General features: G+C 43.6%; 1 protein-coding gene across 1 annotated transcript; it reads left to right on the top strand.

Moving 5' to 3' along the window:
- Window positions 1-32,325: 32,325 nt before the first annotated feature.
- On the top strand, window positions 32,326-142,278 carry LOC309561414 (ficolin-2-like). Its single transcript, XM_082265310.1, has 9 exons — window positions 32,326-32,458; window positions 106,642-106,755; window positions 110,125-110,169; window positions 121,948-121,983; window positions 126,031-126,069; window positions 131,792-131,919; window positions 135,091-135,220; window positions 138,757-138,891; window positions 141,795-142,278. Exons 1-9 carry the CDS (start codon window positions 32,389-32,391, stop codon window positions 142,040-142,042), a joined length of 945 nt encoding a protein of 314 aa, XP_082121436.1. The 5' UTR covers window positions 32,326-32,388; the 3' UTR covers window positions 142,043-142,278.
- The last annotated feature ends 1,901 nt before the right edge of the window (window positions 142,279-144,179 follow it).

Raw genomic sequence — 144,179 nt, 5'->3', positions numbered from 1 at the left:
TAACAGCCACTAAATCTACATTCTCAGATGCCATTATTGACCCAAGTTCATTGATTTTTTTACCTAAACTGCGAGCATTTGTAGACAGGACTGTGAGCTTATCATTTCTTAACCTCTGTGCTTCTGACCTGTTCTGGCATTGTTTCGGGGGGCAATTGGACTCTTGTATTTCCACTCTTTTGCCCCCCCTTCCTAGTTTAAATACTCTTTCGCAAATTCTTGGAGTTGTTCACTAAGTACATTTGTTCCTTTGAGAGAAAGATGCAAACCATCTTTTTTGTACAGTTCCTTTCTATTCCAAGTAGAGCTATCATGAGAAACAAAGCCAAATCCTTGCTCTTGACACCATTTACTAAGCCATATGTTGAACTCCTTTATGCGCCTCTGCCTATCATTCTGAACATTATGCACAGGCAGAACTTCAGAAAATGAAATGGTGGATGCAAAATCCTGTATGTCATTTCCAAGTGTGATAAAAGATTTTTTCACCTCTGACACTTCATTGCAAGCCAGGTCATTTGTCCCTAGATGGACAAGAACATCCACGTCCCCTTCCTGCTTTGCTTGCTTAACAATATTAATAATATGTCTTCTATCTCGCCTAGCAGTAGCACCAGGGAGACATCTCACAAAACCATTTTCTTTAAACTCCACACTTCTTATGATTGAATCACCCAGCAACAGCTGCTTCCTTTGAGACTTCACTTTATCTTTTTTGTCCTTGGCTGCAGTCTTGCATACATTAGACATAGGAGTCGATGGTTTCTCACCCTCTGTGCGTGAGTCCATATCCATGTTGTCCTTACATTCTGAGAGTGCTGCAAATGAATTTTGGAGAACCACCGACTGTGGGACATGTCTTCTATCCACCACTTTAAGTCTTCCAGAACCTACAGTAACCCATCTGCCATTTCTGGGGGTCCTCTGTGGCAGTGGCATTGCAGCAGTCCCAGCTGGAGTTTGTTTAACAGATAATTTAAATATCTCTGATTTCAAAAATGCAATTTCCTGCTGCAGTAAGGAGAATTGCCTACAGATCTGACAGCATCCGAATCTCCAAAGAGTGGAACATGAAATAAATGCACAACAATTCCTGCACTGAACCAAGTCTGCCATTTTAAAGAGGAGAAAAAAATTGAAAATTTAAGTCAAACAAATCTTACCTTTTTTTTTCGATTTCCACCTTCCAGCCTACCTCCTGACTATCTCCTGCAATATCTCTTCACTGTACTTGCAATGGTGAACTTGCAGCTAATTGAATTAGGCCAGCTAATTAGTATTTCTCTATATATACACACTCCTTCACAGCTCCTCCCCCAGCAACAATTGTAACACCTGAATGGGCTAGTCTCTTTAGCAAATGCAAATAGCAAACACCTGACCAAATTCCTTTCCCCTTCTCAAGCAATAGCCAGCAAAAAATACAGATGAGTCAGTTGCAAACTCCAAGCCAATCTCTTGCAGTATCTATTCAATCTCTTCAATCTCCTGCAATATCTCTTCACTGTACTTAAAATGGTGTACTTGCAATGGTGAACTTGCAGCTAATTGAACATTTGCGGTGTCCCCTAAGGCCCGCTCGGATAAACCATGGAGAGCGCGAGCAGAAATGCTCAAACACCCGGCTAATGCTGAAACCCTCAAACAAGCAGTAACGGAGTTTTTTCAGAACAATGTGGGGTCGGTATCGGGGTCTGCGGTCCTCTGGAATGCCCACAAAGCTTTTAGTAGAGGGGTATTGATACAATTGCAACATAAAACGAATAAGAAGCGCTCCAAAGCTATAGATGACCTGACGAGGGAAATTGCATCGGTTGATGCCCAAAATCAATCAGCCCCTTCTATGGCCTTTAAGCAGAAACTAACGGTACTCAGGCAGGAACTTAGATCGCACCTTCTAGATTCATATGAGCGTAATCTCCAAAAATCAAAAGCTAAATTGTATACCACAAGCAACAAAGCAGGTAGAATGCTTGCCGCCAGGCTGAGAGGTCAAAGGATACAACACAAAATCCGCTCTATCAAACACCCTACCACAGGTAATAAGGTACACGACCCCAAAGAAATAGCAGACGCCTTCAGCTGCTACTACCACTCACTGTACAATCTCCAAGAGACCCAAACGTCCTCTCCAACTCCAGAGCTTATCAACGACTTTCTTGACTCTATCGCGCTTCCCACACTGAGCCCACAACAGTCGGAACTACTGAATCAACCATTTACGGTTGAGGAGGTAATGTCCACCATCTCTTCATTGCCATCTGGGAAATCTCCTGGCCCGGATGGCATGATAAATGAATATTACCTTCAACTAAAAGAAGTAATAGCACCACACTTATGCTCGGTTTTCAATGAGGCAGCGTCCTCGTCCTCGTTCCCCTCGGAAATGCTTAAGGCAACCATAATAACCCTGCCCAAACCAGGCAAGGAACCTGACACGCCACAAAACTTTCAGCCGATTTCGTTACTGAACCCGGACGTGAAAATCTATGCCAAGACGGTAGCCACTAGACTCATGAAATACTTACCCCAACTCATTCATAGGGACCAGGCAGGCTTTACCAAGGGTAGGCAATCAGCGGACGCAACCAGACGCCTTATAAATATCATCCATGCGGCTCGCACTGACAGAACGCCTTCTCTGCTCCTTTCTTTGGACGCAGAGAAGGCGTTTGACAGAGTGCATTGGGGATACCTGCGGGAAGTCCTCACGCGCTTTGGCATTGTGGGCAGAATGCATTCTGCAATAATGGCTTTATATGCCGGACCCTCGGCTCAGGTGTTGGTGGACGGCACTCTCTCGTCTCCGTTTGTGATTACGAATGGGACGAGACAGGGCTGCCCACTGTCCCCTCTTGTCTTTAATATGGCGATAGAACCCCTGGCTCAGAAAATTAGGACTGATCCCAACACTACCGGAATTGAAGTAAATACAATGGAGCACCGTATTAGCCTATTCGCAGACGATGTTATTCTCATGGTCTCGAATCCTGCAACATCCTTGCCACGTATAAGACAAATATTGACCGATTTCGGATCTATATCCCTCTATAAAGTGAACGACGCCAAATCATGCATCCTAGATCTGGGGGTCGACGGCACTACGAGAAATCTCCTCACCCGATCTTTCCTGTACAAGTGGTCGGACTCGGGCATAACCTACCTGGGGATTAAACTTACTAGCACTGCCAGCAGCCTATTCAAAGCTAATTACATCCCACTGAAATCCCAACTGGCCAAAGAACTTCAATCCCTAGCCAAATCTGAACTTACATGGTCGGGGAGGCTAGCAGCCTTCAAAATGTGCACCCTACCAAAGATCTTATACGTATTCAGATCGTTACCGATCCCGGTACCCAAATCATTTATACACTCCCTCCAAAGCATGGTTTCAAAGTACCTGTGGCAGGGCAAACGCCCTAGATGTGCGAAGAGTATCCTTATGAAGTCTAAAACAGTGGGGGGTGCATCCATGCCGAACCTGATGGACTACTACCTAGCCACAATTTTATCGCAAATGCGAGCGTGGTTCCAGACGGTCCCGGATACTCTCTGGGGTCTGATGGAAAGGGCAGTATCCCCGGAACGCGATCTGTTCACCTGGGTATGCAGTAGGAGACGAGGGGCTCACCTCCCAAGTTATATCTCGCCAACGATCCGGGCATCGGTGGCGGCATGGCTGCACCTTACGCACACCAAATGGAAAAACATGCCTTTAGTAAAGATCCCATTTCCAGTGTCGGGTCTGACACAGATAGTACCCGACATGGACCTCACGGCCTGGCGGCGATCTCCCCCTATCTGTATACAAGACCTATACCAAGCGGAATCCGTGCAACCGTTCCAGACGATAGCAGCTAAATGGCGCCTGGGTGGTGGCGAATGGTTCCGCTACAACCAAATTGTCTCGTGCATACATCATAACTCACAACTACAATCCGAAATTCCTGCCAGTATATGGCATTACCTGTCTCTGCCTTTACAGTCTGCTAAAGGCATATCCCTGATATACTCTGCACTAGATGAAAAAGGGGTTTTCGCTAAGACTCCCCCCTTATTAAAATGGGAACAAGAACTAGGGGCTACCTACTCCACATCCCAATGGACAACAGCCATAGTAATGAGTAATAAAGCAACCCTAAGTGCATCCCTAAGGGAACTATACCTTAAAATCACCCTGAGATGGTACATGACCCCTTCAGCGATTGCGCGCTTTGCGCCTGCAGCATCGCCCCTGTGTTGGAGAGGTTGTGGAAAGCACAGTACGCTAATACATATATTGTGGGAGTGTCCATCGGTTATAGCATTATGGAAGAGTGTGTTTGAACTGATGTCTGATGTTATTGAGCACCGAATGACCCCATCCCCTAGCATGGCTTTGCTCCATGTCCCGTTAGCACTAATCCCCCCAAAGGCCCGCAAATTTGTGATTAATGTATTGCTCGCTACCAAGATCTGTATCACTAGCAAATGGAAGGAGGTGTGTACACCTGCTTTATCAGAAGTGATAGCTACAGTCCAAACGCACAAAACCTTTGAACTGCTCATGGCACCCACTGTGGGCAGGTATCAAAGTGAGGTGCAAGAATGGTATTCCTGGACTCAGTGGTACGATACATATAAACGGAAGTAATGGCAAACAAGATATATTATATATATACTAGTTCAGACAGTTTGCACTACTAGTTATATAATGTGATATATAGGCATAAGTGGGATCGCAATACTTATTGTTTATGGTCATATAATACTTACTGTTGATGGTTGTTATTGGAGCTGATATGACTATCCTGTTTTGAGTTCATCTGAGAAGATACCTAAATGTAATGCCTGCAAGATATTTTATTTTATTTTATTCGCTTTATTTTACCATACATGTTTTGATTTCTTTACTTGTATGTTTGCAAAGATTCAATAAAAACATTTGAAAGAAAACAACTGAACCCAAGCGCTCAGTCCGATGGGAATAGGCGTGCTGCTTTACTCAAGCGGGGAACTCCAAACAGAAGTGCATATAAAAGAGAAAAGGAGGCGCGAACACCTAGTGCATTACCCTTGGACACCTTTAAAACGTTAAATTAAAATGCCAAAAACATACTCACAGACATGAAGAGCAAAAAATTGCTTTGAATGAGTCCACCACATGTGGAAGTGCTCACCCCTGTAATTGGACCACTGACGCATTTCGGGAGACACGCTCCCTTCCTCAGAGCTAATCCACCTTTCAGCAGAGTCAGATTTATACTGAATGTACCAAGTGTGCCGACACAAGTCACTCCCCTTCCCTCCCCGTGTGCACTGGGCAGGGCCAATTGGTAACCATATCATCCGGCAGTAATCAAAACAAAAATAAATAAATATTAATAAAATGATAGTAGATACTTATTGCATGGTATATTCCCTGCCTACCTATATTTAATATTATCTAGTAACATTTCTGTAGAAATAAATAGGTTAAAACTGGGTTAAAAAACACACAATGGATGAGTGTCCACGAGTGTCAGTGGTCATAATTCGTTAATCCTACTCACCCAATGATCAAGTGATCTCCCATGTAGTGGGGTTTCCTAAGTATAAATATAAAGTGCACAAGTGACAATGTACCCCAATGGTCTGGGAGAAATTCCCCAATTCTTGTCCTTATCCTGAATCATACAATGGGCCGTGACCAAATTGAAGTGCTATGTGCAATAAATAGACAGAAGGTGAAAAAGCTGTGATAAATTTATTTCAAAACATAATCACTATACAGTGCAAAAACAGATGAGGGTATAGTGCTCGCCGGAGCTCAAATAAATATAAAGGGTGATAATAAATTAAATTAAATTAAATGAAGAATTTCTTCTGAAAGTGCTCTGTGCAAAATTCCATAAAAGAACAATTGCTGAGATGTGAACAAACAGAAGTTTCCAATGAAAAAAAGTTTGAAAAGAAAAGGATGAGAAACAGTACATCCACCTGTGTGACCACTAGGTGTCGCACCTTTTATACAACCTGTTCGTAGTGGTTAACAGTGTTGTACAGCAGATGGGTTTTCGGGGTAACTTTCAATCTTCCACGAGCAGGCTTCAGGCTGTCTGAGTACTCAAAATGAAGAGGAAGCCCCATAGTGCAGTATATAAGCGCAATCCAATGCCAAAGATGAGTAGCGACTCACGGTTTAGGCTGTAGCAGATCAGTGTACTCGCCAGGAAGCTTCTGCATTCCACGGCTCGGGCTCCACAAACTGGAAGTGACGTATGATGTAATAGACTCCACCCTACGCGTTTCGCTCCAGCAGACATCCTCTGACGAATTTATGAGAGTCTCCACAGTGGAAGCACATGCACTCTAATGGATAGATAGGGTGCAGGAGATCCTGGACAAGGTGCTTTTCCCCAAAGCACCCACCCCCCCCGTGTTGAGGGCAAGTGACCTGGTATGGTTCAGGAGGGGGGGGAGGGGGCGTTCGCTCTTCCTTCCCTTTTCCTGACCTGCCAGGCTGCATGCTCATATTAGAGTATGGTATTGGGGGGGGGGGGGGTGCCCTACGCTGTTTTTTTTTTTTTCGTTTTCATTAATCTGTATTGCAGAAAGCCAGCAATACATTACAGCCGTGAGAAAGTTTAAATTACATTTTTTCCTTTAGAAATGTCAGTATTGCTGCAGCAGGCACTTTATAGGAATTTAAAATCTTTATTGTTTCACTTTAAGCATCATTAAAATCCCTACTCCTTTAACCACTTTACAACCGCCCTCCGCAGTTATACTGCGGCAGCCAGCTGCTCCTGGGCAGATCGCCTTAGCTATAGCATGGTCACACGCAGGAGGCTAGGAGATATTCCTTGGAGGCTTATTCCCATTGTCATTCTGGGGGACACCAAGGCTTTATAGCACCGTATTTCTGAGGTTGGAGGTTGATCTGGGGGTGTCTGCTTGTCATAATTAAGGCTGTTGATTTTCCAAAATCTAGTGAGTGGATCCCCAAGAGGGCTTGTTGCAAGCAGTGGGCACTTTTTTGTGTGGAGCACGAATATCAGCACTTTAATTTTAAGTGGACTATTCCCCTTTTTGGACTACACCTTATATAAAAAACGGAATGTTTGTAAAATCTTACCGTAAAATTCCTTTCTCTGAGTCCTCCGACAGTCGCCGCCCCTTCCCAAGTCTTCACCAATGGGTATTGACCTTTGCTCCGCAGGAGTAGCTAGGCAACAAGATTTGTTAATACAAAAGCTTTTAGCATAGACACACCCCTAGGGGCTGTCCCCTTAGTCAATACCTCCCTGCACCAGCATTCCCAACTCAGTTTGGTAGCATAGCAGTAAGAGTATACAAAAACCCCAAAAGAGGGGCGGGGGGCGGCGACTGTCGGAGGACTCAGAGAAAGGAATTTTACGGTAAGATTTTACAAAAATTCCGTTTTCTCTTACGTCCTCCGACAGTCGCCGCCCCTTCCCAAGTCTTCACCAATGGGACGTCCCAAAGCAGTGTAGACCTGAGGGGTGGGAGACGCAGCCGCAGAAAAGCAACGCAGTACCCACATCAGAGAAAGGAACCTTACACACAGTAAGAGAACCAACTGGGCAACCTGAAAAAAACGTGCTCAACAGGAGCAACAACCCAGGAAAAAACAAGTAACCCAGGGGTAAAACACCCCAACAGCCAGAGACCCAAAAAAACAGGGGTCCCTAAGGCACTGCCGCACTGAGAACTTTACGGCCAAAGGAGGCATCAGCCGATGCCTGAACATCCACTTTATAGAACTTTGAGAAGGTGTGAACGGACGACCAAGTCGCCGCCTTACACACCATGGCCACTGAAGCCTGATGCCTGTAAGCCCAAGACGTACTCAAAGACCTGGTAGAGTGCGCTTTCACAGGGAAGGGAGGGACCTTCCCCTTCAAGGCATAGGCTTGCACAATGGTTTGTCTAATCCATTTGGCGATAGTCGCAGCCGACGCCGCCATGCCCTTCCGAGGTCCCTCAGGAAGGACAAAAAGGGAATCCGCCTTGCGAAAAGGCTTAGTGGACGACAGGTAAACCCCGATCGCCCGGACAACATCCAATGAATGTAAGGCAACCTCCTTAGGATGCTTAGGCTTCGCGCAGAGCGAAGGCAAGACAATTTCCCCATTAAGGTGAAAATTCGAAATCACTTTCGGCAGAAAGGACGGATCACCAAGTAGGGAGAGCTGCAGGACAAAGCCGCCAGCTCCGACACCCTGCGAGCCGAAGTGATCGCCACCAAAAAAGCCACCTTTTTGGACAACAGAGGCAACGAGATCTCCCTGATCTTCTCAAAGGGAGCATGTTGTAACGCGGACAGAACCAGGTTCAAGTCCCACGGAGGCAAGGGATCCCTCCTCGGAGGGGCCAAATGGCGCACCCCCTGAACAAAGGTGCGGATCAACGAGTTCGACGCCACAGGGCGCTGAAAAAGGATGGCCAGTGCAGAAATCTGGCCTTTAATCGTGGCCAACGCCAAACGCTGGTCCACTCCAGTTTGGAGGAAAGCCAACACTCTGGACACCGAGTACGAGCGAGGGGAAAACCCCCTGGACTCACACCAGGCAAAGTATGCTTTCCAAGTACGGTAGTAAATCTTTCCCGAAGAGGCTTTTCTAGCCTTAATCAAAGTGGGAATGACCTCAGGGGAGAGACCTCTGTCCTTCAGGACCTGGCTTTCAACAGCCAGGCCGTTAAAGCCAGCGACTGTAAAGCAGGATGGAATATCGGCCCTTGAGACAGGAGGTCTTCTCGAAGCGGCAGACACTATGGAGCGTCGACTGCCAGATTTACAAGGTCTGCGTACCAAGACCGGCGAGGCCAGTCCGGTGCCACCAGAATCACCGTGTGCGGTTCCGAGGCTAACCTGCGAAGGAGCCTGGACAGCAGCTGAATCGGTGGAAAGGCATACATCAGACGATACTGATGCCAGGACGCCACTAACACGTCTGAGGCGTCTGCCTGAGGATCGCGCGTCCTTGCCACGAACCTTTCCACCTTGTTGTTTAGACGAGACGCGAACAGGTCCACATCCAGGGACCCCCACTTCGCGCACAACATCTGGAAGACATCCGGGTGAAGGGACCATTCTCCCTGGTCCAGGGTCTGATGGCTCATATAATCCGCCTGCCAGTTCTCCACCCCCGGAATGTGAACTGTCGTTATCGCCGGGACGTGCGTCTCGGCCCAAGACAGAATGTCGGCTACTTCCCGAGCCGCCCGGGCACTCCTGGTGCCCCCTTGGTGGTTGATGTAGGCCACCGCGGTGGCATTGTCCATCTGAACCTGAACCGGACGGCCCTGAAGCCGCGCCGATCATCGCAGAAGGCAAAGCTTTATCGCTCGCAACTCCAGAACATTGATCGGAAGGGAGGACTCCTCCTCTGTCCAAGTTCCCTGGGCAGACAGATTGCCCAGGACACCACCCCAGCCCGTCAGGCTGGCATCCGTGGTGACCACCGTCCACAGCGAAGGACGGAAAGACTTGCCACCCGACACTGCCGGGGACTGGAGCCACCACAGAAGACTCTGTCTGGTGCGTTGGCTCAAAGAGATCTGCAGATCCAAGGACCGCGGGCGCCCGTCCCACTTCGCCAGAATCTCCGCCTGGAGACCCCGCGTGTGAAACTGCGCAAAGGGGATCGCCTCGAAGGCTGAGACCATCAACCCCAGACATCTCATGCATGTCCGGAGGGACGAGCTGTGGTTGGCCCTGAGGGCCCCGACCTCGTCCTGAAGCGTCCGGAGTTTGTCCTCCGGAAGGAAAACTTTGGCCTGTACAGAGTCCAGAATCATCCCCAGATAGGGAAGGCGAACCGAAGGACACAGAGTCGACTTCGGAAAGTTTATGGTCCAACCAAACTCTTGCAGCGTCTGCACCGTGATGGACAGGTCGGTCATCAGACTCTGGCTGGCAGTTGACCGTAGGAGGAGATCGTCCAGATACCCCAAAACCGCAATGCCCTGTGCCCGTAACAGGGCCAGGACCGGTGCCAGCACCTTGGTAAAAACCCGCGGAGCCGAAGCGAGACCGAAAGGTAACACCACGAATTGGTAGTGTTCCTCCGCAATGGCGAATCGAAGGTACCGCTGATGACCCTCGAAGATGGGGATGTGTAGGTACGCATCCTTCAGATCGATGGAGGCCATGAATTCCCCTGGACTCACTGAATCGGACGCACCTTGCCCTCCTTTCTGGGCACAGTGAACAGATTGGAGTAAAACCCCCGAAATCTGTCCCGATGAGGCACCGGAACCACCATTCCTTGAGCCCGCAGGTCCCGCACCGCCAGGTGCAGATCCTGCAAACGCTCCAGAGACAGTTGAAGATTTGAGGGAAAAAATCTGCCCGCCGGCCGAGAGAGAAATTCGATCTTGCAACCAGATCGAACGATTTCCTGAACCCAACTGTCCTGAATGCGGATCAGCCAGGGTCGTAGAAAACCGCGCAGACGTCCCCCCACCCCAGAAACGGGTGAGGGCGCCCCTTCAGGCGGAACTAGCGTGGGTGGTGGAACCGGACTGACCAGATTTTTGCTTACCTGCCCACGGCTTCTTCTGAGAGCCCTGGCCCTTGAAGGGCTTGCCCTTGGATTGTGACCGAAAGGCACGAAAGGACCCCTAGGAGGGCCTAAACGAGGGGTTCCGTTTGCCACGGAAAGACTTGTGCTTGGGATTCTGGGGCAAGAGAGTACTCTTGCCCCCAGTAACACCCTTAATCAGAGTATCCAAAGCCTCGCCAAAGAGGCGAGATCCCACGTAGGGGAAATCCGCCAACGTCTTGCGAGAAGATTGGTCCACAGACCAATTCTTTAGCCATATCAAGCGACGGTTGAGCACCACCACGCCAGACAGCCGTGCAGCCAAAGGAGCCAAATTTAATTCCGCATCACACAAGTACATGACGCCCTGATGGATTTGATCCACCATGGCCAATGTGGTGGGCGGAGCCGAAGCAGCCATCAGGGTGCGCCTGAGCACCTTTGTCCAATCGGCAACCGCCTGGGCCGCCATAACCGAAGCAAAAATAGGTTTCAACATAGAACCAGCAACCATATAGGCATGACGGGCAAGTGACTCCAATCTCCTGTCCGTGGGGTCCCGGAAAACCGGGGTATCCTCAGAAGGAATCGCAGTAGCTTTGTTCAAAACGGCTACCGCGTGATCCACCTGAGGCGCCACACACCAACGCTCGTCGGTGGATGGCGCGAACGGATAAAACAGTTTAAATTTATTCGGCACTGTAAAAGGCTTCTTTATATTGCGCCACTGCTCATTAACCGTATGGTGAAATTCAGCAGGGCAGGGAAAAACCTGCGCAGACTTGCGGGCCCTTTGCGTCCCAAAGGAGGACACCCTAGTTGGAGGTGCTGGCTCATCCTCCAAGTGCAAAGTATCCTTAATGGAAGCGATCAGCTCATCCATGAGTGCAAGCTCTTCAGGCGAGCCAGGGGGAGAAGTATCAACCCCTTCCACCTCCGCCTCCCCCTCAGACCCCACGAGGTCCAGAGATGAGCGAGACCCTGAGAAGGGCACGCCAGCCCCAGCAGCCATATCGCCCTCTGAATCAGAGGAAATGGATAACCTGGCCCTTTTTGCGGATCGTTCAGCCATCAGCATCTGCACCTGAGACACTAAGGATGCCACTACAGTGGCCAGATCCGCCAGCAGCCCCCAGGTCCCCCACCAGGGCGGGGGGAAACTTGCTATCCTGAGAATCCATGCCCAGAGTATAAAGTCAAAAAAAGGGGTACTGTCCCTTTAACACCCGGCGAGCGCAGCCCACCGCACAATACTGCATGCACCGATCCCACAGGGATAGAGAAAAACACTGAGCAAGGAATGACAGGACAAAGAAGGTAAAAACCTGGAGCACAGGCTGCTGCCACCGATCGCTGTTCCCAGAGAAAGAGGAAGTGATGCAATAGCTGGCTGACTGATATAGCCTATGAGGCTCCGCAAACATGGCCTCTCGGGATGAGGCTACAGGAAAATGGCGCCGACATGTGCTCGAACGAGCGCGGCCCACCAAAATGGTGGCAAAAGGCGCCAAAACACGGCGCTGTACAGGGACAGGGCCGGCCACAGCATATATGCAAAAAAAATTGGCGGATCGCAGCAGCGGCCGCCGCACAACACATGTCTGTACCTAAATCTGGACCCAGAGCACAGCAGAGCAGGATGGCCCCCCCTCGCAGCCCACAGGCAATGCAGCCATACAGGGATCTGACAGGGAGCCCGCATTTACACAGACATGGGGGTTCCACACAGCCACAGACTGACACCCACACAGAAGGTCCCCACACAGAAGGTGCTTACCATACCAGATGGCGTGGGGAGCCGTCTCCAGCGACAAATCGCTATCAAGGCAGACAGGGAGTGCCGCAGCCAGGACGCTTGTGGATCGCAGCCATAGACCGCAGCATGGCGTCCAGTGAGGTAGCCACCTCACAGGCAGCATCCCTGCAGCGAACAGGGATGGGTCGTTCAATGTGCAAGGGCAAACCTAAGCTAAACGCTCGATGGCAGGCTGGGGATCCATCTGGCACTCAGCCCTGAGATCCAGGGCGGCCAGTCCGAGACCCAGCACCGCATGAACATCTTCATCCGAAGAACCCTAAACTAAAGCTGACAAAAACAGCTAGTAAAGAAAAGAAAAATACTTTAAATAAAATCAAAAAGGGTAGAAGGCTGAGACTGAAGCCCCAGCGCAGGAAAGCCTGCTACTCCTAAGCTAGGCAAGATCAAACTGAGTTGGGAATGCTGGTGCAGGGAGGTATTGACTAAGGGGACAGCCCCTAGGGGTGTGTCTATGCTAAAAGCTTTTGTATTAACAAATCTTGTTGCCTAGCTACTGCTGTGGAGCAAAGGTCAATACCCATTGGTGAAGACTTGGGAAGGGGCGGCGACTGTCGGAGGACGTAAGAGAAATACATTTTTTTGCACATTTTGTCACTTTATATTTATTATATATATATATATATATATATATATATATTTGGACTTTAACTATATATGTGGCACATTATTAGTATATATCTGTATGAATTTATGAGCATATCATTTTTTCAGCACTGATGCACTTATATATCAACATATTAGAGGATTATAGTACACTTTATATATCTGTATGAATATGTATATTTGTAAAAAAAAAATTCAGCACTGATGCACTTTTATATTAACATATTAGAGGATTATAGTGCAATTTATATTTATATTTATCTACCTGGTAGCGCTGTTTTAATATTGCAATCTAGAATGTGAAAAATATTGGGTTTTTTTTTCAGAATTGTCGCTTTTTTTTGTTTATAGCACAAAAAATAAAAATCGCACAGGTAAACAAATACCACCAAAAGAAAGCTCTATTTGTGGGGAAAAAAAGACATCAATTTTGTTTAGGTGCAAAACCCTGCAATTGTCCGTTAAATGAATGCAGTGCTAAATCGCAAAATATGGCCTGGTCATTAAGGGGGCAAATCCTTCCGGTCCAGAAGTGGTTAAAAACGATTGTTTTAAAAAAAAATAATTGCATTGATACATGTCCCCCAGTGCAATACCCAGGCCCCCAAACACTTTTACTTGACAATAACTTGCATATAAGCCTTTAAAATGAGGACTTGTGATTTTTCATGTTTGTGTCCCATAGATTTTAATAGAGTTTGCATGTTCACTGGAACTTTCCCTGTTCGAGATGTCCTGGGGGTTGTGCGGCCCATCCCTATTTACCAACAATGCAAGCACAGAGGCATTATTTCCCTCTAGTGACACCACCAATTGAAAGGCAATCTTTCCTTTAGGTACCCATGCTGTGCCTAAAATTCAGTGCTCTGAAATGTGTTGCTGTCAGTCCACTATACTGATGTCTGATTGCTCCGTTGCAGTGCATGGAAGATGGGCATAGATTCCACCGGCTGTCATCTGTTTGACCTGTCTGTCTCTCTCCCATAGAGGCTTAGTGATCCAGTGTTTTGCACCATTCTGGCAGTGTTGGCTTGGCACGTTCTGTATTCTTTTTATTAATTTATTGAAATTTTCAAACAGTGCAAAAGTATAAAACCGTGTGTATAACTGAGAGATTTAAACAATTTTGTTACATGTATACACTGGCAAGGCAGTAATGGCAAACATTACAGATAACTGAATTTGAGTGGTGTTGATTGACCTGCCAATGCTACAAGCAACCTAGGGGGAGAAGGAGGAAAGGAGAGAAAGAATAATAATAATAAGCCACAGAGGGTGGATAAAAGGGAAAAGCCGAGAAGGTGGGAGGGGAGGAAAAAATTATGGGGGGGGGGGGGGGAATACCCTGAAGGAAAGGGAATACCACAGTAACTGAAAGAGACCTTGTGTGAGACATTGAAGTACAAACAAAGCAAGTAGATAACTGTCCCAATAAAATAAAAGTAGAAGGATAGAAGGAGGTCTACCCTAGAGACCTCCTGTTGAGGTGGGTAAGATCGGAGATACAAGGGAGGGCACTGCATAAGTTCCAAGAGTCCATAGATTATAGTAGTAGCAAAAGAGATCCGAGCATGAAATCATGTTGGGTTTACGAGTAGTTCACTGAGACCATCTCCTAGGCGAGATCTAGGAGGTAGTGGAAGGGGTGTTGAAAGATAGGAAGATGACAGCCTGTCCCTAAAAGTTGTGTAACATTGCAGGCTGAACGATTTATCCTCTGGTAAGGGGAACTTAGTGAGGTAGCTGTCCCATTTGGAGGAGAACCATGAGTTGGAACATGAAGTGAAGTTGATTTCTATGCGATCTTTGCTGAGCAGATTGGTTAGTTCCAATTGTATATATTTAAGTGTAGGTGGGGTAGCTACGATCCATTTCTTGAGAATGGCCCTCCGGGCCAGCATGAATCGGGTAGATATCCAGGCTTTAGGAGTGGAGAGTAGAGATGATTGTGTTTTATCCAGGCCTAAGGCTCGGCCATCAAGGAAACCAAACAATAGGATGACAGGGTTGCCAGTGGGAGAGAGCCTTGTGATCGAAGAGACGAACGTTTCTACCCGTTGCCAGAATGTAGATATGGTTGGGCAGAACCAAAGTCTATGAGAGAGGGTAGGTCTATGTAGGAGACACCATGAGCATTTTTTGTGGATTTGTCGAGTCCTTCGACATTGAAAAGGGGGCATAGGCTCTGTGGACAATTTTTAGTTGCTGTTCCCTCCAAAACTCATTTGTAATGAAGGTACGGGTTGTGTTATACCCCATGAGGATCCGTTGGGAAAGATTTTCGTAATGAAAGTCCTTTTACCACTGTAAGTCGGAGACTTCTGCAATGACCGGAATGAGGTGATGGGTTTGTAAATATCTGATATGAGAGGTTTATTGAGTGTCAACAAGGTATCCAATAGAGAATGGTGGAAGCGCTAGAATTTGTCTTGACAAAGGTGTGTTGCAAAATGAATAGCTTGTTGCAAATGAAGAAAGTGACCAGTCGGTATCCGATATTTTGAACATATTTCCTGTAGTGGAAGTGGGAGACCCGAGGAGGAGTCGAATAATTGTGAAAATGTTTTCAGTCCCATAGAGGGCCAGAGGAGGAAAGCCGAGTAGGTGTGATCGAAATGGGGGTGACCCTCCAGAGGTATGTGTCTGGTTATGGGAGGAGACAATTTGAGAAGTTTGCTCATTTCCCGCCATGTTATCATGGTGTCTCTCAGGAGATGGTTAGATTTAAGGTGTGGAGGAAGGGATGCCAGTGGGCAGTGTAGAAGGGCCCCTAATGAGTAAGGTGCCACCATTTGACTCGATGGTATGGTTTAAGAAGCGAGATTGGCCTGACAACCAGTCCAGACTGATCCGCAGAAGGCAAGCCAAGTTGTATTTTCTGATGTCTGGTAAGTTAGTCCCTCCCTCCGTTTTTGGTAGAGTTTTTTAAGAGCAATACGGGGGCGTCTCTGATGCCAGAAGAAGGATTGAAGAGCTTTATATATCGTTTGGGAGTCTTTGTGTTTGATCAGAAGAGGGATAGTTTGTAGAGGGTAAAGAAGTTTGGGGAAACTAACCATTTTGAATAAATGACATCTGCCAAGGAAAGATAAGGGGAGATCTGACCACGCTTCTAATTGTTTTGTGATATCCTTGATAATCGGGGGGAAATTTGGCGAATAAATGGAAGATGGGGATTTACCTATTTTAATACCCAGATATTTAATGTGAGATTTGGCGATTGCGAAGATGGATTGTGCCGTCCATGGGGGGGCTTAGTGTGAAAGAGGGGGAGAACTTCGCTTTTATAGAAGTTTATTTTTAGCCCTGAACAAAGGCGAAATGTGGTGAAGATGTCGTGTATCAAAGGGATGTCCGAGGAGGGATCAGAGGTGAAGATGAGGATATCATCAGCACATAGGGCCGTACGGATTTCCTGGTCCCCAACCTGTACACCATGTAGCTGAGGGTGGGAGGTAAGGAAACGAGATAGGGGTTCTATAGCGATGTTAAATAAAAGGGGGGATAGGGGACATCCCTGTCTAGTGCCCTTGAAAAGGGGGAATGACTCTGAGACCTGACCATTGGTGACGACATTGGCACAAGGAGAGGAATACATGGCTGTGATGAGATGCAGAAAAAGGACCTTCAAATCCGAATCTCTGGAGTACTAAGTTAAGCCAAGAGAAGCTGACATTGTCAAAGGCCTTTTCTGCATTTAGCGTAATGATAGCCATGTTGGTTGTGGAGTGTGCTTTGGCTTGTTCTAGTACCACCAATACCTTCCTAATATTGGAGGTGGCCGAACGCCCCTTGGTAAAACCCGCCTGAGCAGGGTGGATTATGTCAGGCAAAATTTTAGCTAGTCTATTGGCCCCTATTTTCTAAAGGATTTTGCAGCCCAAGTTTAAAAGTGAAATCAAGCAGTAGGATCCCGGTTCCATCGGATCCTTGCCAGGTTTCGGAATTAGTTTAATATGGGCTTGGAACCCAGTAGGTAATTATTGCCCGCCTGATAAAATATGTTGATAAACTGAGGTCAAGGTTGGGGTAATGAATTCGGAGGTCAGTTTGAAGAAATCAGATGTGTAGCCATCGGGTCCCGGGGCCTTACCAGTGGAAAGAGAGGCAATTACCGAAGCCACTTCTTGTATCTTCGCCATGACACATAACTATTTTTGGTTTGGGGGTTCATATTACCTTCAGACCAAAGGGGTGGCCATGGGTGCCAAGTTTGCACCAAGAATGGCCAACCTCTTCATGGCGAAGTGGGAGGAGGACTTCATCTTCAGGGATCAGAGGTCATAGCTGGTACTCTGGAAGAGGTACATTGACGACATAATCCTTATTTGGAATGGCACCATTGAGTCGTTAAATGACGTCTTCCGGGACCTGAATGACAACATCTTCAGGATCAGGCTGCAGCATGAGGCAAGTGAAGTTAACATCCACTTCCTAGACCTCAACATCACGGTTAGTGATAAATCCCTAGTGACCACCACTCATTTTAAGGCCACGGACCGTAATGGTTTCATCAGTATGGATAGTTTTCATCATCCATCCTGGCTGAGATCTGTACCAAAAAGACAGTTCATTAGGATTAGGAGGAATTGTACCCATTTGGGGGACTATTTCCAGCAGGCCCAGGTTTTGAGAGGAAGGTTTATTGATAAGGGTTATGCCGAGGCTGAGCTTGATAATGTAATACATGAAGTGGCCAATAGGGATAGATCCAAAATGTTGTCTGATGCTCCAAAAATGAAGGCATCTGATACTAATTTTGGGATGTCATTTGTCACCTCCTACACCCAGCAATATAGGGATATTAGGAGGATTTTGTCCCGGCATTGGAAGGTGCTCAAAAATGATAGAGTTTTGGCACCAGTGGTGGGGGATAGACCCACGGTGGTTTATCATGGGGGCTCCTCCCCTACAGCTAAGGGTGGCACCCAACATCGTTAACCGGCCGGTAAAGTCCTCCTTTTTCCCCGAGATTAATGTTTTTTTTCCGTGTAAAAAGTGCGTGGTGTGTAGGGCAAATTCCGTTAAGGACAGGAGGGTTTGTTCCTTTCAGTCACGGACTACACACAAGACTTATACCATTGACTCCTTCATTACATGTTCATCAAAGAATGTTGTATACCTTTTAGAATGCCCATGTGGCTTTCAGTACATTGGACGGACTATTAGGACCATGCAGGTGAGAGTCCACGAACACCTGGGTAACATCCGGCGTGGCTTTCCTAAGCACAGTGTCTCTCGACACTATCTGGAATGCCACAACAAGAAGGCCACTGGTACATCCATCATAGGCATTGATAGGTACACTGCTCATTGGAGGGGTAGCAATGTAAGGCATGAGATCTCTAAAAAAGAGACACGTTGGATTTTCGACCTTAAGTGTTACACGCCACATGGACTGAACGTGGACTGGGACGTCAACTGCTTTATCAGCAACAGTTGACTGGCCTGTTGCCGTGCATGTTGACGTCCCACTCCACACTTATATTTCTGATTTTAGGGGAGTTAGGTCTTTTGTTCATTTTCATTTTTATCTTTATCTTTATTTCCTATTCATTGTGGTATTTCATTGTATTTTATTCAGCTTATCACTATATTGGAGAAGTTTAAACCAGTGAGGGTCTTGTGTGGCTTCATGCATTAGTGTGTGTGGCCATGGACCACTTTCTGGGGGGGGTATGGGTCCAAGGGGTGTGGAACGGGTAGTAGGGCCCCCAGTATTATCTATCCTTAGGGGGACGGTACTTGTTAATGTCACCTTTATACATACTGTCATGTATGTATGCCCATACAGACCAAGCCATAACACCTAATATACCAATATAGCGTATGTTGGCATATAGACCCCTCACTGGATCATATTTTTGTTAAAGATGGTGGAGAATTATGGAGAATGTTTTCCCTACATTTTTTTAAATTTTATCCATAATACACGTTCTAGGGCTTAAGGATCATGTAAATGCTTGATGATGTTTTATTATTAGCTTATTTGTACAAATTTTACATGGCTTTAATTAGATCATGTTATGTACGTTTTTTTATATACATTATTAGTTTTTTCATTGGCTTTTTAATATTTGATCCACATTTAGGCCGGATGATTGGGGTTTTTTCAGTTTTTCCTGTATTTGTAATTTATGTGCTATTATTATTCTCATTGTGATCGCATGATGTGGAGCGTAAGCCTCACATTGGCGTTTGTATTTATCATATCCCGCTGTTTTCTCTGTCTCTGCGGTGCTTCCGGGGTCCCTGTTTGATCCACATAGCGTGAAACGCAAGCTTCCTGCTGGTGGATCGCGGGGAGGTGCTTCTGTTGATCCCAGGCCGTATAGTGTGGAACGCAAGCTTTTTGCCAGACGTCCGGGAGGAGGCACTTCCGCTGACCCTCCGGTGACGCAGCTTCTGGAAATTATGTTATTTAGAGCGTGTATACGAGTGCGGGCTATGCCTTTGACAACGTCCTTGTGATGATGAAACGCGCCAGGCACGCTAGCACGTAGACACACCCATCTCAGCCATCTCGTACTTCATGTCTGTCATATCTACTGAAATGTGAGTTGCCCATCGATTGTTATTTTGAAGAATAAAACGTTATACTATGCCATTGGAGTCTCCCTTTGTTTTTTGGAGGTAATATGGCTTACTAAGCAGACTATTTATAAGAGGTTTGGAGGCGCCACTTACTTATGGGAATGTGATTGCTACTGGAGTTTGGTGAAGTGTTTATATCCTGAGATACCATCTGGATACATGCCCATTTGACCATTCCTAACCGATGGTCAAATGATCTGGTAAGCAGACATCCATTTTTGTGCACGTGGTGATGCATCCTTCTGACCCTGATCTTAGTGTTAGATTCTTCGATTCTCTGGCTTTTATCTAGTTCAGCAAATCATCCAATTCTGTGGGATCTATGGACTGACCTTGAGTGGACTTGCTTTCACACAGATGTTTGGTTTCTTTTAGTGCTGTACCCTTTATTATTAATTCACTTGTGGTCTGATCTTACCTTTGTACTGGCAGCCTTTATTACACTATATCACTGGCAGATTGCATAGAGCCTAGTTCCACTAGCACTCTAAGGATTCCTCTTCCTCTGCACACAAAGGGTCCCGCTTCTGCAGCCGACAGGGCATGAGTGACCCCGGTCTCCCGTGTCCCTCTCAATCTACTAGGCAGATTTGTCCAGCTCTTGCTTTCCCACGCGGTACAGTAACCCTACCGACGCTGCTCCATCTCAGCTCAGCCTGCATGGAAGTTACTGCAAAGCGGACCGTGCTCTTCAATCCGCATGCATCCGCCATCCTTGCCTGTACTACGGCTCCAGCTGCACTCCATCACTCTGAGCCAGCTGACCCTCTTCGCTATTCAGTAGAATTGTCCCGCTGTCAGATGCACAGCCGACATTTCTCTTCTTAGCACTTGTACAAGCAAGACTTGCCACACTGTCTTGGAAAAATGTCCCGCTGTCATTAAATGCACGGTCAACAAGTTTCTTTACAGCATCCTCACTGCCACTATTTTGGAAGAATGTCCCGCTGTCATTGGATGCACGGTCAACATTTTCCTGCATAGCTCTGGCACACACATGGCTACCGGCACACCAATCCACGTGCCCTGGGCCTCCATTTTCGCCGTCCACACTTGCATCATCTACTGTTAAGCAGGCACAGTCCATTTTCACAGTAAGATGCAACTCTCCCACCCTCCAGCAAATTACTTGAGCAGACTATTTACAGTTCCAACAAAGGTTCTTCCTTTGCCGTTGGCAACCATCCCTGCAAATTTGATTCCTTATCCCACTCTCCCTATCTCCTGTAGAGCAGGCCTCACATTTCTCTTGAACATTAGAGCACAGTGCTTAAGAGGAAAATTACATTTTCAGAATTTTTCTTTGGTCGTTGCCGTTAGCAACCATTCCTGTAACCCAGGGCAATATCCTGGAAGAGCCCCCGAATGTAGCACTGCCCCCTAGAGGCCTGCTGAGATTTACACTTTCTGGATTCCCCTGGGTTACCCTTAGCAACTGATAGCAGACAAACGGCATTGAAAGTTCTTGGCTCAGTCAATAATCAATCCAGGGGATGTTGGTTTTTGTGTTTTTATTGAGAACTGGGATAGGAAAAGGGATGAGTGGGATACTCCAACTATGAACTATGCACAATCTTTGGGACAACTAGCTGCAGTGTGCGGCAAGGCCGCTGCTTCACGTTGCCACTGAAGTGAAGATAGTTTGAAAGGTTCCTGCTTTAGTTACTTTCTTCAGGTTTCTGAAACTGGCACCCCCTTTACTCTCAATACCGGTGTGCTGACACCTGTCTGGTGACCCTAGCTTCTGGAGTGGTCCCCTTTCTGGCAGACCCCTGGGCATGTTCCTCTGTGTTCTCACGGACACTGTTTTTCCAGAGTCACCGTTGCCTCCAAACTCCACTTGTCAGCATCCACTGGACCTCTGCGTTCAGCAACACCTCCAGGTTCACTGGGCTAACTGCCTTTGACCACCTTTCCCTGCTACAGAAGGAGAAACAGCCGTACTCTCCTTCTGGGACTCGGCTTCCCGCCCAAAGACACCCTGCCACATGTGCCCTTGGCTTTTATAACATATCCCAGGATGCACCACTGTTTGTGCCAACCCACTGGGACAGCCACAAAAGCCTGTGTGTCACTGGCTGGGTTTCCTCCACTGTCCAACAGGCTCCCCTATTGGACACAGTGGGGACACTCCCTCAGACCAGATGAATCACACATGGACACATGCAACAGGCCTGACTAGAAATCCTGCTCCCCTGATAAGCAGACAGAGCAACTAGGTTTTACCTGCCACTCTCCTGATAAGCAGGCAGAGCAAATTACACTCCCTAGCACCTATCTAGGAGGGTGCTACACATACTTACAGGATCTTTAAAAGGGAATAATCACAGGGAAATGTGCAAGTATGCACTACATATGTTTATTTTTTAATTTTGCTTTGATATATCTTTAAGATAAAAAAGATATGATATTGATACGGTGCAATACCAAGGAAATAATAGCAGAACAAGAGGTAAATGACTCAGTAAACTGATCTTTATAAGGCCTCATGCACACTGGATGTTTTTACAGCTGCTGTTTTTGACTTCAGGAGTTTCCTTCTGCAGCCAGTAAACTCCCCAGCATGTTATCCTATGTGTCCATGCACACATAGGTTGTTAATTTTTTTGGCAGTGGCGTTTTCTTGCTGGGGGAAAAAAATTGTGGGATTTAAGAGGGGTTCTTCAGCTGTAAAAGCGCTCTAACTCTGATAAAAGCTTAAAAACGCTGAAAAAGGCAGCTATTCTGCGTTAATCAGTGTTTTTGAGCCATAAGCTTTTGTGGGAGCATAGTTTTGCTAAAAAAACGCTACAGCTGAAAAATGCTAAAAAACCTACTGCAAAAACATTGAAAAACTCATTCTTTAGCTACAGCCTTCTACAATCTGTGCGTGTGTACAAGGCTTTACGCTACTCGTCTGCTTGTTTTTTTTATAATGTCTTGTGTGCATGAGGCCTAAATTACCTTCTGGCATTACCTAACAATGATGTTTACTGTTCGACATATTTGAATTAGCACAAATCTTCCTTGTTTAGAGTCAGACAGATCACGCTGGAGCTGGAGACACAGCAGTTCTTACAATGGTCAAAGTAGCTTGTGATGTAAATTGCAGAAAATTCCAGGAGCACATGAGAAAATGTGCAAGGATCACTATTGATTAGGAACGAGGAGTGTGTCCACAGGGAGGAGTTTCTAAGATATCTTAATAAATAAAAAAAAAAGCTGAGAATATCTCACTCTGAAAGAGACCTGAAGAACAGCAAGGAACATTTTGGCCACTATGTGGACTTTGGTAGCCTCTATACTGTGTCTGATGACTTCTCTTACATACACTAAAGAGACTTGTCCAGGTAAGTCCTATCAAAAGAGATACTCATAGACAATAGATGACAGACCAGATGATCTATTGTTAGGCTCCATTCACTTCTGAGTGTATTGTAGCTCAAAGCCAAATGGGCCATACACACTATAAGATTTTCTGAAGACTTTTTCCTTTAGATTTACCAAAACCATATAATATGAGGTCAAACCTAAACACTTTAAATTTGTATGCAATCTGGCAGGCCCTTGCACTACATAGAAAAGGTAAATCTGAAGGAAAAAGTCTTCAGAAAATCTTATAGTGTGTATGGCCCTTAAACGTACAAAATGCCCAACTATGAAAATGCTATTGTTTTAAATGGTGCCTGTTTACACCTGCTCTGGCATCTGTTGCTTGATGCTTGTCAATCAAAAAAGCACGAGAGTTTAATTTCAGGAAGGTTTAGATATTTTTTCCATAAACTTCAATAGGAGTGGCTGAAAAAAATGCCAAAATGCATGTTAGGCATATGTTTCAATGCTCCCTCAATAAAAGTCTATAGGGCCACAAATGTGATTTTGCCTTAAAGAAGATCCTGTGCAGCACATCGCCCCTAAAACACATGAACAAATTGTGCAAAAATGCACAAAAAATGTCTTCAGCCTCATAGAGCAGCCCCTACAGCTGCACATTACCAGTATCAACAAAGAAAGCAGTCAGTCTGGATTGGAGTAATGCAGTTTTTTCCTCAAGATAAGAGGACACTGGGGTTATCTGACATTGTTCCACTGAAGAATATTTGTTTTCTTTTTCAGTACATTTTATTGAAAACTTTTAAAGAATACAATGTGCAACCGCAATCCGATATACAGATAGACACGTAACCACTTCAGCCCCGGAAGGTTTAACCCCTTCATGACCAAGCCATTTTCAGCCATACGGCACTACTTTATGTGAACTGACAATTGCATGGTCGTGCAACACTGTACTCAAATAAAATTGATGTGCTTTTTTTCCCCACAAATAGAGCTTTCTTTTGGTGGTAAAAATAGTAAGTGGAAATAGCCCCTGTGCTATCACTGGTAGGTAGAAGAAGGATCAGAACAAATGTAACAAGTGGGATCAGCTGCAACTCTTATTTCAGCCTTTCATAAATAACTGAATAAATCACAATTTGTACAGTATTAAAGCCACGCTTATCTTGACATAAATAACATAAAATAACATTCAATAGGTGTAATCGTGCATCGATAAATTAATCCTATGCTTCATAGAAATTAATAAATAGTAATAATAATTGCAAAGTGCTAATAGTGCCAAAAAGGTGCCATGATTAAAAGCATAAACAGAAGTATAAATGTGAATGGATAGGGGTAGGGAATATGGCGCTGCCCTATGGGTGTTGGGTAACAAAGCAAATAACCTCTAGTGTATCACAAGGATAATGATTCTGAGCATATAAGTACATATAGCTAAGTAAAAAAGTGTTGTACCACAGCAATAAATATTAAAATTGAAAATTTACATCCAGAAGATCACTAGTAAAGCATAATTTATTTGTGCAATAGTAGCATTTGTAAAGTGCTTAGTGACATTACCTAGTATAGTAGCTCCCAGTAAGGTGATTATTGTGACATAAGGTGCAAACAATTATAAAAGTGACTAATGTGGTTTAAGGGAGGTATAGTAAAAAACTGTAATTTTAAATAAGAAATACTAATATTAAATGTAAAAAATCTTAAAAATTATAGTGTAAACCAAAGAGTGGAGACACAAATGAATTTCTAAATCCAGTGGTAAATGATATAAAGTGATTAGTGCAGTAAATATATAAAAAAATATATAAGGTGCCAGATGGACTGTACTAATATACACGTGCACAATGGGTTAATAAGGTGCAAGTAATCTTATGCACAGTGGAAGTTATACAATGCTCAGTGTTTCAATCATAAATAATTGTCCATAAGTGGTGGTGCTCAATCTTCGTGTGGTGATCTCAAAACTCTTCTTAGAAAAGAGGGTGCCCAGGGTGGTTATAAAATAGATTGCACTCACCAGAGTGCCCAACCCCACACAGGGGTGTTAGGCAGTGGTATATTTATTATAAGCTGTATACTACAGCGTGCAGATGGCTGGTCCTGTGGGTCCTAAGTAGTGATGTCGCGAACCTAAAATTCGCCGTTCGCGAACGGCGAACGCGAACATCGGCAAATGTTCGCGAACCGGCGAACATTGCGAACCGCCATAGCCTTCAATAGGCAGGCGAATTTTAAAACCCACAGGGACTCTTTCTGGCCACAATAGTAATGGAAAAGTTGTTTCAAGGGGACTAACACCTGGACTGTGGCATGCCGGAGAGGGATCACACCAAAAAAAGTTCTTAAAAATTATAATTTTTTGATAGAGAGCCAATTATTGGAAAAATTAAAAAAAAATAAAAATAAAAAATTTCTTTGGATTTAGCATCTGGGGGGTCTAAAAGGTGTACCTGTGAAGTTTCAGCTCTGTAGCATGTCCGGAACCAGAAAAAATTACGAATTAGGGTTAGGGCTAGGGTTAGGGTTAGGGTTAGGGCTAGGGTTAGGGTTAGGGTTATTTTTATGGCTAGGCTTAGAGGGTTAGGGTTAATGTTAGAGGGTTAGGGTTATGGTTAGAGGGTTATGGTTAGGTTTAGTGTTAGGGGCTAGGGTTAGGGTTACGGTGAGATACTTAGGGTTAGAGTTACTACCCCTCTAACTCTAACCGTCTAACCCTAAGCACTAAAAATAACCCTAACCTTAGCCCTGACCCTAACCCTAGCCGTAACCCTAACCCTAACCCTAGCCCTAACCCTAATTCTATTTTTTTTCTGGTTCTGGACATGCTGCAGAGCTGAAACTTCACAGGTACACTTTTTAGACCCCCCAGACAATAAATCCAAAGAAATGTTTTTTTGTTAAGTTTTTTTTTTTTTCCAATAATTGGCTCTCTATCATAAATGACAATTTTTAAGAACTTTTTTTGTGTGATTTGGTGTCTAGGGGGTCTAAAAAGTGTACCTGTGAAGTTTCAGCTCTGTAGCATGTCCAGAACGAGAAAAAAAAGATAATTTTTCAGTAGAGCAGGGATGGTGGGAACCCCTTTTACACCTATATGAATTTTTTTTTCCTGGTTCTGGACATGCTACATATATATATATATATATATATTAAAAAAAATACTCAAATACCAGCCCTCAAAGGGGCTTTTGGGGACAATATATATATATATATCACAGAACAAATACCAGCCCTCAAAAGGGCTTTTGGGGACGATATATATATATATATATATATATCCAAAAAAAACCTCACATACCAGCCCTAGGAAGGGCTTTTTGGGGTGCTGTCCTTACAGCAGGAGTGTACCAAGAACACTGGCTAACAAGACCGGGAACTGTCCCTAGCTATAACAGCAGCAGCAGCAGCACTTTCCCTGCTCTCAGTAACACAGAAATGATCTAAAATGGATGCTGCCCTTGCTTATTTATAGGAGGTGGGAGGGTGTGGGAGGGAGGTATGCTGATTGGCTGGAAATGTGCCTGCTGACTGTAAAGTTCAGGGTCAAAGTTTGCCTCAATGATATCTTATGGGGGGCGGACCGAACATCGCATATGTTCGCCGACAGCGGCGAACGCGAACATGCTAAGTTCGCCGGGAACTGTTCGCCGGCGAACAGTTCTATACATCTCTAGTCCTAAGTACTGTTCCTACGTCTGTACGTCTTGGTACCAAGGAGGGTAGGGGAGTAGGTATTAATCCTTCAGCACTCAGTATGCTTCCCAATAGGTACTCCAGCAATTACATATGTGAATGAACAAGTGGGGGGGACACATAGTGTAATACCATAATTTAAGGTTTATTCAAAGGCTTCATAAAAATGTATGCTCACAATTTCATAATAGCTAATTCGCATAAAGTACATTCCAAACAAGGGGGGGCGGTGTAGACAAACCGCCGAGTGGTTGTAGCTCCGGAACGCAATGCGTTCCACGAAGGTCCTGGATCAGGAAGTGACGATACTACACTGTACACGTTTCGTCATAGACGTCTTCAGCAGCGTCACTTCACTTCCTGGTCTCTGCTATATGTATGCTGCGGTTGCCCAGCAATGAAGCCGACGGTGTCCCACGTAAAGAGAGATCATGGATTTCCGTGCTTCGGGGTCATTTGCTAGTATATGTATTTGTACCAATAATTGGCACAAAGAAATAGAAGTATACAGATAACCTAATGGATCAACCTAAGTCACGTGGCTGTGACGATACGCGTAGAGACGCATAGGCTGAATGCGGAAGTGCGGCATCACAGACTGCTCGCTACTGACATCCGCTTATACCTGCCGATGGAAGTTTTAACCACTTAAGCCCCAGGCCTATTTCGGACACTTTTTGTTTACAATTTTAAATCAGTATTTTTTCCTAGAAAACTACTTAGAACCCCCAAACATTATATATATTTTTTTAGCAAAGACTCTGGAGATTAAAATGGCGGTCATTGCAATATTTTTTGTCACACGGTATTTGCGCAGCGGTCTTTAAAACGCAATTTTTTGGAAAAATTACAAAAAAATCACATTTCACTGCATTTAAAAATGGCTAAACAGTAAAGTTAGCCCTTTTTTTTATGAATTGTGAAAGATGATGTCACGCCGAGTAAATAGATACCCAACATGTTATGGTTTAAAATTGCGCACACCCGTGGGATGGCGACAAAGTACGATCAATAGTAATCTCAATAGGCGACGCTTTAAAAATGTTTAACGGTTACAAGTTTAGAGTGAGAGTTTAGATCTTTTTTTTTTTTTTAATTATTGCTCACTCTCTGGCGATCGTGGCGATACCTCACATGTGTGGTTTGAACAGCGATTTCATTCGCAGCTCGACCTCCATATGCGTTTTCTTTCGTGCGCGACGGCGACGGGGGTGGCTAAAAATGTTTTTTTCCTGTTTATTTTATTTTTTTTAACTTTATCACAAGTTTTTTTAAAAAATCTGATCACTTTTATTGCTGTCACAAGCAATGTAAACATCCCTTGTGACACTTTATGGAGGGATCGGTGGTCTAAAACAGTGTTGCCCAACCCCCGGGCCGCGGACCGGTAACGGTCCGTGGGTCAAACGGTACCGGTCCGCCCAAAGAACATTACATTATTTCCATTTAAAAAAAAACATTTTTTCAGAAATGGGTGGATACAGAGCGCAGAGCAGTGCGCCCTGAGCCCAACAATTTGTGTGACAATAGCGAATGAATATTCGCTATTGTCACACAGATCCTCCTCCTAGCCAATCAGGAAGCGGGTCCGATTGGCCGAAAGGCGAACCCATGCCATTGGCCAAGGAGGAGGAGGAGGAGCCGCCGCTGCAAATCAGGTAAGTGCACTGGTCACTGTGCATTGATTGGGGGCATGCTGTGGCACTCTGCATTGATTGGGGGCATGATGTGGCACTCTGCATTGATTGGGGGCATGATGTGGCACTCTGCATTGATTGGGGGCATGCTGTGGTCACTCTGCATTGATTAGGGGCATGCTGTGGCACTCTGCATTGATTAGGGGCATGCTGTGGCACTCTGCATTGATCGGGGGCATGCTGTGGCACTCTGCATTGATTGAGGGCATACTGTGGCAGTCTGCATTGATTGGGGGCATGCTGTGGTCACTGTGCATTGATTGGGGGCATGCTGTGGTCACTGTGCATGGCTTTAATTAGATCATGTTATGTACGTTTTTTTATATACATTATTAGTTTTTTCATTGGCTTTTTAATATTTGATCCACATTTAGGCCGGATGATTGGGGTTTTTTCAGTTTTTCCTGTATTTGTAATTTATGTGCTATTATTATTCTCATTGTGATCGCATGATGTGGAGCGTAAGCCTCACATTGGCGTTTGTATTTATCATATCCCGCTGTTTTCTCTGTCTCTGCGGTGCTTCCGGGGTCCCTGTTTGATCCACATAGCGTGAAACGCAAGCTTCCTGCTGGTGGATCGCTGGGAGGTGCTTCTGTTGATCCCAGGCCGTATAGTGTGGAACGCAAGCTTTTTGCCAGACGTCCGGGAAGAGGCACTTCCGCTGACCCTCCGGTGACGCAGCTTCTGGAAATTATGTTATTTAGAGCGTGTATACGAGTGCGGGCTATGCCTTTGACAACGTCCTTGTGATGATGAAACGCGCCAGGCACGCTAGCACGTAGACACACCCATCTCAGCCATCTCGTACTTCATGTCTGTCATATCTACTGAAATGTGAGTTGCCCATCGATTGTTATTTTGAAGAATAAAACGTTATACTATGCCATTGGAGTCTCCCTTTGTTTTTTGGAGGTAATATGGCTTACTAAGCAGACTATTTATAAGAGGTTTGGAGGCGCCACTTACTTATGGGAATGTGATTGCTACTGGAGTTTGGTGAAGTGTTTATATCCTGAGATACCATCTGGATACATGCCCATTTGACCATTCCTAACCGATGGTCAAATGATCTGGTAAGCAGACATCCATTTTTGTGCACGTGGTGATGCATCCTTCTGACCCTGATCTTAGTGTTAGATTCTTCGATTCTCTGGCTTTTATCTAGTTCAGCAAATCATCCAATTCTGTGGGATCTATGGACTGACCTTGAGTGGACTTGCTTTCACACAGATGTTTGGTTTCTTTTAGTGCTGTACCCTTTATTATTAATTCACTTGTGGTCTGATCTTACCTTTGTACTGGCAGCCTTTATTACACTATATCACTGGCAGATTGCATAGAGCCTAGTTCCACTAGCACTCTAAGGATTCCTCTTCCTCTGCACACAAAGGGTCCCGCTTCTGCAGCCGACAGGGCATGAGTGACCCCGGTCTCCCGTGTCCCTCTCAATCTACTAGGCAGATTTGTCCAGCTCTTGCTTTCCCACGCGGTACAGTAACCCTACCGACGCTGCTCCATCTCAGCTCAGCCTGCATGGAAGTTACTGCAAAGCGGACCGTGCTCTTCAATCCGCATGCATCCGCCATCCTTGCCTGTACTACGGCTCCAGCTGCACTCCATCACTCTGAGCCAGCTGACCCTCTTTGCTATTCAGTAGAATTGTCCCGCTGTCAGATGCACAGCCGACATTTCTCTTCTTAGCACTTGTACAAGCAAGACTTGCCACACTGTCTTGGAAAAATGTCCCGCTGTCATTAAATGCACGGTCAACAAGTTTCTTTACAGCATCCTCACTGCCACTATTTTGGAAGAATGTCCCGCTGTCATTGGATGCACGGTCAACATTTTCCTGCATAGCTCTGGCACACACATGGCTACCGGCACACCAATCCACGTGCCCTGGGCCTCCATTTTCGCCGTCCACACTTGCATCATCTACTGTTAAGCAGGCACAGTCCATTTTCACAGTAAGATGCAACTCTCCCACCCTCCAGCAAATTACTTGAGCAGACTATTTACAGTTCCAACAAAGGTTCTTCCTTTGCCGTTGGCAACCATCCCTGCAAATTTGATTCCTTATCCCACTCTCCCTATCTCCTGTAGAGCAGGCCTCACATTTCTCTTGAACATTAGAGCACAGTGCTTAAGAGGAAAATTACATTTTCAAAATTTTTCTTTGGCCGTTGCCGTTAGCAACCATTCCTGTAACCCAGGGCAATATCCTGGAAGAGCCCCCGAATGTAGCACTGCCCCCTAGAGGCCTGCTGAGATTTACACTTTCTGGATTCCCCTGGGTTACCCTTAGCAACTGATAGCAGACAAACGGCATTGAAAGTTCTTGGCTCAGTCAATAATCAATCCAGGGGATGTTGGTTTTTGTGTTTTTATTGAGAACTGGGATAGGAAAAGGGATGAGTGGGATACTCCAACTATGAACTATGCACAATCTTTGGGACAACTAGCTGCAGTGTGCGGCAAGGCCGCTGCTTCACGTTGCCACTGAAGTGAAGATAGTTTGAAAGGTTCCTGCTTTAGTTACTTTCTTCAGGTTTCTGAAACTGGCACCCCCTTTACTCTCAATACCGGTGTGCTGACACCTGTCTGGTGACCCTAGCTTCTGGAGTGGTCCCCTTTCTGGCAGACCCCTGGGCATGTTCCTCTGTGTTCTCACGGACACTGTTTTTCCAGAGTCACCGTTGCCTCCAAACTCCACTTGTCAGCATCCACTGGACCTCTGCGTTCAGCAACACCTCCAGGTTCACTGGGCTAACTGCCTTTGACCACCTTTCCCTGCTACAGAAGGAGAAACAGCCGTACTCTCCTTCTGGGACTCGGCTTCCCGCCCAAAGACACCCTGCCACATGTGCCCTTGGCTTTTATAACATATCCCAGGATGCACCACTGTTTGTGCCAACCCACTGGGACAGCCACAAAAGCCTGTGTGTCACTGGCTGGGTTTCCTCCACTGTCCAACAGGCTCCCCTATTGGACACAGTGGGGACACTCCCTCAGACCAGATGAATCACACATGGACACATGCAACAGGCCTGACTAGAAATCCTGCTCCCCTGATAAGCAGACAGAGCAACTAGGTTTTACCTGCCACTCTCCTGATAAGCAGGCAGAGCAAATTACACTCCCTAGCACCTATCTAGGAGGGTGCTACACATACTTACAGGATCTTTAAAAGGGAATAATCACAGGGAAATGTGCAAGTATGCACTACATATGTTTATTTTTTAATTTTGCTTTGATATATCTTTAAGATAAAAAAGATATGATATTGATAAGGTGCAATACCAAGGAAATATTAGCAGAACAAGAGGTAAATGACTCAGTAAACTGATCTTTATAAGGCCTCATGCACACTGGATGTTTTTACAGCTGCTGTTTTTGACTTCAGGAGTTTCCTTCTGCAGCCAGTAAACTCCCCAGCATGTTATCCTATGTGTCCATGCACACATAGGTTGTTAATTTTTTTGGCAGTGGCGTTTTCTTGCTGGGGGAAAAAAATTGTGGGATTTAAGAGGGGTTCTTCAGCTGTAAAAGCGCTCTAACTCTGATAAAAGCTTAAAAACGCTGAAAAATGCAGCTATTCTGCGTTAATCAGTGTTTTTGAGCCATAAGCTTTTGTGGGAGCATAGTTTTGCTAAAAAAACGCTACAGCTGAAAAATGCTAAAAAACCTACTGCAAAAACATTGAAAAACTCATTCTTTAGCTACAGCCTTCTACAATCTGTGCGTGTGTACAAGGCTTTACGCTACTCGTCTGCTTGTTTTTTTTATAATGTCTTGTGTGCATGAGGCCTAAATTACCTTCTGGCATTACCTAACAATGATGTTTACTGTTCGACATATTTGAATTAGCACAAATCTTCCTTGTTTAGAGTCAGACAGATCACGCTGGAGCTGGAGACACAGCAGTTCTTACAATGGTCAAAGTAGCTTGTGATGTAAATTGCAGAAAATTCCAGGAGCACATGAGAAAATGTGCAAGGATCACTATTGATTAGGAACGAGGAGTGTGTCCACAGGGAGGAGTTTCTAAGATATCTTAATAAATAAAAAAAAAAGCTGAGAATATCTCACTCTGAAAGAGACCTGAAGAACAGCAAGGAACATTTTGGCCACTATGTGGACTTTGGTAGCCTCTATACTGTGTCTGATGACTTCTCTTACATACACTGAAGAGACTTGTCCAGGTAAGTCCTATCAAAAGAGATACTCATAGACAAAGGTAAATCTGAAGGAAAAAGTCTTCAGAAAATCTTATAGTGTGTATGGCCCTTAAACGTACAAAATGCCCAACTATGAAAATGCTATTGTTTTAAATGGTGCCTGTTTACACCTGCTCTGGCATCTGTTGCTTGATGCTTGTCAATCAAAAAAGCACAAGAGTTTAATTTCAGGAAGGTTTAGATATTTTTTCCATAAACTTCAATAGGAGTGGCTGAAAAAAATGCCAAAATGCATGTTAGGCATATGTTTCAATGCTCCCTCAATAAAAGTCTATAGGGCCACAAATGTGATTTTGCCTTAAAGAAGATCCTGTGCAGCACATCGCCCCTAAAACACATGAACAAATTGTGCAAAAATGCACAAAAAATGTCTTCAGCCTCATAGAGCAGCCCCTACAGCTGCACATTACCAGTATCAACAAAGAAAGCAGTCAGTCTGGATTGGAGTAATGCAGTTTTTTCCTCAAGATAAGAGGACACTGGGGTTATCTGACATTGTTCCACTGAAGAATATTTGTTTTCTTTTTCAGTACATTTTATTGAAAACTTTTAAAGAATACAACATGCAACCGCAATCCGATATACAGATAGACACGTAACCACTTCAGCCCCGGAAGGTTTAACCCCTTCATGACCAAGCCATTTTCTGCCATACGGCACTACTTTATGTGAACTGACAATTGCGTGGTCGTGCAACACTGTACTCAAATAAAATTGATGTGCTTTTTTTCCCCACAAATAGAGCTTTCTTTTGGTGGTAAAAAATAGTAAGTGGAAATAGCCCCTGCGCTATCACTGGTAGGTAGAAGAAGGATCAGAACAAATGTAACAAGTGGGATCAGCTGCAACTCTTATTTCAGCCTTTCATAAATAACTGAATAAATCACAATTTGTACAGTATTAAAGCCACGCTTATCTTGACATAAATAACATAAAATAACCTTCAATAGGTGTAATCGTGCATCGATAAATTAATCCTATGCTTCATAGAAATTAATAAATAGTAATAATAATTGCAAAGTGCTAATAGTGCCAAAAAGGTGCCATGATTAAAAGCATAAACAGAAGTATAAATGTGAATGGATAGGGGTAGGGAATATGGCGCTGCCCTATGGGTGTTGGGTAACAAAGCAAATAACCTCTAGTGTATCACAAGGATAATGATTCTGAGCATATAAGTACATATAGCTAAGTAAAAAAGTGTTGTACCACAGCAATAAATATTAAAATTGAAAATTTACATCCAGAAGATCACTAGTAAAGCATAAATTATTTGTGCAATAGTAGTATTTGTAAAGTGCTTAGTGACATTACCTAGTATAGTAGCTCCCAGTAAGGTGATTATTGTGACATAAGGTGCAAACAATTATAAAAGTGACTAATGTGGTTTAAGGGAGGTATAGTAAAAAACTGTAATTTTAAATAAGAAATACTAATATTAAATGTAAAAAATCTTAAAAATTATAGTGTAAACCAAAGAGTGGAGACACAAATGAATTTCTAAATCCAGTGGTAAATGATATAAAGTGATTAGTGCAGTAAATATATAAAAAAATATATAAGGTGCCAGATGGACTGTACTAATATACACGTGCACAATGGGTTAATAAGGTGCAAGTAATCTTATGCACAGTGGAAGTTATACAATGCTCAGTGTTTCAATCATAAATAATTGTCCATAAGTGGTGGTGCTCAATCTTCGTGTGGTGATCTCAAAACTCTTCTTAGAAAAGAGGGTGCCCAGGGTGGTTATAAAATAGATTGCACTCACCAGAGTGCCCAACCCCACACAGGGGTGTTAGGCAGTGGTATATTATAAGCTGTATACTACAGCGTGCAGATGGCTGGTCCTGTGGGTCCTAAGTACTGTTCCTACGTCTGTACGTCTTGGTACCAAGGAGGGTAGGGGAGTAGGTATTAATCCTTCAGCACTCAGTATGCTTCCCAATAGGTACTCCAGCAATTACATATGTGAATGAACAAGGGGGGGGGGGGGGGACACATAGTGTAATACCATAATTTAAGGTTTATTCAAAGGCTTCATAAAAATGTATGCTCACAATTTCATAATAGCTAATTCGCATAAAGTACATTCCAAACAAGGGGGGGCGGTGTAGACAAACCGCCGAGTGGTTGTAGCTCCGGAACGCAATGCGTTCCACGAAGGTCCTGGATCAGGAAGTGACGATACTACACTGTACACGTTTCGTCATAGACGTCTTCAGCAGCGTCACTTCACTTCCTGGTCTCTGCTATATGTATGCTGCGGTTGCCCAGCAATGAAGCCGACGGTGTCCCACGTAAAGAGAGATCATGGATTTCTGTGCTTCCGGAAGCGGGGTCATTTGCTAGTATATGTATTTGTACCAATAATTGGCACAAAGAAATAGAAGTATACAGATAACCTAATGGATCAACCTAAGTCACGTGGCTGTGACGATACGCGTAGAGACGCAGAGGCTGAATGCGGAAGTGCGGCATCACAGACCGCTCGCTACTGACATCCGCTTATACCTACCGATGGAAGTTTTAACCACTTAAGCCCCAGGCCTATTTCGGACACTTTTTGTTTACAATTTTAAATCAGTATTTTTTCCTAGAAAACTACTTAGAACCAACAAACATTATATATATTTTTTTAGCAAAGACTCTGGAGATTAAAATGGCGGTCATTGCAATATTTTTTGTCACACGGTATTTGCGCAGCGGTCTTTAAAACGCAATTTTTTGGAAAAATTACAAAAAATCACATTTCACTGCATTTAAAAATGGCTAAACAGTAAAGTTAGCCCTTTTTTTATGAATTGTGAAAGATGATGTCACGCCGAGTAAATAGATACCCAACATGTTATGGTTTAAAATTGCGCACACCCGTGGGATGGCGACAAACTACGATCAATAGTAATCTCAATAGGCGACGCTTTAAAAATGTTTAACGGTTACAAGTTTAGAGTGAGAGTTTAGATCTTTTTTTTTTTTTTTAATTATTGCTCACTCTCTGGCGATCGTGACGATACCTCACATGTGTGGTTTGAACAGCGATTTCATTCGCAGCTCGACCTCCATATGCGTTTTCTTTCGTGCGCGACGGCGACGGGGGTGGCTAAAAATGTTTTTTTCCTGTTTATTTTATTTTTTTTAACTTTATCACAGGTTTTTTTAAAAAATCTGATCACTTTTATTGCTGTCACAAGCAATGTAAACATCCCTTGTGACACTTTATGGAGGGATCGGTGGTCTAAAACAGTGTTGCCCAACCCCCGGGCCGCGGACCGGTAACGGTCCGTGGATCAAACGGTACCGGTCCGCCCAAAGAACATTACATTATTTCCATTTAAAAAAAAACATTTTTTCAGAAATGGGTGGATACAGAGCGCAGAGAAGTGCGCCCTGAGCCCAACAATTTGTGTGACAATAGCGAATGAATATTCGCTATTGTCACACAGATCCTCCTCCTAGCCAATCAGGAAGCGGGTCCGATTGGCCGAAAGGCGAACCCATGCCATTGGCCAAGGAGGAGGAGGAGGAGCCGCCGCTGCAAATCAGGTAAGTGCACTGGTCACTGTGCATTGATTGGGGGCATGCTGTGGCACTGTGCATTGATTGGGGGCATGCTGTGGCACTCTGCATTGATTGGGGGCATGATGTGGCACTCTGCATTGATTGGGGGCATGATGTGGCACTCTGCATTGATTGGGGGGCATGCTGTGGTCACTCTGCATTGATTAGGGGCATGCTGTGGCACTCTGCATTGATTAGGGGCATGCTGTGGCACTCTGCATTGATCGGGGGCATGCTGTGGCACTCTGCATTGATTGAGGGCATACTGTGGCAGTCTGCATTAATTGGGGGCATGCTGTGGTCACTGTGCATTGATTGGGGGCATGCTGTGGTCACTGTGCATTGATTGGGGGCATACTGTGGTCATTGTGCATTGATTGGGGGCATGCCGTGGCACTCTGCATTGATTGGGGGCATGCTGTGGCACTCTGTATTGATTGGGGGCATGCTGTGGTCACTGTGCATTGATTGGGGGCATGCTGTGGTACTATACATTGATTTGGGGAATGCTGTGGTACTATGCATTGATTTGGGGCATGCTGTGGTCACTGTGCATTGATTGGGAGCATGCTATGGTCACTGTGCATTGATTGGGGGCATGCTGTGGTCGCTGTGCATTGATTGGGGGCACGCTGTGGTCACTGTGCATTGATTTGGGGTCAAGCTGTGGTCACTGTGCATTGATTGGGGGCATGCTGTGGTCACTGTGCATTGATTTGGGGTCAAGCTGTGGTCACTGTGCATTGATGGGGGCATGCTGTGGTCACTGTGCATTGATGGGGGCACGCTGTGGCACTTTGCATTGATGGGGGCACGCTGTGGCACTCTGCATTGATTGGGGGCACTCTGGTCACACTGCATTGACGTGTAACCCCCCCATCTCCACGGAAAAATTATCAAACATTGACCGGTCCGTGGCGATAAAAAGGTTGGGAAGCACTGGTCTAAATGACCCTAGACCCCTCCACTACACTTCGCAAACAGCATTTTTTTTAATTCACTCATTTTTTGAATTTGCCGCCTTTAGCAGCAGAGTAACCCGGACGGGACTCCATTCAGCTGGCAGACATGCAAGCTGGGTGCTCGGGTCTCCCGGTGGGACGGGAGGCCCAGGCAAAGCTGCGGAAGGTGGCGGGAGGGGGGGGGGGACGTCCCCTCCGGCTCGCCGGGGTAACGACCGAGCGGCTCCCGAGCCACATCGGTCATTACCGCCGGAAAGCAGACCACCAGCTCTAAACAACGGAGTGATGCCTCTTGCTAAAGCCATCACCCTGTTATAACACTGCAAAGTCAGCCGACGTATGGGTACGTCACTTTGCGGTAAGTGGTTAATGTAAGTTGCTATGTTTATTTTATGACAATAAAATATTGAAATACTGCACCAGAGGAAGCTCTTTCTTTGTCTGCCCCCACCTGGGAGTGTACAGGATACCTAAATACCCCCCCTCCCTCCTGGAAGGCGTAAGAACCCCGGCTATCAGCCGCATTCCTACAAGCTTAAGGATACCTATGTGAGCCCTCCTGTCTATCAGCTCCCCCTCCCCTTGGATGAACACAGGATTGCTGGAAAGCATAATTTTTAATGCTGTAACCTTACAGCAGTAAGGTAAGGGTGTAGCACACCCAGAAGTCATGCATATTGGCTGTGTCACCACTCACTGTCTGGTGTTTGCAATCACCCACCTGACCCCATCACCTGAATCCATGCCACCGTCACTTTATGATGATTGATGCTGCAATTTTGAATTAACTTTTACTAGCCAGTTTTTGATGACTTCAATATTTATTTCTATACATTATCGTATAATATTACGCAGCCACTATACACTGTGTCACTATTGTCACTTTATATTTATTTGTGAAGCCACAGTTAGTCCCCACACTGGGACGGTTTTCCCGTTTACATACCAACTGATTTCTTCCTGCACCTTTATTTGCACATAGCACTTTTCAATATATATAGTTCACAGTAGAATATATTTTATGGATCATTTATACTTATGTTTATGGCTGCTTTTAATCATGGCACCTTTTTGGCACTATTAGCGCCTTGCATTTAATATTACTATTTATTAATTTCTATGAAGCATAGGATTAATTTATCGATGCACGATTACACCTATTGAATGTTATTTTATGTTATTTATGTCAGGATAAGCGCGGCTTTAATACTGTACAAATTGTTTCTTTTGGTGGTATTTGATCCATTCTGTGGTTTTTATTTTTTACGCTAGAAACAAAAAAAAAGACCGACAATTTTGGAAAAAAAAACAATGTTTTTTTACTGTAGGCTATAAAACATGCCCAATAAAGAAAATATAAAAAAATCGAATTTCTTCATCAATTTAGGCCAATATGTATTCTGCTACATAGTTTTAGTAAAAAATAAAATCCCAATAAGTGTATATTGATATGTTTGCGCAAAAGTTATAGCGTCTACAAACTATGGGATATGTTTATTTTTTATTTATTTATTTTTACTAGTATTGGGGGTGATCAGCGATTTTTAGCGGGACTGTGACATTGCGGTGGACAAATCTAACACCAAGTGGCATTTTTTGGGGACCAGTGATACCAATACAGTGATCAGTGCTAAAAGAAATTCACTGTCACTGTACTAATGACACTGATAGGGAAGGGGTTAACATCAGGGACAATGAAAGGGTTAAATGTGCACTTAGGGAGTGCTTGCTAACTGTGTGGGAGGTGCTTTGACTGGGGGAAGACAGACTTCCATGTTTCTTCTTTGCAGGAACAAAATATCTCCATCTTCCAATCTCACAGAACAGTGGTCTGCCTTGTTTACATAGGCAGATCGCCATTCTGCCTCTCCTGAAAACAATCGGCGTGTCCCGGCAGTCATCGCGTCCACCAGACTAGCATGTTGGCTCCTGCTGTGTCCAATCACAGCGGGAGCAGGTCGCCGGCGGCGTGTGCACGCACCCCACACCCAATGCACAAAATCACGTACAGGTACGTGATTTCGTACCGGAGGGCTGCCCTGTCGCAGTATATCTGCGTGGGGTGGTCCATAACAGGATAACATTGCTGACTTGCAAGTCATAGGCAGTTCTACATCAAATAAAGAAACTTTAACAAATGACAAAATGTTTAGCATTTCAAAGAGTACATTATTCACACGTCAACAGAAAAAAATGTGGATAACAGGAAATGAGATCTATGTGCCTAAACCAGAAAAACAGGCGCTAGTATATGGAGTGCACTATGCATATTATATTTCAAAGTATGAGAAACATTATGTCCTTCCTTTAGAATCAGAATATGTTACTAGTTAGTAAAGATAATATTAAAATGGAGAATGACACTCACCAGAGTTCATGGCATGTAATATAGGGCCGAGCTCCTAGTGGGGGATAATCTTCCGACAATTTTGGAAAAAAAATATATATATATACTTTTTTTACTGTAGGCTATAAAACATGCCCAATAAAAAAAAAAATATAAAAAATCGAATTTCTTCATCAATTTAGGCCAATATGTATTCTGCTACATATTTTGTTTGCGCAAAAGTTATAGCGTCTACAAACTATGGGGTATGTTTATTTTTTATTTATTTATTTTTACTAGTATTGGCGGTGATCAGCGTTTTTTAGCGGGACTATGACATTGCGGTGGACAAATCTAACACCAAGTGCCATTTGTTGGGGACCAGTGATACCAATACAGTGATTAGTGCTAAAAGAAATTCACTGTCACTGTATACTAATGACACTGACAGGGAAGGGGTTAATATCAGGGACAATCAAAGGGTTAAATGTGCGCCTAGGGAGTGCTTACTAACTGTGTGGGAGGTGCTTTGACTGGGGGAAGACAGACATCCATGTTTCTTCTTTGCAGGAACAAAAGATCTCCATCTTCCTATCTCACAGAACAGTGGTCTGCCTTGTTTACATAGGCAGATCGTCATTCTGCCTCTCCTCTCCTGAAAACAATCGGCGTGTCCCGGCAGACATCGCGTCCACCAGACTAGCTAGTTGGCTCCCGCTGTGTCCAATCACGCACGCACCCCACACCCAGTGCACAAAATCACGTACAGGTACGTGATTCCATGCCGGAGGGCTGCCCTGTCGCAGTATATCTGCGTGGGGTGGTCCATAACAGGATAACATTGCTGACTTGCAAGTCATAGGCAGTTGTACATCAAATAAAGAAACTTTAACAAAGAGAATATTATTCACACGTCAACAGAAAAAAATGTGGATAACAGGAAATGAGATCTATGTGCCTAAACCAGAAAAACAGGCGCTAGTATATGGAGTGCACTATGCATATTATATTTCAAAGTATGAGAAACATTATGTCCTTCCTTTAGAATCAGAATATGTTACTAGTTAGTAAAGATAATATTAAAATGGAGAATGACACTCACCAGAGTTCATGGCATGTAATAGGGCCGAGCTCCTAGTGGGGGATAATCTTCCGTAACTGGAAGGGCTGGGTTATAACTGTGCAGTAAATATCAGTAGAGAGCACTGGCTGTAGAATGAATATCTTTATTATGTTGACTTTCATGACATGTTTGAATCATTATACTTCTACAATGTGTGCAAACAAATGGATCAGTTTGTCATGGGAGACACAGTACTTACGGTACAGTTGACTTTGCCAAGTGACATGCTAAGGCTCCATGCACACTGGCTAGACATGTGCGGTTCGATTCGCTCTGTATAAATATTCAGACGCATTTTTCATTATTCGGAGTGTCAGATATGTCCAAATACCCGAATTACAGTATAAACAAAGTTTACCGAATGCTCGGAATAACGAAACAAAATTCGTCCAAATTTCCAAACTTCAAATTGAAATTCCGAATACGAATTCCAAATACGAATTGAATGAATCAACCAAATTTAATGAAGCAAAATAACTAGATTAACTAATCTAAACGAAACTAAACAAATGTTTTCGTCATGCACATGTCTAACACTGGATTCAAATTCGCTGCTACTACAGGAATTTTGTGTTTTGCCTGTAGAAGCAGCTCAATGTTATTCTGTGTCAATGCACATTAGGACAATTACAGGCAAATTGTAGGCGCAACGTTTAGAGGCAGGGAAAAAAACCCTTTTGGTTTGCTTTTCTGATTGGAGCTTTCTGCCAGAAAAAAACTCAAAACTCTCCTAAACTTGTCAAAACTGTGAAAGCGTTTTTTTCTGCAGAGGGAACTGGCATTTTTTAAAATCCAGTGTGCTTGGGGCCTAATGATGTAAAAACAGACAATGCTTTAAACACAAAAAGGACCAAGATGACTCTGAATTGTGAAAGAACAGAGATGTATAAAGTACTAGAGACCCTGACTTGAGTAAAAGTACAAGTGCACTATCAAAAAAGTGACTTGAGTAGAAGTTGAAGTGCTCTGTAAGCACCACACTTAAGTAGAAGTACTAAAGTATTCAACATTTACATTTGTACTTAAATATTGCAAGTAGTTTATTTTAAAATTTACTACTCAAGTACTGAAAGTAAAAGTACAGGTATTGTGTTATGTAGTTATTAAAGAAAGTAGTCAAAAGGCCAGGACCCCCTCCCATTTTAGATCCCCCTTAGAGCAGGCCAGGGTTCCCCTCCCATTATAGATCCCCTTAGAGCAGGCCAGGGTCCCCCTCCCATTATAGATCCCCCTTAGAGCAGACCAGGGTCCCCCTCCCATTATAGATCCCCCTTAGAGCAGGCCAGGATCCCCCTGCCATTATAGATCCCCCTTAGAGCAGGCCAGGTCCCCCTCCCATTATAGATCCCACTTAGAGCAGGCCAGTGTCCCCCTCCCATTATAGATCCCCCTTAGAGCAGGCCAGGGTCCCCCTCCCATTATAGATTCCCCTTAGAGCAGGCCAGGGTCCCCCTCCCATTATAGATTCCCCTTAGAGCCGGCCAGTATCCCCCTCCCATTATAGATTCCCCTTAGAGCAGGTCACTCTGCATTGATTGGGGGCATGCTGTGGTCACTGTGCATTGATTGGGAGCATGCTGTGGTCATTGTGCATTGATTGGGGGCATGCTGTGGTCACTGTGCATTGATTGGGGGCATGCTGTGGTCACGTTGCATTGATTGGGGGCACGCTGTGGTCACTGTGCATTGATTGGGGGCACGCTGTGGTCACTGTGCATTGATTGGGGGCACGCTGTGGTCACTGTGCATTGATTGGGGGCACGCTGTGGTCACTGTGCATTGATTGGGGGCGCGCTGTGGTCACTGTGCATTGATTGGGGGCATGCTGTGGTCACTGTGCATTGACTGGGGGCACGCTGTGGTCACTGTGCATTGAATGGGGGCACGCTGTGGTCACTGTGCATTGATTTGGGGCACGCTGTGGTCACTGTGCATTGATTGGGGGCATGCTGTGGTCACTGTGCATTGATGAGGGGACACTGTGGCACTCTGCATTGATGGGGGCATGCTGTGGCACTCTGCATTGCTTGGGGGCACTCTGGTCACTCTGCATTGACGTGTAACCCCAACCCCCACCGGGCCACGGAAAAATGATCAAACGTTGACCGGTCTGTGGCGATAAAAAGGTTGGGGAGCACTGGTCTAAAAGACCCTAGACCCCTCCACTACACTTCGCATACAGCATTTTTGAATACACTCGTTTTTTGAATTTGCCGCCTTTAGCAGCACAGTAACCCGGACGGGACTCCATCCAGCTGGCAGACGTGCCGGCTGGGTGCTTGGGTCTCCCGGTGGGACGAGAGACCCGGGCAAAGCCGCGGAAGGTGGCGGGAGGGTGACGTCCCCTCCCGCTCGCAGGGGTAACGACCGAGCGGCTCCCGAGCCGCATCGGTCATTACCGCCGGAAAGCCGACCGCCAGCTCTAAACAACGGTACCGGGGTGATGCCTCTAGCTAGAGGCATCACCCCGGTATAGCACCGCAAAGTCATCCGACGTATGGGTACGTCACTTTGCGGTAAGTGGTTACTGTAAGTTGCTACTTTATTTTATGACAATAAAACATTGAAATACTGCACTAGAGGAAGCTCTTTCTTTGTCTGCCCCCAACTGGGAGTATACAGGATACCGAAATACCCCCCCCCCTCCCTCCTGGAAGGCGTAAGAACCCCGGCTATCAGCCGCATTCCTACAAGCTTAAGGATACCTATGTGAGCCCTCCTGTCTATCAGCTCCCCCTCCCCTTGGATGAACACAGGATTGCTGGGAAGCATATTTTTTAATACTGTAACCTTACAGCAGTAAGGTAAGGGTGTAGCACACCCAGAAGTCCTGCATATTGGCTGTGTCACCACTCACTGTCTGGTGTTTGCAATCACCCACCTGACCCCATCACCTGAATCCACGCCACCGTCACTTTATGATGATTGATGCTGCGATTTTGAATGAACTTTTACTAGCCAGTTTTTGATGACTTTAATATTTATTTCCATACATTATCGTATAATATTACGCAGCCACTATACACTGTGTCACTATTGTCACTTTATATTTATTTGTGAAGCCACAGTTAGTCCCCACACTGGGACGGTTTTCCCGTTTTACATACCAACTGATTCCTTCCTGCACCTTTATTTGCACATAGCACTTTTCAATATATATAGTTCACAGTAGAATATATTTTATGGATCATTTATACTTATGTTTATGCTTTTAATCATGGCACCTTTTTGGCACTATTTGCACCTTGCATTTATTATTACTATTTATTAATTTCTATGAAGCATAGGATTAATTTATCGACGCACGATTACACCTATTGAATGTTATTTTATGTTATTTATGTCAGGATAAGCGCGGCTTTAATACTGTAAATTGTTTCTTTTGGTGGTATTTGATCAATTGTGTGGTTTTTATTTTTTACGCTAGAAACAAAAAAAAAAAGACCAACAATTTTGGAAAAAAAAACAATAATTTTTTACTGTAGGCTACAAAACATCCCGAATAAAATAATATAAAAAAATGTAATTTCTTCATCAATTTAGGCCAATATGTATTCTGCTACATATTTTTGGTAAAAAAAAATCACAATAAGTGTATATTGATATGTTTGCGCAAAAGTTATAGCGTCTACAAACTATGGGATATGTGTATTTTTTATTTATTTATTTTTACTAGTATTGGCGGCAATCAGCGGTTTTTAACGGGACTGTGACATTGCGGTGGACAAATCAAACACCAAGTGGCATTTTTTGGGGACCAGTGATACCAATACAGTGATCAGTGCTAAAAGAAATTCACTGTCACTGTACTAATGACACTGACAGGGAAGGGGTTAACATCAGGGACAATGAAAGGGTTAAATGTGCGCTTAGGGCGTGCTTGCTAACTGTGTGGGAGGTGCTTTGACTGAGGGAAGACAGACTTCCATGTTTCTTCTTTGCAGGAACAAAAGATCTCCATCTTCCCATCTCACAGAACAGTGGTCTGCCTTGTTTACATAGGCAGATCGTCATTCTGCCTCTCCTGAAAACAATCGGCGTGTCCCGGCAGACATCGCGTCCACCAGACTAGCTAGTTGGCTCCCGCTGTGTCCAATCACGCACGCACCCCACACCCAGTGCACAAAATCACGTACAGGTACGTGATTCCGTACCGGAGCGCTACCCTGTCGCAGTATATCTGCGTGGGGTGGTCCATAACAGGATAACATTGATGACATGCAAGTCATAGGCAGTTGTACATCAAATAAAGAAACTTTAACAAATGACAAAATGTTTAGCATTTCAAAGAGAATATTATTCACACGTCAACAGAAAAAAATGTGGATAACAGGAAATGAGATCTATGTGCCTAAACCAGAAAAACAGGCGCTAGTATATGGAGTGCACTATGCATATTATATTTCAAAGTATGAGAAACATTATGTCCTTCCTTTAGAATCAGAATATGTTACTAGTTAGTAAAGATAATATTAAAATGGAGAATGACACTCACCAGAGTTCATGGCATGTAATAGGGCCGGTCTCCTAGTGGGGGATAATCTTCCATAACAGGAAGGGCTGGGTTATAACTGGGCAGTAAATATCAGTAGAGAGCACTGGCTGTAGAATGAATATCTTTATTATGTTGACTTTCATGACATGTTTGAATCATTATACTTCTACAATGTGTGCAAACAAATGGATCAGTTTGTCATGGGAGACACAGTACTTACGGTACAGTTGATTTTGCCAAGTGACATGCTAAGGCTCCATGCACACTGGCTAGACATGTGCGGTTCGATTCGCTCCGAATAAATATTCAGACGCATTTTTCATTATTCGGAGTGTCAGATATGTCCAAATACCCGAATTACAGTATAAACAAAGTTTACCGAATGCTCGGAATAACGAAACAAAATTCGTCCAAATTTCCAAACTTCAAATTGAAATTCCGAATACAAATTCCGAATACGAATTGAATGAATCAACCAAATTTAATGAAGCAAAATAACTAGATTAACCTCCCTGGCGGTATGATTCTGTCAGGAATTCTGTACCAAAAGCGGTACAATTTTTTTCATGGAAATTTGGCGTTATGTATTATAGGCCTACAATTCTTAGTAATTACTGACTTAAACCTGACCAAAATAAGACTCTAGTAGACATCCCAGATGTGATAAATTTGAAACACAAACGCATGAATTATAATCGAATCAATAATATAATGTGTGTGTGTGTATATAGGTGTGTGTATATATATATATATATATATATATATATACATATGCATATATATAATATAAAATGTGTTTGTGTTTTGTGCAACGTTTTTTTTTCTTTTTTGAATTTCCCTCGGCGGCGGAGATCTCGGCTGGCGGTCACAGCAATGAGAGCTCATCGCTGGATCGCCAGGATAAGGTAAGACACTCCGCTGCGCTCTCTGCATAGCTCTGCCCATTCACCCCGAGCGTGACTCGGGGATACCGATAATAGCAGGAAATTCCTACCCCGAGTCACGCTCAGGTTTACCGCTAGCGTGGTTAACTAATCTAAACGAAACTAAACAAATGTTTTCGTCATGCACATGTCTAACACTGGATTCAAATTCGCTGCTACTACAGGAATTTTGTGTTTTGCCTGTAGAAGCAGCAGAAAGAAACTCAAAACTCTCCTAAACTTGTCAAAACTGTGAACAAAAAAGCGTTTTTTTCTGCCGAGGGGACTGGCATTTTTTAAAATCCAGTGTGCTTGGGGCCTAATGATGTAAAAACAGAAAATGCTTTAAACACAAAAAGGACCAAGATGACTCTGAATTGTGAAAGAACAGAGATGTATAAAGTACTAGAGACCCAGACTTGAGTAAAAGTACAAGTGCACTATCAAAAAAGTGACTTGAGTTGAAGTGCTCTGTAAGCACCACACTTAAGTAGAAGTACTAAAGTATTCAACATTTTTTGTACTTAAATATTGCAAGTAGTTTATTTTAAAATTTACTACTCAAGTACCGAAAGTAAAAGTACAGGTATTGTGTTATGTAGTTATTAAAGAAAGTAGTCAAAAGGCCAGGGCCCCCCTCCCATTTTAGATCCCCCTTAGAGCAGGCCATGGTTCCCCTCCCATTATAGATCCCCTTAGAGCAGGCCAGGGTCCCCCTCCCACTATAGATCCCCCTTAGAGCAGACCAGGGTCCCCCTCCCATTATAGATCCCCCTTAGAGCAGGCCAGGGTCCCCCTGCCATTATAGATCCCCCTTAGAGCAGGCCAGGTCCCCCCTCCCATTATAGATCCCACTTAGAGCAGGCCAGGGTCCCCCTCCCATTATAGATCCCCCTTAGAGCAGGCCAGGGTCCCCCTCCCATTATAGATTCCCCTTAGAGCAGGCCAGGGTCCCCCTCCCATTATAGATTCCCCTTAGAGCCGGCCAGTATCCCCCTCCCATTATAGATTCCCCTTAGAGCAGGCCACTCTGCATTGATTGGGGGCATGCTGTGGTCACTGTGCATTGATTGGGGGCGTGCTGTGGTCATTGTGCATTGATTGGGGGCATGCTGTGGTCACTGTGCATTGATTGGGGGCATGCTGTGGTCACTGTGCATTGATTGGGGGCTCGCTGTGGTCACTGTGCATTGGTTGGGGGCACGCTGTGGTCACTGTGCATTGATTGGGGGCATGCTGTGGTCACTGTGCATTGATTGGGCATGCTGTGGTCACTGTGCATTGACTGGGGGCATGCTGTGGTCACTGTGCATTGATTCGGGGCATGCTGTGGTCACTGTGCATTGATTCGGGGCATGCTGTGGTCACTGTGCATTGATTTGGGGCAAGCTGTGGTCACTGTGCATTGATTGGGGGCATGCTGCGGTCACTGTGCATTGATTGGGGGCATGCTGTGGTCACTGTGCATTGATGGGGGCACGTTGTGGCACTCTGCATTGATGGGGGCATGCTGTGGCACTCTGCATTGATTGGGGGCACTCTGGTCACTCTGCATTGAAGTGTAACCACCCCCTCTCAACGGGCCACGGAAAAATTATCAAACGTTGACCGGTCTGTGGCGATAAAAGGTTGGGGAGCACTGGTCTAAAAGACCCTAGACCCCTTCACTACACTTCGCAAACAGCATTTTTGAATACACTCGTTTTTTTAATTTGCCGCCTTTAGCAGCAGAGTAACCTGGACGGGACTCCATCCAGCTGGCAGACGCAACGACTCGGTGCTCGGGTCTCCTGGTGGGACGGGAGACCCGGGCAAAGCCGCGGAAGGTGGCGGGAAGGGGACGTCCCCTCCCGCACGCAAGGGTAACGGCCGAGCGGCTCCCGAGCCACATCGGTCATTACCGCCGGAAAGCCGACCCCCAGCTCTAAACAACGGTACCGGGATGATGCCTCTAGCTAGAGGCATCACCCCGGTATAACACCGCAAAGTCATCCGACGTATGGGTACGTCGCTTTGCGGTAAGTGGTTACTGTAAGCTGCTACTTTATTTTATGACAATAAAACATTGAAATACTGCACCAGAGGAAGCTCTTTCTTTGTCTGCCCCCCTGGGAGTATACAGGATACCGAAATACCCCCCTCCCCCCTCCCTCCTGGAAGGCGTAAGGACCCCAGCTATCAGCCGCATTCCTACAAGCTTAAGGATACCTATGTGAGCCCTCCTGTCTATCAGCTCCCTCTCCCCTTGGATGAACACAGGATTGCCAGAAAGCATAATTCTTAATGCTGTAACCTTACAGCAGTAAGGTAAGGGTGTAGCACACCCAGAAGTCATGCATATTGGCTGTGTCACCACTCACTGTCTGGTGTTTGCAATCACCCACCTGACCCCATCACCTGAATCCACGCCACCGTCACTTTATGATGATTGATGCTGCAATTTTGAATGAACTTTTACTAGCCAGTTTTTGATGACTTTAATATTTATTTCCATACATTATCGTATAATATTACGCAGCCACTATACACTGTGTCACTATTGTCACTTTATATTTATTTGTGAAGCCACAGTTAGTCCCCACACTGGGACGGTTTTCCCGTTTACATATCAACTGATTCCTTCCAGCACCTTTATTTGCACATAGCACTTTTCAATATATATATAATTCACAGTAGAATATATTTTATGGATCATTTATACTTATGTTTATGCTTTTAATCATGGCACCTTTTTTGCACTATTAGCACCTTGCATTTATTATTACTATTTATTAATTTCTATGAAGCATAGGATTAATTTATCGACGCACGATTACACCTATTGAATGTTATTTTATGTTATTAATGGCAGGATAAGCGCAGCTTTCATACTGTAAATTGTTTCTTTTGGTGGTGTTTGATCAATTCTGTGGTTTTTATTTTTTACGCTAAAAACAAAAAAAAAGGCCGACAATTTTGGAAAAAAAAATATATATACTTTTTTTACTGTAGGCTATAAAACATGCCCAATAAAAAAAAAATATATAAAAAATCTAATTTCTTCATCAATTTAGGCCAATATGTATTTTGGTACATATTTTGTTTGCGCAAAAGTTATAGCGTCTACAAACTATGGGGTATGTTTATTTTTTATTTATTTATTTTTACTATTATTGGCGGTGATCAGCATTTTTTAGCGGGACTGTGACATTGCGGTGGACAAATCTAACACCAAGTGCCATTTGTTGGGGACCAGTGATACCAATACAGTGATCAGTGCTAAAAGAAATTCACTGTCACTGTACTAATGACACTGACAGGGAAGGGGTTAATATCAGGGACAATCAAAGGGTTAAATGTGCACCTAGGGAGTGCTTACTAACTGTGTGGGAGGTGCTTTGACTGGGGGAAGACAGACATCCATGTTTCTTCTTTGCAGGAACAAAAGATCTCCATCTTCCTATCTCACAGAACAGTGGTCTGCCTTGTTTACATAGGCAGATCGCCATTCTGCCTCTCCTGAAAACAATTGGCGTGTCCCGGCAGACATCGCGTCCACCAGACTAGCTAGTTGGCTCCTGCTGTGTCCAATCACGCACGCACCCCACACCCAGTGCACAAAATCACGTACAGGTACGTGATTCCGTACCGGAGGGCTGCCCTGTCGCAGTATATCTGCGTGGGGTGGTCCATAACAGGATAACATTGATGACATGCAAGTCATAGGCAGTTGTACATCAAATAAAGAACCTTTAACAAATGACAAACTGTTTAGCAATTCAAAGAGTACATTATTCACACGTCAACAGAAAAAAAATGTGGATAACAGGAAATGAGATCTATGTGCCTAAACCAGAAAAACAGGCGCTAGTATATGGAGTGCACTATGCATATTAGGTTTCAAAGTATGAGAAACATTATGTCCTTCCTTTAGAATCAGAATATGTTACTAGTTAGTAAAGATAATATTAAAATGGAGAATGACACTCACCAGAGTTCATGGCATGTAATAGGGCCGAGCTCCTAGTGGGGGGTAATCTTCCATAACAGGAAGGACTGGGCTTTAACTGGGCAGTAAATATCAGTAGAGAGCACTGGCTGTAGAATGAATATCTTAATTATGTTGACTTTCATGACATGTTTGAATCATTATACTTCTACAATGTGTGCAAACAAATGGATCAGTTTGTCATGGGAGACACAGTACTTACGGTACAGTTGACTTTGCCAAGTGACATGCTAAGGCTCCATGCACACTGGCTAGACATGTGCGGTTCGATTCGCTCTGTATAAATATTCAGACGCATTTTTCATTATTCGGAGTGTCAGATATGTCCAAATACCCGAATTACAGTATAAACAAAGTTTACCGAATGCTCGGAATAACGAAACAAAATTCGTCCAAATTCCCAAACTTCAAATTGAATTTCCGAATACGAATTCCGAATACGAATTGAATGAATCAACCAAATTTAATGAAGCAAAATAACTAGATTAACTAATCTAAACGAAACTAAACAAATGTTTTCGTCATGCACATGTCTAACACTGGATTCAAATTCGCTGCTACTACAGGAATTTTGTGTTTTGCCTGTAGAAGCAGCTCAATGTTATCCTGTGTCCATGTACATTAGGACAATTACAGGCAAATTGTAGGCGCAACGTTTAGAGGCAGGGAAAAAAACCCTTTTGGTTTGCTTTTCTGATTGGAGCTTTCTGCCAGAAAAAAACTCAAAACTCTCCTAAACTTGTCAAAACTGTGAACAAAAAAGCGTTTTTTTCTGCCGAGGGGACTGGCATTTTTTAAAATCCAGTGTGCTTGGGGCCTAATGATGTAAAAACAGACAATGCTTTAAACACAAAAAGGACCAAGATTACTCTGAATTGTGAAAGAACAGAGATGTATAAAGTACTAGAGACCCAGACTTGAGTAAAAGTACAAGTGCACTATCAAAAATGTGACTTGAGTAGAAGTTGAAGTGCTCTGTAAGCACCACACTTAAGCAGAAGTACTAAAGTATTCAACATTTTTTGTACTTAAGTATTGCAAGTAAGTTGTTTGACACCGTTTTCAGCCATTTTAGATCCGGTTCCAGCAGGCTGAACAGCTTCTCCATCCTGAACACACGGCCACCATAGGGACAGCATAGAATCTTCTCCATATCTGATCACACAGGTGGATTGATGAACCAAGTTTTTGGTCATGCTTGCCTTGTTGTATCAATACAACAAGTTACATGAGAAGCAAGCTTTATGGATGTTATAAGTGACTGAAAGTCTTTATTGCAGTTCACTGGAAGATTCACATAGGACACAAGACCTATCCGTGTTCTACATGTCATGAATGTTTTGAATGCTCTTCAACATTGATCCAACCTCCGAGGACAACAAACGAGAAGTAATTTTAGTGCTCTGGAAGTGACAATGTCTTTGCTGTAGAGTCCAACCCATGTATATATGAGAAGATATTTCTTGTTTGGAATGTGATAAAGGTTTTACAATGGAGGCAAAAGGTATAACACACCAGAAGGTTCACACTGGCGAGAAGCCATATCCATGTTCTGAATGTGATAAAACTTTTACATTGAAGTCAAATCTTGTCAGACACAAGAGGATTCACACTGGAGAGAAGTCATATCAGTGTTCTGAATGTGGCAAAGCTTTTATACGGAAGTCAGAGCTTATCATACACCAGAGGATTCACACTGGAGAAAAGCCATATCAGTGTTCTGAATGTGGCAAAGCTTTTATACAGAAGTCATATCTTATCAGACACCAGAGGATTCACACTGGAGAGAAGTCATATCAATGTTCTGAATGTGGCAAAGCTTTTATACAGAAGTCACATCTTATCACACACCAGATGATTCACACTGGAGAGAAGGCATATCAATGTTCTGAATGTGGCAAAGCTTTTATACGGAAGTCAGAGCTTATCAGTCACCAGAGGATTCACACTGGAGAGAAGCCATATCAGTGTTCTGAATGTGGCAAAGCTTTTACAGTGAAGTCAAACCTTATCACACACCAGAGGGCTCACACTGGAAGGAAGCCATTTTAATGCTTTGAATGTGACAAAGATTATACAGTAAATGCTGTGCTAAGTATCACCAGAGGATTCATAAGCTTCAGCTGCAGAGAGGAAACTCTGGAAGAAGGAGGAATAATAAAGGATTTGCGGGTGTCCCATTTCGTTTCACAGCCCCAATGCCATCCCACAAGCTAGGGAAGACGTGAAAAGATAAAGTGTGACTTTAGAAAAAAAATAAACTAAAATCTGTGAGCAAACTGGAATGTAATGATTGGATGCACTAACTGTAGTGCTTATGTCCATCAGACACACACCTAGAAAGCCTGTAAATATTATACATTTTTATTTATTTTTTTCAGATAAGTATCAGTGACTGAACTGTTTTCCTCATGATTCTCTTCTTTTTATTTTTTTTTTATGGAGCTTTGACTGAACATGTAATGCATTTTCATCATTCACTAACTGAGCCGTGTTGCCAAGTGTTTTCTTCCTTGCCTGAGCGAATACATGACCAACACTGCCTCAGTACCAGAGACTAGGATGGGATCCAATGGCATCTTTCCAAGCCTCAGTGGGAGAGTCCCTTCCAGGTTCTTCTGCCAGTTGATACACCATATGCCAGGCTTTGGGGCTCCAGCTATGCTCACCTTATCCAAACTTCCTCTCCCATGATCAATGCCTCCTTTCCATGTTTCATCTCCTCTCATGGATGACAGCTTTGCAGGCAGGTCTGTGCTTGGGACACCAGCCAGGGAGAAGTCTCTGTTCAGTAAGAAAGTAACTTTCTAAGCTGCTGTAGGCCTTCAACACTGACTTTCTGCTGTTTATGGGATGCATTTAACAGTACCATTTAATTTCAGCTGGCTACTTTGTGTTACATTTGGTTCTACTGAAAGTCTCAGGGATTCCATCTGGTGAAGAAAGAATGTCCTTGATATCTTCTTCCTCTGTCCAGCTATTATTCATCTCCATAGACTATTTACACAACACAACTGCAAGAGCTCTGAGCTTACCAAGTGTGAAGTGTGTTTTGAGGACTGACATTCCTCCAGCTGGGGTTCACTTTAACCTTTTTGCTGCCTGATCCATTTTTTGCATTTTTTTGCCCACGTTTAAAAATCATTTTAGCCTTGAAAATTATGTAAAACCCCCAAACATTATATATTTTCTGAAAGCAGACTCCCTAGAGAATAAAATAGTGGTAGTTCAAATTTATGTCACCCGATATTACCCTAAAGGTATAGGAAACACAAAATGTAAGTAAAAAAACAACTAACGTGAACATTAGGGTGAACATATGCAATAAATTACCCACATTTTGGTAAAATATAAAAGAGGTTGCGCTAAGTAAATGGATACCAAATTTGCCAAACCTTAAATTTGTGTGTGCCTGTGAAATGGCAACAAACTTCACTCCCCTATATTTTCTATAGGCAATGCTTACGGTTCCAGCAGGCTGAACAGCTTCTCCATCCTGAACACACGGCCACCATAGGGACAGCATGGGATCTTCTCCATATCAGATCACACAGAGTGACCGGCAGCTTGGCATATTGGAGACACTCTTTTGAATGTGAAGGAGGAGGAGAAGATAGTGTTCTCTGGGCGCAATTTACAAGCGTTTTTTGATTTGTTATCTGGTAAGAGACCAATTCAGGTGTTTTCACAAGGCGATTTGGAGCACTGTGGGATTTCCATTTTGTTTTCAGCACATTTGTTATGTTTTGGCATCTTACTTCTTCCGTCTGGTAAGGAGGAATTTCACTTGGGGGTGGATTTACACTTTGGATTTGGAAGCACGTTGTTTTCAATTTTCAGTTTCATTCATCACTTCATTTATGGACACTTATGAACTTTTTGTTTATGTTGATATACCACTATGAACCACACGAGTGTCACTAGTTTATGAAGATTTATTTTCTATTCATGATTTATAATTGATGTTTATTGATTTTGTCATCCCATTGATTTGGGTCTTTATCACTGTTGTTTTAGCGCACCCAATTACCGACCACAATGCTTAAAAAGCCCCCTATATGTATCAGTTTAGTGTTTTATGTAGGAGGTCTGGTGCTAGAATTAATGCTTTCACTCCCGCGTTCATGGCAACATGTGTATCGCAATCCACATTTTCACGCGTAGGTGCCCCCGACGCATGCGCTTACGTTTCTATGAGCATATATATGGAGGTGGAGGGCCTCAAAATTTCTTCGGGGGGAGGGATTTTATGTGCTTGGGTGTAACCAATTTTTTTGCAAAAAAAAAATAAAAATATTTGCAATTTTTGTTTTACTTCCCTTTCATCACATAGGGGACAATGTGATGTTTTTTAGTTATTAAAAGAAAAAAAGAAAAAGTATTGCAAGTAGTTTATTTTAAAATTTACTACTCAAGTACTGAAAGTAAAAGTACAAGTATTGTGTTATGTAGTTATTAAAGAAAGTAGTCAAAAGGCCAGGGCCCCCCTCCCATTTTAGATCCCCCTTAGAGCAGGCCAGGGTTCCCCTCCCATTATAGATCCCCTTAGAGCAGGCCAGGGTCCCCCTCCCATTACAGATTCCCCTTAGAGTAGGCCAGGGTCCCCCTCCCATTATAGATCCTCCCTTAGAGCAGACCAGGGTCCCCCTCCCATTATAGATCCCCCTTAGAGCAGGCCAGGGTCCCCCTGCCATTATAGATCCCCCTTAGAGCAGGCCAGGTCCCCCCTCCCATTTATAGATCCCACTTAGAGCAGGCCAGGGTCCCCCTCCCATTAAAGATCCCCCTTAGAGCAGGCCAGGGTCCCCCTCCCATTATAGATTCCCCTTAGAGCAGGCCAGGGTCCCCCTCCCATTATAGATTCCTCTTAGAGCCGGCCAGTATCCCCCTCCCATTATAGATTCCCCTTAGAGCAGGCCACTCTGCATTGATTGGGGGCATGCTGTGGTCACTGTGAATTGATTGGGGGCATGCTGTGGTCATTGTGCATTGATTGGGGGCATGCTGTGGTCACTGTGCACTGATTGGGGGCATGCTGTGGTCATTGTGCATTGATTGGGGGCATGCTGGGGTCACTGTGCATTGATTGGGGGCACGCTGTGGTCACTGTGCATTGATTGGGGGCACGCTGTGGTCACTGTGCATTGACTGGGGGCACGCTGTGGTCAATGTGCATTGATTGGGGGCATGCTGTGGTCACTGTGCATTGACTGGGGGCACGCTGTGGTCACTGTGCATTGACTGGGGGCACGCTGTGGTCACTGTGCATTGATTAGGGGCATGCTGTGGTCACTGTGCATTGATGAGGGGACACTGTGGCACTCTGCATTGATGGGGGCATGCTGTGGCACTCTGCATTGATTGGGGGCACTCTGGTCACTCTGCATTGACGTGTAACCCCAACCCCCACCGGGCCACGGAAAAATTATCGAACGTTGACCGGTCTGTGGCGATAAAAAGGTTGGGGAGCACTGGTCTAAAAGACCCTAGACCCCTCCACTACTCTTCGCAAACAGCATTTTTGAATACACTAGTTTTTTGAATTTGCCGCCTTTAGCAGCAGAGTAACCCGGACGGGACTCCATCCAGCTGGCAGACGTGCCGGCTGGGTGCTTGGGTCTCCCGGTGGGACGAGAGACCCGGGCAAAGCCGCGGAAGGTGGCGGGAGGGTGCCGTTTCCTCCCGCTCGCAGCGGTAACGACCGAGCGGCTCCCGAGCCGCATCGGTCATTACCGCCGGAAAGCCGACCGCCAGCTCTAAACAACGGTACCGGGGTGATGCCTCTTGCTAGAGGCATCACCCCGGTATAACACCGCAAAGTCATCCGACGTATGGGTACGTCACTTTGCGGTAAGTGGTTACTGTAAGTTGCTACTTTATTTTATGACAATAAAACATTGAAATACTGCACTAGAGGAAGCTCTTTCTTTGTCTGCCCCCAACTGGGAGTATACAGGATACCGAAATACCCCCCCCCCCTCCCTCCTGGAAGGCGTAAGAACCCCGGCTATCAGCCGCATTCCTACAAGCTTAAGGATACCTATGTGAGCCCTCCTGTCTATCAGCTCCCCCTCCCCTTGGATGAACACAGGATTGCTGGGAAGCATATTTTTTAATACTGTAACCTTACAGCAGTAAGGTAAGGGTGTAGCACACCCAGAAGTCCGGCATATTGGCTGTGTCACCAATCACTGTCTGGTGTTTGCAATCACCCACCTGACCCCATCACCTGAATCCACGCCACCGTCACTTTATGATGATTGATGCTGCAATTTTGAATGAACTTTTACTAGCCAGTTTTTGATGACTTTAATATTTATTTCCATACATTATCGTATAATATTACGCAGCCACTATACACTGTGTCACTATTGTCACTTTATATTTATTTGTGAAGCCACAGTTAGTCCCCACACTGGGACGGTTTTCCCGTTTTACATACCAACTGATTCCTTCCTGCACCTTTATTTGCACATAGCACTTTTCAATATATATAGTTCACAGTAGAATATATTTTATGGATCATTTATACTTATGTTTATGCTTTTAATCATGGCACCTTTTTGGCACTATTAGCGCCTTGCATTTATTATTACTATTTATTAATTTCTATGAAGCATAGGATTAATTTATCGACCCACGATTACATAGTTACATAGTTACATAGTTAGTGAGGTTGAAAAAAGACATCAGTCCATCCAGTTCAACCTATGATGCGTGTGTGTGTTTGCTTTTAACCGTACATTGTATACCCCTGTATGTTGTGGTCTTTAAGGTGTACATCTAATAGTTTTTTGAAACTATCAATGGTCCCCGCTGATACGACTGCTTGTGGAAGAGAATTCCACATCCTTACCGCTCTTACAGTGAAGAACCCCTTACGCACTTTAAGGTTAAACGGCCTTTCCTCAAGTTTTAGTGAGTGGCCACGTGTCTTATTGTATCTCCTTTCTCTGAATAGTTTGTTCCTTATGCTAGGGTCGCCAGTACAGTATTTGTACATTGATATCATATCCTCCCTCAATCGTCTCTTCTCCAGAGAGAATAGGTTCAGTGCTTGTAGTCTTTCCTCATAGCTGATGTCCTCCATTCCCCTAATTATTTTTGTTGCCCTTCTCTGGACTTTCTCCAGTTCCAGCACATCCTTCCTGAGGACCAGTGCCCAGAACTGGACAGCATACTCCAGATGTGGCCGGACCAGAGTCTTGTAGAGTGGAAGAATAATCTCTTTATTTCTGGAGTGAATCCCCTTTTTTATACATCCCAGTATTCTGTTGGCTTTGCTTGCGGCGGCTTGGCATTGCATGCCACTGCCAAGCCTGTTGTCTACCAGTACCCCCAAGTCCTTTTCCATCCTAGACTCACCCAGAGGTTCCCCCCCTAGTGAGTAGCTTGCTTTCTGGTTTCTGGCCCCCAAGTGCATTACTTTACATTTTTCTACATTAAATCTCATCTGCCATGTGGTTGCCCACCCCGTTATTTTGTTCAGGTCTGCTTGCAAGATTTCCACATCCTGCATAGCAGATATTGGCATGCCTAATTTAGTATCATCTGCAAATACTGAGATTGTGCTAGATATCCCCTCCTCTAGATCATTTATGAATAAATTAAACAGGATTGGTCCCAGGACAGAACCCTGGGGGACCCCACTTTCCACACCCGCCCAATCCGAGTACTCCCCATTAATCACCACCCTCTGTATTCTCCCCTGGAGCCAGTTCTCTATCCAGGTACTCACCTTATGGTCCATACCTACCTTCCTTAGTTTGTACAGTAAGCGTTTGTGGGGAACGGTGTCAAAGGCCTTTGCAAAGTCCAGATACACCACATCCACAGGCTTACCTTTATCTAGGTGGCAGCTCACTTCATCGTAGAAGGTTAACAGATTGGTTTGGCAAGAACGATTTTTCATGAATCCATGCTGATTACTACTTATAATACCGTTTTCATTACTAAAGTCTTGTATGTGGTCCCTTATCATCCCCTCCAAAATTTTGCAGACTACTGATGTTAGGCTGACCGGCCTATAGTTACCCGGGATATATCTCGCCCCCTTTTTAAATATTGGTACCACGTTGGCTTTTTTCCAATCAGCTGGCACCATACCCGTCTGTAAACTATCCTTAAAGATCAAGAATAATGGTCTGGCAATCACCTGGCTGAGCTCATTAAGAATCCTTGGGTGCAAGCCATCCGGTCCCGGGGATTTATTTATGTTAAGTTTCTCTAGTTTAGCTCTAAGTCTATCCTCTGTTAGCCATGGCGGCACTTCCTGAGGTGTATTATTTAGTTCGGCCTTACAAGCGGGGTTCGTGTAGCCCCCCGATTCCTTTGTGAAGACTGAAGAAAAGAAATTATTTAACACTTCCGCCTTTTCTCTGTCCTCTGTGGCCATTTTTCCTTTATCATCTTTTATGGGGCCAATGTGCTCTGGCCTCGCTTTCTTACTGTTTATATACTTAAAGAACTTCTTGGGGTTCTTTTTACTCTCCTCCGCTATATGTCTCTCGTGTTCTATTTTAGCCGCCCTGATTTCATCTTTACATTTCTTATTACACTCTTTGTAATGCTTAAATGCTGCCAATGACCCCTCCGTCTTGTATTTTTTGATGGCCTTTTCCTTAGCACTAATATGCATTTTTATGTTGGAGTTTAGCCACCCAGGGTTTAGTTTTGCTCTTTTAAATTTATTTCCCTGTGGAATGCACTGGCCCACCCCCTTGTTAAGTATGCTCTTGAAGCACTCCCATTTTTCCTCCGTGTTCTTTGTTCCCAGGGTTCTATCCCAATTGATATTTTCTAGCAGCGAGCGCAGTTTAGGGAAATTGGCTCTTTTGAAATTCAGTGTCCTTATATTACCCTTGTGTTTCCTATTACTGTAATTAATACTGAAACCAATTGACCTATGGTCACTGTTCCCTAAGTTGTCCCGTATTTCTATATCCGTGAGCAGGTCTGTATTGTTGGTAATCAGTAGGTCAAGTACCGCATTGTTTCTTGTCGGTGCATTCACCATCTGACCCATGAAATTGTCCTGCAAAACATTTAGGAACTGCCTAGCCTTGGCTGAGTGTGCGGTTCCTTCTGCCCAGTCTATATCTGGATAATTAAAGTCCCCCATTATAATGACATTTCCCATCCTTGCTGCCAATCCTATCTGTGACATGAGGTCCGCCTCACCCTCCTCCCTCTGGTTGGGGGGCCTATAGCATACGCCCAATATTACCTTCCCCACCGTGCCTTCCCTTTGAAGCTCTACCCATAGGGATTCTGCCTCGTCCATAGCTCCATTATTAATATCATCCCTTATATTTACCTGTATACTGTTCTTAATATGCAAACATACCCCTCCCCTTTTTTTACTTTCTCTATCTCTGCGATAAAGGGAATACCCCTGAATGGTCGCCATCCAGTCATGAGAGCTGTCAAACCAAGTCTCAGTTATCCCCACAAAATCTAAGTCCTCCTCAAACAACAGCAGCTCCAGCTCTCCCATCTTGTTGGCCAGGCTTCTGGCATTGGTATACAAACCTCGTAATTTTGATCGGTTACATTTATCCTCATTTGATGTTTTTAGGCTGCTCTCTTGATTTTTCCCCGTACCCACCCTGGGTATAGGAGCTCCGAACACCCTACCGCTAATGCCCCCATTTCTGCCCTCTGAAACTTGCTTTCCACTGGCTAATTCTACATCTGTACCCTCCCCCCCATTCCCTAGTTTAAAAGCCCCTCTAACTCTTTGGCCATCCTCGCACCCAGTACGGCTGCACCCACCCCATTTAGGTGCAATCCGTCCCTACCAAAGAGCCGGTGACCGACTGAGAAGTCGGCCCAGTTCTCCAGGAACCCGAAACCCTCCTTACTACACCAGCTCCTCAGCCACTCGTTAACTTCCCTAATCTCCCGCTGCCTCTCTGGTGTGGCTCGAGGTACAGGTAGTATTTCGGAAAATACTACCTTGGAGGTCCTAGTCCTCAACTTAGCGCCTAAGTCCCTGAAATCGTTTAGGACTCTCCGTCTTCCTCTGCCTATGTCATTGGTACCCACGTGTACCATGACAGCTGGGTCTTCCCCAGCCCCACCCAATAATCTGTCCACCCGATCCGCGATGTGCCGAACCCGAGCGCCCGGTAAACAACAGACTGTTCGGTGCACACGGTCTTTGTCACAGATTACACTGTCTGCCCTTCTAATAATTGAGTCCCCTACCACCAGCACCTGTCTTTCCTTTCCCTTTCTCCCGGCCTCACTGGAGGAGTTCTTCCCCTGGCAGCTAGGGGCGTCACTCTTCTCCAGCAATGCTGGTCCCTGACTGGTTTCCCCAACATCACACAACGGGGCGTATTTATTGGGGTGCTCCAGCCCAGGATCAGCCTCCTTGCCTTGTCCCCTTCTACCCCTCCTAACTGTCACCCCTCTACTCTGCTCTGATGCCTGCGCCTCCGATACTCCGCCCACCTCTGTGCAGACCCCTGCCTGCACCTGACTGGTACAATCCTGGCTCTCCTCCGGTATGGACATTCGTCTCATTGTTGCCAGCTGCTTCCCTAGATTCAGGACCTGAGCTTCCAGGGAAGCAACGTGCTTACATTTTGCGCATTTGTATTCGCCCTCGATCACATGTCCGAGGAACGCATACATATCACAAGATATACACCGAGTTGCATCTCCACACCCGCCGGGCATTGTACCTACTAATCTAATCTAATGGGGATTCAGCGATTTAAGACTATCCTATGAGGCTATTTCCTGGCTTCCTAACGCTACCTTCTCACCCTCTGGTATTCCGCTCCACTCACTTGACACTCAGTTGCACAACACTCACAATCTTACACCTATTGAATGTTATTTTATGTTATTTATGTCAGGATAAGCGCGGCTTTAATACTGTAAATTGTTTCTTTTGGTGGTATTTGATCAATTCTGTGGTTTTTATTTTTTATGCTAGAAACAAAAAAAAGAAAGACCGACAATTTTGGAAAAAAAAACAATATTTTTTTACTGTAGGCTATAAAACATCCCCAATAAAAAAATATAAAAAAATCTAATTTCTTCATCAATTTAGGCCAATATGTATTCTGCTACATATTTTTGGTAAAAAAAAACTACAATAAGTGTATATTGATATGTTTGCGCAAAAGTTATAGCGTCTACAAACTATGGGGTATGTTTATTTTTTATTTATTTATTTTTACTATTATTGGCGGTGATCAGCGTTTTTTAGCGGGACTGTGACATTGCGGTGGACAAATCTAACACCAAGTGCCATTTGTTGGGGACCAGTGATACCAATACAGTGATCAGTGCTAAAAGAAATTCACTGTCACTGTACTAATGACACTGACAGGGAAGGGGTTAATATCAGGGACAATCAAAGGGTTAAATGTGCACCTAGGGAGTGCTTACTAACTGTGTGGGAGGTGCTTTGACTGCGGGAAGCCAGACATCCATGTTTCTTCTTTGCAGGAACAAAAGATCTCCATCTTCCTATCTCACAGAACAGTGGTCTGCCTTGTTTACATAGGCAGATCGTCATTCTGCCTCTCCTGAAAACAATCGGCGTGTCCCGGCAGACATTGCGTCCACCAGACTAGCTAGTTGGCTCCCGCTGTGTCCAATCACGCACGCACCCCACACCCAGTGCACAAAATCACGTACAGGTACGTGATTCCGTACTGGAGGGCTGCCCTGTCGCAGTATATCTGCGTGGGGTGGTCCATAACAGGATAACATTGATGACATGCAAGTCATAGGCAGTTGTACATCAAATAAAGAAACTTTAACAAATGACAAAATGTTTAGCATTTCAAAGAGAATATTATTCACACGTCAACAGAAAAAAATGTGGATAACAGGAAATGAGATCTATGTGCCTAAACCAGAAAAACAGGCGCTAGTATATGGAGTGCACTATGCATATTATATTTCAAAGTATGAGAAACATTATGTCCTTCCTTTAGAATCAGAATATGTTACTAGTTAGTAAAGATAATATTAAAATGGAGAATGACACTCACCAGAGTTCATGGCATGTAATAGGGCAGGTCTCCTAGTGGGGGATAATCTTCCATAACAGGAAGGGCTGGGTTATAACTGTGCAGTAAATATCAGTAGAGAGCACTGGCTGTAGAATGAATATCTTTATTATGTTGACTTTCATGACATGTTTAAATTATTATACTTCTACAATGTGTGCAAACAAATGGATCAGTTTGTCATGGGAGACACAGTACTTACGGTACAGTTGATTTTGCCAAGTGACATGCTAAGGCTCCATGAACACTGGCTAGACATGTGCGGTTCGATTCGCTCCGAATAAATATTCAGATGCATTTTTTATTATTCGGAGTGTCAGATATGTCCAAATACCCGAATTACAGTATAAACAAAGTTTACCGAATGCTCGGAATAACGAAACAAAATTCGTCCAAATTTCCAAACTTCAAATTGAAATTCCGAATACAAATTCCGAATACGAATTGAATGAATCAACCAAATTTAATGAAGCAAAATAACTAGATTAACCTCCCTGGCGGTATGATTCTGTCAGGAATTCTGTACCAAAAGCGGTACAATTTTTTTCATGGAAATTTGGCGTTATGTATTATAGGCCTACAATTCTTAGTAATTACTGACTTAAACCTGACCAAAATAAGACTCTAGTAGACATCCCAGATGTGATAAATTTGAAACACATGAATTATAATCGAATCAATAATATAATGTGTGTGTATATAGGTGTATATATATATATATATATATATATACACATATGCATATATATATATATATATAATATAAAATGTGTTTGTGTTTTGTGCAACGTTTTTTTTTCTTTTTTGAATTTCCCTCGGCGGCGGAGATCTCGGCTGGCGGTCACAGCAATGAGAGCTCATCGCTGGATCGCCAGGATAAGGTAAGACACTCCGCTGCGCTCTCTGCATAGCTCTGCCCATTCACCCCGAGCGTGACTCGGAGATACCGATAATAGCAGGAAATTCCTACCCCGAGTCACGCTCAGGTTTACCGCTAGCGTGGTTAACTAATCTAAACGAAACTAAACAAATGTTTTCGTCATGCACATGTCTAACACTGGATTCAAATTCGCTGCTACTACAGGAATTTTGTGTTTTGCCTGTAGAAGCAGCAGAAAGAAACTCAAAACTCTCCTAAACTTGTCAAAACTGTGAACAAAAAAGCGTTTTTTTCTGCCGAGGGGACTGGCATTTTTTAAAATCCAGTGTGCTTGGGGCCTAATGATGTAAAAACAGACAATGCTTTAAACACAAAAAGGACCAAGATGACTCTGAATTGTGAAAGAACAGAGATGTATAAAGTACTAGAGACCCAGACTTGAGTAAAAGTACAAGTGCACTATCAAAAAAGTGACTTGAGTAGAAGTTGAAGTGCTTTGTAAGCACCACACTTAAGTAGAAGTACTAAAGTATTCAACATTTTTTGTACTTAAATATTGCAAGTAGTTTATTTTAAAATTTACTACTCAAGTACTGAAAGTAAAAGTACAGGTATTGTGTTATGTAGTTATTAAAGAAAGTAGTCAAAAGGCCAGGGCCCCCCTCCCATTTTAGATCCCCCTTAGAGCAGGCCAGGGTTCCCCTCCCATTATAGATCCCCTTAGAGCAGGCCAGGGTCCCCCTCCCACTATAGATCCCCCTTAGAGCAGACCAGGGTCCCCCTCCCATTATAGATCCCCCTTAGAGCAGGCCAGGGTCCCCCTGCCATTATAGATCCCCCTTAGAGCAGGCCAGGTCCCCCCTCCCATTATAGATCCCACTTAGAGCAGGCCAGGGTCCCCCTCCCATTATAGATCCCCCTTAGAGCAGGCCAGGGTCCCCCTCCCATTATAGATTCCCCTTAGAGCAGGCCAGGGTCCCCCTCCCATTATAGATTCCCCTTAGAGCCGGCCAGTATCCCCCTCCCATTATAGATTCCCCTTAGAGCAGGCCACTCTGCATTGATTGGGGGCATGCTGTGGTCACTGTGCATTGATTGGGGGCATGCTGTGGTCATTGTGCATTGATTGGGGGCATGCTGTGGTCACTGTGCATTGATTGGGGGCACGCTGTGGTCACTGTGCATTGATTGGGGGCACGCTGTGGTCACTGTGCATTGATTGGGGGCACGCTGTGGTCACTGTGCATTGATTGGGGGCATGCTGTGGTCACTGTGCATTGACTGGGGGCACGCTGTGATCACTGTGCATTGAATGGGGGCACGCTGTGGTCACTGTGCATTGATTTGGGGCACGCTGTGGTCACTGTCCATTAATTGGGGGCAAGCTGTGGTCACTGTGCATTGATTGGGGGCATGCTGTGGTCACTGTGCATTGATGAGGGGACACTGTGGCACTCTGCATTGATGGGGGCATGCTGTGGCACTCTGCATTGCTTGGGGGCACTCTGGTCACTCTGCATTGACGTGTAACCCCCACTGGGCCACGGAAAAATTATCAAACGTTGACCGGTCTGTGGCGATAAAAAGGTTGGGGAGCACTGGTCTAAAAGACCCTAGACCCCTCCACTACACTTCGCATACAGCATTTTTGAATACACTCGTTTTTTGAATTTGCCGCCTTTAGCAGCACAGTAACCCGGACGGGACTCCATCCAGCTGGCAGACGTGCCGGCTGGGTGCTTGGGTCTCCCGGTGGGACGAGAGACCCGGGCAAAGCCGCGGAAGGTGGCGGGAGGGTGACGTCCCCTCCTTAGAGCAGGCCAGGGTTCCCCTCCCATTATAGATCCCCTTAGAGCAGGCCATGGTCCCCCTCCCATTACAGATTCCCCTTAGAGTAGGCCAGGGTCCCCCTCCCATTATAGATCCCCCTTAGAGCAGACCAGGGTCCCCCTCCCATTATAGATCCCCCTTAGAGCAGGCCAGGGTCCCCCTCCAATTATAGATCCCCCTTAGAGCAGGCCAGGTCCCCCCTCCCATTATAGATCCCACTTAGAGCAGGCCAGGGTCCCCCTCCCATTATAGATCCCCCTTAGAGCAGGCCAGGGTCCCCCTCCAATTATAGATCCCCCTTAGAGCAGGCCAGGGTCCCCCTCCTATTATAGATTCTCCTTAGAGCAGGCCAGGGTCCCCCTCCCATTATAGATTCCCCTTAGAGCCGGCCAGTATCCCCCTCCCATTATAGATTCCCCTTAGAGCAGGCCACTCTGCATTGATTGGGGGCATGCTGTGGTCACTGTGCATTGATTGGGGGCACGCTGTGGTCACTGTGCATTGACTGGGGGCACGCTGTGGTCACTGTGCATTGATTGGGGGCACGCTGTGGTCACTGTGCATTGATTTGGGGCACGCTGTGGTCACTGTGCATTAATTGGGGGCAAGCTGTGGTCACTGTGCATTGATTGGGGGCATGCTGTGGTCACTGTGCATTGATGAGGGCACGCTGTGGCACTCTGCATTAATGGGGGCATGCTGTGGCACTCTGCATTGATTGGGGGCACTCTGGTCACTCTGTATTGACGTGTAACCCCCCCCCAGCGGGCCAAGGAAAAATTATCAAATGTTGACCGGTCTGTGGCGATAAAAAGGTTGGGGAGCACTGGTCTAAAAGACCCTAGACCCCTTCACTACACTTCGCAAACAGCATTTTTGAATACACTCGTTTTTTGAATTTGCCGCCTTTAGCAGCAGAGTAACCCAGACGGGACTCCATCCAGCTGGCAGACGTACCAACTGGGTGCTCGGGTCTCCCAGTGGGACGAGAGACCCGGGCAAAGCCGCGGAAGGTGGTGACGTCCCCTCCCGCTCGCAGGGGTAACGACCGAGAGGCTCCCGAGCCGCATCGGTCATTACCGCCGGAAAGCCGACCGCCAGCTCTAAACAACGGTACCGGGGTGATGCCTCTAGCTAGAGGCATCACCCCGGTATAACACCGCAAAGTCATCCGACGTATGGGTACGTCACTTTGCGGTAAGTGGTTACTGTAAGTTGCTACTTTATTTTATGACAATAAAACATTGAAATACTGCACTAGAGGAAGCTCCTTCTTTGTCTGCCCCCACCTGGGAGTATACAGTACAGTATACCCCCCCCCCCTCCCTCCTGGAAGGCGTAAGAACCCCGGCTATCAGCCGCATTCCTACAAGCTTAAGGATACCTATGTGAGCCCTCCTGTCTATCAGCTCCCCCTCCCCTTGGATGAACACAGGATTGCTGGGAAGCATATTTTTTAATGCTGTAACCTTACAGCAGTAAGGTAAGGGTGTAGCACACCCAGAAGTCCGGCATATTGGCTGTGTCACCAATCACTGTCTGGTGTTTGCAATCACCCACCTGACCCCATCACCTGAATCCACGCCACCGTCACTTTATGATGATTGATGCTGCAATTTTGAATGAACTTTTACTAGCTAGTTTTTGATGACTTTAATATTTATTTCCATACATTATCGTATAATATTACGCAGCCACTATACACTGTGTCACTATTGTCACTTTATATTTATTTGTGAAGCCACAGTTAGTCCCCACACTGGGACGGTTTTCCCGTTTACATATCAACTGATTCCTTCCAGCACCTTTATTTGCACATAGCACTTTTCAATATATATAGTTCACAGTAGAATATATTTTATGGATCATTTATACTTATGTTTATGCTTTTAATCATGGCACCTTTTTTGCACTATTAGCACCTTGCATTTATTATTACTATTTATTAATTTCTATGAAGCATAGGATTAATTTATCGACGCACGATTACACCTATTGAATGTTATTTTATGTTATTTATGTCAGGATAAGCGCAGCTTTAGTACTGTACAAATTGTTTCTTTTGGTGGTGTTTGATCAATTCTGTGGTTTTTATTTTTTACGCTAAAAACAAATAAAAAGGCCGACAATTTTGGAAAAAAAAATATATATACTTTTTTTACTGTAGGCTATAAAACATGCCCAATAAAAAAAAAATATATAAAAAATCTAATTTCTTCATCAATTTAGGCCAATATGTATTTTGCTACATATTTTGTTTGCGCAAAAGTTATAGCGTCTACAAACTATGGGGTATGTTTATTTTTTATTTATTTATTTTTACTATTATTGGCGGTGATCAGCGTTTTTTAGCGGGACTGTGACATTGCGGTGGACAAATCTAACACCAAGTGCCATTTGTTGGGGACCAGTGATACCAATACAGTGATCAGTGCTAAAAGAAATTCACTGTCACTGTACTAATGACACTGACAGGGAAGGGGTTAATATCAGGGACAATCAAAGGGTTAAATGTGCACCTAGGGAGTGCTTACTAACTGTGTGGGAGGTGCTTTGACTGCGGGAAGCCAGACATCCATGTTTCTTCTTTGCAGGAACAAAAGATCTCCATCTTCCTATCTCACAGAACAGTGGTCTGCCTTGTTTACATAGGCAGATCGTCATTCTGCCTCTCCTGAAAACAATTGGCGTGTCCCGGCAGACATCGCGTCCACCAGACTAGCTAGTTGGCTCCCGCTGTGTCCAATCACGCATGCACCCCACACCCAGTGCACAAAATCACATACAGGTACGTGATTCCGTACCGGAGGGCTGCCCTGTCGCAGTATATCTGCGTGGGGTGGTCCATAACAGGATAACATTGCTGACTTGCAAGTCATAGGCAGTTGTACATCAAATAAAGAAACTTTAACAAATGACAAACTGTTTAGCATTTCAAAGAGTACATTATTCACACGTCAACAGAAAAAAAATGTGGATAACAGGAAATGAGATCTATGTGCCTAAACCAGAAAAACAGGCGCTAGTATATGGAGTGCACTATGCATATTAGGTTTCAAAGTATGAGAAACATTATGTCCTTCCTTTAGAATCAGAATATGTTACTAGTTAGTAAAGATAATATTAAAATGGAGAATGACACTCACCAGAGTTCATGGCATGTAATAGGGCCGAGCTCCTAGTGGGGGGTAATCTTCCATAACAGGAAGGACTGGGCTTTAACTGGGCAGTAAATATCAGTAGAGAGCACTGGCTGTAGAATGAATATCTTAATTATGTTGACTTTCATGACATGTTTGAATCATTATACTTCTACAATGTGTGCAAACAAATGGATCAGTTTGTCATGGGAGACACAGTACTTACGGTACAGTTGACTTTGCCAAGTGACATGCTAAGGCTCCATGCACACTGGCTAGACATGTGCGGTTCGATTCGCTCCGAATAAATATTCAGACGCATTTTTCATTATTCGGAGTGTCAGATATGTCCAAATACCCGAATTACAGTATAAACAAAGTTTACCGAATGCTCGGAATAACGAAACAAAATTCGTCCAAATTTCCAAACTTCAAATTGAAATTCCGAATACGAATTCCGAATACGAATTGAATGAATCAACCAAATTTAATGAAGCAAAATAACTAGATTAACTAATCTAAACGAAACTAAACAAATGTTTTCGTCATGCACATGTCTAACACTGGATTCAAATTCGCTGCTACTACAGGAATTTTGTGTTTTGCCTGTAGAAGCAGCTCAATGTTATCCTGTGTCCATGTACATTAGGACAATTACAGGCAAATTGTAGGCGCAACGTTTAGAGGCAGGGAAAAAAACCCTTTTGGTTTGCTTTTCTGATTGGAGCTTTCTGCCAGAAAAAAACTCAAAACTCTCCTAAACTTGTCAAAACTGTGAACAAAAAATCGTTTTTTTCTGCCGAGGGGACTGGCATTTTTTAAAATCCAGTGTGCTTGGGGCCTAATGATGTAAAAACAGACAATGCTTTAAACACAAAAAGGACCAAGATTACTCTGAATTGTGAAAGAACAGAGATGTATAAAGTACTAGAGACCCAGACTTGAGTAAAAGTACAAGTGCACTATCAAAAAAGTGACTTGAGTAGAAGTTGAAGTGCTCTGTAAGCACCACACTTAAGTAGAAGTATTAAAGTATTCAACATTTTTTGTACTTAAGTATTGCAAGTAAGTTGTTTGACACCATTTTCAGCCATTTTAGATCCGGTTCCAGCAGGCTGAACAGCTTCTCCATCCTGAACACACGGCCACCATAGGGACAGCATAGAATCTTCTCCATATCTGATCACACAGGTGGATTGATGAACCAAGTTTTTGGTCATGCTTGCCTTGTTGTATCAATAAAACAACTTACATGAGAAGCAAGCTTTATGGATGTTATAAGTGACTGAAAGTCTTTATTGCAGTTCACTGGAAGATTCACATAGGACACAAGACCTATCCGTGTTCTACATGTCATGAATGTTTTGAATGCTCTTCAACATTGATCCAACCTCAGAGGACAACAAACGAGAAGTAATTTTAGTGCTCTGGAAGTGACAATGTCTTTGCTGTAGAGTCCAACCCATGTATATATGAGAAGATATTTCTTGTTTGGAATGTGATAAAGGTTTTACAATGGAGGCAAAAGGTATAACACACCAGAAGGTTCACACTGGCGAGAAGCCATATCCATGTTCTGAATGTGATAAAACTTTTACATTGAAGTCAAATCTTGTCAGACACAAGAGGATTCACACTGGAGAGAAGTCATATCAGTGTTCTGAATGTGGCAAAGCTTTTATACGGAAGTCAGAGCTTATCATACACCAGAGGATTCACACTGGAGAAAAGCCATATCAGTGTTCTGAATGTGGCAAAGCTTTTATACAGAAGTCATATCTTATCAGACACCAGAGGATTCACACTGGAGAGAAGTCATATCAATGTTCTGAATGTGGCAAAGCTTTTATACAGAAGTCACATCTTATCACACACCAGATGATTCACACTGGAGAGAAGGCATATCAATGTTCTGAATGTGGCAAAGCTTTTATACGGAAGTCAGAGCTTATCAGTCACCAGAGGATTCACACTGGAGAGAAGCCATATCAGTGTTCTGAATGTGGCAAAGCTTTTACAGTGAAGTCAAACCTTATCACACACCAAAGAGCTCACACGGGAAGGAAGCCATTTTAATGCTTTGAATGTGACAAAGATTATACAGTAAATGCTGTGCTAAGTATCACCAGAGGATTCATAAGCTTCAGCTGCAGAGAGGAAACTCTGGAAGAAGGAGGAATAATAAAGGATTTGCGGGTGTCCCATTTCGTTTCACAGCCCCAATGCCATCCCACAAGCTAGGGAAGACGTGAAAAGATAAAATGTGACTTTAGAAAAAAAATAAACTAAAATCTGTGAGCAAACTGGAATGTAATGATTGGATGCACTAACTGTAGTGCTTATGTCCATCAGACACACACCTAGAAAGCCTGTAAATATTATACATTTTTATTTATTTTTTTCAGATAAGTATCAGTGACTGAACTGTTTTCCTCATGATTCTCTTCTTTTTATTTTTTTTTTATGGAGCTTTGACTGAACATGTAATGCATTTTCATCATTCACTAACTGAGCCGTGTTGCCAAGTGTTTTCTTCCTTGCCTGAGCGAATACATGACCAACACTGCCTCAGTACCAGAGACTAGGATGGGATCCAATGACATCTTTCCAAGCCTCAGTGGGAGAGTCCCTTCCAGGTTCTTCTGACAGTTGATACACCATATGCCAGGCTTTGGGGCTCCAGCTATGCTCACCTTATCCAAACTTCCTCTCCCATGATCAATGCCTCCTTTCCATGTTTCATCTCCTCTCATGGATGACAGCTTTGCAGGCAGGTCTGTGCTTGGGACACCAGCCAGGGAGAAGTCTCTGTTCAGTAAGAAAGTAACTTTCTAAGCTGCTGTAGGCCTTCAACACTGACTTTCTGCTGTTTATGGGATGCATTTAACAGTACCATTTAATTTCAGCTGGCTACTTTGTGTTACATTTGGTTCTACTGAAAGTCTCAGGGATTCCATCTGGTGAAGAAAGAATGTCCTTGATATCTTCTTCCTCTGTCCAGCTATTATTCATCTCCATAGACTATTTACACAGCACAACTGCAAGAGCTCTGAGCTTACCAAGTGTGAAGTGTGTTTTGAGGACTGACATTCCTCCAGTTGGGGTTCACTTTAACCTTTTTGCTGCCTGATCCATTTTTTGCATTTTTTGCCCACGTTTAAAAATCATTTTAGCCTTGAAAATTATGTAAAACCCCCAAACATTATTTATTTTCTGAAAGCAGACTCCCTAGAGAATAAAATAGTGGTAGTTCAAATTTATGTCACCCGATATTACCCTAAAGGTATAGGAAACACAAAATGTAAGTAAAAAAACAACTAACGTGAACATTAGGGTGAACATATGCAATAAATTACCCACATTTTGGTAAAATATAAACGAGGTTGCGCTAAGTAAATGGATACCAAATTTGCCAAACCTTAAATTTGTGTGTGCCTGTGAAATGGCAACAAACTTCACTCCCCTATATTTTCTATAGGCAATGCTTACGGTTCCAGCAGGCTGAACAGCTTCTCCATCCTGAACACACGGCCACCATAGGGACTGCATGGGATCTTCTCCATATCAGATCACACAGAGTGACCGGCAGCATGGCATATTGGAGACACTCTTTTGAATGTGAAGGAGGAGGAGAAGATAGTGTTCTCTGGGCGCAATTTACAAGCGTTTTTTGATTTGTTATCTGGTAAGAGACCAATTCAGGTGTTTTCACAAGGCGATTTGGAGCACTGTGGGATTTCCATTTTGTTTTCAGCACATTTTTTATGTTTTGGCATCTTACTTCTTCCGTCTGGTAAGGAGGAATTTCACTTGGGGGTGGATTTACACTTTGGATTTGGAAGCACGTTGTTTTCAATTTTCAGTTTCATTCATCACTTCATTTATGGACACTTATGAACTTTTCGTTTATGTTGATATACCACTATGAACCACACGAGTGTCACTAGTTTATGAAGATTTATTTTCTATTCATGATTTATAATTGATGTTTATTGATTTTGTCATCCCATTGATTTGGGTCTTTATCACTGTTGTTTTAGCGCACCCAATTACCGACCACAATGCTTAAAAAGCCCCCTATATGTATCAGTTTAGTGTTTTATGTAGGAGGTCTGGTGCTAGAATTAATGCTTTCACTCCCGCGTGCATGGCAACATGTGTATCGCAATCCACATTTCCACGCGTAGGTGCCCCCGACGCATGCGCTTACGTTTCTATAAGCATATATATGGAGGTGGAGGGCCTCAAAATTTCTTCGGGGGGAGGGATTTTATGTGCTTGGGTGTAACCAATTTTTTTGCAAAAAAAAATAAAAATATTTGCAATTTTTGTTTTACTTCCCTTTCATCACATAGGGGAAAATGTGATGTTTTTTAGTTAACAAAAGAAAAAAAGAAAAAGTATTGCAAGTAGTTTATTTTAAAATTTACTACTCAAGTACTGAAAGTAAAAGTACAAGTATTGTGTTATGTAGTTATTAAAGAAAGTAGTCAAAAGGCCAGGGCCCCCCTCCCATTTTAGATCCCCCTTAGAGCAGGCCAGGGTTCCCCTCCCATTATAGATCCCCTTAGAGCAGGCCAGGGTCCCCCTCCCATTACAGATTCCCCTTAGAGTAGGCCAGGGTCCCCCTCCAATTATAGATCCTCCCTTAGAGCAGACCAGGGTCCCCCTCCCATTATAGATCCCCCTTAGAGCAGGCCAGGGTCCCCCTGCCATTATAGATCCCCCTTAGAGCAGGCCAGGTCCCCCCTCCCATTTATAGATCCCACTTAGAGCAGGCCAGGGTCCCCCTTCCATTATAGATCCCCCTTAGAGCAGGCCAGGGTCCCCCTCCCATTATAGATTCCCCTTAGAGCAGGCCAGGGTCCCCCTCCCATTATAGATTCCCCTTAGAGCCGGCCAGTATCCCCCTCCCATTATAGATTCCCCTTAGAGCAGGCCACTCTGCATTGATTGGGGGCATGCTGTGGTCACTGTCAATTGATTAGGGGCATCCTGTGGTCACTGTGCATTGATGAGGGGACACTGTGGCACTCTGCATTGATGGGGGCATGCTGTGGCACTCTGCATTGATTGGGGGCACTCTGGTCACTCTGCATTGACGTGTAACCCCAACCCCCACCGGGCCACGGAAAAATTATCGAACGTTGACCGGTCTGTGGCGATAAAAAGGTTGGGGAGCACTGGTCTAAAAGACCCTAGACCCCTCCACTACACTTCGCAAACAGCATTTTTGAATACACTCGTTTTTTGAATTTGCCGCCTTTAGCAGCAGAGTAACCCGGACGGGACTCCATCCAGCTGGCAGACGTGCCGGCTGGGTGCTTGGGTCTCCCGGTGGGACGAGAGACCCGGGCAAAGCCGCGGAAGGTGGCGGGAGGGTGACGTCCCCTCCCGCTCGCAGGGGTAACGACCGAGCAGCTCCCGAGCCACATCGGTCATTACCGCCGGAAAGCCGACCGCCAGCTCTAAACAACGGTACCGGGGTGATGCCTCTAGCTAGAGGTATCACCCCGGTATAACACCGCAAAGTCATCCGACGTATGGGTACGTCACTTTGCGGTAAGTGGTTACTGTAAGTTGCTACTTTATTTTATGACAATAAAACATTGAAATACTGCACTAGAGGAAGCTCTTTCTTTGTCTGCCCCCACCTTGGAGTATACAGGATACCGAAATACCCCCCCCCCCCCTCCCTCCTGGAAGGCGTAAGAACCCCGGCTATCAGCCGCATTCCTACAAGCTTAAGGATACCTATGTGAGCCCTCCTGTCTATCAGCTCCCCCTCCCCTTGGATGAACACAGGATTGCTGGGAAGCATATTTTTTAATGCTGTAACCTTACAGCAGTAAGGTAAGGGTGTAGCACACCCAGAAGTCCGGCATATTGGCTGTGTCACCAATCACTGTCTGGTGTTTGCAATCACCCACCTGACCCCATCACCTGAATCCACGCCACCGTCACTTTATGATGATTGATGCTGCAATTTTGAATGAACTTTTACTAGCCAGTTTTTGATGACTTTAATATTTATTTCCATACATTATCGTATAATATTACGCAGCCACTATACGCTTTGTCACTATTGTTACTTTTATATTTATTTGTGAAGCCACAGTTAGTCCCCACACTGGGACGGTTTTCCCATTTACATACCAACTGATTCCTTCCTGCACCTTTATTTGCACATAGCACTTTTCAATATATATATAGTTCACAGTAGAATATATTTTATGGATCATTTATACTTATTGTATTAAAATGGTGGATACCAACAAAATTTATAATTCAGGTATACTGGACAGCCACTGACATATCTCGTGAATATTTAGAATGAAAGCAGGCACCAAGAGCAGTTTTGATAAAAGGCATAAAACAAAACTTTTCTGGACATCATAAACACAAAGCTTCCTTACACATCTTAAAAGTTACCATTACAAACTGTGAGTGAAATTTCCTACTCCTGATTAAGACTTTATGGTTCAGCAAATAAAACTGACAGAGAAGTGTTATAAGGATTTACGGTCACAGCGGGGATAAAGCTGGAAGGAGACAGAGGAGGAAGTGGCCTGTGAGAAATCAACTCTTTTTACTACCGGTGGGCTATAAGAGGTGGGAAGAGGAAGGATAATACAGAAGGTGAAGAGTGGTGAAGTGTTGAGCGTGCAGCGTAGGGCCCATAAATTATGAGTTTCATATGGTTGACTAGAACACCCCAGAAAATTGAAGGAGATTAGGGGGGCTAAGCAGTTGTACATTATTGGCCTTTTATTTCGTAAGATAAAGAGTTAATATGACTCTTACAAAAAAGCGTAAGGTCAAAAAAAACACTGCAAAAATTACAGGGAAACCAGAAGGAGAGATAAGGAAATTCCTCTCTACCAGTCAAAAAACTACAACAGCAAGTAACATGGCGGAGCTGGGGGATATGCAGACAGATTGGGATTCTAGCGACATAACAGATTCCAGGGCTACGTCACCCCGGGAGGAAAGAGATTCTGGTTCTAGCTCTAATTTCCAGACAGAAAAGAATGCGTCATCCCCTAGTGCCCAATGGGCGGCGCAAATGGCCGAATTTAGAGCGATGATTAGCTCTCTCCCAACCAAAAAGGATATAGAACAATTAGTGAATCGAGTAGAGGAGACACATAAAAAGGAGATCCAGCTTATTAAAAAGGAGATCCAAACATTGTCCATTAGACAAAAAGAGGAGGACACAGAGATTGCTGTAATAAAAGAGCGATTATCAGTGCTGGAGAGGAAGACAGAACATCAGGGGGAAAAAGAGGCTAAACTCCAGTTACAGATTGAAGATATGGAGAATCGTAGCCGTCGCAATAATTTAAGGATTTGAGGCCTAACAGAATCATTAAAAAATAAGCAACTGGAAGAATCAGTAAATAGGCTATTCGAGGACATTATGGGGGCAAGTTACCCGGGTAAAATAGAGTTCGACAGAATACATAGAGTACCTGGCCTTATGAAGAGAGATCAGGAAAGACCAAGAGATGTAATCTGCAAACTGCACTATTATGCCCAGAAAGAACTGATATTGAGAATGGCACGGGACACCAGAGAGTGGAAACTGGAGGGAATGACCATACAGGTTTTCTCGGATATTTCCAGAGGGACTTTAAAGAGAAGAGCCATATTGAAACCCATTCTGGAACTGGCTAGAAGAAAAGGATGTACATATAGATGGAGTTTCCCATTCACAGTAACATTTAACAGAGATGGACGCTTTTTCACGTTGCGCAGTCTCCAAGACAGAATGGCTCTTTTTGATTTCCTGGGGGCCCCTGAGATAGAGATCCCAAACTGGTTGGGGAAGATCAGTGACTCTCCTAGAGTCTTCAAACAACCTCGGGGGATGGAAGGGAGGGGGGGAGATGGAGATTAGGATTTGGGATCACTACACCAGGGGAGTGGAGAACCAGGTTTTCTAGGGGAGCTTTAAGGGAAGAAGAGGGATGCAATCCTATTGGTGCGGGGAAGGGAAGGGTTGGGGGTAAAGGGAAAGAGTCTCTTCCCCCCGGTCCTTCATTGTATATCTTTGGGGGGGTGGGATTTCCCCCCCCCCCCTTTTTTTTTTTTTTTTTTTTTTTTAGCACGGTGAAATATAGGAGCACAATATTCACTTCTAAGTTAGACACTTAAAGTTTTTAAGGGAAAGGGGGAACTCACGTTTTAGTGGGATTAACCTCCCTACCCCACCCCCCCCCCCTTTTTTTTTTTTTCCTCTCTTTTTTTTTGCACGGTTGAATTGATGGTCACAGTACTAACCTAAGACTTTTTTTAAGTCTTTTAGGGAAATGGGGCTTTCACTGTATATTGGGGTCGACTTTTTCTACCCCATCTTCTCCCTTTTTTTTTTTTTTCTTCTTTATTTTTTCGCACGGGTGAATCGATGGCTACAGTATTCACCATTAAGCCAAGACTTTTTTAAGTCCCTTAGGGAAATGAGGCTATCACTGTATATTGGGGTCGACTTTTTCTGCCCCATCTTCTCCTTTTTTTTTTTCCTCTCTTTTTCCGTTTTTGCTATAATGGAGTATTGAATACAGAATATATCACCACACCAATGAGGATTGATGGGAGCTGAGTGGTATGTCCCTAGGAGGTATAGAGACCCAATAATACATTTAGTAAATAAGAGTGGATTAATGAGGCTAAGGGTAAAAACTATATAAAGTGAAGCTATACTTTTCATTTCCCCCGCCCCCCAATTTATTAATATTGTATCCCCTGGTGCTAAACTTATTAATTTTTTTTAATTTTTTTTTTTTTTTTTTTTACACAGCGAAATTTAGGGAGATAGTATAACTGATTGTGCTAAGACATTTAAAGTTTTGATGAGAAATTGTAATCACGTTTGTTTTGTTTACTTATAAGCACTATTAATCTAAGGTTATTAAGTTTGGAGGGGAATGGTGGCCTTACATTTACTGATAGGTTAAAAGACACTGGAACGGTGGAAAGTTAGGGGTGTACGGGTTTTTTTTTTTTTTTGCTGTAAAGGGGAAGCTATTGTTGGTTATCAAGGCTCTAAAAATATCTAGAGCGTTTCAAGGGGGGGAGTATGTCAGGGCTATAGAAAAGTAGGGGTCAGGGCCAAAGAGAAAGAAAGAGATGGGTAGTGGAGATAGGGAAATAAAGCATACAAGTAAGAGTAGGGAGGGAGAAAGCGGGGACAAAGGGGGAATGCCTCAGGTAATTCCCTGTAAAAAGTTTAGAACACACAGGTGGCAGTAAAATGCCGTGTGTTGGAAGGATTTAAAAATCCGACCTGGGGATCCGACTGGGAAGAGCACTGTGTGCCGACCGGTAGGGTAGGATCCACAGGGAAGGGCACAGGAGAGTCTGGGTTAGTGTGAGGTGTGTAGACGAAAGATTGAGTGAGTGATTGTTGATAACAGGGTGTGAGATTTTTTGGGTTTTTTTTTTTTTTTTTTTGCCTACTCTCCTTCTCCCCCGATCTGTAGTTTTCAGCTTTTGTAACATAATTTGTCAGGGAAAATGGAGAACATAAAGATTGTCTCAATCAATGCAAAGGGCCTAAATACGCCCGAAAAAAGGCGAATATTATTATCAGAACTTAAAAGAGTTAAGGCGAATATAGCGTTTATACAAGAGACGCATTTCAGATCAGGGAACTTACCATACTTAAAAAATAAGGCATTCCCATACACATATCATTCAACCTACACACAATCAAAATCAAGAGGGGTATCAATATTAATTGACAGTATGACACCATGGCAGATGGAGGAGAAGCTCTGTGATGACAGCGGTAGATATCTCTTTTTAAAAGGGAAAATAGGAGAAACACAGATGACGCTGGCAACTTTATATTCTCCTAACAAGCAACAGGATAGATTTGTGGCCAAAACTTTGGATACACTCAGGGAATTTACTCAAGGTCAATTGATAGTGGGGGGAGATTTTAATACACCGCTGTCTCCCGTGGTTGATACCTCTAAAACTAAATCTTCTTCCTCAGAAGCGATGTGTCGGCGAATGAGGAAGAGGATTCATAAGGAACAACTGATAGATGTGTGGCGTCTCCAGCACCCGTCTGAAAGAGAGTTTACTTTTTTTTCACATCCGCATGAGACCTATTCGAGAATAGATTTTTTTTTGGTGCCACATGCACATCTTCGGGCGGTGACATACACCGACATCGACTGCATTGCATGGTCAGACCATGCGATGGTGTCGATGATCTACAACATTTCCACAGTTAAATTAACTAGACAAAGATTTTGGAAATTAAATGAAAGTCTGTTACAGAAAGAGGAAGTAAGGTCAGAGGTACAAAAAGAACTTAAGGATTACTTTGACTTTAATGATTTACCCGATTGTGCGATAGGTACGCTATGGGAGGCACATAAGTCTGTGATAAGGGGAATTTTAATCAAACATGGTGCAAGAATAAAAAGGGAAAGAAATGAACAATTACTAGCATTACTGGATAAGCTTAAAATATTGGAAACAGAACATAAAAAAAAGAAGGCAAACATAGCAGTAGGGGAATTAACTCTTGTAAGAAAGCAGATACTTGATTTAATGCATTACAAAGCGAAAGTTGCGACACAAGTATCAAAGAAAATCATATATGAATCAGGGAATAAATGCGGTAAAGTTTTAGCAAGATCTGTTCACAACCAAAAGGTAAGATCTTATATACCTCAAATTAGATCCCCAGAAGGAATTAAAAAAATACTGCCGGATCAAATAGCGGAAGAATTCAAGAATTTTTATTCTCTGCTATACAATCTACCCGAAATAGGAAAATCGCAAAAGGAAATAGACGATTATATGACACAATCAGGACTAGCGAGACTCTCGGAGGAAGATAAAGACGACTTGGAAAGGCATATTTCACAGACGGAAATAGAACAGACCATAAAAAGTATGAAGAGTGGTAAGGCGCCAGGCCCAGATGGCTTGACAACACAGTATTTCCATGTATTGGCCCCCATTCTGGGACCATACATGGAGAGACTGTTTAATGAGAGAGGAACAGAGGGGACGTTACCTAGGGATACACTAATGGCGTATATAACGTTAATTTTAAAAGATGGTAAAGACCCAGCGAATTGCGGAAGCTATAGGCCCATTTCGCTCCTAAATACGGACTTAAAAATTTTCACAAAAATCTTAGCGGCAAGGATGGCAAAGGTACTCCCTAAAATAATACACTTAGACCAAGTGGGTTTCATGGCAGCAAGGGAAGCAAAGGATAGCACCACAAGAGTCCTCAATTTAATTCATATAGCTACCAAAGAAGAATTACCGTGCATCATACTGAGTACCGACGCAGAAAAGGCCTTTGACAGAGTTGAATGGACCTTTATGAAGTCGGTACTCAAGTATATAGGAGTAGGCGAAATAATGCGGGAAAGAATATCTAGGGTATACTCCAACCCGACCGCAAGAGTGAAGGCAAATGGTGTGTTGTCGGAACCTCTAAGTATAAAAAATGGTACAAGACAGGGTTGTCCATTATCGCCCCTGTTGTTTGTGCTGACACTAGAGCCCTTTTTGAATAAGGTGCGATTGAATCAGGACATAAAAGGAGTAACAGTAGGTAAGGAACAATACAAGACGGCGGCCTATGCAGACGACTTATTGTTTACTCTGACAGAACCAGGAATATCGCTACCAGTCCTTCTAGAGGAAATTAAACAGTATGGAGAGCTATCAAATTTTAAAATAAACTATAGAAAATCTGAAGCAATGGGAGTGGGAATATCACAAACAAATAAAGACACAATAAAAAGCAACTTCGGATTCTCGTGGGTAGAGAAAGCAGTAAAATATCTAGGGACCTATATACCTGCAAATTTAGATCAGATATACGAACTAAACTTTACTCCCCTGATTAGAGAGACAAAGAAAACCCTGGAACAATGGAGGGGAGGTCTCCAGTCATGGTTTGGAAGGGGAAACTTAATTAAAATGAACATTCTGCCAAAATATTTATATATTATGAGAGCACTCCCAGTTAAAATCCCTAATAGTTTTTTTAAAATCACCCAAGGGGTGTTTGGAGGATATATTTGGGCGGGCAAAAAACCACGGATAGCGCGCAATACACTAACGCTCCCTAAAAATATGGGTGGGCTGGCTATACCCGACCTACGTAGATATTACCACGCCATCCATTTAAATAGAATACTGGACTGGTGGCATCATTGGGAATCGAAAAGATGGGTTCAAATGGAACAAGCACAAACGACGGTATTATTAAAGAGAGCAATCTAGTGTTATGAAACACTTCCTAAATCTGTGAAATTACATCCCTTACTGGGGAATACAATAAGAATAGGGTTTCAACAGACTCGGAGACAAGGGTTAACTTCGATGGAATCTCCATTATACCCGATCTTGGGAAATCCCAAATTTATCCCAGGCTTAGAGAAACAGCATTTTAAAAAACTGTGGGAAACAGGACAAGTCGACATCAAAAATTTTACGAGCCAGCAGATGTGGCCTTCAATCGGTAGACTAATGGATGAGGAAGGTCCATATAGGTTACTTTTTTGGGAAGCACTCCAAGTGCGACATTTTTTAGAAACGCTGCCGAAGCCGGAAAAATTTAAGAAACCACTGACATATTTTGAAAAGCTATGTGAGAAAATAGGAGGTATAGATCGTCCATTATCCATTTTATATAAAATGTTGATCACTCCATTAGACCAACCGAATTTGAAATGGTTGGAAAAATGGAAAGCAGATCTAAATATAGACGTAACAGACACACAGAAGCAGAGAATGTTTAGGGCTATATTTAGACCAACTAAATGTACGAAAATGCAGGAAATAAATTATAAAATCTTGACTAGGTGGTATAATACACCGGACAAATTGCATAAGTGGTACACTCAAGAATCGGACGGGTGCTGGAGATGCGGAGAAGGGGAAGGCACGATATATCACTTTTTTTGGAGTTGTCCAGAGATAAAGAAATTTTGGTCAGAGATTGGTGATATAGTCCAAAAAGTAAGAGAGTATAAAATCAAGGAAGAAGCTGCCTTCTGCCTCCTACAGATATCAGATCAGTCAGAGAGGAAATATGCAGGATCAGTATTGCCACACATGATGAATGCTGCTAGAGCATGTATACCCCAACATTGGAGAAATAGACAGGCTCCAACGGTGTTCGACTGGGTCAGAAAACTAGAACACATTAATAAAATGGAGGATCTTGTGCTTTCCTCACAACACAAACAGGAACAATACAAAAAAACATGGAGAACATGGAACTTATTCATATCTTCGGATGTGGGTAAGCAATTGCTGATGCCTCCATCTCAGAGCGCGGAAGTGGCATGAGTTAGGAGTGTTTCTTTTTTTTTTCCCTCTCTCTGTTTTCTTTTTTCTTCCCTCACCACGCTTTGAAGGGAAGGGAGAGGCGGGAGAGGGAGGGAGAATTTTTTAGGGAGGGGTTTTTTTTTTTTTCTTTTATTGGGAGAGAGTGGTGATTGACTGTGGGTATGAATGAGGAGAATGAGAGGGGAGGGGGGTTAATATAGAAAAAACATGGAAAAAGGAAAGGAATGAATAGACAGATGAAGAAGGGGAAACAAAGACAAGATTACAGAGTAGGATACTCAAAATAAGCTCAAGGAGTAAAGGAGGCAAGAATTAAATGAATGGGAATAGAGATAGAGACTTGCTGACTTAACAATGTCTTGCTTTAATTGAATACTTGTTAAATGTCTATATGTTTATAAGTTGGAAACCTCCAGATTAGATCTAGGAGATGAGAAAAAGGAGATGGATAATGTCTTTGTAAGCTATTTATTTATTACAGAGTCATATATTATGTAATGTTTTTTTTTCGTTTTTTTTTCCCTGAAAATTCCAAATAAAAATTATAAATACAAAAAAAATAAAAGTTACCATTACTGGACATCATAATACATAAAGCTTCCTTACACATAAAAGTTTCCATGAACAAATACACTTTAAACATACAACCCTTGTCCCAAGAATATTGAATAAATACTTAGCTTTGGTAGTTGCAACAGCTTCCAATGGATGTCTGCAACAAAGGGCAAGGGTCTTGGCCGCATGTTTCTCCAAACAGCCAAAATGAACAAAAGCAAGCAAAGCTACATCATGGATGTTTTCTCTGTGTGACTCTCCAAGGAGTGAGGGTGATGGAAAAAGCGGCTTTCTCATGCAAATTAACCCTTTTTATAGTACTGTGCACAAGAGACCGCCCACAGGATGTGTTCATACCTCTTGTCCACTCACAGGTCATTTTGAGTGAGGTCATTCACACATTGCTGCACCTCCCCCCTACAAGCACATGGTTCATTAAATATGCAGCAGCCATTTTAGAACCACCTGTGGGTGAGAGATTATTATTATTACACATGTATTGGGAACATTTGTAAAAAATCCACAACTGATACAATCCACCTGTTGATCCCATACATTTGCAATAATTACCAACATTACAAACAATTACATACATTTCTATTTCTTTACAAAAAATATGCCTACAACATGCACAAGCTAATTATCTTAAGCATGTACAATGTGTATGCAATACAAAAACTTCTTAAAATTCTATCAAATCTAAAACCAGACTTGTTCCTTTTGCTCCTAAACCAATCAGACTGGTTTATTTGCATATCAATGGGAAGTCACTACAAATAGACCATGGCAGCACATACCACCCGTTGACTATAGCATGTGAATCTTCAACATCTCCTAAAGCCTTTGCCAGGAAAGGGCAAAAATAAACCCCCCGTTCAATGGGAGGAAAAAATTCCCTTTCGACCCCCGTATCATCAGATCGGTCAGACTAAATCCCTGGCAGCTACAACGTTAAGCAATGTCCTTGGCAGTCTGTGGAAAGAAAATCCCAAATGATGAAAGTTCCTTGTCCTCCTCCTGGTAAATGCTCAGATATAAGTCCACTCCAATTAAGCCACCATCAGGAAATCATCTGCATCTTCCTCGGGCTCTCATCTTCTGGTCTGTCCCATCCCATCCGGTTTGGTCCTGGTCCACCTCTCGATGCTCGGTACCTTAATAGAATAGAATTAGAAACAAAGCGGATTATATGTTCCTTCCACCTGTGCCAAAAAACATAGCTCACTGCTCACATTTAACTGCAAAACTGTTATAGGGTGCCCACTGTTGCCTGGTTACATTTTCACTGAAAGGCTTTGACTTCCAACGAAAGGAATAAACTTGCATGTCTCTCCGTGCTGTCCAGTGAATACTGGCCTGCTGTTGTCCAATCATCACAGCATGGCAGTATCTAGCAAAATGCCCCATTCTATGACAGCAGAAACACTTAATGTGGCTGAATAAAACATTCCCATTCACTTGTTCCCACTTCTCAAACAAAGCTGGTGTGGGGATCCCATCTATTTCCTCTTTAGGGACCCCTGCCTTAAGTAAATCAGTCCACATGTTTCTCCTGGAGACCATAGGCCTTGTCTTCCTTGCAGGCTTAGGGCCTTTGTCCTTAGTGACTTCATTAGAAATGCTTATGAGGGCTGCACACCGCTCATTCAAATCTTCAGCTCTGCCTACAGGAGTTTGAACACACTTCAAAGCCACTGCAGGTTTAACTTTACCTACAGTGGGTACGGAAAGTATTCAGACCCCCTTAAATTTTTCACTCTTTGTTATATTGCAGCCATTTGCTAAAATCATTTAGGTTCATTCTTCTTCCTCATGAATGTACACATAGCACCCCATACTGACAGAAAAACACAGAATTGTTGACATTGTTGCAGATTTATTAAAAAAGAAAAACTGAAATATCACATAGTCCTAAGTATTCAGACCCTTTGCTGTGACACTCATATATTTAACTCAGGTGCTTTCCATTTCTTCTGATCATCCTTGAGATGGTTCTACACCTTCATTTGAGTCCAGCTGTGTTTGATTATACTGATTGGACTTGATTAGGAAAGCCACACACCTGTCTATATAAGACCTTCCAGATCACAATGCATGTCAGAGCAAATGAGAATCATGAGGTCAAAGGAACTGCCTGAAGAGCTCAGAGACAGAATTGTGGCAAGGCACAGATCTGGCCAAGGTTACAAAAAGATTTCTGCTGCACTTAAGGTTCCTAAGAGCACAGTGGCCTCCATAATCCTCAAATGGAAGACGTTTGGGACGACCAGAACCCTTCCTTGAGCTGGCCGTCCGGCCAAACTGAGCTATCGGGGGAGAAGAGCCTTGGTGAGAGAGGTAAAGAAGAACCCAAAGATCACTGTGGCTGAGCTCCAGAGATGCAGTCAGGAGATGGGAGAAAGTTGTAGAAAGTCAACCATCACTGCAGCCCTCCACCAGTCGGGGCTTTATGGCAGAGTGGCCCGACGGAAGCCTCTCCTCAGTGTAAGACACATGAAAGCCCGCATGGAGTTTGCTAAAAAACACCTGAAGGACTCCAAGATGGTGAGAAATAAGATTCTCTGGTCTGATGAGACCAAAATAGAACTTTTTGGCCTTAATTCTAAGCGGTATGTGTGGAGAAAACCAGGCACTGCTCATCACCTGTCCAATACAGTCCCAACAGTGAAGCATGGTGGTGGCAGCATCATGCTGTGGGGGTGTTTTTCAGCTGCAGGGACAGGACGACTTGTTGCAATCGAGGGAAAGATGAATGCGGCCAAGTACAGGGATATCCTGGACAAAAACCTTCTCCAGAGTGCTCTGGACCTCAGACTGGGCCGAAGGTTTACCTTCCAACAAGACAATGACCCTAAGCACACAGCTAAAATAACGAAGGAGTGGCTTCACAACAACTCCGTGACTGTTCTTGAATGGCCCAGCCAGAGCCCTGACTTAAACCCAATTGAGCATCTCTGGAGAGACCTAAAAATGGCTGTCCACCAACGTTTACCATCCAACCTGACAGAACTGGAGAGGATCTGCAAGGAGGAATGGCAGAGGATCCCCAAATCCAGGTGTGAAAGACTTGTTGCATCTTTCCCAAAAAGACTCCTGGCTGTATTAGATCAAAAGGGGGCTTCTACTAAATACTGAGCAAAGGGTCTGAATACTTAGGACTAGTGTTGAGCGAACACGGACTGTATTATTTGTGTTCGTACCGAATTATTGGATTTTTTGTACCCGAACACGGACACGGACACTTTACTGTATGTTCGGGTAAAAATCCGTGTTCGGTCGTTTTATTTCCGGGTTTTGCATGCTTTGGCGCTCTTTTCATGGCGGGCTTTCAACAGCCAATCAACAATCGTTTAACTGGTGTGCCTTAAGCCATCCCAGCCATGCCTGCAAATGTCTCAGTAGCTGTGATTGGCCGTCTGAAGCATGTGACCAAGTCTTTATAAGTTCCAGGCAGCCGCAGCGTCTTCATTCTGCTGCTTAGATCAGGGACAGAGCACACATCAATGTGCTGGCTGCTGATTAGGGAAAGACAGGCAGGAAAAAAACATTTGTGTCCGGATAGAATTGAGGGACAGGTCGGAGTGTTTAGGCAGGGCGAGTTGTAGGCATTTTAGGGATAGAGTCTGCTGAATTATAGGGTCAGTGTCTTCTACAAACTACAATCGATATTGCTGTGTGGGGGGTGGGGTGACTCTGCACTCAATCCTGATCTACGATCTCTTCTCAATCCTGTTAGGGAGAGGCTGCTGCTGCTGAATTTTAGGGAAACTGTGTTCTACAAACTACAATCGATATTGCTGTGTGGTGTGGGATAGGAGATAGGCAGGTGTCAGTGATCCACATCCATTTTTCTGTGTGTGAGCTGCAGTGAACACAATCTTTTTGGGCTGCAGTGAACACAATCTTTTTGGGGTGCAGTGAACAACATCCTTTTTGGGGTGCAGTGAACAAAATCTTTTTGGGGTGCAGTGAACAAAATCCTTTTTGGGGTGCAGTGAACAACATCCTTTTTGGGGTGCAGTGAACACAATCTTTTTGGGGTGCAGTGAACAACATCCTTTTTGGGGTGCAGTGAACAAAATCCTTTTTGGGGTGCAGTGAACACAATCTTTTTGGGGTGCAGTGAACAAAATCCTTTGTGGGGTGCAGTGAACACAATCTTTGTGGGGTGCAGTGAACACAATCTTTTTGGGGTGCAGTGAACAAAATCCTTTTTAGGGTGCAGTGAAAAACATCCTTTTTGGGGTGCAGTGAACAAAATCCTTTTTGGGGTGCAGTGAACAACATCCTTTTTGGGGTGCAGTGAACAAAATCCTTTTAGGGTGCAGTGAACACAATCTTTGTGGGGTGCAGTGAACACAATCTTTGGGGGGTACAGTGAACACAATCTTTTTGGGGTGCAGTGAACAAAATCCTTTGTGGGGTGCAGTGAACACAATCTTTGTGGGGTGCAGTGAACACAATCTTTTTGGGGTGCAGTGAACAAAATCCTTTGTGGGGTGCAGTGAACACAATCTTTGTGGGGTGCAGTGAACACAATCTTTTTGGGGTGGAGTGAACAAAATCCTTTTTGGGGTGCAGTGAACAACATATTTTTTGGGGTGCAGTGAACAAAATCCTTTTTGGGGTGCAGTGAACACAATCTTTTTGGGGTGCAGTGAACAAAATCCTTTGTGGGGTGCAGTGAACACAATCTTTGTGGGGTGCAGTGAACACAATCTTTTTGGGGTGCAGTGAACAAAATCCTTTTTGGGGTGCAGTGAACAACATCCTTTTTGGGGTGCAGTGAACAAAATCCTTTTTGGGGTGCAGTGAACAAAATCCTTTGTGGGGTGCAGTGAACACAATCTTTGTGGGGTACAGTGAACAGAATCTTTGTGGGGTGCAGTGAACACAATCTCTGGGGGGTACAGTGAACACAATCTTTTTGGGGTGCAGTGAACAACATCCTTTGTGGGGTGCAGTGAACACAATCTTTGTGGGGTGCAGTGAACACAATCTTTTTGGGGTGCAGTGAACAAAATCCTTTTTGGGGTGCAGTGAACAACATCCTTTTTGGGGTGCAGTGAACACAATCTTTTTGGGGTGCAGTGAACAAAATCCTTTGTGGGGTGCAGTGAACACAATCTTTGTGGGGTACAGGGAACAGAATCTTTGTGGGGTGCAGTGAACACAATCTTTGGGGGGTACAGTGAACACAATCTTTTTGGGGTGCAGTGAACAAAATCCTTTTAGGGTGCAGTGAACACAATCTTTGTGGGGTGCAGTGAACAAAATCCTTTTTGAGGTGCAGTGAACACAATCTTTATGGGGTGCAGTGAACACAATCTTTGTGGGGTACAGTGAACACAATCTCATACTTCTGAACATTTGAGGGTGCTGCCTGTTCCATACTCCTCCTCCTACTGCTCAACCATCCTTTTAGGGGTACAAACAATGGTAATTGGGGCCTAGTGTGGTGGTGTACGTGTGAGATACATACACTTTCTTTTTGATCATATTTTCTATTCCGCTATTCAATTAAATCCTTTGGGGATCAATTAAATTGCGTGATAGTCTGTGTCGGTACGTGTGAGATCCACCTTTCCAAGTTTTTGGGGTTCATCTCATACTTCTGAAGATTTGAGGGTGCTGCCTGTTCCATACTCCTCCTCCTACTCCTCAACCATCCTTTTAGGGGTACAAACAATAGTAATTGGGGCCTAGTGTGGTGGTGTACGTGTGAGATACATACACTTTCTTTTTGATCATATTTTCTATTCCGCTATTCAATTAAATCCTTTGGGGATCAATTAAATTGCGTGATAGTCTGTGTCGGTACGTGTGAGATCCACCTTTCCAAGTTTTTGGGGTTCATCTCATACTTCTGAAGATTTGAGGGTGCTGCCTGTTCCATACTCCTCCTCCTACTGCTCAACCATCCTTTTAGGGGTACAAACAATAGTAATTGGGGCCTAGTGTGGTGGTGTACGTGTGAGATACATACACTTTCTTTTTGATCATATTTTCTATTCCGCTATTCAATTAAATCCTTTGGGGATCAATTAAATTGCGTGATAGTCTGTGTCGGTACGTGTGAGATCCACCTTTCCAAGTTTTTGGGGTTCATCTCATACTTCTGAAGATTTGAGGGTGCTGCCTGTTCCATACTCCTCCTCCTACTCCTCAACCATCCTTTTAGGGGTACAAACAATAGTAATTGGGGCCTAGTGTGGTGGTGTACGTGTGAGATACATACACTTTCTTTTTGATTATATTTTCTATTCCGCTATTCAATTAAATCCTTTGGGGATCAATTAAATTGCGTGATAGTCTGTGTCGGTACGTGTGAGATCCACCTTTCCAAGTTTTTGGGGTTCATCTCATACTTCTGAAGATTTGAGGGTGCTGCCTGTTCCATACTCCTCCTCCTACTCCTCAACCATCCTTTTAGGGGTACAAACAATAGTAATTGGGGCCTAGTGTGGTGGTGTACGTGTGGGATACATACACTTTCTTTTTGATCATATTTTCTATTCCGCTATTCAATTAAATCCTTTGGGGATCAATTAAATTGCGTGATAGTCTGTGTCGGTACGTGTGAGATCCACCTTTCCAAGTTTTTGGGGTTCATCTCATACTTCTGAAGATTTGAGGGTGCTGCCTGTTCCATACTCCTCCTCCTACTCCTCAACCATCCTTTTAGGGGTACAAACAATAGTAATTGGGGCCTAGTGTGGTGGTGTACGTGTGAGATACATACACTTTCTTTTTGATCATATTTTCTATTCCGCTATTCAATTAAAACCTTTGGGGATCAATTAAATTGCGTGATAGTCTGTGTCGGTACGTGTGAGATCCACCTTTCCAAGTTTTTGGGGTTCATCTCATACTTCTGAAGATTTGAGGGTGCTGCCTGTTCCATACTCCTCCTCCTACTGCTCAACCATCCTTTTAGGGGTACAAACAATAGTAATTGGGGCCTAGTGTGGTGGTGTACGTGTGAGATACATACACTTTCTTTTTGATCATATTTTCTATTCCGCTATTCAATTAAATCCTTTGGGGATCAATTAAATTGCGTGATAGTCTGTGTCGGTACGTGTGAGATCCACCTTTCCAAGTTTTTGGGGTTCATCTCATACTTCTGAAGATTTGAGGGTGCTGCCTGTTCCATACTCCTCCTCCTACTCCTCAACCATCCTTTTAGGGGTACAAACAATAGTAATTGGGGCCTAGTGTGGTGGTGTACGTGTGAGATACATACACTTTCTTTTTGATCATATTTTCTATTCCGCTATTCAATTAAAACCTTTGGGGATCAATTAAATTGCGTGATAGTCTGTGTCGGTACGTGTGAGATCCACCTTTCCAAGTTTTTGGGGTTCATCTCATACTTCTGAAGATTTGAGGGTGCTGCCTGTTCCATACTCCTCCTCCTACTCCTCATCCATCCTTTTAGGGGTACAAACAATAGTAATTGGGGCCTAGTGTGGTTGTGTACGTGCGAGATACATACACTTTTTTTGATCATATTTCCTATTCCGCTATTCAATAAAAACCTTTCTAGGGCAAGATCCTAAATTACAGAAATATGAGGAGACCGTCAAATAAGGGCCGTGGCCTGGGTCGTGGTGCTGCTGGTAGAGCTCCTCTTGCAAGGAGAGGACGTGGTCGATCTGTGCCAGCTACACGCACAAGTGAAACACCTTCCTCAAGTGTGAGTAGGCGACAGAACCTGCATCAGTATTTGGTAGGGCATCATACGCCCCTAGAAGTGATGAGGCCAGAACAAGTGGAGGCGATAGTAGATTGGTTTGCTGCTGACAGTGCCTCCAGTTCCTTCACATTGTCTCCCACCCAGTCTACTGCAGAAAGGTCACAGTTGGCACCTGCAGCCGATGTCCAACCGTCTTTCACCTCACCCCCTTGCAAATCAGGCAAGCAGTCTGAGCCCCAAGCCATACAGCAGTCTCTTCTTCTTTTTGATGACTGTCAGCAGGGTTTCCCAGGGCCATCCACCTAGCCCTGCCCCAGAAGTGGAAGAGATTGAGTGCAGCGATGCCCAACCACTTATTTCTCAAGATGAGTACATGCAAGGATCATCGCAGCATGTCTCCGATGATGACGAAACACAGGTGCCAACTGCTGCGGCGTTCAGCATTGTGGAGACCGACAAGGAGGGCAGGGGTGAAGACTGGGTGGAAGATGATGTGGAGGACGATGAGGTCCTCGACCCCACATGGAATGAACGTCATGCAGGTGACCTGAGTAGTTTGGAGGAAGAGGCGGTGGTCGCACAGAGCCACCAGCACAGCAGAAGAGGGAGCAGGGTGCAGAAGCGGAGCGGCCGTGCCCTAGACACTACGCCCGCTACTGCCCAACGCAGCAAGGGAACGAGCGCACCAAAGTCAGCTCAAAGGAGTTCTCTAGCGTGGAAGTTCTTTAGAAAATGTGCTGATGACAGGACACGAGTGGTTTGCACCCTGTGCAATCAGAGCTTGAAGCGAGGCATAAACCTTCTCAACCTGAGCACAACCTGCATGATCAGGCATCTAAGTGCAAAGCACGAGCTGCAGTGGAGTACACACCTTCAAAATCAAGAAACGTCTCTGGCTCATCCTGCTTCCTCTTCTGCTGCAGTCTCGGCCGCTCCAGCCACATCTGTAGTCATACCGGCACCTGCCACCCCGCAAACAGATGATCTGTCAGCAACACCACCACCTGGGTCACCAACAACCATCTCCACAATGTCCCGTGGAAGCGTTCAGCTTTCCATCTCCCAAACACTTGAGAGGAAGAGGAAGTACCCCCCTACCAACCCGCGATCCCTGGCCCTGAATGCCAGCATTTCAAAATTATTGGCCTTTGAAATGCTGTCATTCCGGCTGGTGGAGACGCACAGTTTTAAAAACCTTATGTCGGTGGCTGTCCCACAGTACGTCGTGCCCAGCCGCCACTACTTTTCCAGGCAAGCCATCCCTTCCCTGCACAACCAAGTGGGGGAAAAAATCAGGTGTGCACTGCGCAACGCCATCTGTGCCAAGGTCCACCTAACTACCGATACGTGGACCAGTAAGCACGGTCAGGGGCGTTATATCTCCCTAACGGCACACTGGGTAAATGCAGTGGCGGATGGGCCTGAGGCGGATAGCAATTTGGCGCATGTCCTTCCACCACCGAGGATTGCAGGGCGCTTCAGTTTGCCTCCTGTTCCTAACTCCTCCTACTCCGCTTCCTCATCCTCTACCGCCTCCTCATCCGGACAGCGTAACACCTTCACCACCAACTTCAGCACGGCCAGGGGTAAACGACAGCAGGCAGTTTTACAACTTGCCTGTTTGGGGGACAAACCACACACCGCGCAGGAGTTGTGGAGGAGCATGGAACAGCAGACAAATGAGTGGTTGCTGCCAGCGAGCCTCAAGCCCGGCCTGGTGGTGTGCGATAACGGGCGAAATCTCATAGCAGCTCTGGGCCTAGCCGGTTTGACGCACATCCTTGCCTGGCGCATGTGCTGAATTTGGTGGTGCAGAGGTTCCTTAAAAACTACCCCGATATGTCAGAGCTGCTGCAGAAAGTGCGGGACGTTTGTGCGCACTTTCGGCGTTCTCACCCTGCTGCTGCTCGCCTGGCAGCGCTGCAGCGTAACTTCGGCCTTCCCGCTCACCGCCTCATATGTGACATGCCCACAAGGTGGAACTCCACCTTGCACATGCTGGAAAGACTGTGCGAGCAGCAGCAGGCCATAGTGGAGTTTCAGCTGCAGCACGCACGCGTGAGTCGCTCTGCGGAACAGCACCACTTCACCACCAATAACTAGGCCTCCATGCGAGACCTGTGTGCCTTGTTGCGCTGTTTTGAGTACTCCACCAACATGGCCAGTGGCAATGACGCCGTTCTCAGCTTAACTATCCCACTTCTATGCCTCCTTGAAAAAACAATTCGGGCGATGATGGAAGAGGATGTGGCACAGGATGAGGAGGAGGAGGAGGATGAAGAGGTAACATTTCCAAGGCTTTCAGGGCAGTCATTCGCAAGGGGCTCCGAGGGTGGGTTCCTGCACACACAAATGCCAGGGACACAATTGTCCAGCAGGGGCACAGTTCTGGAGGATGAGGAGGATGAGGAGGAGGAGGAGCTGGAGGAGGAGATGGAACCATGTTCACAGCAGGGTGGCACCCAGGCCAGCTCATGGCCATCACTGGTGCGTGGCTGGGGGGATACAGAGGACACGGACGATACACCTCCCACAGAGGACAGCCTTTCGTTGCCTCTAGGCAGCCTGGCACACATGAGCGATTACATGCTGCAGTGTCTCTACAACGACCGCCGAGTTGCCCACATTCTAACTTGTGCTGATTACTGGGTGGCCACGCTGCTGAATCCCCGTTACAAGGACAACGTACCGTCCTTAATTCACTCACTGGAGCGCGATCGCAAGATGCGCGAGTACAAGCGCACGCTGGTAGACGCCATGCTGCTGGCATTCCCATCTGACAGCGGGGCTGCAGTGGAAGCACAAGGCAGAGGAGGAGGAGGAGGTCGCCAACGCAACCAGGGCACCGCCAGCACCTCAGAAGGCAGGGTTAGCATGGCCGAAATGTGGAAAAGCTTTGTCAGCACGCCACAACAAACAGCAGCACCAGCAGCTCAGATGGAACGTCTTAGCAGGAGGCAGCATTTTACCAACATGGTGGAGCAGTATGGGTGCACACGCCTACATGTAGTGAATGAGGGGTCTGCCCCCTTCAACTTCTGGGTCTCCAAATTGGGCACATGGCCTGAGCTTGCCCTTTACGCCTTGGAGGTGCTGGCGTGCCCTGCAGCCAGTGTATTATCTGAACGGGTATTTAGCACGGCTGGGGGCGTTATAACAGACAAGTGCAGCCGCCTGTCCAGAGACAATGTGGACAAGCTCATGTTCATTAAAATGAACCAGGCATGGATCCCACGGGACTTTTCCGTACCTTTATGCAGAATAGCAATGGATACCGACCTTACCCAGCCATTGTTCCATTTTTGCTCTTTCTCACTCTTTTGGGGTGTACCCTCATTTAAAATTTGTGAAAAGAAGCAGTGTTGGCTACCTCGTCCTCCTCCTCAGGGCCAGATTAACGTAGGGGCTATTGGAGCTGCAGCTTCAGGCCCCTACCTTTTATATAGGCCCCGGGTTGCCATATTCACTGTTACCGCTCTTCTGTCACTTGTAAACACAGAAGTCTGGCTTCTATGCTCGCTTCCCCAGGCAGCACCCTCAGAACCTCCCCACACAGCGCGAAGGCCGGACAAGGAGGGACAGTTGCCGATGCATGGATGTGTTTATGGGCTTCAGAGACAGCATCCCATGTTGAATTAGGCATGCATGGCTGCACCCTTCCTCCTCTGGGTGCATGCCAAGGCACGGCCCTTAAGGCCCTTCAAAATCCTCAGCACCAAGCCCATGATGCTCTTAATCCGGCCCTGGTCCTCCTCCACCGCCGCTTCCACCTACACCGCCCATAGGTGTGCGCAGCCTATTGCATTAAGGTGTGCACCCCAAAGTTGAAATACACATGCATGTGTTTGCCAGCAGGGAGAGTAATGTATCGGGGCCATGTACCTGTAGGCAAAGAGAAATAGAGCAGAGCAGGTCCGAGGGAGATCTTTCCCATCTCCTCACTGGCAATGCTATGTGCCCTAGGTGATTATTGTGTGCCCAGGCACACCCGGCACACCCTGTGCGCACGCCTATGTCACCGCCACATCCACCACCACCTCAACCTCCCTCCTACTCCATATGGGCCTCGTCCTTCAGAGATGAAGAAGAACATTGTTTTATTTTTCTGTTTTTTTTTGTTGTTTTAAGTTATTTCCCTATCCACATTTGTTTGCAGAGCACTTGCCATGCTCTTAATTACGTTTTGCTGCCATTTGCAGCACTCTAGCCCTTTCCTTTGATGTTTTAGAGCCATTTTAGTGCCTTAAAGTTCGGGTCCCCATTGACTTCAATGGGGTTCGGTGTCCGGGAAAAGTTCGGTAAAAGTCCGGGACACGGACCCGGACTTTTTTTTAAAGTTCGGCCGAACCCGTCGAACACGGACATCTAGGTGTCCGCTCAACCCTACTTAGGACCATGTGATATTTCAGTTTTTCTTTTTTAATAAATCTGCAACAATGTCAACAATTCTGTGTTTTTCTGTCAGTATGGGGTGCTATGTGTACATTCATGAGGAAGAAGAATGAACCTAAATGATTTTAGCAAATGGCTGCAATATAACAAAGAGTGAAAAATTTAAGGGGGTCTGAATACTTTCCGTACCCATTGTAAATACTTTACCTTGCTTGCAGTGTCTTCGGTCACCACTGCAAGCTGCTCCTTGGGCTCAATTTGAGTAGGCCTCTTTTCCACTTCATTCAGTTCATCACAAGCACTATTCCGCAAACCATTCTCTCCACCATGCTCACAATTCACTTTCCCCCTTCTCTGATGCGTGATTATCTGACGTGCATGACACTCATTCAGATCACCACTACCATCAGAACAGGACACATCCTCTCTAGCAACTACTCGATGTGCATTACTTTGAACCAACATCTCTTTCACTTCCTGCAACTCTTTCTCAAGCGCTTCATTCTTCTGCACCTCGCTGCAAAAGGCCTGCACGACCAACCACCCCGTAGTGGCAGCGGCTTTCCGCTCCTTTTTTGAATATACTGTCAGATTATCGCAACAATACGCTCAAATCTAAACGCAAAGCCTGTGTACCCAGTTCAGTACCAAGGTCTGGATAGATTGGAGCAGCATATTTAATCAATTCCTCTGCAATGGGTTTCCAGTACCCAGAATAGGCCCAGGTAGGAATCGCCCCGTATTTAGAAATGGATTCCTTCCCTCCTGTTTTCTTGCTTTTCTTAAAAAGACTATGCATCTCTACTCTCAGGGAGAACACAAATGCAAAATCAATCACAATCTTAGTGTATTGTCCTGGCTCAAGGTGACTGTGCTCAAGGCTTATTCACTAAACTGCTCACACTAGCAGCAATTTAATGAATACTACACACACCCTCTATAACACTGTCCTTAGGGGCTTATCCACTAAACTGCTCACACTAGCAGCAATTTAATGGACACTACTCATACACCCTCTTATTACACAGTTTTTAGGGCTTATTCACTAAACTGCTCACTCTAGCAGCAATCCAATGAATAACACTGTGCTTAGGGCTTATCCACTAAACTGCTCACACTAGCAGCAATTTAATGGACATTACTCATACACCCTTATATAACATTGTATTTCATCCAAATATTCTATATTTAGTGACCATGCAGTATCCTGCCGACTACGCCAGTTGTATCAAAATGGTGGATACCAACAAAATTTATAATTCAGGTATACAGGACAGCCACTGACATATCTCGTGAATATTTAGAATGAAAGCAGGTACTAAGAGCAGTTTTGATAAAAAAGCATAAAACAAAACTTTACTGGACATCATAAACACAAAGCTTCCTTACACATCTTAAAAGTTACCATTACTGGACATCATAATACATAAAGCTTCCTTACAAATAAAGGTTTCCATGAACAAATACACTTTAAACATACAACCCTTGTCCCAAGAATATTGAATAAATACTTAGCTTTGGTAGTTGCAACAGCTTCCAATGGATGTCTGCAACGAAGGACAAGGGTCTTGGCTGCATGTTTCTCCAAACAGCCAAAATGAACAAAAGCAAGCAAAGCTACATCATGGATGTTTTCTCTGTGTGACTCTCCAAGGAGTGAGGGTGATGGAAAAAGCGGCTTTCTCATGCAAATTAACCCTTTTTATAGTACTGTGCACAAGAGACCGCCCACAGGATGTGGTCATACCTCTTGTCCACTTACAGGTCATTTTGAGTGAGGTCATCCACACATGGCTGCACCTCCCCCCTACAAGCACATGGTTCATTAAATATGCGGCAGCCATTTTAGGACCACCTGTGGGTGAGAGATTATTATTATTACACATGTATTGGGAACATTTGTAAAAAATCCACAACTGATACACTTATGTTTATGCTTTTAATCATGGCACCTTTTTGGCACTATTAGCACCTTGCATTTATTATTACTATTTATTAATTTCTATGAAGAATAGGATTAATTTATCGACGCACGATTACACCTATTGAATGTTATTTTATGTTATTTATGTCAGGATAAGCGCGGCTTTAATACTGTACAAATTGTTTCTTTTGGTGGTATTTGATCAATTCTGTGGTTTTTATTTTTTACGCTAGAAACAAAAAAAAAAAAAAGACTGACAATTTTGGGGAAAAAAACAATATTTTTTTACTGTAGGCTATAAAACATGCCCAATAAAAAAAAAAATATATAAAAAATCTAATTTCTTCATCAATTTAGGCCAATATGTATTCTGCTACATATTTTTGGTAAAAAAAATCGCAATTAGTGTATATTGATTTGTTTGCGCAAAAGTTATAGCGTCTACAAACTATGGGATATGTTTATTTTTTATTTATTTATTTTTACTAGTATTGGCGGCGATCAGCGGTTTTTAGCGGGACTGTGACATTGCGGTGGACAAATCAAACACCAAGTGGCATTTTTTGGGGACCAGTGATACCAATACAGTGATCAGTGCTAAAAGAAATTCACTGTCACTGTACTAATGACACTGACAGGGAAGGGGTTAACATCAGGGACAATCAAAGGGTTAAATGTGTGCCTAGGGAGTGCTTGCTAACTGTGTGGGATTTGCTTTGACTGGGGGAAGACAGACATCCATGTTTCTTCTTTGCAGGAACAAAAGATCTCCATCCTTCCGTCTCACAGAACAGTGGTCTGCCTTGTTTACATAGGCAGACCGCCATTCTGCCTCTCCTGAAAACAATTGGCGTGTCCTGGCAGACATGGCATCCAGCAGACTAGCTGGTTGGCTCCTGCTGTGTCCAATCACAGCGCAAGCAGGTGGCCGTGATTCTGTGCCGGAGGGCTGCCCTGTCGCAGTATAACTGCGTGGGGTGGTCCATAACAGGATAACATTGATGACATGCAAGTCATAGGCAGTTTTACATCAAATAAAGAAACTTTAACAAATGACAAAATGTTAAGCATTTCAAAGATTACATTATTCACACGTCAACAGAAAAAAATGTGGATAACAGGAAATTAGATCTATGTGCCTAAACCAGAAAAACAGGTGCTAGAAACATTATGCACTTCCTTTAGAATCAGAATATGTTACTAGTTAGTAAAGATAATATTAAAATGGAGAATGACACTCACCAGAGTTCATGGCATGTAATAGGGCCGAGCTCCTAGTGGGGGGTAATCTTCCATAACAGGAAGGGCTGGGCTTTAACTGGGCAGTAAATATCAGTAGAGAGCACTGGCTGTAGAATGAATATCTTAATTATGTTGACTTTCATGACATGTTTGAATCATCATACTTCTACAATTTGTGCAAACAAATGGATCAGTTTGTCATGGGAGACAAAGTACTTACGGTACACTTGACTTTGCCAAGTGACATGCTAAGGCTCCATGAACACTGGCTAGACATGTGCAGTTTTTTTCGCTCCGAATAAATATTCAGACGCATTTTTCATTATTCGGAGTGTCAGATATGTCCAAATACCCGAATTACAGTATAAACAAAGTTTACCGAATGCTCGGAATAACGAAACAAAATTTGTCCAAACTTTCAAACTTCAAATTGAAATTCCGAATACGAATTGAACGAATCAACCAAATTTAATGAAACTTAATAACTAGATTAACTAATCTAAACGAAACGAAACAAATGTTTTCGTCATGCACATGTCTAACAGTGGCTTCAAGTTCGCTGCTACTACAGGAATTTTGTGTTTTGCCTGTAGAAGCAGCTCAATGTTATCCTATGTGTCCATGCACATTAGGACAATTACAGGCAAATTGTAGGCGCAATGTTTAGAGGCAGGGAAAAAAACCCTTTTGGTTTGCTTTTCTGATTGGAGCTTTCTGGCAGAAAAAAACCTCAAAACTCTCCTAAACTTGCCTAAACTGTGAACAAAAAAGCGTTTTTTTTTTTTTCTGCCGAGGGAACTGGCATTTTTTTAAATCCAGTGTGCATGGGGCCTAACGATGTAAAAACAGACAATAAAACAAAATGAAGTTGGGACTTTAACTGAAACATATGGCAGCAATCAAGGGAATTATATATGAATGTATCAATGGGCTGGCATAGGTATTGCAATAGGTGTATATGAAATCCATAACAACATAAGTATATGTCACATTTTAATAGATAGATGCCCTGTCATTTCCTCATTCAAAGTCCCAACCCCCCCCCCCCCCCCCTTTTTGTATAAAGTGTATAAAGTACTAGAGACCCGGACTTGAGTAAAAGTACAAGTGCACTATCAAAAAAGTGACTTGAGTAGAAGTTGAAGTGCTCTTTAAGCACCACACTGAAGTAGAAGTACTAAAGTATTCAACATTTTTTGTACTTAAGTATTGCAAGTAGTTTATTTTAAAATGTACTACTCAAGTACTGAAAGTAAAAGTACAAGTATTGTGTAATGTAGTTATTAACCGCTTGCCGACCGCCGCAAGTAGATTTACTGCGGCGGTCAGCCCCTGCCAGGCAGTGACGTTAATTAACGTCACTAGCCTGGGAGGGTCTGGGGAGCGAGCGCGCGCCGCCGGAGGCGCGCTCCCGCTCCCGCGCGGTCACGGACCCCCCCGCGCGTGTGACCGGCGGACCCGATGTCCGCCGCTCACTCGGCGATCGTCGGGGGAGAGGGAGAAAGTCAGGCAGCTTGTGTAAACAAGCTGTCTGTCATTCTCCTCGGTGTTAAAACACTGATCAGACAGATCTACTATGTAGATCCGTTGATCAGTGTCCTTTCACCTCAAGCCACAGCCAATCACAGTAGAAAGCACGCCCCTAGGGACACACACAGCCTCTCCCTCCCAAATAAAGTTAACCCCTTCACTACCAGTGTATTTTTACAGTAACAATGCATATATATAGCACTGATTACTGTAGAAATGTCACTGGTAACCCCAAAAGTGTCAAAAATTTCAGTCAAGGGTCCGATCTGTCCGCCCCAATGTCGCAGTACCGCAAAAAAAAATCGCAGATCGCCGCCATTACGCGTTAAAAAAAAACACCAAAAATGACAAAAATCTTTCCCTTTGTTACTAAACGCGATAACTTTTGCGCAAACCAATCAAAATACGCTTTTTGCGATTTTTTTTACCAAACATAGATAGCATAAAACAAATTGGCCGAAAATGTTAAAAAATTTAGATTTTTACATTTTTTTGGGGGAAATTTCATATAAAAAAATGTGAAAAATATTGCTATTTTTGCAAAATTGGCGCTCTTTTTTTGTTTATAGCGCGTGATCAAAAAATCGCACAGGTGATCAAATACCACCAAAAGAAAGCTCTGTTTGTGGGAAAAAAAGGATGCCAAATTCGTTTAAGTACAGCGTCGCACGACCGCGCAATTGTCCGTTAAAGTCACGCAGTGCCGAATCGCAAAATACCCCCTGGTCGTTTAGCAGGAAAATCCTCAGGGGCTTAAGTAGTTAAAGAAAGTAGTCAAATGGCCAGGGCCCCCCTCCCATTTTAGATCCCCCTTAGAGCAGGCCAGGGTCCCCCTCCCATTACAGATTCCCCTTAGAGCAGCCCAGGGTCCCCCTCCCATTTATAGATCTCCTTAGAGCAGGCCAGGGCCCCCCTCCCATTATAGATCCCACTTGGAGCAGGCCAGGGTCCTCCTCCCATTATAGATCCCACTTAGAGCAGGCCAGGGTCCCCCTCCCATTATAGATCCCTCTTAGAGCAGGCCAGGATCCCCCTCCCATTATAGATCCCCTTAGAGCAGGCCAGGGTCCCCCTCCCATTATAGATTCCCCTTAGAGCAGGCCAGTGTCCCCCTCCCATTATTGATTCCCCTTAGAGCAGGCCAGGGTCCCCCTCCCATTATAGATCCCCTTAGAGCAGGCCAGGGTCCCCCTCCCATTATAGATCCCACTTAGAGCAGGCCAGGGTCCCCCTCCCATTATAGATTCCCCTTAGAGCAGGCCAGGGTCCCCCTCCCATTATAGATCCCCCTTAGAGTAGGGCAGGCCAGGGCAGGTCCCTCCCCCCATTGAATAGATACGATCCTCTTAGTGAGTGACTTAACTTCAAGACAGTTCTTACTTCTCCTACCTTAGGCTGTCTCGAGTCCTCCAGCCTCTCTCTCCACATTCCCCAGTCCAGTCCCCCCTGCTGAAAGAAGAATATATTCCTACCGCCATCCAGTTCTCCTGCGCTGGGCGGCCGCGCTGCACAGTGCCCAGAGACAGTTTAGTAGTTTAGACTCTAGTAACTCACAGTCCCCCCCCAGCCAGCCAGTCTCTCCGCAGGCAGGTGTCTCTCCTCTCTCACCAGCACCACTTCACTTGAGAGCCGAGCGGGAGGTGGGACTCGGGCCGAGCTGAGGGAGGGCTGAGGCGGCGAGGCTCTGCCCCTGAGCCATGGCATTGGGTCGGGGATTGGTCATGACATGTGAGTCTCAGAGACAGTGAGACTCGAGTAAAAAAAGTCAGCGGCAGTGGAGGTTTGGAATGAAATGATTCGTAACATTTTTTTAATTGTAACGAGTAACGATGCAGCACATAAAAAAAATATCGGAGTAAAAGTATTAAACTCATCAAAAATATGCAGTGAAGTAAAAGTGGAAGTAGGAGAAAACAATTATACTCTATTAAAGTACAGATACCGCCTTTTAGTACTTAAGTACAGTAGTGAAGTAGTTCTACTTCGTTACTGTACATCTCTGTGAAAGAATCACTACTGATTAAGAAAAAGAAGGGTGTCAATGGGGAAGAGTTAATAAAACATCTTGTTAAATAGAACACTGTCAATAATATTTTATTCTTCAAGAGACCTGAAGAACAGCAAGGAACATTTTTTATCCACTATGCACAATTTGGCATTAGCTGGAGTCAGAAGAATCTAGGGCTGATTCCAATCCCAATCATAGCACTATCTGCATGGAATTTAAATGTTCTCCCTATGCTTGTGTGTGTTTCCTCCGGGTACTCCGGTTTCCTCCCACACTCCAAAGGCATACTGGTAAGTTAATTGGCTCCTGTCTAAATTGCCTCTAGTATTTGTATATATGAATGTGAGTTATGGACCTTAGATTGTAATCTCCTTGTGGGCAGGGACTGATGAGAATATACAATATATGTCTAAAGTGCTGCGTAAATTGATGGTGCCATATAAGTACCTGTAATAATATTAATAATAATAATCCACGTACTTTGATATGCGGACATTTTGAGAAGCACATGATAAATCAAATATTACTTTTACAAGAAATATTAATGATGATTAACCTCCCTGGCGGTAACCCCCGAGCGTGACTCGGGGTGGATTTTTCATACCAGGATCGGTAACCCCGAGTCACGCTCAGGGTGAATGTGCAGAGAGCGCAGCGGTGTTCTCTTACCTTCTCCTGGCGATCCAGCGATGATCTCTCATTGCTGTGACCGCCAGCCGAGAGTCCCGCCGCTCCTCCGTCCTCCGTCGGTGTGATCACTTCCTAGTTCCGTTCCCTGCAGCAGCAATGCTGCATGGGAGCGGAACTAGGGAGGGAAATTCAAAAAAAAAAAAAAAAAAAGTTGCACAAAACACAAACACATAACACATTTTATATTATATATATATATATATATATATATATATATATATGTATATACCTATATACACACATATATATAAAATTATATTATTGATTCGATTATAATTCATGCGTTTGTGTTTCAAATTTATCACATCTGGGATGTCTACTAGAGTCTTATTTTGGTCAGGTTTAAGTCAGTAATTACTAAGAATTGTAGGCCTATCATACATAACGCCAAATTTCCATGAAAAGAATTGTACCGCTTTTGGTACAGAATTCCTGACATAATCATACCACCAGGGAGGTTAAGAAAGAGAAGCCCTGTCCATGAACAGGAGTTACTAAGGATTACTAAAGATATAAGTGTTCGCCCAATTTGTGGCTAATTTTTCAGATAATAGTTATTTCATTTAATAGCTTTTTTTGTACACAGTAGAGCTGGTCATTTACTCTAAGGCCCCTTTTACACAGGTGGACCAACCAGGTCTGCTTGTCAGTAGAGATGTCCCGAACAGTTCCCGGCGAACTTCGCATGTTCGCGTTCGCCTCCGTGGGCGAACATATGCGATGTTCGGTCCACCTCCTATACATCATCATTGAGGCAAACTTTGACCCTGAACATCACAGTCAGCAGACACATTCCAGGCCAATCAGCATACCTCCCTCCCACACCCTCCCACCTCCTATAAATAAGCAAGGGCAGCATCCATCTTAGATCATTTCTGTGTTACTGAGAGCAGGGAAAGTGCTTGTGCTGCTGCTGCTGTTATAGCTAGGGACAGTTCCCGGTCTTGTTAGCCAGTGTTCTTGGTACACTCCTGCTGTAAGGACAGCACCCCAAAAAGCCCTTCCTAGGGCTGGTATTTGAGTTTTTTTTTGGATATATATATATATATATATATATATATATATATATATATATATCGTCCCCAAAAGCCCTTTTGAGGGCTGGTATTTGTGTAATTTTTTTTGTTCTGTGATATATATATATATATATATATATATATATATATATATATATATATATATATTGTCCCCAAAAGCCCCTTTGAGGGCTGGTATTTGAGTATTTTTTTAATATATATATATATATATATATGTAGCATGTCCAGAACCAGAAAAAAAAGATCATATAGGTGTAAAAGGGGTTCCCACTATCCCTGCTCTACTGAAAAATTATCTTTTTTTCTGGTTCTGGACATGCTACAGAGCTGAAACTTCACAGGTACACTTTTTAGACCCCCTAGACACTAAATCACACAAAAAAAAGTTCTTAAAAATTGTCATTTTTGATAGAGAGCCAATTATTGGAAAAAAAAAAAAAAACTTAACAAAAAAAACATTTCTTTGGATTTATTGTTTGGGGGGTCTAAAAAGTGTACCTGTGGAGTTTCAGCTCTGCAGCATGTCCAGAACCAGGAAAAAAAGATCATATAGGTGTAAAAGGGGTTCCCACCATCCCTGCTCTACTGAAAAAATATCTTTGTTTCTGGTTCTGGACATGCTACAGAGCTGAAACTTCACAGGTACACTTTTTAGACCCCCTAGACACTAAATCACACAAAAAAAGTTCTTAAAAATTGTCATTTTTGATAGAGAGCCAATTATTGGAAAACTTAAAAAAAAAAAAAACTTAAAAAAAAAAAATTATTTGGATTTATTGTCTGGGGGGTCTAAAAAGTGTACCTGTGAAGTTTCAGCTCTGTAGCATGTCCAGAACCAGAAAAAAATAGAATTAGGGTTAGGACTAGGGTTAGGGTTAGGGCTAGGGTTAGGGTCAGGGCTAAGGTTAGGGTTATTTTTAGTGCTTAGGGTTAGAGTTAGAGGGGTAGGGCTACTAACTCTAACCCTAAGTATCTCACCGTAACCCTAACCCTAGCCCCTAACACTAAACCTAACCCTAACCCTCTAACCATAACCCTAACCCTCTAACTGTCACAATCTGGATGGAGGCCGAAGTGCAGAGAGGGCTTCCCTTGCAGCTCAGTGCGAGTCACCCCTGGAAGTGGTACAGGAGGTGAAGCGTCCCAAGTAGCACAGGTCGCCTGTGGTGAACACCAGATGATTTCAGGAACTCTGGGTAAGGCAGGCAACTAGAAGAGTAGTAAAAGCCAGGCCGAGGGTCAAACACCGGTGATCAGTCCAAGAGCAAGGTAAGTAGCAGAGCAGGGACGAGCCGGGGTCATACACAGGTGAGCAGGCAGAAACAGAGTCCTTAGGCAAGCCGGGGTCATACACTGGGAAAACAGGCAGGTAGTAGCAAGAGCAAAGTCCGAGAGGCAAGCCGAGGGTCAAACACCAGGAGGAGATCAGATGGTTCAGAAACAAGCCGGGTCACATCAGGAAGTCCAAACAGGAAACAGGAAGCACAAGATCACAGGAAGCTGAGAGATAATCCAGCAATGAGTCTGCTCCTATGGCCACCTTTTATAGGCCAGCAGAGTCAATTGAGGCTGGAACGACCATTGCTATTTCTGGCAATGTTGCCAGTTCTCCTAGGTCATTTCCCTGACGAGCCAGCAGAGGGCTGTGTCGATTGAGCCAGGAGCGTCCATGACTTGTACTGGCAGAAATGCCAGTACGGCTGTATCCCTGACACTAACCTTAACCCTAACCCTCTAAGCCTAGCCATAAAAATAACCCTAACCCTAATTCGTAATTTTTTCTGGTTCCGGACATGCTACAGAGCTGAAACTTCACAGGTACACTTTTTAGACCCCCCAGATGCTAAATCCAAAGAAATTTTTTTTTTTTTTTTTTTTTTTTTTTTAATTTTTCCAATCATTGGCTCTCTATCAAAAAGGACAATTTTTAATAACTTTTTTTGTGTGATTTAGTGTCTGGGGGGGGGGTCTAAAAAGTGTACCTGTGAAGTTTCAGCTCTGTAGCATGTCCAGAACCAGAAAAAAAAAATAGAATTAGGGTTAGGGCTAGGGTTAGGGTCAGGGCTAAGGTTAGGGTTATTTTAAGTGCTTAGGGTTAGAGGGTTAGAGTTAGAGGGGTAGGGGTAGGGCTACTAACTCTAACCCTAAGTATCTCACCGTAACCCTAACCCTAGCCCCTAACACTAAACCTAACCCTAACCCTCTAACCTTAACCCTAACCCTCTAAGCCTAGCCATAAAAATAACCCTAACCCTAGCCCTAACCCTAACCCTAACCCTAGCCCTAACCCTAGCCGTAAGCCTAACCCTAGCCCTAACCCTAATTCGTATTTTTTTTCTGGTTCCGGACATGCTACAGAGCTGAAACTTCACAGGTACACTTTTTAGACCCCCCAGATGCTTTATTTTTATTTTTTTAAAATTTTTCCAATAATTGGCTCTCTATCAAAAAATTACAATTTTTAAGAACTTTTTTTTGTGTGATCCCTCTCCGGCATGCCACAGTCCAGGTGTTTGTCCCCTTGAAACAACTTTTCCATTACTATTGTGGCCAGAAAGAGTCCCTGTGGGTTTTAAAATTCGCCTGCCTATTAAAGTCTATGGCGGTTCGCAATGTTCGCCGGTTCGCGAACATTCGCCGATGTTTGCGTTCACCGTTCGCGAACGGCGAATTTTATGTTCGCGACATCACTACTTGTCAGTTTTTTAGGCGGACCCGATCAAACCATGCAGTGCCCTCTATGGAGTGACGGGTGTCAACAGATATGTGCCCATTTACACCCATTGACATCCAATCCTATGGGCTTAAAACAAATGGATGAGGTATCCATTCCCCACCTGTCTGGTGGATCCATTACATCCGACCACCCATAGACCACCCGACCACCCATAGAGGAGAGCGGGCTGTGTCCGCTCTGCATAAGCGTGGCAGACACGTACATGTCATCAACCTGCTCTGGTGGGATGAGCGGAGAGATCCCACGCTGAGCAGGCGACTTCACTGCAGGAGTCTGTCCTTGTAAAGGAGGCCTAAGGCCTCATGCACACTTGAGTTAAAAAATGCAGACGTTTAACCTCTTGGCATGTGGCCTATTGCTGGGTGGACCTTGGTGCTGAGCGGCCACATATTTGTTTGTAATAGTGCAAAAACAGCTGTGCTGAGAGTGTGCCACCCCTGCTGCTTGCGACCGGGAGCTTTCCTATTATGTTACCACCGTGACGGCCAATCGCAGCGGTCACATGACCATAAACCCCACCTTCCAGCATCCTAAACCCCTTAGAGGGCCGGTAGGCGTTGTCTCCAAGGCGTTAAGCTTGTTTTCTCCATCTTAAATGCTCCTTCATATGTTAGCCTATGTTTCTATGCACACTATAGGCATTTAAAGAAGTTTAGAGGCAGGAAAAAATAAGAGCTTTTGAACATAAAAATGCCTGATGTCCACCTATAACAAAGCTTTCACCTCCTGGAACACTTGAACAAAGTGTGTATTGTCATGCTATCAAAATGATATCTTTGACTAAAGCAGATAGAATATAAAACCTATATTAATCGTGAAGCTATATGCCAGTGAATTTTCTGTCTGTAAACCAACAGAGAATACAAGTTTCTTTGGAATACCAAGAATAAAAATTCAAAAGTTGGGTTGAAGTTATGTTTAAGAAGAGCACTGGTACACAGAAGCCTTGACTAGGTACCAAAGATGCTTTTCCCCAAACTGCATGACCACCACTCCTCTAACTTCTCTCCTGAATTAACCAGACATGACACCAACTGAAGTTTAATGGCCATAGCAGCCTTTTATTAACTAAATATAAATAACATTAAAACATATTAACATTTTAACATATTAACAAGCAGATAGTATTTCCAGGGGCCCCAAGGTCCTCATGTGCATACATTTCAAGTACCATTGAAACACCATTATAGGCCTCCAGCCGCAGAAACACCAGCTCGGAGACAACCAGTATCACAGGTACCACCATCCATAATAATGGGAGCCGTACTCAAAATGGGTCCCTACAAAATGTACCTCTTTGCACCTAATCAGGACATATCCAAGGACCTCGTGCCCCACCAGCTGCTATGACAAATCGCCAAACGAAGAAATAATAAATAGCAAAGACCAAATTGTCATTAAACTGTTTAGGGAGGGTGGGTGGGAAGTTTTCCTTTCCAGGCTCTCTCCCGACTAACTCCTCCCAACTACTTCCTATACTTCCTACGCTCCCAAATCCTGAAGCCCCTCCTGCTCCTCAGTTTCCACCAATCCGGTAAGCCTTCCTTTTATTTATCTATCCTTCCCCCAACTCCTCCTATGTCCAAACCCCTTTCTACCCAGTCATGCTGGCCCTGCTACTAGGCTTCTCTTTTTTACTCCGGGCCTAACTTTCATGTGTAAGCAGGCATACGTATATGTGACTGTTATATCAATGTTTAATTCCCTTCCCCTAAATTATATTTCTCTACAGATGTAAAACTTTTAGGCATTGAGAGCTCTGACAAGTTGGCTATACTTCGTGGATGTCCTGGGTTGCCTGGACCTTCTGGCCAGAAAGGTGAACCTGGAACCCCCTCAGAGAAAGGTTAGTGGATAGTTGACTGTATATGAGTTATAAAATGTAATATACTCTGGAGCCTTTCTTGCTTTCTTAAGTCAGAAGGCAAAATAACACAAAAAAAAACTTTGAATTCCCAACTATATGTGTCTTACTTCCCAACCAATATGGAAGAGTCACCGGTACTGAATCAGCAGGAAAGAGAAAAAGCATGAAAAAACAAGACTCTCTACACCCCTGGTCCCCAACCCTGGTCCTCAGGGCCCACTAACAGGCCAGGTTTGCAAGATAACTGAAATACATCACAGGTGATATAATTTGCTGCTCAGTGATTGCATTACTCTAGTCTGCATCTCCCCAAGGTAATACTTAAAATCTTGCCTGTTAGTGGGCCCCGAGGACCGGAGTTGAGGACCACTGCTCTACACCACTATTACAATGTTCTATCAAAAAAAGGGAAGAGCACATGAAAAAGAAAAAATTACAACTGCCAGATGCTAATCCTTTAATACAAAAGTAACATTATCCACATTTATTAATGTACATAGTATCATGTCATAAGTACAGCACATGGACATTTTAAAAATAAAACTTGGCCAAGAGTCAAAAGAAAGAGAAAGACAGACACCCTCCTTAAAATAGATTATACCTGTTTAAATACTGCATGAATTCAAGAAGTTTGTTATACCCCCTGCAAATTGATCAATATGGGTTAGAACCCTGTGGAACCATTCAGTTGGTTATACATTCAAAAAAGGCAAAGCCATATTCCATATGGTAAGGTCCACTAAGCCGCGAATAATGGCAAGTAATAGAACAGTCCTGTGTTGTCAACACAGTTAGCAACAATTATTTGAGCTGTGGTGTTCCACCGCAAGGAGGAATGTCATGCAAAAAAATCTCACTACCCTCTGACTTTTTATACCGAAAACACAATCGTTCTTCAGCATATTATATTCCTTATGGAAGTATTAACCATTGTAAGAACAATAGATTATATTGATCCTCACGCTACCACAGTAAAGTAATAAAACCCCAGATATCGCTAGTACCGAACTGTCACCTTAACAGAGATATTGGCCAATAATGTATAAAACTATAGAACTGCACTCCTAGATGTAACCTCTTAAGTATCTATGTCTATATTTTAGCCCACTATCAAAGCAATCTGGGCTTCCGTAACATCTCAGCAGTGCTACAGGCTGATCCCCTATATGTCACGCCGCATTGATGCAGTAATTCATGCAAAAGAAGCCCCGAACAAGTATTGGTATAGTGCATACTTTACCATACATAAACATGAATTTTGAGTTTTCACTAGCTTTAAGCCATAATCATCACAATTTGAAAAGAGGGGGGGGGGGGAATTTGGGACTTTAAATGAGGACATGACATGGTACCTCCATCCCTATCAATTGATTAAAAACAAAAAGGGGGTTGGAATTTTAAATGAAACCGCAGGTACAATCAGGGGAAATAGTTAAAATAAATAAATAATATCATAAGTATGGTTAGTGTGTCCATGTGTAAGGTCATAGCACAAAAAATATTTTTAGAGAGTATTACATAAAATTGATAACAAAACAGAATATACAGATAATAAAGTTTCTTTCTCTAACGTTTTCTTTGGCCCATTTAACTAATTACCCAATTTGTTTACATCATTTTCAGATATGTACAATTGTACGCATCGCATCTGCTCCTGACGAGTGAACATATTCACGAAACGCGTAGAGCTATCATAGATGCCATGCTATTTTATTATACATTTATTCTACCATATTTTCATTATCTATTTATTTATATTTTTTATGCTGCTACTTTCCCAGGTAGACACCAAGGTCCATATTGACTAATACATGTGCAATCGTGTTAGGTTATGTACCATGTGCGTTTATTTATGTATTACATGTAAGGAACTGTAACTTGTATATAATATTACCCCGTTGTATATTTCATTTACCCATGAATTAAATGCAATATTTTATACTTTATTATCTGTATATTCTGTTTTGTTATCAATTTTATGTAATACTCTCTAAAAATATTTTTTGTGCTATGACCTTACACATGGACACACTAACCATAATTATGATATTATTTATTTATTTTACCTATTTCCCCTGATTGCACCTGCGGTTTCATTTAAAGTCCCAACCCCCTTTTTGTTTTTAAATAATCATCACAATAAAAAAAAAAAAAGGCTTGAAATATATCAATGCATCTATATAAAATATAGGAGTTTCACTTTTTGAATTGAATTACTGAAATAAGTTAAAATGTTTGATGATATTCAAGTTTTTTGAGATGCACCTGCAATTAAAATAGACAGTCCATAAAGGTGCTCAGTCCTAATAAATCCTGATGGATCTTATAAAAAGACACCCAGCATACAAGTGTGTTCCAGTGACTCCTCCCCCACAAATATTCAGCCTCTTACCAGAACGATAGATATTCATACAGAGGTCAATAGACACTTGTGTATATGCCTTTAAGCAGTACCGGCTATGTAGTAATCAGTATTCCGACCTCCAGTAGCCACAGCCGTCCCCGATATACCAGGTAAGAAGCACACACATTAGTTCAGTTCTAAGTTATCCTCCAGAGAGAATCTAAAGCATGGGTGTCCAACCTTTTGGCTTCTCTGGGCCACATTGAGTGTAGAGAAATTTTCTCGGGCCGCATATAAAATATATACTTTAGTTAAGGTATATAAGTAATAAAACGCAGCCGTGCTCTTCCCGCGCTGCCGCCCCCCCCAGCACTAAGTTTACACAACTGGAGGATGATCCCTTCCGAGGCAGCCTCTGCCTACAGTTAGTTGGAAGCCGCTGTGGCCGTGCCCCTGACCCGACTTTCTTCCTCCCCAGCAGAAAAAAAAAATTGTCAGGGGGCAGTGGGCCGCATTGCCTGCGGTTCTGGGCCGCATGCGGCCCCCGGGCCGCAGGTTGGACATGCCTGATCTAAAGGGAGCCGCAATAGCGTTATACCATGAAAGTAACTTCTTTTGAAACAGATAGGTACTTACAAAGTTGTAGAAACAAGAGCGCACAATGATAAAAATGTAGAAACACCTATCTCAACATGCATGGTAGGTCACCGGCTAGGCCCCGCCCAACATGTTTCGCCACTAATCATCATCAGGAGTGTGGAACTTTAACAGCTGCTAGCAATAATCACATGTAAAATCTGACAGGCTGCTCATACATGGTTAAAATCTCTGCCTGTTCCTGCTGAACTGGCCGAGGCTCAAACCGTCTATGGCCGACTTGAGTGAGGAAATTTAGGATCTAGGTATAGACTAGCATGGTAAAGTCAAACATATTTTCATTATCATTGTGCTTACTGGACCAATGGAAAAATTAAGCTAAATATTATTACTTTGTTTCCTGCCAGGAGCAAAGGGAGAACCTGGGAAAGCTGGACCTGCCGGGCCACCAGGTATGGTTTTAGATGTATTTGTCACAACTTTTGTATATCAAACCAAAAATATAGTTTTCATCTGTCAGACAACTGTTTGATTTTGACAAAAGTTCTTTAAAGTAGATCTAAGGCCAAAACTTTATTTTTTTTTTTGGATAGAGTTTGGTGGTGGGGTTAAAATCACTGTCATTTGCAGGATTTTTTTAATCAGAGAATAGGTGCAGGAACCCCCTCCTTCTGAGTTCCCCCTTTTCTCCGCACCCTTCCCACCACCATGCACCATCCCTTTGTTTCACCCCCCCCCTACCCACCTCCCAGTACCGCTGAAAAGTATCATTTTGTGGTGCTGAATAATTTGTATGGAATTTGTTCTTGTCTAATAACAAGAAAAGCAGTCAAATAGATCCCCTGGTGCCAGCAAAAATAGATCCCTCACACAACAATAGATCCCCCAGCAACAATGGACCCCACCCCAACAACAATAGTACCCCCAATGCAGCAATAGATCCCCCCACCAACAATAGTTCCTCCACAAAATAGACCCCCCCCCCCCACACAGCAACAATGGATCACCCACAACAAAATACCACCTCTAGCAACAAAAGATTCAACCCAACAACATTAGACCCCCCAGCAGCAACAACAGATTTCCCAGCAGCCAGCATCAAAAGACCCTTCAGCAGCCAGCAAAAATAGACATCCCCCTCAATAGTAGACCCCTACCAGCAACATAAGACCCCCCAGCAACAATATATCCCCCACCAGCAACAATAGACCCTCACACAAAAACAGATTTCTACCAGTGACAATAGCTTCCCCAGCAGCCAGCATTAATAGACCCTCCAGCACACCCCTTGCTATTTCATACATTAAGTGCTGGAGGTGCCAGAACTGCGTTCCCCCGCATTCTCGCTGAAAAAAAGCCCCGGTCATCTGTGTTTCATTACAGTGATTTCTCTTCATCCTCCTATCCTGGAGAAGCAAAAGGAAGTGAGAGGACATCTTTATTTTGTGAGAGAAACCCCTCTCAGACAGTTGTCACAGAACAAGTGTCCCCATCCATTCCTCTTCTGGAGGCAACTTAAAGATTTGGATTTAGCCTCACTTTAATTTCCGGAGACATTGGTGATCAGAACAGTGCTTCTTCCTAATGGGAACACAGGCAGTAATACAAACTTGAATGCAAACAATGTCTCCACATGCTGGACCCCCCCCCCCCCCTCCCCGCAGCTAGCCAGTTCACATCTCTTCAATGAATATTTTACCAAATAATACCTAATTCAACCGGCACTGAATAACTCCTGCACATAAAAATGCCTAAAACAAAACTTATCCCTCCAATGTTGGTGAACTCCAATGTCTCCTCCTCACTTGGAGTGCAGTCCAGATCCCAGCATTGTCTCTCTTTGAGTTGTTCTCTTTGACTCATAAAGCCCTGTCTCTCTCATAGGGCTACTCCATCTTGCAATCAGCTTCTGCCCTCAAACGTCCTTCCACCCTTAGGCTGATGTTGCTCTTAGGTTGGGGTCATAACTTTCCTCACAAAGTGAAATAAAACCACGCTTTTATTAGAAAGATGAACTCCTCTTTACAAAGCCACTAGTCTTGCAAACATTTAAAGGGATATGCATCCAGTGTATACTCCTGTACGAGGCTGGCACCCGAAGACAGATAACCGAATGTAAACGCTACCTTTGCACATGCTCCGACCGAAAATCCAACGTGTTTCAAAGGCTGTGACCCTTCTTCATCAGGTTGGTGGGAGCCTCAGAGCAGTTCTGACTATATACCCTACTATCATTTCATAAGCCCCTTCGGACTCAAATACTGATGCAGAATGGGTGCAGGTATCAGTCAGTCAACATTTTTTTTTTTTTTATTACACATTTACAATTTCAAAACACATTGGGTTTTTGGTTGGAGTGTGTGCAAATAGAACATTTACGTTCGGTTATCTTTCTTCTGGTGCTGGCCTCGTACAAGAGTTCATCCTTCAAAAAAAAGGTGTATTTTTATACTGCACAAGGAGAATTTTGTGAGGAAAGTGGTGACCCTAACCCGAAGGTTGAACCGCAATGAAGCAGCATCAGCCTGAGGGTGGAAGGATGTTTGAGGGCAGGAGCTGATTGCATGATGGAGCAGCCCTGTGAGAGAGACAAGGTTCTGTGAGTCAGAAGGAGACCAGTGAGACAATGCTTGGATCTGGATTGCACAGCAAGTGAGGAGGAGAGAAGGGAGTTCACCATCACTGCCCATTGACAACAAGACTGGGAAAGACATTGTAACAGATTGCAGAGTCTGTGAGAGCCCAACATCAGCTATTACCATCTGACTGGTGTGGCATGTATGTACTGTTTATCAGCCTAAAGATCCCTGGAATGCTGTCAAAACAGGTAGCTGCTTAAAGAGGAGATTCAGTCTAGGCAAAAATTTAAAATAAAAATCCTGTAAGTTTAATAAAATGACACCTACCTGTCAAGGGATCTTCTCCGTCCTCACCCGGCCTAGTTCTTCACTAGCCTTCTAGTTCCCAGCACCACATCCTGTGGGAAGCCAGCTATGCAGCTTTCAGCTTCACAGCTGGCTGCCCACTGTGCATATAGTTACATATAGTTACATTGCAGGTAAGATTGAATAAAGACAATAGACCATCCAGTTCAACCTGTGTAGGTGTACGCGTGTCAGTGTCAATAATCATTTTCCATATTTCTGTATATTGTGTTCATTAAAAGAGAAGTATGGGGTTTGGTTTTTTTCCTCCAATTATTATTATTATTATTATTCTGTCCCTTGGCGCCTCTGCACTGAGAACCGAGCGATCAAACACCACCGATCACTCGGTTCTGACAGCTCCCGAGCAGAGAGCTGCTGACTGCCCCCTCCTCGCTCTTCGGAGCGCTGGGCTGTGACGGGGCGGAGTATATGTAATATAGGTGAGCAGCCACTTGAGCTAGCTGTGATAAAAAACGCAAAAATATAATACATGTATAAAGCCCCGTACACACGCAACGAATTTCTGCCGACCAGTCGTCCGTCTTTTGTCCAGAGTGGTGTCTGTTGGTTGGAATGTGCTCTAGACTGCACACGAATTTTCCCACACGACAGAATTCTACTTCAGAAGTGATGTCATGTGTTGGATTGCTTTCTTTGTGTTCTTTCATCTCTGAGCATGCCTAGTCTTGCTCATAAGATTTTCCCCATCGAAATCTGTACTAATGAGATGAAAATCGGATGTGTTTTTGATGGTCGACAAAAATTATATAGCCTGCACACCAGGATTTTTTCGGCCGAAAAGTCGGAGTCGGTTGTCGGAAGCATCATACTAACAAGCCGAAAATCGGCAGATCGGTCGTCGGATGAAAATTCCCGGCCTAATTTTGACTCGTGTGCACAGGGCTTTAAGCAGCGCTAATAGGGGGGCGTGGCGACCGCCGTGTAAGATGGCCGCTTGATCCGGGAGCTCCAGCCAGCGCTCAGCCTATTCTACATCTACGGCCCGACACAACTGCTCTACGACCCTGGTACTGCAGATCCTTGCGGGGGAATAGCCCGTGCACATCACCAGCATGGCCCGAAGGAACAAAGGTGCCCCGCCAGTCCGCAAACTGTCCGAGTTTTTCGGACCGATCCCGCCCGGTCTCCGCCAACATGGCGGCGGAGACATTCCACCGCCCAGCCGGCCGCTCTCTCTACCGCCCGAGTCGCGGACGGATGACGTCATGACGGCGCCGATGGAGGCGCGAACGCACAATACGCTCCCGATGCGGCCGGCAAGGTCTGCGGACTCCTCTCCCTCCACACCATCCGTACAGAGCCCAGCGAAGTCTCGCCCACGGAGAGGCTCACTGACGATCCAGGCATCTACATCCATGGAGGTGAGCAATACATCCACCGCCCCATATACACCCTGGGCCCACTCTCCACCGCCTGACCCATTTGCAAACCTGACCACTACCGGACAGCCTGTATCAGACACTACCCTTAAGGACATGCTGTCTATGCTACATTCGTCCATGCAGGCCAACATCCAAGCCTCCATCTCCTATTGCCAAAAGGAATTGCATGGCCTGGGAGACAGGGTACACAATGTAGAGGAGAGGATGGAGGAATTCACAGTATCCTACAACTCCCTAGTGGACGCTCACACTTCCCATCAGACAGATATACATCGCATGCAAGCGAAGATAGCAGACCTTGAGGATAGATCGAGGCGTAACAACCTCAAAATAAGGGGGATACCTGAAACGATCCAACCCAACCAGCTGCCCACTTATGTTCGCGATCTGTTTCAGAAGGTGGTGCCTGAACTCACCAATGCGGACCTTACTATTGACCGCATCCACCGGCTCCCCAAACCATCATTTCTACCGCAAGACGTCCCTCGGGATGTCCTCATGAGGATCCACTATTTTCAGGCTAAAGAGAAGATATTAGACTCGTTCCGGAGGAAAGATCGCCTCCCTGAAAGTGCATCGACCCTCCAGGTCTTGCCTGATTACTCTCAATATACACTCCAATTGAGAAGGAATCTAAACTCTATAACCAAGGCCCTGAGGAACAATAAAATCATATATAAGTGGAAATACCCCGCCAAGCTTTGTGTGACCCATATGGGATCCACCTCCCAAATCACATCTATGGAACAGGGCCTCCGTCTCCTTAAACAGTGGCACATCCTCCCTGACACCACCGAACAAAGACCTAGACACCCAGATCCTCCTCTACCACGTATGCAACCTGAATGGCATACAGTGTCTAGGCCTTCCAGATCCAGGTCCTCTCACCGCTCAAAATGACAGTGACTTCTATTTCCTTGGCTGGGCGCACTGGCCCTCCCGCCCTCTGTAGCACTTGATATCGTGCTAGCTACCCCACCAGCCGAGCAGCAATGGCTGCCCTTATGGTCCGTCAGGATCGTATCCTTTTTTACCTGTGTTGTTTTTTTCTTGTTTTCTGCAATTCTTTTTGAAGCAGGACCCAGTTACGACTTCAGCAACATCCATGGACAGTTGTTTCCATCATCAGCAATATGTTTTGGACTTCCATCCAGTCTTCCTCTGTGCCACTCACTGGACTCCACACAAACACCACTTGAACCATCCTTGATACCCAACTATCGGAGGCTTACGCGTCCTCCCTCCAGGTACCCCTATGTACTTCCTATGCCAAGTTTCATATGGTATGCTCTCATCCTCAGTGGAGAGCCTGCTTCGAACTCTCTGAACTTGGTCAAACCCTAATATGTCCTTACAGCTATTATCGCTGAATGTTAAGGGGCTGAACCACCCCGTAAAGCGCTTCTCGATGTGGAAAGAAGCAAAGACTCACAAGGCAGACATCCTGGCCATTCAGGAAACCCATTTCAAGCTCGGTTCAGTACCGCGCTGCTCCCACCCGGACTATCCCCATGTGTTTATGGCAAACTCCCCTGAAAAGAAACGAGGAACCCTGCTGGCCGTTAGTAACTCTGTGACCTTCACCTACTCTAGGGTGGTGGAGGATACAGACGGAAGGTTCATTATCTTAAACTGCAATATTGATGATTGTGATTATACTATTGTAAACGTGTATGCTCCCAACCGCCACCAGCTCAAATTCCTGCGGAAACTATTCACAAAAGTTCGTAAGCTCACGGTAGGCAAATTGATCATATGTGGGGATTTTAACATAGTAGCAGACCCTGCCTTGGACTCGACCTCCGGTGGCAAAACCTTGTCTACTTCCATGGCAGCTTTCCTACATGCAGAGAATCTGCACGATATATGGAGATACCAGCACGCGGAGGAGAGGGACTATACCTTCTTCTCGGCGTGCCACCTCACTTACTCCAGGATCGATATGTTCCTGGTAGACTCAACGATCCTGCCCTTGGTTTTACATACGTCTATATCCCCCATCACGTGGTCAGACCATGCGGCCATACATATGTCCATATCTACATCAGCCCCCCAGTCATCGCAGTACATTTGGAGATGTAATAATACCACTCTGTCAGACCCCGACTCTCTCAAACACATCCAAACTCACCTTAGGGAATTCTTCGCAAACAACGCTGCCCCGACCACGGACCCTTTCACGCTCTGGAATGCCCATAAGGCATATGTGAGAGGAATTCTTATTCAACTGGCATCTAGATTAAAAAAGAAGCATCAGAAATCGCTTCGAGACACCCTTGAAAACATTAAATCCTTGGAGGAGGCCAATAAACAGCACCCCTCACAATTATTGTCCACCAAACTTTCGACCCTCAGATCATATCTCCGTAGGCTTCTGCTGGTCAATCACGACAAAATGATGGCGAAACTCCGACTTCAATATTACTCGGCCCATAATAAGGCAGGCAAGTTTCTGGCCTCCAGGCTCAAAGCCAGGAGAGTGAAATCCAAGATAGCGTTCATAACCCACCCTCATACGGGTAAAAAACACACGCACCCCCAACAAATTGCGGACGCTTTCGCCGACTATTATGAATCACTGTACAACCTGCGCAACGACGCGACCACTCACAACCCGTCGTCGCCGGACATTCTCGCCTTCTTGAGACGCATGAACCTCCCCTCTCTCACGCCCGAAGACCTATCATCCCTAAATGCACCATTTACGCCAAAAGAATTATCCCGGACTATTCTAGGTACTCCTTTAAATAAATCCCCGGGCCCTGACGGGTTGACAAATAAATACTACAGGTCATTCCATGATATTCTTTCACCCCACATGTTGTCAGTATTTTCCTCGGCCATCGCCACAGGCGCCTTCCCAGAGGAGATGCTCCAGGCAAACATAATAACCCTCCCTAAACCAGGCAAACCCCCTATAGCACCAGCGAACTTTAGACCCATATCCCTGTTAAACAACGACGCCAAATTGTATGCAAAAATCCTAGCCAACCGCCTAGCGCGCCTTTTACCGAAGCTATTGGGGGGTGACCAAATGGGATTCGTCCGGGGACGGCAAGCCCCGGATGCGACCAGAAGGGTAATAAACCTAATGCATCACGCTGAGAGCTCCAGAACGCCTTCTCTGCTTCTTTCCATAGACGCAGAGAAGGCGTTCGACCGCATACACTGGGGATACATGGAATCGGTTTTGCGCAAGTTTGGATTTTCGGGACCGATACTGTCGGCCATAATGGCTTTATATTCCTCCCCATCTGCTAAGGTGCTCTCCGCTGGCATGCTTTCTAAACCCTTTCGCATTACAAACGGTACGCGTCAGGGCTGCCCCCTGTCGCCCCTCATCTTCAACTTGCTAATAGAGCCACTGGCTGAATTACTTCGCACCTCCCCCATGGTATCGGGCTTTAAATTTGGATCCTCCAAGCACGTCATCACTCTATTTGCTGATGATGTCATTTTAAGCCTATCGAACCCTATAGTGTCCCTCCCGGCAGCTCATACAATTCTTCAAGACTTTAGCAGGGTGTCCTTCTATAAAGTGAATTTTGGCAAATCCGAAATCTTAGGCATGAATATACCAGACAACACCCGAAAACATCTCCAAACGATACTCCCATATGCTTGGTCATCTGACTCGCTGAAATACTTGGGGATCCAGCTGGCATTCCCCACATCCAAATTGCTACACTCCAACATGAAGTCCCTACTGTCCACCCTAACAGCAGATACCAATGGTATCAAGTCGACCGAAATCTCCTGGGCGGGACGTATAGCGGCATTCAAAATGCTTTGTCTACCAAAAATACTATACATATTCCTCACCCTTCCGATACATGTCACCAGCGCATACCTCACTTCCTTGTCCAAAATACTTCGCACATTTGTATGGCAGCGAAAGAGAGCCAGATGTTCTCAATCGCATATGATTCGTCACAAAAAGGCGGGTGGGCTAGGGCTACCGGACATAACGGATTACTACCACGCAACAAGACTGACCCCCATCCAACACTGGTTCTCCAATACACGTAGCCTCCCCTGGCTGCCAATAGAAGCGGCATCGACGCGAACGTCGGATCTCGGTTTACTACTTCTAGCGGACGCATGGAAACCCCTAGATATGAGATCATTGCCAATTACGTCTCGTGCGACGCTACACTCCTGGCGAGCTCTCATCGCACGGAAGCCCACACATCCGACAGATGTGTTGATCCCGATACCTCTCACAGTATTCACTGTTCTTCTTCCGTTCACAAAAACCACCATGCTCACGGCTGCAGGGATACAGTCGGTATCTCAACTATACCAACAGGATTCCCTCAAGTCCTTTCAAGACCTACACACAGAATTTCATCTACCCAACAATGCCATGTTTGCTCATAACGCCATAATTAGCTTTTTACGCAAATATCCCTTGCCCAAGTTGCGGCTACCTGTCACCCTATGGCAATTCCTCACGAACGTAAGGTCCCCAGTAAAAGGCATATCCCTCATATACAACCTTATAGGACACAAGACCGCCTTTCATAAAACGACACGGTTAAGTGGGAGAGTGAGCTTCAGACACCCTATTCCGACTACCAGTGGAAAATGGCGATCCACACCTCCTTCATGGCCTCCAGATGCATAAACCACTGGGAACAAATGCAGAAACTTCTGACCAGATGGTACCTCACGCCTTATCGCCTGTCTAAATTTTTTAGTTCTCAGAGCCCGCTATGCTGGCGTAACTGTGACCAAATAGGCACTATCTCTCATATTTTCTGGAAGTGCAAGAGCATAACCAGCTTCTGGAGGAGGGTGTTTGAGGTTCTTTCGACCACCACGGGCATACTCACCCGACCAAACATGGCCATGGCACTACTGAACTTAGGAATACACAACATACCCATACACATGAGAACGGTATGCTTCCACATCCTGGTAGCAGCCAGGACACTGATAGCCAAACATTGGAAGCAGACCACATCCCCATCTCACCTGGAGGTCATTAGAATGGTTAATCTCCAGTACTCTATGGAGAAGGCTTACGCTTACTCGACTCATAATGGATCCAAATTCCACTCTACTTGGCACATTTGGACCACTGGCAAATATTTCACCCCCGTCCCTTGACAGGGGTTGGGCCACCGGTAACACAAGCACAAACACTAGTGAAATGACTGGAACAGTTTTTGGTTGTTAACGTTTACTTTTGAGATGTTATTTTTTCTGTATTTTTTTTCTCTTTGATGATTGAGTTCTGCAATTCCACCTCTATATGTTTTGTTGGAAACATTGTACATGAGACTACGAATAATTTAACAAATTTTGATGTAATGCTTGAAAATTAATAAAAATCTATTACAAGTAAGCAGCGCTAATAAATGAAAATCAGTGTTGAGAAACATAAATAAAATTAAACGTAACTCAATAAACATAATAATAACAAACTTATGTAGTGAAAAATTGTGAGTGAAAAAGTTATCGTTAAATTAACTAAAATTCCATCAAAGCCCATTTAAAAGGGCTAGATAAGAAAATACTGTGCAACACAAAGTTTGAAAGAAGGGGGAGGACAAATTTTCCACAAATCACGTCATCCACTAGTGTCCCCACATCCATGAATTGGCAATGCTTCCACCACCAGGTGACACCAAGTGCTCAAGCATCTTACCGGATCATGCGAACCATCCTATAGTATGGTCAAATGCGTATATTAAGTCTCCTAATGCAGGGGAACTCCAAGATGCCAGTAGTGTATCTGGACAGAGTTGGTTGATCAGCATGATGAAAAATAAAAAGCATATGTGCCCATAGTGTAATCTGTAAACATTTTATTAAAAATACAACAAAAAATACAACAAATTGCTCTCCCATTTGCAGCAGGCTGTGTGGCCGCACTGGACTCATCTGCCATCAGCAAGCGTGCGTGATGACGTAGCGGCGTAGCAATACCCAACACGTTTTGTCAGAGAGATGATGTCGTCTGGGGTCTGGCTTAGTCTACTTTAGAGGCAACTTTGGTGGTGCTCTTTGGTGTTGATGGCTGCAACTTTCAGTAGCAAATATCAGCATTGTGTTTGACTCCTATTGGAGAACAGTGTCAATGAAGGGTAATGCTCCTGCTAGGCCTCCATGGCAAAACAAGAACTAGCTGTCGAGTATAGCAACAGTGTGGACCACTGACCCTTTCACCCAATTATCTTGCGGCAGTCCTTAGAAGAATCCGCTGTCTGCGTGATGGAAGGCCTTTTTAAATGATGATGAAGGTGCAGCGATTAGGATGCAGCAACTCAGCAACGACTCTGGATGATGAAGAATTTCCCTCAGGTTGTACCAATGGCTCAACCCTCAGCCCAGCAGTCTGCTCCATGGCTTGATGTGGCTGTACAGAATGCAATCTGGCCTAGCCTGGTCTAATAGCTTTCAAATTCGAACAGTTTTTGAAGTCAAACCGTTTTTGAAACAAATTTGAATTTCCGAAGAGAATAAAATAGAATGGAAAATAGAGGAATAGAATAGAAAAGAATATAAACGAATAGAAAATATAAACGAATAGAAAATATAAACGAATAGAAAAGAATAGAATAGAAAATAAAAGAATAGAATAGAGTAAAACCGAACAGAATATAAAAAAATAGAATAGACAATAAAGGGATAGAATAGAAAATAAAAAATAAGAATAGAAAAAAAAGAGTAAAACAGATCAAAATAGAATAGAAAATAAAAGAACAGAATACAATAGAATAGAAAATACAGGAATACAACAAAAAATAGAATAGAATAAAATAGAAAGAATTTATCCATCTTCTAAAATTTGAATTTAATTACAGAATTTGAATTAAAAAAAATGGAATAGAAAAGAATATAATGGAATAGAAAACAACAATAGAGCAGAAAAGAATAGAATAGAAAAAATAATAGAACAAAATAGAATATACCCTTCTTCCAAAATTTGAATTTCGAATAGACTACATTCAAATTCGTATAGAAAAAAATAGAATAGAATAGAAAGAATAGACAAGAACAGAATTTAACAAAAAACAGAATAGAAAGAATAGAATAGAATAGAATAAATTCGAATTTGAATAGAAAAGAAAAAGAAAAGAATATAAGAGAATAGAATAATAAAAACATTTTCCGAAATTTGAATTTCAGATAGAATAAATTAGGCTAGAATAGAATATATTAGAAAATAAAAGAATAGAACAGAAAAGAATAGAATAGAAAAATAATATAATAAAAGGGATTAGAAAGAATATAACCATCGTCCAAAATTTGAATTCTGAATAGAAATACAAATGGAGTTCAAATTGATTCAATTTTTTCTAACTTAGACAAATTCAGAAAACTCTAATCAATTCGAAAAAGCAAAACGAATTCCCAAAACAAATTAAACACATTTAACAAATTGAATTATATATTATGTAAATACTGAACCTAAACAAAACAATTTTTTTCATTCTGCACATGTCTATTGTATTATTTCAGGTTTCATTCCCTGTGAGGGAAATGGCAGCCAGGCACACCACAGTTCCCAGTCACTCTACTCAGGAATCAGGCAGTGCATGTCTTTTTGCAGTTTATTTGCTGGTAAAACTTGGATAGGGTACGGGAGAGCTTTGGGATACTCCAAACTAGCAGAAAGGTAATTGAGGAGACTTCTAACTGTGCTGCCTCTTTAGGGTGTAGCTACCCTCTTATATTCAGTGTCCAGGGAACTATAACGCTGGGGATCCCCTTTGCAAAGGTAAAGACTAAATCAGAGGTCATTCATATACATATCTATTCATTATACATAGAAACAAAGTTTTTAAAATATTAAGTTATATTGATTAGGTTTTTGACATTAACATTTAACAAGAGTATAGTTTTGTATTTTTATTTCCATTATATTTTATTTTGTTTGATTTTGGTACAGGGGTAGATGGCGCTCCCGGAGTTAAAGGACAACAAGGTAAGAACCTTATTCATAGCTATTGTCTAGAATAACTGCTTCCTATATTTATATAGCACCAACATGTTGGAGATTTAGAATGCTAGAATGCAGTGCGGGAAACCCACAATGCAAGCGCATTTCCTGCACAGCTTTCAAATTGCACTGCCCTTGCAATCTGTAGTGTATGTCAGTGCAATGTTATTGACACCCCAAGAGCAGGTTGCCAACACAGTGTGTGCCTGTACCGAACCACATGGTACAAAACAACCATGTGATCCGATTGCAGTTCGTATTCAAAAGTAGTGCATGCACTACTTTGGTACAATGCAGTGCTAATTGAGCTCATACAAAATGAATGGGTCCAAATCACACCGCACTGAATCACCTGTGAATTGAAATGTGCGATTCGTTGGCTCCTGCTGCTGTCAATCAAAGTCAGCCAATCAGGAGAGAGAGGGGGTGGGGTCGAACCACTGCTCTATGTCTGAATGAACACACAGAGCTGTGACTCGGCTTGGGTGTCCCCCATAGCAAGCTGCTTGCTGTGGGGGCACTCAACAGGAGGGAGGGGCCAGGAGCACCGCCGGGGATGCTCTGTGCAAAAACCATTACACAAAGCAGATAAGTATAACATGTTTGTTATTTTTAACCACTTATTTTACCCCCTTCATGACCAGGCCACTTTTTGCGATATGACACTGCGCTACTTTACTGACAATTGCGTGGTCGTGCGACGCTGTACCCAAATAAAATGTATGTCCTTTTTTGGTGGTATTTGATCACCTCTGCGGTTTTTATTTTTTGCGCTATAAACAAAAAAATAGCGACAATTCTGAAAACAAAATAATATTTTTTACTTTCTGCTATAAAACACAGCCAATAGAAGAAAAAAAAAAAATCTAATTATTTCAACATTTTAGGCCAATATGTATTCTGCTACATATTTTTTGGTAAAAAAACAAAAAAAAAAACAAGTGTATATTTATTGGTTTGCGCAAAAGTTATTGCGTCTACAAACTAGGGGATAGATTTATGGAATTTTTTTTTTTTTTTTTTTTTTACTAGTAATGGCGGCGATCAGCAATTTTTAGCGGGACTGTGATATTGTGGCGGACAGATCGGATCCCTAACTGACACTTTTGGCACTTTGGGGGGGGGGGGGGGGGGACCAGTGACATTACTACAGTAATCAGTGCTAAAAATATGCACTTACTGTAATAATGACACTGGCATGGAAGGGGTTAACACCAGGGGCAATCAATGGGTTAGGTGTGTCCCTAGGGGATGCTTTCTAACTGTGTGGAGGATGTACTCAATAGATGAACACAGAGATCTGTGTTCTTAAATAGGAGGACTACAGGACATTTTAATAAGGACTGAATTATCACGTTATTTTGATTTAGAATTAACATTTCAGATATTGTTCCAACTGTATTTTGATAATGCAGATTTAAAGAGAAAGTAGCACTGATTGTTCCCAGGAGCACAGCACCAATTCTGATTATAAGTCTAAATGGTACACCCACATATTGGCAAAACCCAAATGTGGATCCATGAGGTGCATTTTTAAAAAAGGGTTGGGGACTTCTTTCCCACATTTTTCAAATGTATGGGCTGCTGTACCTGTGACGTGCATGTGCAAACATGCGCAAACATTTGAACCTAGACTGAACACCTCCCCAGCTAACATCACCAAGCCCAGATTTGTAGCACAGACTGGTACAATTTATGTAACATGAAAACAAAATTTTCTTCCAGCATTTTCCTCCTATATGTTAAGTTTCAGAACCCGTATTCGAATTCGTATTCCATATGTACTGGCTAATCAACTCAAAATACCTAGTGATTCTGCCCAATTTCCTGTGTCAGTGCTAATCGTGGGTTCACACGCATGGTGACATTGATAGACATGCACAGTAGATCTTGCAATTTTCACAGCGTGACTGCAGTCCCATAGTCAGCCCATGACATCACAGCTTCATGGTATTGGCTGGATTGTGCGGACGGAACCACCAACCCCATGCCTATCTCAGCAGATCTGCCTTGAAGATGCTGGGCTCACATGATCACAAAAACACATATAAAACTATATGCATGTGTAGTGCTATACCCACAGGAGCAGCTGGTAATATTGGGTCCTCTGCTCTTTCTCTAGCCCCAGAAAGAGCCTCCCTCCCGTTGACACCACAAAAATACCTTGGCTGCTAGCAGCCACACAAAGACGACACACACTGACCTTTAGAAAATAAGTAAATTGCATTGGCAGACCAAAGTAAAAAAGGTAACACAGCAGATCAGTGTCAACACTAGTGTTGGGCGAACAGTTAGAGCCGGCGAACATCGGGTCCACTGGACACGTTGATTGGCTCCCGCTGTGTCAAATCACAGAGGGAGCCGGCCGTGGCGTCCCGCGCCTCGGACCCAGTGCACAAAATAATGTACAGATGCATAACTTCACACAGGAGAGCCGCCCAACCGCAGTATATCTGCTTAGGCCAGTCCATAAGCAGTTAAAGCAGTTCTGAAGGCTGAAGGTTATTACCATAATGCATTCTCTGCATTAAGGTAAAAAACCTTCTGCATGCAGCCCCCCCCCCTTCTCCAGCTCCCCCTTTATACTTACCAATTTCGATCCAGCAATATGCAAGAGAGCAGAGGCTCTATCCGCTCTCTCCCTCCTCATTTGCTCAGAGACAGCAGCGAGATCAACAGACACACAGATTGGGGCACGGGAGTGAGCCTGCATGAGTGCCCCCATAGCAAGTGGCTTGCTATGGGTCACTGAGAGGAGGATCAGAGCTGCTCAGTGCAATAACATGTTTGTTATTTAAAAAAAATAAAATGTCATCATTTGCAATCACTTTAAAACAGAACTCCACCCAAAAAGAGAAGTTCCACTTTATGTCCTCCTCTCCCTTCCTCTCCTATATTTAGCATGTTATTTTTTTCTGCTTGGGAGCGGGTACCAAGTTTTGACAGGTAACCGCTTCCACTTTCGCTTGGATCGTCAATGCAATCCAAGTGGAAGCTCGCGCACCCCCCGTAGGACCATTTACAAAGCACAAACTGATAACTAGATGGAGAACCTCTGGGGGAATCAAGGATGGAGAAAGATATGGGGGTCCTAGTAGAAAACTGACCGAGCAATAACAGGCAATGTCAAGCTGCAGCTAGCAAAGTCGACAGAATATTAGCATGCATAAAAAAGGGGGATATACTCCAGAGACAAAGCTATAATCCTACCACTTTATAGGGCAAAAGTTTGGTCTGAACATTGCTTGATCGCCTATTTGGCAAACACCCAAATTGGTAGGGCACTCAGTGGGATGTTTGCCTGCTGAGTGCCCCACAATGCACTACAGGTGGCAAAGTGCATCCTAAGCCCTGATTGGGCAAAGCTTTGCCCAATCAGGGCACAGTGAATAGCTTGTAGTTAAGGAGCGGGCTGGGAAGTCGGCTGTGGCTATTTTAACAATGGATGAGACATCAGCTGTCAATGGATTTCCCCGCTGACAGCTGAATGAAAAAAAAAAAAACATTGCTGGCAATAGAAAAATGTAAAAGAAAATGGATCGGGGGGTCCCCCCCAATCCATACCCAAGGCCTAAAGTGACAACTGAGGAGTATTTATACCTCCCCAGGCTGCAGACCAGGGGGGAAAAGACCTTGCTCAAGCTCACCCCAAATATTTATACCCTTTTCCATAATGCATCACTGGCAAAGAAACTCCTAGTGGTTGGCTGAGAAATGATATAAATATTCATAACCCAAGACCACTGGGTATCCTAACACTAATGGCAGAGGTACCAGTGACACCTACTGGCAGGAGGGAGAACTGACAGCCACGCACACGCAGTGGGAACTGAACGAAGCCAGAATATATATTAGCATTGACTGAATACAGCCAAGCAGTCCAAATTTCATAAGACACTCCTGCTTACAGCATTGTGGCTACATAAAAAAGTTTTAGCTATACATTTACTTTAGGTATTAGGAGGGAGAATAATGATCCATAGTGTACACAAAGAACTCTGTACCCAACTCACTACATTCTGTCTTTTCTAGGAGAGAAAGGAGACATGGGCACTCCAGACCGAGGCTATGGTGAGTCATGGGAATATTATTCCGGGGGATTAAAGACTGTTTTGTACCCTTCTCTCTATACAAACACTTCTTCACTACAAGGGCCATCCTCATAGCTTTGTGCAAAGTATAAATAAAATGATCCTGAAAAACCGTCAATAAATTAATAAAATAAGCCAATATAAAAAAATTCAAAAATAAAGTGACATAGAAATAACCAGATATTGTAGTATAAAGTAGCCAAGGGTGCGCAAATATAAGTGTGAATAAAATATGTTGGGTCTCAGGGTAAGATAAAGAATTGTCAAATATCAGAACACCCAAGAAATGCAAATCTTCTGATATCAATAAATTGGTCAGGAATATAGCAAATAGCTAATTAAGGGTGGACATAAAAATCATATAAAGGCGATACTAGGTGACAGTGCAATATAGGAACCCATAAATATCAGAAATAGAATACAAATGAACAGTGTAAACCACGGGCTCCTCACGTTAAAATAGAAAGTCCAATGATCCTGAACCTAGTAAATACACTGTCCATAGGGGAAATTACAAGCAAATAAAGGCAATGTGCCCCTCTGCAGTACGTTTCAAATAAGACACCACTTGTGTCGGCAGTAATGAATGACTGCGGGGAAGAAGACAAAATCCCAAGTTGGTATGGCTGTACTATCTTCTAACCTCACGGCTGTAAGGTAACAGCCTATAATCCAAACTTGCTATGGATCTGCGTGTGGGCTCTTCTTGCTTGCTTGTACCTCTAAGAGCATAGGGACAGTCTCTGGAGCTGGTCCATCCTTTTTCGGTTCCTGGCTTTGAGGGATGGTCAGGGTGGATGGACTCGCAAATAAATGAGGGAGAAAGAAGGCTCCAAATAGTGTGATACTGTTTATAAATTTATTTAGTAAAAAAATATTGCTAGCAACTCACAATTCAGGAAGCCGCGAGCAGCATACAGAGCATAAACAAGCCGGCTTGTCCTCCGGCAACGATTCCGGTGCTATCAGTTGCCCTACGCGTGCCGTCACCGTCATGTGACTTCATCAGCGTGCCTTTATTTGGGACAGTGTGTTTACTAGGTTTAGGATCATTGGACTTTCTATTTTAACGTGAGAAGCCCATGGTTTACACTGTTCATTTGTATTTTATTTCTGACATTTATGGGTTCCTATATTGCACTGTCACCTAGTATCGCCTTTATATGATTTTTATGTCCACCCTGAATTAGCTATTTGCTATATTCCTGACCAATTTATTGATATCAGACGATTTGCATTTCTTTGGTGTTCTGGTATCTGACAATTTTTTATCTTTCTCTGAGACCCAACATATATTATTCACACTTATATTTGCGCACCCTTGGCTGTTTTATACTACAATATCTGGTTATTTCTACGTCAATTTATTTTTAATTTTTTTTATATTGGCTTATTTTATTAATTTATTGTTGGTTTTTTGGGATCATTTTATTTATACTTTGCACATAGCTTCAGCACAATATTTATTTATTTGTCTATGTTAGAAGCCACCTTTCTTCTCTTTTTACATTGTCTGACTTGGGAACTTGTCAAATATGGTGTTTGCGGCTTTTCTCATGTACCTTGTTGTTCTTTATTTCTTTATTTCATAGTGCCTGGGTAACCCCTTTTTTCTCATCCTCATAGCTTCCAACTGTCCCTGATTTCAGGGGACTGTCCCTGATTTTGAAGAAAGTCACTCTGTCCCTCTGATTTTTCCCTCATTTTGGTCTGATCTATATCGTTGTAAACAAAATGCACGTTTTATCTTTCAAAAAGTGTTTCTTAGTGCTAAACCTTTAATCCAATTTCTAAATTGCTGCATTTGTAAATTTCAAAAGCCAGTATAAAGGAATAGTTGTAGTAAAAAAAAAAAAAAAGCACTTGTGGGTTTAACTAATGTTTTTTTTTGTTTAATTCTCCTTTAAGGGACCGTGGTAGGGTGGGTGTCCTATGCCTACATACTTTTGCTAATAGGTGTCTCTCAGTCCCATCTCAGAAAGTTGAAAGGTATGGCCATCATCACCATGTGGTAAGGTGATGATATTGCTACTGGTGGCTCCTTCTAAAGATAGAAGATGGGCTAGAGATGGGCTCAGGCGTGTTCGAGATCCTAGTCCCAACCCACCTGCCCGATCCCACCAGGAAGCCGACATGAGAAATGTCTCACTGTCTGTGATTCGCTGTGTGCAGTATCGGCTTCCTGGTGGGATCGGGCAGGTGGGTTGGGACTAGGATCTCGAACACGCCTGAGCCCATCTCTAGCCCATCTTCTATCTTTAGAAGGAGCCACCAGTAGCAATATCATCACCTTACCAGAGCAGCAGCTCTTGAGGACACTTTGGATACAGTGCAGAATCTGCACCATGCACAGCTTCCCTAATGCCTATAAGGGCTCGTGTACACTTGCAATGGTACCTGAAGAACGATTCATGGTGGAACGCATTCATTTTTGACAGTCAAACAGGGGTTTGGAAAGGGAGCCTAACCCCATTCATATAAAATTTTTGCCGTGCATGTATGCAACTTCATCTGGCCACTGTGTTATTTTAAGGTGGGTGGCCTGGAGATAAAACCGCAGCTCAACCATTTTTTTTCAGTGACCCCCCCCCAACCACCCAACTGCAAATGTAAATAAGCCCAAAGAGCATGTTGGGCTTTTTTTTACTAAGAAGTTGGGCTTTGAAGATGCTTGCTGCTTGCTGTGGGGGCACTAAAAAAGAGGGAGAGACCAGGAGCTCCAGCTGGGACCCAAGAAGAGGAGGATCCTGGCTGCCCTGTGCAAAACCACTGCACAGAGGAGGTAAGTAGAACATGTTTTGTTATTTTAATAGAAAAAAATTAGACTTTACAATCACTTTGAAAGAGGTGTTCCAGCTGTGGAAAAAAAAAAAGTAAAGTCAGCAGCTACAAATACTGTAGCTGCTGACTTTTAATATGTAGACACTTACCTGTCCAGGGAGCCCGTGATGTCAGCACCCCAGCCGATTTTTGGTTTGGCTGTCGTGTGCTCCCACCGCCATTCACTGTGAGGGAAAACGGCAATAAAGCCTTTTGGCTTCACAGCCGGCTCCCTACTGCGCATGCGTGAAGCGCGCTGCACATTCTGATTGGCTCGGGGGATGAGAAACTGGACGGAACTTCCGAGGGACAGCGCCGCGGTCCCCCCTCCCTCCTGAAAGGTGCCAAATGTGGCAATGGAGGAGGGGGAGAAGCAAATGAGCAGAAGTTCAACTTTTGGGTGGATCTCTGCTTTAACCACTTGCCGACTGCCTAACGACTATCTACGTCGGCAGTCAGCCCCTCACAGGCAAAGTGACGTAGTACTACGTCGCTAGCTTGTGAGGCTTTAGGGAGCGAGCGCGCGCCGCCGGAGGCGCGCTCCTTCTACCGCTCGCTCACGGACCCCCCCGCGCATGTGAGCGGCGGACCCGATGTCCGCCGCTCACTCGCGATCGACGGTTACACCGGGAGAAAGGCAGGCGGCTAATGTAAACAAAGCCGCCTGTCATTCTCCCTTGTGTAACAGCAGAGATCATATGGTCCTGCTATGTAGGACCGTAGATCTCTGCTGTTACATGAAAAGCCACATCCAATCACAGTTAGAAGCATGCCCCTAGGGACACACTTAACCCCTCGTTCTCCAATAAAGTTAACCCCTTCCCTGCCAGTGTAATTTTTACAGTAACAGTGCATATGTATAGCACTGATTACTGCAGTAATGGTACTGGTACCCCCAAAAGTGTCAAAAATCTCAGTCAAGGGTCCGATCTGCAAAAAAAATCGCAGATCGCCGCCATTACTCCTTAAAAAAAAACAATAGACATTACAAAAATCTTTCCCTTAGTAAACGCAATAACTTTTGTGCAAACCAATCAAAATACGCTTTTTGTGATTTTTTTTTTTACCAAACATATGTAGCAGAAAACAAATTGGCCTAAAATGTTAAAAAATTTTGATTTTTACATTTTTTTTTCCGGGAATTTCATATAAAAAAAATGTGAAAAATATTGTTATTTTTGCAAAATTGTTGCTCTTTTTTTGTTTATAGCACATGATCAAAAAATCGCACAGATGATCAAATAACACCAAAAGAAAGCTTTGTTTGTGGGGAAAAAAGGACATCAATTTCATTTGGGTACAGCTTTGCACGACCGCGCAATTGTCCGTTAAAGTCACTAGGTGCCGAATCGCAAAATAGGCCCTGGTCAGGAAGGGGGTAAAATCTTCCGGGGCTTAAGTGGTTAAGTCTTGTTTACACTGGGCATTTTTTTCTGCTGCTTTTAGGGGCATTTTTTTTGCCTCTAAATGCCCCTGTATATTAACCCATGTGTCCATGCAAACATAGGCATTTAGAAAAGATTAGAGGCAGGGGTGTTTAAAGGCAGAAAAATAAAAAGCCAGGGCCAGCGTGTTCAGGAGCAGCAGCATTTTGGCAGAGAAAATGCTTGATGCTAATCTAAATGCATGTTAACGCTAGGCACGTTTAGCACTTAAGTGTTAATATGTTTTAATGGCCAGAATAAATTATTATTCTTGCCATCTAAATGAATTAGCGCCCAAGCACTTGATGTGCCTAAATGCGTTACAGGCATTTACAAGCGTCACATTTTTTTAAGCCAAAACACCGCTGCCAGGAGGAAAGGCATTTAGAAGAGATGGTCAAAGCATCCGTTGTGCAAGAGGCCTTAACAGGACAGTGAAAGGAGAGGCAGTAGGCTCATGAGCTCATCTCTGTTACTGTGCATTCTCCTACTATCAGCATGCTACATACTGCAGCTACATTCCACATATGTATGTGTAGCACCCTCCTAGGTAGGTGCTAGAGAGTGAGTATAGTTTTTGGCTCTGTCTGCCTGTCAGAGGAGCGGCAGGCAAATTCTATATTGCTTTCTGTCTAGCAGAGAGAGCAGGATCTGTTAGTGAGGTCTGCTCAGTGTGCTCAGTATGTGATTCATTGAGTCTAGTGAGTGTTTCACACTGGTCCAATAGGGAGGCATGTTGGACAGTGGGAGGAAACCTGACCCATGGATACATAGACTTTAATACAGTCCTGGTGATTGGTAGAGACAGGCTGTCTCGGTGCATTCTGGGATACTGTATAAAAGCCAGGAGCACATGTGTTTCAGGATCTTTGGCTGGTGAGCAGAGTCCCGGAGGGAGGGTAGCGGCTGCCTCCTCCTCTGTAGCAGTGGCACATGGCATCAGGAGGTTGTCCTGAGGGCCAGAGGAATGGATCTGAACCCAGAGGTCCAGGAAAGCTGACTGAGGGGGAGACACTGGAGACCCTAGAAAAACAGTATCATGAGTACAGGGGATTATGTCAAGGGGCCTTACCTGAGGGGGGCCACCCCGGTGTAGGGTATTCAGTGGACAGTTGTCAGTGGACAAAAAGAGGATACTAGTTGCGTATACTGCCTGCATTTAAAAAACAATATGTAATTATGAATTTATGAATGCAGAAGTGCATCAATGTATGCTTTTATATCGGCCTAAAGATCATCTTTATTGTCTATCTAAAGCCAAATTCTTTTTTTTACATAGAGATATAAAATAAGTCATTTGGGTTTTACACACTCCCTCTATAATAAACTGTAAAAGCTTTGGCTTTACATACTCATAATAACAGCTCTCTGTCATTCAGGTATTGACAAACTGTTCACTCGCTGCCTTTTTTTTTATCCTAAGCCGCACTCGCTCACATGATTGTGTTTCTCCTGTAGCCGCACGGAACTGCAAAGAGTTGATCAACCTGGGCACCTTCCTCAGTGGCTGGTACACCATATATCCTGACGGGGAGAAGTCACTAACAGTTTTCTGTGACATGGATACAGAAGGAGGAGGATGGATTGTAAGTTTTTTTAAATGTCAGCCAAGAGAAGCCACCTTTTTACAATCAACATACATATAGAATGAGGGACTTATCAAGCAAATCTGGGACTAATTTAGACACAAATCAGGCTAGGTTTTTTCTGTGTGCATGTGACCCCTGCGCCTGTAATCCTGGGCAGGCAGCTTAGCACTGGAGACGAGACAGATTTTCATCTTGATGGGTTAGATTTTTATTTAAAAACCACATGCACAATAAAAAAGTAGTCAGGAGCAGGTTTTAGGCCCCTTGCATAGGGGGGCATCTACCTACTGTGCATCACTCTTGGTGTTATAGTGCATCCAGGCAGGGCCGTTTTTAATATTGAATGGACCCTGGGCAAACATTTTCTTGGGCCCCCATGACTGCTCTTAGACATATGTAGACCCCCTTCGGGACTTCGCTCCCCAACAAAAGACCTTGAGCACATGTGCTCCTGGCTTTTATACAGTATCCCAACATGCACCGAGGCACTTTTCCCTCTGCCAATCATCAGGACTGTATCAAAAGCCCATGCACCCATTTGTCAGGTTTCCTTCCACTGTCCAACATGCCTCCCTTTTGGACCAGTGTGAAACACTCTCTAGACAGGATGAGTTGCATCCTGAGCACAATGAGCAGACCTCACTAACAAATCCTGCTCCCTGGGATAGGGACGCAAAATCTCCAGCCTGATATCATTGGGTGCCACTTATATGGATGTCTGATTCATGACCATATACCCGAATCTGTACCCCCGTAGCCCCAATGCTGCTTTTTACACACAATTGGTAATTGTTGCAATTAATTATACTTGATATTTTTTCAATAAAGCTGCTTTTATTACTGTCAGTGTCCCCTTTATTGACTTATCTTGTGGACCCTCTCCTCTTTAATTTATGCAGCTAGACAGGGATAAAACTCACATTGTGTACCAGATGCTGGACTACAGCAATATGGAGAAGGTGACATTGCCTTTTATTCTTCTGTCCCTCTATTGAGATACAGATGTTATGCTGCACCATTCTCTTCTAAAGCAAAAGCCAAGCAAGCAAGCAAGCCCACAGACATGTAGACAGAGCAGTGTGGAGGAAGGAGGGGGGGTGGTGAGATTGGTTTATTAAACTCTTCCTGCTAAAGCTGTGGGGACTGAGAAGAGCACATCTGCTTCACACTGACCAGACTGCTGGGAGACCAAACCAGATAGAGCCTGAGACCTAGGAAGAGAGATACCTGGAGCAGTGCAACACAGACCGCACTGATCACATCTGCACCGTTGATGCAGGGAGACCCCAATTTTTCTTTAACCTAGGGCTTCCTACCACCCAGAGTTTCCAATCGCTGACCATCAGAGGCAAAGAGAGAGACAAAGGGACCCCCCTTCTACAGCGCGAGGTTACTGCAGCATCCCGGGAACTAGTGAGAGGGTTTTTCGTCCATTGCTGATACTATACCATACTATACCATACTGCACTCTCGACAACACTTATTCCCAATCTAAACTACCCCTATACCAACCCTTTATCGCATTATACAGAACATTTACTCACATCTGAACCACATGTAACTTGCACCTGTGCTGAGACTATACCATACCTATACTACATGCAGGTTAACTGGGACTATTGTTAGGTGCACTAATGCTCTTAAACGGCCCCAACGATAGTCGGCAGAAGCACATCCTAAAGGACTGCCCCTCCTATAATACTAATTCTGTAAGTGCTCTTTGTTCCCCTGCCCCTTTCCCTACCAGCCTCCTTTTCTAGGACTAGCATTGCTGCCATAAATGCGCTCTGTCAATATAGTTACAACACTCAGTAGAATAAGCTACTAGATTTACTACTGCTCACTACTGCACTTGAGGTGGCCTTGCTACTGTTTATGCTGCTCTGGACGTCAAATGTCATCTTATGCCTGGTCTTTACTGCTGTTAATCACGTTGCATGCTAAATTGTGTTATTACCATTGTTAGTCCATTTTACACTTGCCTAGTTTCCAACCGTATTGGGTAACAATATATTACGTTTGCCTTTACTACCAGGTTTGTTGCCTGTTTTCTTTGATACAGCACCACTATTGGGTACTATGTATTACTTCAAAAGAATTCCTGTGATATTGTATGTTTGTACACTCAACGTGGTGTTTCAGAGGGGCTGAAGTTCTTGAAAAGGTTGAGGCAAAGAATAGAGGACCCATCCTATCTGGTGGTAGCACTACATACGCATTCATCGTCTGTGTAGACTTAGCTCCTCCGCACTACCTCTCCCCTCCCTGCAAACAGTTATGTACCTGCCAGGAAAGGAGTAAAAGGGGAATACTATAGAGTGATAGCTAAGTTTGCTTGAGCTGCTGACATAACATCCAAGATGGTGGAGCCCAGCAGCAGTCTCATGGCTTTTGGATGGGTTGACTGCTGGATCACAGCTTTGGCTGCACAAAACTTTTCCATACAACTAGTCCAAAATGTAATATATCAGACAAAGAGATTTATATATTTTATATGTACTGTTGATTCACCCAATCCACTTAATGATAGAGCTTAAACAAGGCCCTTCAAATGTTTCTGTTTTACCTGCATGCTGATGAATAGATAATCTGCTGGTGCTGGTGAATGGCTAAACCAAACAACTGATAAATGGAAAGATCTAAGGCAGGTATAATGCATAACATTAACAGATTTTTATGTGGACTTTGGCATATCACTTATCAATCAGTGTGCTGGCCGGGAGTGAATTTATATAACTTCTTATACTGCTGCTTGAGTCAGTTCTAAGAGGGGAAGTAGTCCCTGGCATGTGTTAAATCTTATAGCTTTTTTAGTTCCCATCATATACAATATACAGTATGATAATATGGAGGTTGGTACTTTTATGTTGTGTTTGACAATGATGACACATACCAATAACAAAAACTGTAATTCCATTTTTAATGTATGCATCTACAACAATGCTATTCTGTAAAGTTTCAGAGCTATTTAACCCAGACTAGTCACCCAGAATAGAACTGTGAAGGTTCTCATGTATTCAGGTCATGGTATAGCTAGTAGTATTCAACTGTAACTACTACTAGTCCAGCTACAAAAGCTTCCCTTATTCATCATCAGTCATCTTGCTTCTATCCTGGCATATGCGATTGGCACCATCATCTTACCTTGTGATCTGTTTTAAACTTTAGGTATTCCAGAGACGGTATGATGGCACAGTGAATTTTTTAAGAGATTGGAAGGACTACAAGAGAGGATTTGGCAATCAGCTGAGTGAATTCTGGCTGGGGAATGATAATATCCATCTGCTGACATCATCTGGTAATTGATACATTGATGCATTATGGGTGGATCTGCTTATGGGGCTGCGTAGTTCAAAGTTGATTATAAGAGTTTGTTTTAGGAAACCCAGTATTAATGAGAAGGTGGCTTGATAATAGTTTTCTTTTGGTGGTATTTGATCACCTCTACGGTTTTTAGATTTTGCGCTATAAACAAAAAAACAGCGACAATTTTGAAAAAAATACAATGTCTTACTTTCTCCTATAAAAACATTCCCAATAAAAAAATTTAAAAAATCAATTTTTTTATTAGTTTAGGCCAATTTGTATTCTGCTACATAATTTTGGTAAAGAAAAATCCCAAAAAGCGTATATTATTGGTTTGCGCAAAAGTTATAGCGTTTACAAACTATGGGATAGATTTTTGGACTTTTTATTTTTATTTGTTTGTTTTATTAGTAATGGCGGCAATTAGCGACTTTTAGCGGGGCTGTGACATTGCGGTGGATAAATCTGACACTACCCGTGATACTTTTTGGGGACCAGTGACACCAGTACAGTGATCAGTGCTAAATAATATGCACAGTGGGAGCACGGCTCCGGCAGCGTATGCGCGTCTCCGAGACAGCGTCCACATAATCACATAAGCCATTTCAAAGCTATTGTTTCTAATTTTTAGGGACTCTTTAATGACTGGAATAGTACCACTGGATTGGCATAAGGCCAATGTGGTGCCTATATTTAAAAAGGGTTCAAAGTCTTTACAGTAACTATAAACCTGTTCTTTAACTTCTACAGTATAGTTGGGAAGATACTGGAGAGTTTAATAAAAGACCACATAGATGAGTTCTTGCTAGAAAAAAAAAAAACATTTTAAGCAGACAGCATGAATTCATGAAAGACAGAAGTAGTCATACAAATCTGATTTCTTTTTATGAGGAGGTGAGCAAAACCTTAGACAATGGAGTGGCTGTGGCGTGGATTTTGTAAAAGTGTTTGACACCGTTCCCCACACATGGCTAATGTGTAAGATAAAGATTAGAGGATCTGAATTTATTCTCTCTTGAGAAGAGTAGATTGAGGGGGGATATTATCAAAATGTATAAACACATAAGTGGTCCTTATAGTGAACTTGGTGTAGCTTTATTCACTTTAAGGTCATCACAGAGGACAAGGAGGCACTCTTTACATCTAGAGGAAAAGAGATTTAATCTCCAAATACAGAAAGGCTTCTTCACAGTAAGAGCTGTAAAAATGTGGAAAAGACTCCCTCCAGAGGTGGTTCTGACCAGCTCAGTAGATTGATTTAATAAAGGCCTGGATTCTTTCCTGAATGCACACAATAGAGTTGGACATTAATATTTATAGGAAAGTTGATCCATTGGATCTTGCTTTATTTGGGGCTTTTTGCCTTTCCCTGGCTCAACTGTGGGTATTGGATAGTGTAGGAGGATTTAATTTTTTTTTCTTTGTTGGTTGAACTGGGTGGACTTTTTTATTTAACCATATTACCTATGTAACTATGAAAGATGTGTATACATACCTCATCTAAGTGAGCTCTGGTCCAGTCGTGCAATTGGTTCCCAGTGCTGGCTTTAGGGTAGCGGAGAGACAGCGGGCAACAGATGCCCCAGTGTAAGTCTATGGGTGATGTCACTGCCCAGGCATTGCAGCCATTGTCACTAATCTCTCCTCTTCCCTGAAGCTGGTCTTTGGGGAGATCATGTGTGCGGACCGGAGAACCTTTAAATAAGTATACACATCTTTCTTTCACAGACTAGTTAGTATAGGGCTTAGAATGGGGGTAGTTTAAGCTTAGATCGATTTAGACCAGACTTCTACTTTAAGTATCTAAAAATTAGATTCAGCAAAGCACAGTAACCAGAAAATGTAGGAAGCCTAAAATCCAATATTTTTATGACCATGGCAAGCATCATTCAACCCACTTCCTCTGAGCTCAGGTCATCATGGCCCCATCCCTGCCTGTGGGTGGACAGTGAAAGCATAAAAAGAACATGGAGGAGCTCATCTCTCTGTCACTCTGCTTTCTTCTCCTATTAGCACGCTTCTTATTAGCACATGAGCCGATTGGCTCCTTGTACTGCTTGTTCCTTGCACAATCCAGCTCTTCTGTATAGTGGAGTGCAAGAGACTGATACCAGGTTGAATTTTGTTTTTACACAGCTTGCATTTAAAAAAAATACTTAATAGTTATTTCTCATATTTAAATTAAATTTAGTCAAGATGATGTTTCTGTATGTACCTAGGAATGCCACCATCTGGATCCCACTATCTTTTTTTTAAAATACTGAGACACACAAATATCATCTTCTTTTCTGCAACAATAGCCTAGTTATCCTAAGACAACCTCCCCATCTGGACTCTCCCCAATTTCTTTCAATGTGTTCTGTCAGATGAATTCTCACATGCTCACAATTGGCTTACGATTAACAAAGAAAATGGTACTTTTAAAGCATTGTACAGAACTCAAGTCCTGTGTGAATTGTAAACCTTCTAACCAATGGTCACCTCATTGTGCTTTGTGGTTCAGTCCTATGCTACCCCACCTACTTAAGAATCCAGAGCCAGCCTTTTGGGCATCAAAAGGCATAAAGGTTCTTGGGGAACTGTTTATGAATGACAAACTTCTTTCAATTACTGCACTGAAATTTCAATATTCTCTTCCAAACTGGTACTCATTTTGTTATATCTAATTACGACATTCTGGCACTCCTCAATTTAATTTGATACATTTTAGGTTGTTTACTACAAGACTGGAATCTTCCCTAATAAGTCCCGGTTCATCCTGGGGCAATTTGTCAGATGACTTAGCCGCCTGACAAGTTGCGCTCCATTCAGTGCAATGGAACCGTTCTAATCAGTGCAACTCAAGTCACTCTGACTTAAAAAAAGGTTCCTGCACTACTTTGGGGGCAACTTGCATTGGCTTCTATTAGAGAAGTCATTTGCAAACCACGCTGAATTTGCGCTTCAGAGTCGGGCGACTTTGAACCCAGCCTAAGAGTTGAGTATTTGCCTAAAACTACTGGTAATTACAACATTTATATATGGCTCTGCAAAATCCAGGACCTCAAGCCTTAAATAAGTGCAGAGAGAAATGATCACAAAATGTTACAAGTTTAGACAATGATGACTGGGACGATTACCTGTTCAAACAATTGATCCCAGCCAGCAATAGACTTGTGAAATTCAAAATTGCACATCGTTGTTAGTTCACACCACTAAGGTTGGGAAAGTTCTCAACCAGCCACTCTAGCACTTACTGGAAATGCCCTTTGGTCCACGTACCTGGAGTCTTCGAACAATGCCATCTTGACCTAAGGTTCTCTACTGCAACTCTAGCTGGTAGAAACAATGGTGTTGTTACCCTTCCAATAAAAGATTTCCTCTTACTAGATAACACACTCGAGTTGACCTCTGGAACATCCCTTGCTGAAGATATGGTTGGGCATTTATTATTTGCTTAGAGCATCCTGCATTCAAAATATCCATGTGTTTGACGTTGATCAGTGTTTATTTGAACAACTGTGGTTTCATGTATGTATTAACCTGCAGGAACACATGAGTTTCGGGTTGATCTGATCGATTTTGAAAATACCTTCAGTTATGCTGCCTATGCCTCATTTGTCATTTTGGGAGAAAAGGACAATTACAAACTGAAGCTTGGAGCCTATACAAGAGGCAATGCAGGTATATACCCTTTCAATAGGAAACCTAAAGAAATGTTCCAAATTAGAAAAACAAAAAAATGTGTTTTTTTGTTTTTTTTTTAAAGATGGGTTTTATTGTTTTTGTAATAACCAATTGAAAATACAAATAGAACACTATTAGCTACTAATGGGGTTGATTTACTAAAACTGCAAAGTGTAAAATCTGGTGCATCTCTGCATAGAAACCAATCAGCTTCCAGGGTTTTTTTTGTCAAAGCTTAATTGAACAAGCTGAAGTTAGAAGCTGATTGGCTACCATGCACCGCTGCACCAGATTTTGCCCTCTCCAGTTTTAGTGAATCAACCCCACTAGGTTTTACAACAGATAGTTTATAATTTACAGAGGAATGTGTAATGGTCTTAAAAGTTTGAGAAAATTACAGTTCAGGTTTATGGATGGGCCAGTATAATCATTGATAAAGCGCTAGTTGGGGGAACGGGAGAAGATAGGATTTTAGTACCCTTGTTTCTTGAGTCAACAAGACCAAATGCTATCAAATTTGGTGGGATCATTTCTACTCAAAAAGGTTAGTTTGTAAAGTGAAAATCAACAGTAAAGCCCAACTGAACCTCCAGTTTAAGTCTAGGTTCACATCTATGCGGCATTGAAGCATTTTTACGGCACATTTTGCAGTGCATTTTGCATTTTTAAACAGTTTTTTATGTGATTTTGCATGCAGTTTTCATTCATTTTGTGTTTTTACATTTTTTTTCTTTTTAAACACACTGTAAACAAAGTGTACATTGCTGGTTGCTAAGGAGCAGGCCGGGAAGCCAGCTGCCGCGTCCTTAACAACCGATGAATCATCAGCTGTCAACAGGGTTCCCTGCTGATGACTAAATGTACAAAAAATATATAAAATGCCAGCATTAAAAAAATCGTGGAAAAAAACAGCATGGGGTCCCCTTCAGGTTCAGACCAGGCCCTTCGGGTCTAGTATGGATTCACTCCAGGGGGAGAAGACTGCACCAGAGGGAGAAGAAACTACAGTACCGGAGGAAGAAGACATTGGTACCATAGAAAAAAGACACATTAGAGCAATGACGGGGGGCATTTTTAATAAAGGAATTGCCAAAATTCATTAACAGGGGGGGGCCGGGATCCGGGAGCCCTGTTTACTTAAAAGGGGCTTCCAGATTCCGATAAGCCCCCTGCCTGCAGACCCCCACAACCACCGCCCAGTGTTGTCGGGAAGAGGTCTTAGTCCCCATCAAACATGGGGGCAAGGTTCTGTGGGGCAAGGGCAGAGATCCCCCCAAAGCACCCATCTGCCTATGATGGGGGCATGCGGCCTTGTATAGTTCAGGAGGGGGGGCATACGTTGGCCCTCCTTTTCCAGACCTGCATGCTCAGATAAGGGTCTGGTATAGATTTCAGGGGGGACCCTACGCCACTTTTTGTACATTCAGCTGTTGCTGACAGCTGATGACTTATCGGTTGTTAAGGATGCGGTGGCTGACTTCCCGGCCCACTCCTTAGCAACCAGCTATAAACAGTGTTTGAACAAAAAAATTAAAACTGCAAAACACATCAAAAATTGCATCACAAAGACAACACTTGCATTTCTTGCGCGATTCCATTGATGTCTAGCAAGTCAAGAAAAACACAGAAAAAAAAGTCCCCGACCCTTTCCAAAAACGCACCGGCTGCAAAACGCATAGATGTGAACGTGTACCATAGAAAACAATGTTAAATGGACTGTAGTGCATTCCTGAAAACTGCAAATGCATTTAAAAAGGCATAGGTGTCAACCTAGGGTAAATCAGCTAAATATATTACAGGTGAATTAAAACAACAAATGTTCAATGTCCAGATCACACAACAAAAATGATTTCAAGATACGTTTCTGCATGCAAGTTTAAACGCTTTTTTAATACTTTTTACAGCATTCCAGTACAATTCTGTGTAGGATAAAGGCAGCATGTTGTACTTCTATTTTCTGGAACTGAAAAGCACTGGAATGCACTGCGCTGGTGTGAACTGTGCCATTGGAACCATTATAACTTTCCATGCTTTTTTGATGCAGATAAAAAAAGCACTTCACTGTATGTGGTTTGAATGTGCCCTTACTGTTTGTTTACTGTCTAAAGCAGGCACTGTCTGAGAAGAAAAGCCTTTCCCCTGCCAGCAGGGTATAGTAGGGCCCTCTGTGGAGAAGCATTGGTCTCTCTGCAGGTCTGATGCTCCCCCTAATAGGTCAGACTGATAGCTCTGCAAACAGCAATGCTCATGTTTTTGAATGGGTCACATTTTTCAGGCAGTATTACCTGCCAATTTCAATAGGGGTTTTAATTATGCCCATGGCATGTGTACACCCCTGTCCGCTGCCTTTGCAGCTTAAGGGAGAGTGGTTGGGGTGGTGGTAAAAACACTGCTCAACTTCATGCTGCCAACGCAAACTGTAAGTGTAAATGGCCCCTTTAAAAGGTACACACCATAGACCAGAGTCACCAACTGGATCCTGGGAAAGGACTTTGCTCAAGCACACTCTCAAAAGCTTTTAGAGGAGGGACCAGAAGCCATGCTCTAAGGCAGGGGTGTTAGAATCTATTTCATCATGGGTTGCATCAGTAGTATGGTTGCCCTCAAAGGGCCAGTTGTAACTGGGGTGCGCTATGTACAGAATTCAGAGTTCAGGAGTGCATTACCAACAGATTTCAGAATTCAGGGGTGCCCTATGCATAGAGTGTAGAGTTCAAGACAAAATTTTATTTAGACCTCTGGTATGAACAACCCTCACAATTGCATTCAATCTGATCTAAAAATCTTGTTCGCTATAAGATTGTCTGCTGGTAATCCAATGACCAACATCCGACAACCTGAAAAGTCTCCTGCAGAAGGCTCCGGATGGGATAAAAGCCAACAATTTTTTTTATTTGCAGGTGACTCGCTTGGATATCATAACGAACGTCCCTTTACTACAAAAGACAGGGACAATGATGAATACGGAAGCAACTGTGCAGCAGATTTTAAAGGTGCTTGGTGGTATGGAAGCTGTCATGACTCCAACCTGAATGGTCTGTATTTGAGGGGAAAACATGACAGTAATGCAAATGGAGTTAATTGGGAGACCGGCAGGGGAAATTATTACTCTTATAAAATCACGGAAATGAAGTTTAGGCCGGTGTAACCTGCAATTTCAGGAGGCCTCTCTGAAAAAATTTAAAGAAAGACTCTTGTCCATCGAACCATTTAAAATGTTTTCTTTAAATTTCACTGTGTTATATAGTCAATGCAAAGAAAGATTTTGATTGGCTGTTATGGAAATGTAATAAACATGTGAAAATCTAAGTATTTGCTTTGCCACAGTTAGCTGTACTGAGCCCAAGACCTCTCCTTTAAGGGAGATAACTGTATTTGACTAGTTTGTTTAGTAACTCCAACTGTTGTTATAGTGACTTATCCCTTGCTGAGACTTATGCCTGGCCTGTATAGGCAGATATAATCACCACGGACAGTGGGTATCAGATAGCTGAACTCACCAAAACAAAACCTTTTTTTCATCAGCGTGGGTCTTTATTGCAAGCAGGAGGTAAAATAATACTATACCCGATATATAACAAGTTAGTGGTACGTATCCATATTACCTTATATATTACTTTATTATAACATAAAACATTATCCCAGAACTGCAACTATATCTATCTACCTAAGGGATTTATCCCTTTCTGCAATATCTGTCTATGTAGTCTCTACTAACCTTTGCCGGCATATCTTTCCATTCCACACGTCCAGACTTCAGGGCCCTGGAAGCCACTCACTCACACCCAAGAGCATAGTGAATGGATTACTTTGTTTTAATTTCAGTCTTTGGCTCTTACATACAGTATGCAAAACAGGATATATTTCCAGTATTCTACTTATAATAAAAATAGAATCAAGCATAACAGGAAAAAGTTCTTTACCATAATCGTAAAGACCCTTCAAAAATATGCCTTTTTGTAAAGGAAACAGATGTATATACAACAGGAAAGCAAACCCAAGAAACAACTTTTCAGAATAGCAAAATATCCTGCAAATAAAAATGTTCTCACAACTCAGATAACAATGGGAGGAAATTTACATCCTCAACAGCAAAAATGTCTAAGTTTCAAAAGGGAGAGATTTTCAGTAAAATGTAAAAGTTAAAGTAAAACTCCAACATTCAATTAAGCATTACTATATAACATTTAATTAAAGCATAACCTTAACAGGAGGTATAGCAGACAATAAGATGTGGCAGATGATTAAAAGATGGTATTTTGCAGGTAAAATATGGCAATGTGTTTCCGGATGCGAGCAGATTGCATGAGGCCTATACAGAAGTGGCCATCTCTTATCCCGTCAAGACAGTGAAGCAGAAACAGGATGTAGATCATAAAGTTGGGAGGAGACATAGATCTGTTATAGGGGGGTCATATGAAGTTGTCCTCTCCATACAGGCTTTGGCGCTAACCTGCAGGTAACCAAATGAGCCAGAGGAAGAGTGGACTACGAATATATAATTGGCAGTGCCACCACCAAGAACCGGGCTCCAGTGTATGTAGAGCTGATCCCTTTCTAGGACAAGAAGTAGTAACTCACCTAAAATAACTGACAGCAGTAGTACTAATACACCCAGCATAGATTTCTAAGAGTAAAGATATGCAAACATACCAGCATGTGATTAGTGTAACTTTATATATGATAAAGTGATGGCATTACATACCACCAAAGTAATAACAGGAAGAATGTACATATGTCTGAGAAGAATAGTGTATATATGTATCTATATATATTCGGATATATAACTGAATGCCTTTAACACCAATACCTCCAATTAGGCACTGTAGCACAGTTCAGTTGCAGGGGCCCCTGATGAGCTGACTTGTAAGGCGTAACGCAATCCTGCTTGAGAGAAGGAAAACAGACACATCTGTGGAGTGGTGGCTTCCCGGGGACGCGTGTACTGACAAATACACCGATGGCGAAGAAGTCTGGAACGCACCACCTGCAAGGCAAATCAGGCCTATCTAGCCTATCTCTTGGTCCCTAACCTGACTATAGGCTATCAATACTACAGACCTCTACATATCTAAATGGCCGTCGGAAGCCTATCCTTTCGCTACCCTGAACTGTTTACTGTTCTCTAGGCTAATACTAGCTAGGAACTCAGCAGACCAAAAAGGGACACTGCTGCTTTAAATAATGAAGTGGTAGATACACACTTCAACACAAACCAAGGGTCAAAGATTACAGACATACTAAAGGAGAGGGTCAGAGATTGCAGACATACTACAGGAGAGGGT

Source organism: Pelophylax lessonae, assembly GCF_965119305.1.
Source record: "Pelophylax lessonae genome assembly, chromosome: 8".
Classification (NCBI taxonomy): domain Eukaryota; kingdom Metazoa; phylum Chordata; class Amphibia; order Anura; family Ranidae; genus Pelophylax; species Pelophylax lessonae.
This window is presented reverse-complemented; position numbering and strand designations above follow the sequence as displayed.

Coding starts and splice junctions, on each gene's coding strand:
- LOC309561414 (XM_082265310.1), top strand. CDS start 32,389: ATGTGGACTTTGGTAGCCTCTATACTGTGTCTGATGACTTCTCTTACA. Junction 32,459..106,641: donor CACTGAAGAGACTTGTCCAG/GTAAGTCCTATC, acceptor ATTTCTCTACAG/ATGTAAAACTTTTAGGCATT. Junction 131,920..135,090: donor CAGAAGGAGGAGGATGGATT/GTAAGTTTTTTT, acceptor TTTAAACTTTAG/GTATTCCAGAGACGGTATGA.